Source organism: Tasmannia lanceolata, unplaced genomic scaffold (assembly GCF_043159265.1).
Source record: "Tasmannia lanceolata isolate RefF3 unplaced genomic scaffold, GAP_Taslan_0.1 ptg000002l, whole genome shotgun sequence".
NCBI lineage: Eukaryota > Viridiplantae > Streptophyta > Magnoliopsida > Canellales > Winteraceae > Tasmannia > Tasmannia lanceolata.
Window position 1 is genome coordinate 27,230,328 of NW_027518679.1, and position 144,179 is coordinate 27,374,506.

A 144,179-nucleotide genomic window follows, 5' to 3' on the forward strand; every position below is an offset into this window, starting at 1 on the left:
CTGAGCCTAAAAGTTTTGTTGCCATGATGGGCAAAGATAAGGCCAGTACTTCTTCAGAATGGTGGTTAGATACAGGTGCGACTTGTCATATTTGCAATTCAAAGAAACTTCTCAATGATGTTACCAAAGTAAATGAGACTGCTACAGTGGCTAGTGGAGCAGATGTAGATGTCACTCACACTGGTACTGCGAACTTGACCATTTCTTCAGGTAAAATACTAACTTTAAAAGCTGTTAAAGTAGTTCATACTATTCAAAAGAATTTGATTTCCGTTAGTTTGCTTGATAATGCTGGTATGTGCACTTCATTTTTTAGTGGTAGAGTAAACTTAACTGTTAACTCATAGTATTTTGGTTGTGCCTTCTTAATCAATGGTATGTATAGATTGAGTTTAGCAAATGAGACTATTAATCAGGTTAGTTCACCACTTGTTGATCCTAAGTTGTTACACAACCGATTGGGACATGTGAACTATCGGAAAATGGTCCAACTTGCTAAAACTTATAATATCCCATTAGATATGTTAATTAAGTTTGACAGGTATGAGGTTTGTGCTCAAACTAAGATTACTAGAAAACCTTTTAGCCAGGTTTCTAGGAACACACAACTTCTTGAGCTGATACATTCTGATCTCTGTGATTTTAAAAGTTTCACCACTAGAGGTGGTCAGAAGTATTTAATCACCTTTATCGACGATATGTCAAGATATTGTCATATTTATTTGTTAAAATCAAAGGATGAAGCTTTTGATAAGTTTAAAGTTTTCAAGAATCGAGTTGAATTACAACTGAACATGAAAATTAAGAGATTTAGGAGTGATAGAGGAGGAGAATACACAACGACAGGGTTCAAGGACTACTGTGCCTCTCAGGGCGTAATCCTTGAAACTACTGCTTCTTACTCACCTCAATCTAATGGCATAGCTGAACGTAAGAACATGACGTTAACAGAAATGTTAAACTTTATGTTATTGACAGCTGGCATGCCTAGTTGTTATTGGGGAGAAGCTGTCTTGACTGCAAATCACATCCTGAATAGAATGCCAAACTCAAAATGCTCCTCCACTCCTTATGAGTTATGGCATAAGCATTCCTGTAGATATGACACTCTTAAGACTTGGGGATGTATTGCTTATGTTAGGATACCAGACCCTAGGAGACCTAAAGTGGGAACTAGAACAAACACTTGTGTTTATCTAGAAGGTGCAGAAGATAGTGCTGCTGATCGGTTTTTGGATTTATCAACCCATATGATTATAGAATCTCGAGATGCAGTTTTCTTTGAGAATAAATTTCTCAAAGATCAGAGTTTGACCATACCAGGCAATACAGACTTGTTGGTTGAGTCTGAACTAGTTACTTCTGACACTAGTCCAAATCTGATTTCTAAATCAGCTCCTGTAAGAGTTTCTACAAGAGCTAGAGTACCCAAAACTTTTGGTGAGGATTTTATTACCTACCATTTAGAGAATGATCCATCATCCTATAAGGAAGCGATGCGATCTATGGACTCTTTGTTGTGGGTAGAAGCCATTGATAATTAAATGAGCTTTCTGTTGTAAAATCTAACCTGACAGCTAGTCGATTTGCCAAAAGGGGCTAAAACTGTGGGTTGCAGGTGGATTTTGAAGAAGAAACTTAATCCTGACGGATCAATAGCTCAATATAAAGCACGTTTAGTAGCTAAAGGTTATACTCTAGTGCGTGGGATAAACTACTTTGATGTGGACTCACCGGTCTGTCATTTGGCTACGATAAGAATTATTCTTGCCCCGACATCCATTGAGCATTTTGTTGTGCATCAAATAGATGTAAAGACATGTTTCTCCATGGAGAACTGTCAGAGGAAATCTACATGAATCAACCTGAAGGGTTTATCATGAAAGATTTTGAAAATAAAGTTTGTAAATTAAACAAATCTTTATATGGTCTTAAACAAGCGCCTAAATTATGGCATTAAAAATTTGACAAAGTAGTAAAGAGCCTTAGGTTTCTGACAAGTTACTCAGATAAATGCCTTTATTATCATTCTATGTCGAATAAGGTCGCAATTATTTGCTTGTATGTAGATGACATGCTGATTATTGGTTCCGATCTCTCTGTAGTGAGTGACGTGAAACTAACATTAGGTAAAGAATTCGACATGAAAGACCTGGGTGTTGTTGACACCATTCTTGGTATGAAAGTAAGTTTTGACAGGCAAGGAATTTCCCTTAGCCAGGCCCATTATATTGAAAAACTACTTTCTATATGGGGATTCAGTGAGTGCAAACCGATTGAGACACCATTTGATTATATCAAGAAACTGATCTCTAATGAAGGAGATAGTGTGAATTAGTTAGATTATTCTAGATTGATTGGTAGTCTCATGTATGCTATGAGTTGCACTAGGCCAGACATAGCCTTTACAGTTGGCATGCTGAGTCGTTTTACTAGTAATCCTGGCCATGATCATTGGGATGCTCTTATGAGGTTGATGAGATACCTTAAGGGTACTCAAGATTATGCTCTTTGTTATGGTGGCCATCCTCCTGTCCTGGAAGGTTATTCTGATGCATCATGGGGCTCAGAATTAAGAGGCAGTAAGTCTACCAGTGGTTATGTGTTTACCCTGTGTGGAGCTGCTGTTGCGTGGAAGTCGAAGAGACAGACTTGCATTGCGCTGTCATCTATGGAATCAGAACTTTATGCTCTTGCTTCAGCTGCAAATGAAGCAGAGTGGATAAAGAATCTGATTATGGACCTTCCACTAACTCGGTTAAAGATTAATTCCTTAAGTGTGTTATGTGATAATCAAGCTACAATAACGATTGTGAAGAACTCACTCTTTAATAGTAAGAGGAGACATCTTAGGCTGAAACATGCCGTGCTGAATTATCTCATTGAACACGGGACTATCACTTTGATTGATGTGAGATCGAATGATAATATGGCCGATGCTCTCACAAAAGGATTGAAAAAGGATCAAATATTCAAAACTGGAAGGGAGATGGGATTAAAGTCTGTATAGAAATGACTTAATCTCTATTATCCATGTTAGTTTGAATATTTGAATCTTCCTCTTATGGCCCAGATAAGCACTTAATATGTTTTCTTTGATGTTTAGAGTTGTTGTATGTCATTCCATACATAGATGACATGCCCTTGTTTGAGTACGTTTGTACATTCCATACATAGATGATATAACTTAACTCAAATTTGGTTATCCCTTTTGGGAAGGGTTGGACATTCCATACATAGATGATTCAGCTTAACTCAAATTTGGATAAGATGACTGTAACATTCAAGTGAAACATGAAATGGTTCTTTGCAAAAGAAACTAGCTTGGCTTTGTTCTTTATTGAAACTTGACAATAATGAATAGTTATTTGCAAAAGAAGTTGTTTAGGTCTTGTTATTTATTGAAACTTGACAATGATGCTTACGGTGAGAGTGATACTGATACTTTTCAGCCATTTTGTATTGTTCTAATTTCTTCTTTGGGTAGAACTATATACTTTCGTAGATTATGGAGTTGTACTAAGTTCTTCTTTAGGTAGAACTAGATACTTTCTTGTTTACACTTTTTGTTGGATTTATTTTCATGAAATCCATTTTTGGTAATTCACAGGAATTGGCGAAAAAGGAGGAGCTTGTCTTGATTTGGACTTTGATGAGGATGACTTACTTGATGAGTAAATCTTCTAAAGTCACGAAGACTATGCTTTCATGTCAGTATGTATAGAGTTTATTTTTTGTGGAACTTTATTTTGGATCTCGATGAGAATCATACCCCATGAATGAATTCATCTAAGATCAATGGGGTTCACTTATATGTGCAACTACCTTTTGGTTGAGTTTAGATTGTATCTAAAACTCTTTGTTAATCATAAAAGTATTCGTGTTTTCAGATGGATTACAAATCTTTATGATATGGTGATGTGGATGATTCAATATTTTGTTTGAACATCACACTATCTATCTATTCAGTGATGTTATATGTAGAACATAGGAGGAGATTGTTAGATATGTTCTAATATATAAGCTAAATAGATAATCGACTAGGTGTTGTGGGCCCACATGGGCTGGAGCCCATTAGCCTCTAAACCCATATTTAAACTCTTAAATAGGGACTGGGGGCAGCTGTCATTCTATTCCAAACTAGATAGAATTGAGAGCAATGCTTCAAGTCTCTCTCTCTTCCCACCGCCTCAACACTTATTGCTCAACTTCTCATCCTTCTCATCCTTATCTACAGGTTTACGGGAGAATTTTGATAACATACACTCAAAGCTCTATATTGATTAAGTTTTAAATTCGATATTTGAGTAATGATAGATGCAAGGGTCCTCTTTATGCAAGGGCTAAAGAAGGGTTCTTGCATCCATGGTTTAAAATACCGGTTTCGGTCCCTGGAAAACCGAAATTTCGGACAAAATTTGGTAAGAAATTAAAAAGAGTATTTAATTAATTCCGAAATTTTGTAACAATTTTTTTTATAAAAAAAAATGTCCCAAAAAGAAATTTTGGACCGAAATTCCAAAATTTCGGTCGAAATTTGGTATTTAGCGAAAATGTGATTTCGGGAAATTTCTCCCCACCGAAATATGAAATGTTGAAATTTAAAACCATGCTTGCATCTATCAACATTAACATTTCATAGTCATATAATTCCAAACTTTTGTTTTTATAATATTTAACATGTGAGGCGATACGTTTATCGTGACGTTGTTCGATTGAACGATCTCAAGAAGCTCATCGATTGCATTTCTATACAGGTATTGGGAGATTATGAATAAAGGACATATATTAATGATATTGATGAAGACTCTAGAAATGTGTTATCTATTTGAATCTATGTGTGTGCAGCCCTACACTGTCAACCATGCCAAAATAGTATTCTTGAATCAAAGGACAGATTCAACACCTTTCAAAGACACAAAAAACGTGGGGGGGGGGCTCACTTGTAACAGGAATCTCCATGAGCCATACCATTTTTGTTCCCTCTCCTGCAAGGTCAGATTAATATGTTATTGGATTGGTGAATGATAAATTTCTTTTTTCTTTTTATGACTATGTATAACTATTATTAGCTTGAATTTGATGGTTACAAACTTAAGCATGGTTCATGAGTTTAATTAGGGAGGGCTCATTAGATGGTCTACCTTTTTGACAAAATGATATCGCTACGAACAGCTGTCCAAAGTGCAATGACGGGTAAAATCGGACTCGGATAGGATTGTGCGTGCCGGGCTTGGTCCGATGATCTCCACCGTCTATCTAGTGGGCCCTAAAGTGCATCTGCTAATGCACAAAAAAATATCCTAATTAGATGATAATGACCATTAGGTTATTAATCTTTTGCAAAATTTAAATGGACTGTTGGCCTCTACCTTAATGATTAGAGAGGGCCCATTAGATGGTCTATCCATATCATCCAAAAAATTAACGTCGATGGGATACTAGCAGTGTCGAGTAATCCCTGCCATACACGTAGCAGAGACACATACCCACATCTGCTGACAAATGCACACCCTATTTTATAGTCACAATATTGATCGCTATAACCCGCATGGATAATTTTCATATTCTTTTTTAATGTCATTAGGGAAATGTTATCAGCACTACTGTATTTTGATGATCGCACTCCTCACTTTATTAAAAGTACGGTATGGCCCGCACCATAGGATGATCCAAACCGTCCATTAGATGGGCCACAGCCTAAATAGGTTGTGGCTAAAAAATCATTTCCATAGGTTGATCCTATCGCTCCGATCTATAGGGGGTTAGTATCAATCCTCTAACATTCAGATCGGAGGGTTAGTTAAGGGCCTTAAGGCTAATCTTTCTAATGGCTGATGTCTGTTCTTAATGGAGATGATAAACAAGCTTTCCATGTATTAATTCTCTTTGGTTTTCTTCAAAAAGGGAGCATATTTACAGAATGTTTATCAAAACATTACAACTAATTTATAAATTATTTTCATTCTAAGGAAAAAGCTAATTTAAATTATCCTAAAGAGAAGATTAAATAAGAAAGGCACTTGAAAAATTTACTCACTGCTATTTGGAACAAAACTGGTATTAGATTTTGGGTGGCACCAATCTCTCTTCTTCTATGATACAACACCTAAAAGAGCAGGTCCTGATGAGTTCCCACCATCCGGATAGCTGGTAGAAGCAAGCTGCATGAACCCAACAGAGAGGCTTAGCTCATTGCATTTTGTTAGAAGGTGTATATGTTGTGCCTAAGGGCATTTTGGTCATTGAACTTGTTCTCTTTATATAAATACATGAGTGCATCAAATATCTTTATATAAATAACACATTTTATTCACATATCTTCTAATTTCAATATAACAAGTTTATTGCATGAAATATGGAATATCAGTGTTCAAAATACGGATGTAGGCCAAAGCAAATCAGTCGACTCAGCACGATGCGATCGAGTACTTGATTGACACAGTGGGTCCTCGGGTTGACCATAACTCAGAGAGTTAAGGAGTTTTGATTGATTTTGTAGGGCAAACGTGGATTTGGTAAAAAAGGGGCAAAGGTAAATGGGAGTTGACTCGGGTGAGTTGATGACGACAAGTTGAACATTCTAACCAAGTTTAGAGAATAATCAGGACGCAAATTGAAAATTACCAATATTCAAAAATTTGGAGAACAATTTCCGAAACGGTACCAAGCCAATTCTTATCAAGTTTTCATGGTGAAAAAAAGAGAAAGATTTTCAACTGTATTTCACAGAATTATGTGATATGTAAAGCAACGAATCCAAATCCACACATATCATTGCCAGTTATCTTCTTGGTGGGATGACTAAAATCAAAATTCAATCCTTAACATCATCCAATATCAATACTGCAAGTCCAACCAAAGGTATCACACACAGTCTCAAGTAGATATAAATTTATTTGACAAGGTTTGGAAAAGACACCATAGATTGAAAAAATTGTGGAAAAGAACAAGAGAATCAAATACAAAAAAAGACGAGAGAATTTTCAAAATATTTAAACTGAAATGTCATTAATAGACCACTTCATGTTAGAAACCATGAAATATAGCATAACAATATTAGAAATTTCCGGAGGACTGGAAATCTTACCTCTTTATTGTAATTTTTTGACAAAAGGAACGGTTCTTGCTCTCGAATCCCCCCATTGTCTTCAAAAATCTCCAGTAAATCCTGCTAGGAAAACAGAAATGCTATGAATCTGCAAAGTTGGAAAGAACATCCACCTGAGACTGTTTAAATACCACCATGGCTTAAAGTATTGGAGTTCCAATACTCACCGGACACATAAATGTCTGATACATATGGTACGATATTAGCCAAGAGAAACATTGCCTTGGGCAATACAATATGCTTTTTCGGATGAGCAGTGTACCGGATGATATATACACTTGGTGTTTTGTATTGTTCAACTAGTCAGCATAGAATGTGCAATACGTCTTATAACAGCTGACATTTTAAATGGCACCACCTTTATGTACCCTTAAAAATTGTGAACTACTAAATATAATATCTCATATTTCAAGTCATTTTTATGGATTGAACTCTTTATAGAAGTTTGGTAGGAAAGCTGATATACTTGATTGTTACGAGACCCGACACTACCTTTGTTGTTAGCATGGTTAGTCAGTTCATGCACGCTCCGAGACAACCACATATGAATGCAGTGTACAGGATACTCAGATACCTAAGGAGTTCACCTGCAAAAGGTGTTATGTTTAGACCTTCTGACATTGTGGCGTACTCTAATGCAGATTGGGCTGGAAACAATTCAGATAGAAGATCAACCTCAGCTGTATGTACTTTTGTATGTGGAACTCTAGTTACGTGGAGGAGCACAAGAAACATAATGAGGCGACCATGTCAAGTGTTGAGACTGAGTACAAAGCTATGACCAGGTCAAGTGTTGAGGCTGAGTATGATGCGTGATAACCAGGCGGCCATTTATATTGCTAACAATTCAGTGTTTCATGAGAGAACAAAACACATTGAAGTTGCTTGGTACTTAATTAGGGAGTTGGTTATGAACAAGAAGATTGTAACGCCGCATGTGAAATCAGATGATCAATTGGGTGATGTATTTACTAAAGTTGTGGGTGTAGGACTTTTTCAATCATCGTATCAAGTTGGGCATGAACAATAACTATGCTCCAACTTGAGGGGGGGGGGGGGGGGGGTGGTGGTGAGGGGGTATGTTGGTCTTTTGCATTGTAATTAAGTTAGTATGTAAATGCTTACTTCTAACCCTAATGGAACAAATCTCTCTCTCTCTCTCTCTCTCTCTCTCTCTCTCTCACACACACACACACACACACACACACACACACACACACACACAAGCAACAGCTAGGTCAAGTGTTGACTCAGAATAAAGAGTTAAGGCACATGCTACATGTGAGTTGATGTGGTTACACACTTTATCGACCAACATTAGGGTTCATGTTGATATACATATCCCTCTTTATTGTGATAATTAAGCAGCTATTCACGTCACGCCTAACTCAGCATTCCATCATAGAATAAAGCATCAAGTCTAAGCCCGAAGTTCAGTTAGAAAGTTGGCCGATGTGTTTAAAAGCCATTGGGTCTTGTCATTTGTGAAAGGATTTTCTGCAGGCTGGGAATCAGGAATATGATCGTCCAAATTTGATGGGAGCCTAATTATGGTGTGTTGTGTTTAGTTTGTGAGGACAGTTTTAATATTTTACAATCTATCACTTACGAGAGGCATAAATTGTAATTATGTAGGAATCTCATGTAAAATGATAAATTCCATGAAGTGAGAGGGTGCAACCAACAACTCTCTCCTCCCTTCTCCCATCTACCGAACTCCATTTCTTCTCTCTTTAACCAGTTCTCCATCATAAATTATTACATTCTGAATTGGACAATAGTCAAGTAGTTCAAGTCTAGTTTATCAAAATCACTTAAACTACAAGGCCAACATAGATGTTTCAGACAAATTCTTTAACATGGTACATGAAGCCATGAACGAGCTGTTTTTCAGCCCTCAATGGTTCAATCTGAGAGAGAGAAAAAGAAATTTTTACTTTCTATTTCGTAAGTCAACAGAAGTCATACAGAAAATCTAAATAGTAATAATTAATTGCTTTGAAATATAGTGTGTTATGGTGAAAAGTGCAGAGATAGTTTATGCAAGATTTGCAGAAAAATTGCTAGAATTGATATGTTTCAGCATCAACACTCTACCTAGTGGGTTCTGGTATTGCCACACTAAAAAGTAAGGACTTCGACCCATGTCAGTTTGTCTTATGTAAAAGCATATCCAATAAGACAAGCTCAAACAGGTGGAAGTTTCTCAATTTATGGGTGGCAATACAGCGCACCCACCCCCCCACCCCCCACCCCAAAAAAAAAAAAAAAAAAAAAAAAACAAAAAACAAAAAACAAAAAAAAAAACAGAGAGGGCAGCCCAGTGCACGAGGCTCCCGCAATACAGGACCCCAAGAAAGAGTTAATTTAAATGGTTTTAAGAAAATGCTCTCTACCATTCCTGTCAAGTTTTCAAACTCAAGCAACTGCTCCACGATAGCTTCAAGAACTCCTCGGTTTTTTTGAAGCATCTCCTTCGCTCTGTCATATGCTGAATTATACATCTGTGGAAAAAGAAGAATTTATCAGAAAGGAAGTATCAAGTTACTCCATGCCGGAATTCTGCAGAAAGAGATATTATATCCAAGAAGGATGACTATTTTCACTGAGCAACATATATTGGAACCAAAAAGACATTTGATTAAGAGGAGAGAGTTCGTCCATATGAAGCAAAAAAATATGCATACCTTTTCAACATTTTCGGCCATCTCGTACTGATGGTTGTTCCCCATACTCAAGGTTGAGACCTATATCAAATAATATAAGCATATTTTTTTTTTTAAAAGGGACAAACTCATTGAATGCTGCCCAACATTCTGTTTAAGATAAATTCAAAAGTCATGGAGCTAGACAGAAGAGGGCTCAACTGCAAACGAAAGACAAGAAATCTACGTAATGCAGCACAAAAAAAGATTAGACTTCAACAAGAAAGATGTCAAGTTGAAAAAAAAATTGAACAACTCAATAAAAATCAAGTATCTAGCATTCAGTTGCATCTTGCAACTAGGCTCCCCTTTCAGTAGTAGCTGTTGAATATCTAGTAAGCTTTGTAAGTTCGCTATAAGCTTGTCAAATCAAGCACTCGTTTAACATTTAGAAGGCGGTGTCGTTTAATGACTTTTCAGGGTTCATCCAGGAGCCCTTCTTTCATTAATGTGAAGGCTATAGCTTTGACCATCTCTTGGGTGAAGGTTTTACCGTCCTTTATCTTTGTCTCAGCTTTTGACTTATGGCATGGATGGAAGGGCGTGCGTTCGGGGGGTGGACAGATTGTGTGTGTCAAACAAAGATGGGCTCTTCCTCCCGCTGGATCCCTCAAACTTAATTTTGATGGCTCAAGCTTGGGAAACCCTGGTCCGGCAGGAGTGGGTAGTCTTCTTAGAGATGAGTTTGGCGCACCGATTTGGGCTTTCTCCGGACCTCTAGGAATTACAGATTCTAATGAAGCTGAGGTCAGGGCGGTTCTTAAAATTAATTCCGCCTCCTCATTTCCCTACGGTGATAGTTGAGGGCGGTTCCCTTCATGTTATTAGATGGTTGAATGGCAATAGTAAGCCCCCTTGGCGCTTCTCCAGTTTCATCGATGAGATTTTGGAGCGTGTTGGGGAATCTGGGGTGCCTCTTTCATCCATGTGAAAAGATCGGCTAATTCAAAAGCCGATAGACTGTCTAGAGAAGGAGTGGCGAGATCTGAATTAGAAGTTTTTGATGTTTTACCGCCTTGAGTAGATTTGTAATTTTTAGCTTCAGTTTGTATTCTTCTTTTTTTCTTCTTATTCCGCTGACCTTCTCGGTCTGCTTTGTACTGTTTTATTCTTCATTAATTTATGATTTATTACCCTTAAAAAAATGGCTTTTCAGTGCCCATTCTCTGTTTATGTATGTTGCATTTCAAGGTTGAAATTTTTATTCTTTGAGTGACAAACACAACCTAAAACCATGTGTCTGTAAATGCGACAAAAAATGTGGCTTTCCAAGAGAAGATACATACAGCGTTATGACAGAAGTAAATTGCAGGACTGTCATCAGGCCCCCATCCATATTGAATCACCATCCGTGTTGCTATCTGTGTTAAATGACAATTGTGTTAGTGAGGCACAAAGGGGCACTCTTTGAATTCCCTTGTTTAAAATTCACATCAATGTTATTAGGTTAATGAAGCTTTCAGAAGTAGAAAGCACCGAATTATATCTACCTCCTGGGCTTGCTTGAGCTCAGACGAGGATAGAAAATTTTCCTCCCCAAAAGGAAGTAACAATTGAGCTGCAATATATGAACCAAAGCAAAATACAAGTTTTTTCTCAAGGTATGTCCGTGTTTCTACATTTCCATTAATAGAGCCTTCGTTCTTGGCCTTCGTAATCTTTGTGCATCCAATTCCCTGCAACATGTAAGTGTTGACAGTGCCATCATTTAACTCATCAACAAAATGCTTCACCATGGAAATAACAATAATAATTATGACTGGTTCTTACAAAAGTAGGATGCAAGACAACAACTCCAACACAGAGGCATGAAATTGCATAGCGTGTTTAAAGATCATAAATCATAAATATGTTACGGACATGTGAAAAACAATTACAACCAGGGTATAGATAGGGGTGGTAGGCTTTGAGAGGCAGGCAATGGGTGTCCACATTTCACAAAACATATCAAACAGTAGGGTTGATGAACTCTGAAACTAAATCTTGTATTAGTACATTTATCTTTGACCCTAATGCAATATTTTGTGTCATACAAACGTCCACCGTGTTCAATGCCATAAAGCTATAAAAGAGGAATAATACTACTACCATAACTTTATCGGTATTGTTCTAAATACTACTGCCATTGTAGACCTCTTTTATCTGTATCTGGTACATTTATCTTTGACCCTAATGCAATATTTTGTGTCATACAAACGTCCACCATGTTCAATGCCATAAAGATATAAAAGAGAAATATCTTTATTGTTCTAAATAGTACTACCATAACTTTATCTGTATTGTTCTAAATACTACTGCCATTGTAGAGCTCTTTTATCTGTATTGTTTGAAATACTACTACCATAACTTTACAATTACTACATGTTTTGAGTTTTACCCATCTTATTAGTAAATTTCTTAAATTTAAATAAAATATTGCATATACTTAACCATTTAAAATTTTCAAAATATTAATTGTTATAACCATATAATCATGTAAAAAAATTAAAATTTGAGAAATGGTTGAAATTTTTTTGCAAATCCATGAATCAGACTTTGGCCAGATCCGACACTAGATACCCATGTCAGATTCCGATGCTCGTACCCGTACTGATGCAACATAGATGTGAAGTATCTAATGCATACTAAGTACTAGTACCAGTGGATTGTCCTAATGAATAATGTCATAGTGACTTGACTATTTGAAGGAGGATCCAAGTCCCATAGGGATAACTACACAAAACATTTAGTATAGATAGAAGATCTATATTGGGGCGGTCCATATCATGCTTTCCCTAGAACCTCCAACTTGAGACTCGGGAGAGAATTCTGGCTATGCTTATCCCGGCACTGTTATGAGTATTGAAAGCAACTATAGGGCTCTCGCTATGCACACCGAGCTTCTCATACTTGGTTTTATGGTTGATTCTCTGCATGTGTTTATGAGCCCCCATGAATTAGTTCCAAGAATGGTTAGTTCTTTGAATATCTCCCGCGGGAGAGAGACTAGTGAAATAAAGCAGTACAGATAGAAGACATATATTGGAACGGACAATACCTTAGTGTCTGGTATTTTGGCAGCTCAAACAGATTTTCTATTATGTTTTCATTTATTTTGAGAAGTGCATTCTTCCGTATAAATATAACAAAAGGATTCAAATGTCTTATGCACTGAAGATGCATAATGTATCATTTGCATCTTTGCAAGGGCCTTAAGCTGTGTCCTCTCATTCTGAAACCACATTTCCTTTTATCGTATGTTAATGATCAAACAAAATATTAAGTACCCAAGAAAGACTGAAGCCAAACCATTTCATATGCAGGAAATAGTTTAATTGAGAAGTAGAAATCCCAAAATAATATATTGCAGGCATAATTTTCAAATGGAAAACTATTCAAACATGGAACGCGTTGATGTTACAAGCAATTAACTAATATATACAGGATTGTAACTTCTAAAATGCTATAGAAATTATGCTTTTGCAGATACGAGACAAAGACGATATGAATTTAAATTACCAAGGAGCTTAACAGGAACACAATTAAAACAAGAAATGACAATGACAAACCTCCCAAGCAGATGGCTCAAGCCATATATTATCAACAATATCAAAGTTTGGCAGAAGAAGGGCAATAAGACCGCGACCAGCCGCCCAAACAGCATGTGGAAATTTGGTCTCTCTTGTCCACTTGCAAATCATCAAAACCGTGTTACTTTCAACTCTTAAGTGGAAACAATCAAAGAACAAATATGCGGCATACGATAAAACCTAAAAAGAGAAACTATGCATGGCAGTATAAAAGGCATGAATTGAGCCAACCCGTGATAGCAAACAACTATAGTAAACCCTCAGCAATTTTTAAACCGGAGAAAAATTTAGAAGTTCTGATGCTAGGGATTGTCCAAAACAAGCAACTAGGCTGAGTTTAGCCCAAATTGAGATTTCTTGAACCGTGGAATGATATGATTTCATGTTAAAAGAAAAATAAAAGGAGCATATCTCAGTAAAAGAAACAAAGTTGTTGAGCATTTGACTGAGTCAGAATTTATGGTTCCCAACAAAAACTAAGCAAGTTGTGGTAATACTTACTAGGGCATCAATGCCCATCCAAAATAGGCAAAATGGCCAATTTCTTTTGTGCCACAATCTTTTGAACATTGAAAATGTATCTACTTGCTTGTTTGATATGTATTTAAAGGATTAGGTGCCTCTTTTGGAATTAATAAAATGTCAATTTTCAAAAAAAAAAATGTATCTACTAGTTTATGAAATAAATATTTCTTTTCAGAAGGAAAAATGTAATGAACCTTACTCTTAATATGACATGAGGAAGGTTAAGATGAAAGATAAATTGGTTAGTCTAGTTAGATGAAGGATTAAACCAGGAAAGCACCAACAACCCTATACAATTTTACGAGGTTTGCTCAAAGGCAGAAGGCGAAATATAGTAATATATAGTAATATATATATATATAAATTTGGAAAAGTTTTTCCAACGAAATTGAATTTGCCACCCAACCAAAATTATTTTTCCGGTACTATTTTGAGTTCTCTGCCCGTACAAAATTTGATTTGCACATAGGAGAAAACCGACTAATTTGGTTAAAATAGTTTGAGACACAAGAAATTTGAACCCCCCCCCCGCCGCGACTATATTGGGTTTCCCCCAATACAAACTCTAATTCGGGTACGGGAGAAAACCTACTAATCCGGAGATTACTTCTCTCGCTATCTTTTCTATTCTATGATTTTCTCCCAAAATCAAATATGTTTCTTCCACTATCCTATGGAGATAGAGAAGGTGAAGAGGGATTTTACTCTTTCCTATTATACATCATCCCTCCTCCAGATAAGTTGGTGTAATCATCAAAACATGGTAGTGCCAATATCAGTTCATCAATTTCTCTTCACACATTTCATCTCTCTCTCTCTCTCTCTCTCTCTTTCTCCCCCTACTAAATCGGAAACTAATTAGTGGGATTTAAGAGTCTCTCTCCCTACCAAATGGGCAACTAATTCGTGTGATTTAAGGCGATAAATTCTTTCCCTCTTTTCTTTCTATTGTAATCCATAAATATTTGGTGTAAAGCATTTATTTGTGGGACTTTATTCATTATTTTGGAATCGGTGTGGTAACTATGAGAGAGAGAGAGAGAGAGAGAGAGAGAGAGAGAGAGAGAGAGAGAGAGAGAGAGATTTGTCTATGGTGGACTCTTTTCATATCTCGCGAGTAGGGCTCACTATTTTACACCCATGAATGGGCCCACTCTCCACTCAAATTCATGTCTAAGATGACGCCCACCATTTTACACAATATTTTGGTAGCATGGATCCCTCCAAATACACTCAAACCATGCATCAGATGGGCCCAGTATTTTTTTATTTGTTGGTCAAACAATCTCTACCTATAACTTATGTAGGGTCGGCCCACTATCTTACCACAATTTTTATGATTGGGGCCCAATATTTTGCTAGTGTGTGTGTCTATATATATATATATATATTAAAGATTTTCTAGTCGGCCCCCTAGAGAAGGTTATCTACTCCTCCCTATTAAAGAATCGTTGGATCGATTCCCATCTAATCTCAGCCCTCCAAACTAAAAACCCAAATCATATTCACTTTTACTCATTCGATGGAAACTGTTTCTAGGGTTTTTGAAAAACCAACGAAAGCCACCCTCTCTCTCTCTCTCTCTCTCTCTCTCTCTCTCTCTGTGAGAAGAAACCCTAGAAAAATCCAGCAAAGCTTTTCTAATACTGGTTTCAAAACCCAACGACACCTCTCCACCCTCTCTCGCTCTCTCTTCACAACTGGTTTTGAAAAACCTAGCGAGGGTTTCTTCAACGGGTTTCAAAACCCAACGAGGAAGGAGGAGAAGAAAGCTCATGTCTCTCTCCACTTGGGCCTCTCAAAAGACCATCCCGAGCACTCCTTCGTCCCTCTCTGCCGGATTTTTCTCATTTCTAAGGTATGGTTTTTTTCCTCTCTTCGCCTCTTTTTTTTTTGCGTTCAATGCCTGAATGGGGTGATTTTAGGGGTTTGGAAGGCCATTTTTCTTTCTTTTTTTCAGCCATTTAAAGCTCTAAAAATTGGTTGAAAATTTTTGTTGTGGTTTTTGCAATGAAAATTTCAGCCATTTTTAGGGGTTTCTGCAATGGAGCTATTTTTTTGCATTCGTAGGCTGAATGGAGTGATTTTACTGGTTTTCAAGGCCATTTTTCTTCCTTTTTCAGCTATTTAAAGCTCTTAAAAATGGATATTCTGGTTTTTTCTATGAAATTTTCAGTCATTTTTAGGGGTTTTTGCGATTGAGCTATTTTTTTTTTGCATTCGTAGCCTGAATGGGGTGATTTTACTGGTTTGCAAGGTTTAATGGCGTGATTTTAGTGGTTTTCAAGGCTATTTTTCTTCCTTTTTGAGCCATTTAAAGCTCATAAAAATGGCTGTTCAGGTTCTGTGAACTAAAGTTTTCAACCATTTTTAGGGGTTTTTGCAATGGAGCTAACTTTTTGCATTCGTAGCCTGAATGGGGTGATTTTGGTGGTTTGTAAGGCCATTTTCTGCCTTTTTCAGCCATTTAAAGCTCATAAAAAATGGCTGAAATTTTCAGACCCTCTCTCTTGTTGAAAAATGGCTGAAAAAGGCCATTTTCTGCCTTTTTCAGACCCTCTCTCTCGCTATGTCTATCTCGCTCTCTCAAACACAAATAGATTCTAGGGTTTTCAGAAACCCTAGAGAATCGATCATCTCCACCCTCGAGGGGGTTTTCTTCAATTGGGCTGCTCTCTCTCTGTGTAAGTTTCTTCAGACTATTTAGGTACCTTCAGACTATTTTCTGCAAAAATGGTTGAGAAAAACTCATTTAAATGCTGTATTAGGAATTGTGGGGCTATTTTCCATTCAAAAATGCTTGAAAAATACTCATTTAAAGCCCATTTAATGCCTGTATAAATGGGTGGATATTTTTTTCCTGGTTATGGCATTGGATTTTTTAGCCATTTTAGGCATTGTTGGGCTATTTTGTGCAAAAAAAGTTGAAAACAACTCATTTAAAGCCTGTATAAATGGCTGGAATTTATTTTTCCTGGTTATGGCATTGGATTTTTTTAATGGAATTTTTTTTTCTGGTAATGGCATTGGATTTTTTACCTTCAGCTTGTAAAAAGGGAACTTGTGTGGTGTTCTTTCGTGCCCTGTAGTATCAGTATTGCCTATCAATGCTTTACTGAATGCTTGTTTCAGTTCTCAGTTGCACTTGAATTATGCACATTCTAGATGCATTGTGTCTGTTCAGTTTATAGTTTCTTTACTTGGCTTATGTTGGTTTTTGGTGTGAAGGTTATTTCAACAACGCCTATTGTCGATCATTTTCCTATATCATTAATTTGCTTTATTAAATTTCTAGTTTACTCTATCTGATTATAAAGATTCTGAAATGTCCTTTGATTGTGGTTTCTCTTATTAGAAGGGACTACTTGATGGATAGTAACTTTGAGCAAATTGTTGGGCTATCAATTGATGACATTGATGCTAATAGGTTACTTTTTGATGAGGAGGGGGAAGCTTTTGGTTTAATAAACAATGAATCTGTCGGCAATGAGTTACTTTTGGATGAGGAAAGGGGAAATCCAAATGATGATGACTTACTTTCTATGGTCAACGAGGAGAATTGTAGTGGTAACACTAGTGAAGATGATGGTGAGAGTCATGTATATAAGGAACCCTTTCTTAACCAGGAGTTTGAAAGTGTAGAAGCTGCGAATGAGTTTTATAATCTTTATGGGTTGGCCATTGGTTTTGGTATAAGGAAATCCAAGACCGAAAAGTCGAAGGCAAATCATGAAATCATAATGAGGAGATATGTTTGTGCTAGAGAGGGGTTCAAAAATACTAAAGATAAGAGGCAAGTCGGAAAAGAAGTGAAGTTGCATCGAAGTGTAAGAGATGGTTGTGGAGCGAAGTTGGAGATTAGAAATAAAAATAAGATGTGGATTATGTCTAAATTTGAAGCCAAACATTGTCATGAACTCACCTCTCCTGGCAAAAGACAAATGCATCGTTCACAGAATAACTTCGTTAAGAATGTGGTCGCCAAAAATTTGATAGACACTCTTAGTGGACATGTGGTTCAATCTTCTAAAATTGCTAGGTTTCTTACTTCCACATCTAAAGCTAGTGCTGTCACAGCACATCAAGTTGTGTCCCATGTGAGAGTACGCAGGCAGAATAATATGGGGAAAGAAGCATTCCTAGTAGTCCAACAGTTCCATCAGAGACGAGTAGAAGACCCAAATTTCTATTTTGCCATGGAGATAGATAAGAAGGGGAATTTGCGATCCATGTTTTGGGCCGATTCACGGGCTATGAATGCTTACTTGACCTTCTCTGATGTCATAGTGTTTGATGTGACCTATAGGACGAATAGGTTTCAGATGCCTTTCGCACCATTTACTGGAGTTAACCATCATAGGCAATCTACTTTATTCGGATGTGCGTTGTTAGCAGATGAGAGATAGAAGACATTTACATGGTTATTTGAGCAATGGTTAAAATGCCTGTTTGGTAAAGCTCCTGGTTGTATTATCACAGACATGGATATTGCTATGAGAAATGCTATCAGAACCGTTTTTCCAAACACACGTCATAGGTTTTGCTCGTGGCACATACAGAGGCACCTAGTTGAGCATATTGCACACATGCGAGATTCTGATAGTGAGTTCAGTAAGGATTAAATAGGTGGTATTTCAAGAAAAACATACACGAATGTGAGGAAGAATGGGGAAAATTTGAGCAGAAATATGGGATTGAAGAAAACAGTTGGCTATGTAACATGTGGCAGCTACGGAGTCATTGGGTGCCAGCTTATTTTAGAGACACTTTCACTGCTGGCATGTCATCCAGTTCACGTAGCGAAAGTATCAACTCATTCTTTGATGAATTTGTTAACCATAGCAGTACTCTACAAGAATTCATCGAACAATATGATAAGGTACTTGAAGATCCTCGAAAAAAAGAAGCTGAAGAAGATTTCAGGACAAAATCTTCAAATGCAATATTATTGTCTTCAAGGAACAAATTGGAAGCACAAGCTGGCAAATGTTATACAAGGTTAATGTTTACGCTATTCCAGATAGAGATGAAGGATAGCAATGATTGTTGGTTTGACTTATTAGGTGAGAATGGCAAAGTGACAGAATACAGTGTAGGATTGAGTGATGAGGAGACTTGGAGATGGTGCAAGGTTGTCTTTGAAGATGCTGAAGAAGGTGTGATGGCTACTTGTGAGTGTGCCAAGTTCGAGATGGAAGGGATTTTATGCGCACATCCTTCGCATAATGTCCCTGAGGCGTTTAAGTAGCATTCCCGAGCGATATATATTGAGTAGATGGACAATTGAGGCAAGATTTGTTTTCGATGGTGGGGTGTCTACGGCCGAAGAAGATAATGATGAGATGACACCTCTTCATAAATGGTTCCTAATTTCGCATAATCACCATCCGCAATCCATTCATTAAGAGTTTCATCTATCTTCTTGAACAAGCTCTTCGGACATTGATGATCATCTAAATATCTTTGATACTTTGAAATTAGGAACTATTTATGAAGAGGTGTCATCTCATCATTATCTTCTTCGGCCGTAGACACCCTACCATCGAAAACAAATCTTGCCTCAATTGTCCATCTACTCAATATATATCGCTCGGGAATGCTACTTAAACGCCTCAGGGACATTATGCGAAGGATGTGCTTGCATAAAATCCCCTCCATCTCGAACTTGGCACACTCACAAGTAGCCATCACACCTTCTTCGGCATCTTCAAAGACAACCTTGCACCATCTCCAAGTCTCCTTATCACTCAATCCTACACTGTATTCTGTCACTTTGCCATTCTCACCTAATAAGTAAAACTAACAATCATTGCTATCCTTCATCTCTATCTGGAATAGCGTAAACATTAACCTTGTATAACATTTGCCAGCTTGTGCTTCCAATTTGTTCCTTGAAGATAATAATATTGCGTTTGAAGATTTTGTCCTGAAATCTTCTTCAACTTCTTTTTCTCGACGATCTTCAAGTGCCTTATCATATTGTTCGATGAATTCTTGTAGAGTAGTGCTATGGTTAACAAATCCATCAAAGAATGAGTTGATACTTTCGCTACGTGAACTGGATGACATGCCAGCAGTGAAACTGTCCCTAAAATAAGCTGGCACCCAATGACTCCGTAGCTGCCACATGTTACATAGCCAACTGTTTTCTTCAATCCCATATTTCTGCTCAAATTTTCCCCATTCTTCCTCACATTCGTGTATGTTTTTCTTGAAATACCACCTATTTAATCTTTACTGAACTCACTATCAGAATCTCGCATGTGTGCAATATGCTCAACTAGGTGCCTCTGTATGTGCCACGAGCAAAACCTATGACGTGTGTTTGGAAAAACGGTTCTGATAGCATTTCTCATAGCAATGTCCATGTCTGTGATAATGCAACCAAGAGCTTTACCAAACATGCATTGTAACCATTGCTCAAATAACCATGTAAATGTCTCCTCTCTCTCATCTGCTAACAACGCACATCCGAATAAGGTAGATTGCCTATGATGGTTAACTCCAGTAAATGGTGCGAAAGGCATCTGAAACCTATTCGTCCTATAGGTCACATCAAACACAATGACATCAGAGAAGGCCAAGTAAGCATTCCTAGCCCATGAATCGGCCCAAAACATGGATCGCAAATTCCCCTTATCTATCTCCATGGCAAAATAGAAATTTGGGTCTTCTGCTCGTCTCTGATGGAACTGTTGGACTACTAGGAATGCTTCTTTCCCCATATTGTTCTGCCTGCGTACTCTCACATGGGACACAACTTGATGTGCTGTGACAGCACTAGCTTTAGATGTGGAAGTAAGAAACCTAGCAATTTTAGAAGATTAAACCCCGTGTCCACTAAGAGTGTCTACCAAATTTTTGGCGACCACATTCTTAACGAAGTTATTCTGTGAACGATGCATTTGTCTTTTGCCAGGAGAGGTGAGTTCATGACAATGTTTGGCTTCAAATTTAGACACAACCCACTTCTTATTTTTATTTCTAATCTCCAACTTCGTTCCACAACCATCTCTTACACTTCGATGCAACTTCACTTCTTTTCCGACTTGCCTCTTATCTTTAGTATTTTTGAACCCCTCTCTAGCACAAACAAATCTCCTCATTATAATTTCATGATTTGCCTTCGACTTTTCGGTCTTGGATTTCCTTATACCAAAACCAGTGGCTAACCCATAAAGATTATAAAACTCATACGCAGCTTCTACAGTTTCAAACTCCTAGTTAAGAAAGGGTTCCTTATATACATGACTCTCACCATCATCTTCACTAGTGTTACCACTAGAATCCTCCTCGTTGACCATAGAAAGTAAGGCATCATCATTTGGATTTCCCCTTTCCTCATCCAAAAGTAACTCATTGCCGACAGATTCATTGTTTATTAAACCAAAAGCTTCCCCCTCCTCATCAAAAAGTAACCTATTAGCATCAATGTCATCAATTGATAGCCCAACAATTTGCTCAAAGTTACTATCCATCAAGTAGTCCCTTCTAATAAGAGAAACCACAATCAAAGGACATTTCAGAATCTTTATAATCAGATAGAATAAACTAGAAATTTAATAAAGCAAATTAATGATATAGGAAAATGATCGACAATAGGCGTTGTTGAAATAACCTTCACACCAAAAACCAACATAAGCCAAGTAAAGAAACTATAAACTGAATAGACACAATGCATCTAGAATGTGCATAATTCAAGTGCAACTGAGAACTGAAACAAGCATTCAGTAAAGCAATGATAGACAATACTGATACTACAGGGCACGAAAGAACACCACACAAGTTCCCTTTTTACAAGCTGAAGGTAAAAAATCCAATGCCATTATGAGGAAAAAAAAATCCATTCAAAAAATCCAATGCCATTACCAGAAAAAAAATTCCATTTAAAAAATCCAATGCCATAACCACGAAAAATAAATTCCAGCCATTTATACAGGCTATAAATGAGTTGTTTTCAACTTTTTTTGCACAAAATAGCCCAACAATCCCTAAAATGGCTGAAAAATCCAATGCCATAACCAGGAAAAAAATATCCACCCATTTATACAGGCTTTAAATGAGTATTTTTCAAGCATTTTTTAAGGGAAAAAAAATAGCCCCACAATTCCTAATACAGCCTTTAAATGAGTTTTTCTCAACCATTTTTGCAGAAAATAGTCTGAAGGTACCTAAATAGTCTGAAGAAACTTACAAAGAGAGATGACAGAGAGAGAGAGAGAGCGCCCCGATTGAAGAAAACCCCTTGAGGGTGGAGATGATCGATTCTCTAAGGTTTTTGAAAACCCTAGAATCTATGTGTTTGAGAGAGAGAGAGAGATAGAGGGTGGAGAGAGCGAGAGAGACACAGCGAGAGAGGGTCTGAAAAAGGTAGAAAATGGCCTTTTTTTCAGCCATTTTTCAGCGAGAGAGAGGGTCTGAAAATTTCAGCCATTTTTTATGAGCTTTAAATGGCTGAAAATGGCAGAAAATGGCCTTCCAAACCACCAAAATCACCCCATTCAGGCTACGAATGCAAAAAGTTAGCTTCATTGCAAAAACTCCTAAAAATGGTTGAAAACTTTAGTTCACATAACCTGAACATCCATTTTTATGAGCTTTAAATGGCTCAAAAAGGAAGAAAAATAGCCTTGAAAACCACTAAAATCACGCCATTAAACCTTGCAAACCAGTAAAATCACCCCGCTACGAATGCCAAAAAATAGCTCCATTGCAAAAACCCCTAAAAATGACTGAAAATTTCATAGCAAAAACCAGAACATCCATTTTTTAGAGCTTTAAATAGCTGAAAAAGGAAGAAAAATGGCCTTGAAACCACTAAAATCACCCCATTAAAACTTGCAAACTAGTAAAATCACTCCATTCAGCCTACGAATGCAAAAAAATAGCTCCATTGCAGAAACCCCTAAAAATGGCTGAAATTTTCATTGCAAAAACCACAACAAAAATTTTCAACCAATTTTTAGAGCTTTAAATGGCTGAAAAAGAAAGAAAAATGGCCTTCCAAACCCCTAAAATCACCCCATTCAGGCATTGAATGCAAAAAAAAAAAAGAGGCGAAGAGAGGAAAAAAACCATACCTTAGAAATGAGAAAAATCCGGCAGAGAGGGACGAAGGAGTGCTCGGGATGGTCTTTTGAGAGGCGCAAGTGGAGAGAGAGACATGAGCTTTCTTCTCCTCCTTCCTCGTTGGGTTTTGAAACCCGTTGAAGAAACCCTCGCTGGGTTTTTCAAAACCAGTTGTGAAGAGAGAGCGAGAGAGGGTGGAGAGGTGTCGTTGGGTTTTGAAACCAGTATTGGAAAAGCTTCGCTGGATTTTTCTAGGGTTTCTTCTCATAGCGAGAGAGAGAGAGAGAGAGAGAGAGAGAGAGAGAGAGAGAGAGAGAGAGAGAGAGAGAGAGAGAGAGAGTGGCTTTCGTTGGTTTTTCAAAAACCCTAGAAACAGTTTCCGTCGAATGAGTAAAAGTGAATATGATTTGGGTTTTTAGTTTGGAGGGTTGAGATTAGATGGGAATCGATCCAACGATTCTTTAATAGGGAGGAGTAGATAACCTTCTCTAGGGGGCCGACTAGAAAATCTTTCCTCATATATATATATATATATATATATATATATATATATACATGCTTCAGTTTTCATAATAACTGTAGTTTCAATTCCCCACATTCTAACCCAAAAATTCAAATTAACTATGGACATAGTTGCTATTAAATCATCCGGTGACTTGTTTCTTGTTTAACTTGTCATGCAAACTCTAAAAAATATTTATAAAATTTTATTGATACGTATATGGATAATATTAACAACAAGAAATAGTAATTTAAAATTAGTTTTGTCAACAAAAAAAAATCCATGCAGTGGCCAAAAAGGTTGCTCAAAAGAGGAAAACAAGAAGAATTCAGTGAAACCCTAGTTCAGTAATGTAAAAGAAAAACAAAATATTCAAAGCCTCCTAGAAAGGCTACAAGCTTCATGAAAATTGTAGAAAAAATCATGGTATATCAAAGCCATAATCATGGAATACCAAGATAAACATAAATTAGAAATATTGCATGTCTGCATCTGAAGCATTGATTCATAAGATAGTTTCCTTACATCAAGAGGAGGACTCAAAAGTTCGATCCCATTGCTAATCTGACCATATGGTTCCATTAGATCAACCACTGACTGCAGATCTTCTCTGGTTAAAGTCAATCCAAGATGATTTACCAGCCATTTGCTCATCCACTTGACAAGTTTGGCTTCCCTCAACACTCTCGGAACGATATCATTCAGACACTATGCATAAGCAAGTAAAGAAACCAGGAGTTAATAATGGATACTTGGCAGGAACATGCCCACATATATCTATCATGGAAAACTTTAAACTGAAAAAAAATTGTTTCCTTGAACAGGACCTCATATATTAGATGTGGAAAACCTTCAAACTAATATTAACAACTAAAATGCAGCTTGACAAGTTTGGCTTCCCTCAACACTCTCGGAACGATATCATTCACTCTATGCATAAGCAAGTAAAGAAACCAGGAGTTAATAATGGATACTTGGCAGGAACATGCCCACATATATCTATCATGGAAAACTTTAAACTAAAAAAAAATTGTTTCCTTGAACAGGACCTCATATATTAGATGTGGAAAAACTTCAGACTAATATTAACAACTAAAATGCAGAGATATAACATGGATAAAGATTGATTAAGACATGATATCGATTTTAGACATATATTGAAATCAAACAACTATATAATATGGATAATCTTATATTCAGAAGTATCTAGGAATCAAATACTACTATATATTACTGATAAAATAAAAAGTTGCACGCGTAGGCATTGTTTAAACTTCCAATCACTCACAAAACATGCAGAAAATTTAATCATGATAAAAAAAGATAGTACGATTATGTTACAAATCTGTCATTTCTGGAAAATCAGATGGACAAAATGTTGCAAAACATGCAATTATGTCAAATTACTTCTGAAAGCATTTTGCCCTACATGGTATTTTGAAATTATGTTCACGACATTTTATTTTTTTATAAAAAGGGCAGCCCAGTGCACAAGGCTCGCACCATTGTGGGGTCTGGGGAGGGCTAGATGTACCCAGCCTTACCCCTGCTTTGCAGAGAGGCTGCTTCCGTGACTCGAACCCGTGACCACCAAGTCACAATGGAGCAACCTTACCGAAATGACAACCATTAGCATGTGCAGATTCTGATGTTCCATGAAGACACGAAATTAAACTCCAAGCTGCAAAATAATTTTTCAAAGTTACATGTCGTAAACATGAAATTCACTGCGTCCTAAGAATATTCAGAGTTAAAGCAAAAGGATCACTAATTCACTACCCCTTCCCCCACGATCCTATGTTTTCCTCTTGAGAATACTCCAATCCATATATTCCAAGGATCTCAACAAAGTTAAATAAGATTTGTTATATTTACCAGATTCATGCTGTCAAAGTTATGTTGCAGATTAATTAACCACTGTCTCCCAATCACATGAAACCAAATAATGACGCATAATCACTTTTGAAGCAACTGAAGACATGATTATGTGCCGGTAATTTACTGAATCAACCCCAATTAACTTCTAGAGTCATCCTTGAACATAGGGAATGAGTACAGTAAGTGCCCACACAAAGCTTTCATAACGATAGATATCCATTCCATTTCGTTTCGTTGGGAACAGATTAATAGTATTGTCCAAGTGACCAAAACGGTACAAAGGAATGGGATGGAACATTCCGGTCAGAAATCCGATCTGCTCCAGTTTTTTTTTCCGATCTGTTCCGGTTTGTTCCACCATATTTTTTTGTGTTTCCTCATACCAGATGAAACACAGCGAAATGCCATGTTCAAGAAAAAATCCAGATTTGTCCTTCTAACAGCTATTTTTCGTATGTTTGGCAGTTTAGCCTTACTATTTGCCCGTTTTATAGCTGTTTGAAGGGCATTTTATGACCCCCACCACCACCCATAAAAGCCCAGAAAAAGAATGAATTGAAGCTATAAAAGCACATCTGAAACGGATGAAACGCCAGTATGTCCTGTCCCACTGAGCAAAATGAAGCGCTGAATGAAACGATATTCATAACTAAGTTCAGAACTAAAGTTACAACCGACAAAAAAGAACATTACAAAAATAAAATCAAACTCAGATAATTGACTTAAGCTAGACTTAAAGGGTTTATTTCTGTGAGAACAAAACAGGCCAAAAATAACACAAGGAGATAAAACAGGGAAAACAAGTAAAATTTTGCATGGTTTCTGTATCAAGTTAGTGTAATATTGAATAAATCATGAGAACAAAATCATCAACCACAGTGACCAAATTGACAGGGTAAGCAAGTAAAATTTTGCATGATCTCTCAAGTTAGTGAAATACTGAATAAATTATGAAAACAAAATTGTCAACCACAGTGACCAAATTCAGAGGGAAATCAAGTAAAATTTTGCATGATCTCTCAAGTTAGTGAAATACTGAATAAATTATGAAAACAAAATTGTCAACTACAGTGACCAAATTCACAGGGAAAGAAAGTAAAATTTTGCATGACGTCTCAAGTTACGGAAATACTGAATAAATTATGAAAACAAAATCGTCAACCAGTGACAAAACTCACTCTAGAAGTTGGCATGCTACTATGTTGTTGTTAAAGTATAAAAGATAAATAACGCCTTTCTCCAACAGCTTAAGCTTTTGGAGAAGTTGGTAAGTTAACATGGTATCAGAGCCAAAGGTCTCAAGTTCAAACCTCCTGGATAGCAAAAATCTACATGCGATGGTCGGCCCAAAGTGGGACCACGTGCCACGTGTTTGCCAAGTGGGCCACACGTGCGGGGGAGTGTAAAAGTATAAAAGATAAATAACACCTTTCTCCAACAGCTTAAGCTTTTGGAGAAGTTGGTAAGTTAACAGTTGTCAACCCAATTACTAGTTCTAATTTGTAATCTCACCAAGCAGTTATAGAACCATATGACCTAATGTTTGCTATGGATAAATGAGGAGTTTCCCAACATTTAAACATGTAATGGATGCTTGCAATGCAGTTGAATACTTAAATGATTGGGAGGTGTGCACTATGACACCTGCAAGTTCCCACTTTTAAGACCCTTTAAATGTGTATGTCTGTGTGTAAAGAAGTGGGGAAGGCATATTTTCTTTCTTGACACATTTACTGTTAATTTATTTCCAAATGCAAGATTTCTTTGACCAGATACCCAAAAACTGAACACATGCAAGTGAGGATTCTTTTTTCTATAATGACTTAATAGATAAAGAAATTAAAATTATTAAATAAGCAAATAGAGCATGCACAGTACATAACATCAAATGATAAACTCCCTCTTCAACGAGTGTTTACTACCTTATTTTGTGTTTGAAATGTATGATCAAGGAAAACACACAAGTTGCCAATTAAGTCCAAAATATCCTCATTATCGTGTTCACCAGTCTTGAGAAACTTGGACTTTTCTTCAATGCCCATGCAATGACCATTTCCTTGCTTCGTCTTAAACGACTTTTGGCTCCTCCATTTGTTTGCAAAACACTCACACCTCTATTCACTCCTCACCAATGCCCAATGAATTACCAACCCTTTTCTTACCACAACCTTTGATAAGGGTTTGTTTTGATTAAAAAGAATCACCCCATTCATATTCTCTCACATCCCATGGTTCTAAATATCGACCGAAACAGAGACTAATGATCAACATGTTTCTGTTTCCATTCCCACACATACAAAATCCTTCAGTCAACATGTATAGATTTTGGTAATGTTTAGGTCATGTCAACCAAAACATTACCAAAGTATGTAAATAACAGAATTTCAGTTGACAAATCGAAATTTCGACCAAAGTGCATAGAGAAGCTTGTCCTTTAACATCTTTGTTTAATAAGTGCTTATTTTATGCTTTTATCTTGTTTTTCAAATTATGATGCAAATGCAACAACTAATTCTTGAATTCGTATGTGGATTAATACATAAATTATTATTTTTCAACATTTACAGTTTTGAAAAATGGGAAAACTGAACATTTCTATTTTTAAATAAAAAAATTAAGCATGTAATTTTATTAGGGAAATGTTATCAGCACTACTGTATTTTGTTGAGGGCACTCCTCACTTTATTCAAGTACGGTATGGCCCGCACCATAGGATGATCCAAACCGTCCATTAGATGGGCCATAGCCTAAATAGGTTGTGCCTCAAAAAAATATTCCATAGGTTGATCCTAACCCTTTGATCTATAGAGGGTTATGATCAACGCTCTAACATTCAGATCGGAGGGTTAGGATCAACCCATGGTAATGATTTTTGGGGCACAACCTATTTAGGCTGTGGCCCATCTAACGGACGGTTTGGATCATCCTATGGTGCGCGGGCCATACCGTACTTTGAATAAAGTGAGGAGTGCCCTCATCAAAATACAATAGTGCTAATAACATTTCCCTTTTATTATATGTGAGTTCTTGCTCGATCTACTGATTAAAAGAGTCAAGTTTTTTTATTTTGAAAATTAATAATTTTATTTTCTTTTGTTAAAAATAATTAAAAATAAAGATAACTATATCTTCACTAAAAACATATCATATATCTAAGTTAGCTTCTAATTTTCTTATATGTGGAGTTATTCTTACTCATTCTACCAATTAACAAAGTCATAATTTTAATTTTAATTAGTTTATTTATTTTGTTAGAATATCCTTTAAATTTCCAATATTATATTGTACTTGCACAAGTTTGAAGCATATCTGTATATGGTAGTAAACATTTTTAGTTTAGAATGGACCTTATTGTTCCAAGCATGTGCAACAATGCATGTCACTAGTTTTTTTATGAAGTTAAACCATTATGGATGGTTATCGTACTCATCTGATAGTTTCTAACTGTGTATTTGTGCTTATTCCAGCATTTCCTTAAGTTTCATCTTAAATTGTCATCAATTATATACATTTCAAACTTTCACTATATTACAGGGTTTCAACCGAAATCTATAACTGCCGTCCCCATTTCTGTGGTGATTGACATGCGTACTGAAACCAACAATCCCATCCCCCCATCGCCGCCCCCCCGCGCGCGCGCGCGCTCCCTCCCTCCAACACACACATGGAAGACAACATAAAGAGTTATTTTTAACAAGATGAGACACCTTATAACAAAATGTCATCCACGCATCCTTCAAAAGCATCCATTATGCTCATTGGGAGGATAAAAAACCCAAATTACAAAAGAACAACGAATAAGAGATGGGCAATCACATATTCTTCCATCGTATACAATGCACACCTATTTGAATGATGGGCCTTTCTATTTGGATGGGGTCTGAATCTTATCCCTGCCACCATCAAACAATGTGTTAGAATATTATTTGTGATTGGAGAGTGTTTGCTAGAACCATTTTCCCTTTGATAGGCTCAATTGAGTAATCGACTGGGTATCAAGCCTAATTGAACTCGGGTACTAATCGATTCAATATCACGAATTTAATCCTTGGCAAGGATAATATCATCATTTGGCAGATTCATTACCGAAGGTTTTACCGTGTTGTTGTGTTACTCAGCAACAATGTTAGACTTATTCGTGCAGAATTAGATATAACAAGGATAGTTTTTCCATTTGACCAAATAAACTGATGAAGAGATAGCTAATGAGCTATTCAACTGCACTCAATTCAATCCATAAGGGTTCGTTTGGTTGCTACATGACTGGCATCCTCACGGATGTCCCAAGCAAAAAAATGCTTTTTTGGTAACTTTATGGTGTTTGGTTGCCAATTTAGCATCACAATCCCTGGAGACTACTGGACAAGATTAAAAGGTAAAATTATTGCTCTCTCTCTCTCTCTCTCTCTCTCTCTCTATATATATATATATATATATATATATATATATATATATATATATGTTAGGGCTGGCAACGGGGCGGGGCGGGGCCGGGCTGGGCTGGATGTTGCATTCCCCGTCCCCGCCCCATCTGGAAGGACCATTCCCCGTCCCCGCGGGGAATACCTAATCCCCATCCCTGCCTCACACAAAAAATCTCACTTCAAAAAAGCTTTTTAACACCCAAAAAAAGAAAAAGACAAGCCATGTTTGTGCACTTATAAAAATCTGGTAGTGCCAATATCACTAGCATAAAAAAATAATTACTGTTAACTTAAAAAACACTAAAAAAAAACTAAAATAAGATGATATTAATAATGGCTTGCATATTAAAACGGGGCGGGGCGGGTCCATCCCCGCCCCGTCCCCGTTTCGGGGAATTTTTTAACTCCCCGTCCGCGCTCCAAGTCGGGGAATCCCCCGCCCCGTTCGGGCCGGGCCGGGGCGGATCCCCGTTTTAACGGGGAAAATTGCCAGCCCTAATATATGTATATGTATTGGTAATGACAACCCCTCCCATTACTCTACGAGGTTGGCAACCAAACACTACTATAATCACTATTCCACCAGGTAAATCCTAGGTAGATCAACCACTACAAATGTTTGTCTCCTCCCTATTGACTATTTCTACCACTAATCTACAAGGTAACTATCTGCATCCAAACAAACCCAAGATACTGCTCAGTAGTGGTATCAGCTAATACTTCTTGAAAACAAATGTTCATACCATTGTTGTGTAACAGTAAAATGAAAAAAATTGCCCAATGCATCTACTAGCTTAAGACCATTTTATCACATCAGAATGGACATGCATAAAAAGCAATCTAAAGTCTAAACAAAAAAATGAAGTTCAATTTAACATCGATTTTTCCAAAAGTAAAGCAAAACATCTAGTTTGACTTGAAAAGAAAAGAAAAACAGTTGATAATTACCTATTTAATTTAAAGAAAATGACAATGAGCATGCACTACGAGGCAAATAATGTTTAATGTCACCATTGCATTAACATAAGAAGCAGCCTAAAAATAATTATACGAATACAACACTAACATAATAGCAGAAATTAATTCTTACCGCAAGCCAGCCACAATAGCTCATAAGCTCATCAGCATCAAGAAATTTGTTCCTAAAAGCACTTCCTTCCAAGGACAAAGGAACAAGTTTCAGTTCGATAGGACGCAATAGAGCAGTCTTTTCAGCGACCTGCAAAAACAAAATTATGTCTATTTTATAAGGCAAAGCTCCTCCACAAAAGATGAAGAGATTGTAACAAGATAACAATAAAAAAAAATACACAATCCACTTTTATAAACAAGATATGAAAAAAAATCATGGTCAGGCATTACACTCCATAAGTATTTATTCATTTCCATGACCGATAGTATCATTAAAAGAAGTTAGAAAGGTCACATAGTATTTCCCATCAAAGTCAGCCAAAAAGAAAAGAAAAGGGTTGATCTTGAGATTTCCAGAATCAGTGCATCTATTCTGCAAAAGATAAATAAGAAAATGAACCCACGTGCCTAGACTAGAAACAACTTAATATGTTCCCCTGTAGCCGGCATTCTAGAAGCTTTCCTTACCTAAGTAGGGGAAACGGCTGTATAGATGATTCATTCTAAGACGGCCGGCTGCAAGCAAGCCATTCATTATCCCGAGTCCTGACCTTAAAAAAAAGGTGATTCCCGAACAAGGCAGGCGTTTCCGCAACCACTAGATCCGTGAGCCGGGCTGGAGCTTCTGAATTGCTCTCTAATTTATTTTATAATTAATATTAAAATTTATCTTTGTTCAGTAATAGCTTAATCTCTCAATAAAATACTCTAGGACTCCCAAGAGTGGGATTTCCCTGCCTAGGTTAAGCTTATGCTTCTTTCGAAGCTTTTGTATCATGGAATGGCCTACACATCTCGACTTGTGTAAATTAGCAGTAACAAACCAGGGGCAAAAAAGAGTCCAATGTATCCAGAAAAATGTAACTATTGATTTATAGCTCAGCTTGTATGGCCTGTGGAGTTTAAACTAAGAACAATGATTGTTAGAGATTTTGCTATTCATCTGTATGGCAGTATGGGTATATTGCTCATTTCATATGAAAATGGAATATTCGTGATGTAACATGTTTATTTCCATATTGAATAGAATAACCCCACACAAAAAGAGTGATTCCATTCCTTTTTCCTCTTTTCTTCTTCAACTTCTTCTTGATAACTTTACAGTTTACATGTTATACAAAAGCAAGATTCCAGTCAGATGAGAATTCCCTTCATCTTATTCAAAAGGTAAGCATCACCCCAATCAAAGTCTTTACCTCCCACCTTATCGACAGCCCTAATCCCTTCTCTTTGCTCCCATTACCATGCATTTGAAACCTCAAACCTTATTGTTGAGAAAATCCACCGGGAAAATCCGATCCGATCGTGCACAAATTTAACGGAAAAATAAAATAACACAAATCAATCCACAAGATGAACACCAAGATTTTACGTGGTTCGGCAGAGCCTACTCCACGGGCGAGAAACACGATCTTCCACTATAAGAAAACAATATACAAGGATTACAATGGATTTAACCCAAAACCCGCAACCCTTTCCTCACTTCTCAAACCCAAGATCGTACCCAAGAGATAACCCGAGAAAAAACCCAAGAGAAAGCCCAAGAGAAAGTACCCAAGAGAAAACCCAAAGAAAACACACACACACACACACACTCTCTCTCTCTCTCCAAGCAACTCTTTTCACAACCTTGCCGTGTAAAGAGACTTGTCTTTTTAGGTTTTCCAAAAAAGAAAACCTATACAAAGCTACTTGCCTATTTTAGCTTTGCGTTCCCACCCAAGCAATCCATCCGGGTGGGAAATAAGGCCACTTTCCAACACTTATTTCCTTTTTAAATCCCATCAATCAATTTCATCAGAAACTCTAATCTCCCGTCTTCCTCACATTTGAAAACCCTAAACCATCCCCTTTCTCAGGTTGCATGCATAAGTAAATTCCCTTCATCTTATTCGAAAAATAGGCATCACCCTATTCGAAGTCTTTAGCCCCAACTTACCTACAACCCTAATCCCTTCTCTTTTATTCCGTTCCCATCCATTTTAAACCTTAATAACTTTTTAAATCCCATTAATGAATTTCATTAGAAACCCTAATATCACATCTCTCTCCCTCTCGCTGTCATGAGGACGAAGGAAGGCATTCTACATGGGAAATCCCCTGAAGGCAAATTTGGGTCATATTTTTATAAGGGTGTCATTATCAAGTCCGGGTGTCAATATCACTCCCTGGCATTATTATCATGGGAGTGAAATTATCAAGAGTGGCTAGGTCCCATCGAACCAGTGTTCAAAAACTCCTTGACTCGGCAAGGAACTCACCCGAGTCGACTCCTTTTTACCTCGGCCGTGTTCCGTGTTGCACCACATCCTCGTTTCGCGTTTTGCCCTAAAGAGTCAATAAACTCCTTCGACTCTCCCAAGTTATGACCTTGTCAACCGTGTCAACCGCGTTCTTGGCCGCATCCGTGCCGAGGCGACAAGGATTTTTCTTGGCCGTGTTCCACGTCAAATCCGCATTTTTAAACACTACATCGAACACTTATAGCATAAGGTCATGCCACTTAAGTAAAGGACGGCCAGCAAGCAATTTTCATGTTTTCATGTGAACACAAAAGTATTCACATGAACCAAGGGGACATTAAGAGGCAACACCCACGATTCCTAAGATACGTGGCATCTCAACCATTTCATGAGGCACTAATTAAAATAAGCATACGTAGATTGGGGTTAATATTTCATTTCTCTTTATATACAAATGTGATTGACTTGTCTTTACAAAAGTCTTCGTGAACAAAATACAAGATGAGCATGTGTTGAAGGGAAGCTGTGTAACAAGTGCACTTGTAGAAGGATGTACTAAGCAATGGCCAAAAATCAATGCCTTGGCATCAAGCATTCTGGTTGCAAATGAAGAAAATAAACAGCTCCAAACCAATTGGGCGGAGCGATATAAAGCCAAACTCATCATTAAAAAAACCAAAAGCAATTAATAAACAAAAGAAAAACAAAGTTCCTCATTCCTCAATCGATAAATGGTTTTCGAAAATAAGGGGAGGACTGGTAACACACCTCTGTGCCAAAAGATAGACGTTCACATTTGCATCCCTCCCAACATGACTGAAGGACACCTGACGATCTATTAGAAGATTCAACACCTCTTCAAACACAACCACTAGAACCCATGGAAAGCCCTCCCCATTGCTCACCCACTTAATCACGTTGGGTGGGTCCCCCTCGATAAACAATGGGCCTTCTAGAATGGGTAGAATGGGACTAAGCAATTTCATCCCCTATCTAAGAGCCAGAGTAGCTGCCTCGCTAGACCCCATCTCCCCAACTGGACTGAAAATTGTAGGCCCCACCACACTTTCCCAATCTCCAATGATGGCCCCAATGCCCACAGATCTTGGATTCCCATGTTGCATCCATCGAGCTCATCTTTGGGCCTTCTTGGGGTAGAGTCGTTCAGGTTTCCATCTAGGGGCTACTCTTCTTGAGGTTTGAACACATCAAAAAGAAAGGCCACATCTTCAAAGAATTGATGCTTGAACATCCTCAAATTGAATTATTATTGCATATATTCCTTTGTTACTTGTAGAAACTTGATTTGTCTTTTTCTTTCATGACCCTCACTTAAGAGTTAAGAGCCTCCATCGTAATTTCTCCATATATTAATAAATCAATATAATTTGGAGAAACTGTCACGGAACATCCCCTATAGGACTCATTGATTCAATCTTTCCACTTGACGAGTATCTCATAGTAACATTTTTGGGAGAGAACCACATTAAAATAAAAATATCAGGGGAAACATTAAAACAACATAGAAAACAAACTAAACAATTGAGATCATACAAAGATGTGTCACTGTTTACTAAATCAAGATCGTTTACCGGTATGAAAATATATGAATATGACCACTACAACAAAATCACGGACTACTTGGTCAGTTGGTCACCACAAAGCCACAAAAAGAGCATACACAATTTCAAAAATATTTCTGGTCATAATAACCTTTTTCCAATCTACGAATCCAATCAGTTCATCCTCCATCGTTTCTTTTGCTGCTATGCGTAAGATCTTCTCCCGTTCCATATGTGTAGGCCGTTGAAGATGCAATACTCTATCCATGCGACCCGGTCGTTGCAAGGCCTGGTCAATTTGTTTAAGATTTCTAGTAGTAGCAATCAAGACAACCCCATCTTGTTTCTCAAACCTGTATGAAGTGTATTGTAAATACGAAAAAGAGTTAAGAGCATTAAATAAACTGACAATCAATCTTGAGAAAGCTAAAGTTTACAGCTCAGACAACGTAAACATCATGTTCATTTTTTTAAGAAAATAAAATAAAGTTTAATAATGTAAAGGAGAACTACAATCAGAACTACAAAGCCTCAAGAAACGGCCCACCAAAATAATGCATAAGAAGCATGCAAAATTTATAATTTGCCTCATATGCTAAAAGAAAAATGCAAAACCCTCAAAGATAAGGAAGAAGGCAAATATTTCAACAGTAAAAGGTATGACTAATGCAGTTGTATTGAAAATCATAAGTTCATGTGCCGTAGATAGAGCAACGGAAATACTCACCCACCGCAAGTGCTTGGCAGCAAGAATCAATATGAGAAACGTAAAATTTGTGAGTCATTAAGGGGCCGTTTGGATATGCGGATTTTAGAATCTTGGATTTTTCTCAAAATCCTGGATGGGAGACAAGAGAAGGAGACATTCCGTTTCACTTCTCTTTAGAATCTTGCATTTTAAGTAAAAAATCAAGGTTTTAGAAATCAGAAAACGACGTATGGTCTCCTCTCGTCTACCATCTATGATTTTGAGGAAATCCATGATTCTAAAATCCGTATATCCAAACGGCCCCTGAGATGGCAACGAACCGTTACTCAAAAAGATTTGCTAGGGCCTATTAGAAGATTGAAAATTCAATGCAAAAAGTGACAAAGGATTGTGATCGTTACCCATCAAGTTCCACAAGAAGTTGATTGATAAAAGCCTCATGGTCCTGCTTGTTGGTGTGAATAAACTGTCCACGAACACCAGCAAACTGGTCGAAATCCTCAACAAATATTATCACTGGTGCCTACAGGGTCATATTACAAAATTTACAATAAATACAAATGAAAAATGTTCAAAAAAATAACAGTCGGTTATTAAAAAGAAAAATATAGAAAATGGATGAAAAATATTCTGAGAGTAATCAAAATGAACTCCTCAAGAACTCCTTCAAGAGTATGCAAAATAATGTGGGTTCAAGACATGGATCTCGGCCACATCTTCATGGAGATCGTAGAGTTTGGAAAAAGAAATAGCGTTGTGCCCAAAACAAAAAATCCACAAATTGCCAACAGTATCATTGAAAATTAACAACCAGGCTTATAGAGAACAACCAAATCCCTTGCTGTTTGAAAGAGCTCCCTAACATTTGACGCACTTTGGCCAACCCAGAGTCCAGCCTCCAATTGGCGAGCTTTAACTTCAACAACAGGCACCTTAGCTTCTGCTGCTATTGCCAGTGCTAGGGATGTTTTCCCCGTTCCCCTCTCACCTACTATAAGAACTCCCTGCAACGTCAAGTATGAACTAATTCAGAGACCCAAAAAAACAATAAATGTGAAGTATATCCAACCTAAAACGTCAGGTAAGTGTTTATAAACAATGGAAAGTAATATATGATCAAAGTAACATGTAATCAAACATTTAAAATAAATTCTTATAGCAAATTAACTAAAGCATGTCAAAGAAATACTTCGTATTTGTTATGTTAAACAGTGTCCATTTGGATGCAGGGTATGTGAAGCTATCAATCAACAAACCCAACATGAAGAGTAAGAAACACACCAAATGAAGCGATATTAAAGTTGTCACATTTAAGTTGCTGTCACCACCCAACTGCTGAACCCTAGTAAGAATGAAGGGCAAGCATTTTTTTCCTCTTATAACCAGTAAGATCAGCAACTTGTAATTTTGTCTAGAGGGTGCAATTTCCTTTGCTATTGTGAAACAATCAATTACTCCAAAAGCTTAAGCCATTAGAGTTGTGTTATTTTATCATTTATACTTCAACACTCCCCCTCACGAGTGGCCCCTCTTTTTTTTGGGTTGGCCAGACACTTGGACTTTAATACGAAGGAATTGTGAGTTTTGAACCCAGAACCTGAGCTCTGATACCATCTGAAACAACCAATTACTCCAAAAGCTTAAGCTGCTGGCGATGGTGTAATTTAATCTTTTCTATTTTAACAGATATTAAATTTTGTTCTTTGCTATTTGTTTTCTGCGTCCATCTTGCCCCACCATATTTCGTTGTGCATCACTTTTACTTATATAGTTATATATTTCATAGTTACTTTAAAAAAAACAGCACATGTAAGCCTTCACAATGCAATCAGTATTTCAAGATAAGAAATTAATTTATAAACTGTGGATATTGTACAACGTGAAAAGAAACAATCCTTTTAGAAAATGTGGCATGTTCTATAGATGATGAATCATGGCACATGTAGAATAGATATTGAGCTAAATACGAAATAGATTCAGGCATTTCATAAATTGGTGATATTTATTTGAATCACCTACCCCATGTTAGCTTTGAAATCTTGAGGGAATAGTTCCGAGGACATGAATAACAGAAATTGGTGGACTTTTTTGCCCTTTTCACTCAAAAATTAGTGTTAACACCAAGCATACATGTTAGGACTGCTAAACAAGATGGTATTCATGTTACGTGTGTTTGTTCTCATTTTTTTTTTTTGAATGGTACGTGTATTTGTTCTTAATTGTGCACAACCTTTCATGTAGTTTCTGTTAAGGTTGATATATTCCACATCCTATGAGGACCATCATGCGTGATGTGTCACTTTTCACATGAATAATGATGTGAATAGTACTACATGTGAATAGTGACTAGAGAAAAGTGATAAAGTAACCCATATTTTTAATGTTTGCCCATGTATATAATAATCACAAATGATCGTAGGGTTTTTACTTCCAAGCCTATGAACTATCTTCCCGACAGTGTGGCTCATAATTTTTCACATCAATTGCACAACTTATAGAGGAAGTCCATTTCTTGGTAAGTTTTAAATGCATAATGGCATTCTATTTCGAGAAATTGATAATAAACCTAATGCTTTGAACATCATGTCATACCATAAGAGAAACTGACCTAAAAACCATAATTATGAATATAAGTCCTTACTCATTCATCATTTGACAAGAACTATATATCCTGACAAGGGGTATCATAGAACTAGGATGGAAAAGAGTAAAAGTAGCATACTACCATCATAACTCAGAAGTAAAGCACCATTAGTAGAAAATGGTGTCTTGCAATTATCATACCCGAGGTGCACGAGCACCCATTTCACGGAAAGCACTGGGATTTTGGAGAAATGCCACAATTTCGTTGATTTCCTCTCTCATAGATTCAACACTAGCAAATTCCTTCAATCGAATTGGTGGATTTTTAACCCTCTACAATTGAGACAGTAAAAAATATGCAAGTTGTTTCAGTGGATGCCTCTTGGATGACATTAAACAAAAATATATATATCAAGTATCGAGCGTGCATGTTCAAACCTTCATTTGGTCAAAAGCAGATCTTATTGGGTCAATGCCTTCCTTTTTCCTACGGATTCTCCTGTTCACCTTAAACTGATGATAGGCTTTCTGCAAGGCAACAAACAAATATATTGAAAAGGTAAAATTTCTTACCTAAGTTTAAAGAAGAAAAGGAGAAACAGTACAGAATGATGACAAAATGAATGCAATACTTGTACGAGCATAAATTTTATTTCTCCAAAATGGATTTGTGAACATCTAGTTTTACAAGCCCACGTGATGGAAATGATTTTTGAGTGGTGTAAAGGATAAACTAGATATATAAAACGTTTAATTTAAGTTGGTGATGAAACTTACAGATTTTGTTATTTACAGAAGATTTTTCAAGACAAACGAGGTTATAGTGAGCCAAGATATTTTCAGGCAAGTGTCAACATCATAGAGTATGCATATGTAGTAAGAAAAATGTGATGAATAATTATTTGAGCATTTACAGGAATTGAAGGGACCCAAAATGATCATTTGCTGAAGCTGGAAATCCACATTTCCGCCACAAATTAGAAAAATGTAAGATCATTATGTATGGAACATAAATTAATAAGAAACCCTAATTAATCCGCCACAAATTAGCAAATGTAAGATCATTATGTATGGAACATAAATTCATAAGAAACCTTAATTAATCATCTATTTCAAGAAGTTCTGCTTTTTGAGTTTTCCTGGGATCTATATATTTAGGATAGAAGATGACTATAAAACCTGATGTAGTGAAGAATCTTTGAAGACATGACAGAAAATGTGGAAGAGAATTGGTATGATATGTTTTCATTAAATCAGAGGTATTACACTGACTTATATATTATGATTTAAAAAATACCCTTAATAAAAGGCAAATGAATTCTATAGCACTCTTCGTCAGGCTGATGTGTTCCACTGAACATTTTCAGCTAGTCAATTGAGTAGAGATGGTGCTCTTCATTCAGGCCTTTGAGAATACTTTAGCAGATTGATCTCCGCTAGAAAAATGTAAGAGCATCACCTCACTATTCTCCACATTTTCCCTAAAAAAGTGGAAATCAATCTCGATGTGTTAAGTTCTGCAGTGGAAAACAAGGTTCTTTGACATTTTCGATAGCACTCTGATTGTCACAGAAAAGAGTGTATGTACCAGATCTGATATGAAACTCCTGTAATAAGTGCCTATTCCAAGCAAAGAGTGTATGTCCTGTATTCTACCTCAGCACTAGATCTAGCCACAGTACATTGCCTCTTGCTACTCCAGAAAACCAGTCAACCATTCACTACAGCATAAAAACCTGTCACAAAACATCTAATATTTGCATTTCCTGACCAATCTGACTCAAATTATGTCTTAATTGCAACATTTCTATACCGGCATCTAATAAAAGAGTCCAGGTTCATTGTCGCCCCGATATATTTCATGATCCTCTTGGCTGCCAGTAAGTGCTGCTTTCTACGAACATGAATGATGCCAACAAACCTGATTTACCACATACTTTATCAGGTCTAGCAAAATGATGATAAAACAGAGTTCTTACCATGCTTCAATACAAAATGATCCATCACTCTTTCACCTCCATTTCCACTCAATGTTTTGGTGAACACTGTAAGGTAAAAATTGGTTTACACATTTTAAACTTAAACAGAAGATCAATATTATAGTTCTTCCTTTGGCATATGATTTGTGGACACGGACACGAGTATCACGTGCGGGCAACCCCCCACCCCCCTCAAAAAAAAAAGGTTGGGTCAGGTCAGGTTGAGTATGGGTCGGGTTCGGTTCGGGTTGAGGGTTTGGCAACCCGACCAGAGTGAAACCCGACATTTTTTTATAATTTTTTTATTTTCTTCAGCTTAAAAATTCGGGTCGGGTTGGAAAAATGGGTTCCTTGGGTCAGGTCGGGTTGGCCTCAACCCAACCCGAGTTGCACCCCTAGCAGGGAAATTCCTGATAAATATATTTGTGACTTAGATTGCAACAGATGCAATTTCTACAACTTTAAGAGGTGTATTGCATGTTGAAATTGCGCGAAGTATTGGAGTAGGGCTAACAGAGATGTTAGAGGCCAGAGAGGTTTGGGGCTTGAGGACAGAGGCAAAAGCTGACACAACTGCTACAGCCTTGGAGCCTTTAAGGGTGGTTGTTGACCATGTTGACACAAAGGTAGAGTTGGTCAAGAGAGATGGAGCGTGGAGATTCCTTCTAAGATGTAGTCTCGAAAGGAAGAACAACTTGGTGGTGTGTGAGTGGAGGTGGTGGCGTGGTGGCGTAGGTGGGGAGGACGACTTCCGGTGACAGGGGTGCATGCTGACTCTTTTTTCTTGGGTCGGTGAGCAATTGACGCTTGTTGTGCGGTTGAGATTCCATGAAGAAAATGGTGCCCGTTCAATAGCAGAAGTGCTTTGAGGTGCCGAAAAAGTGTCTAGTTGGAGTTTCATGGTGTCTCGTTGCACGCGTGGATGATAGAGACCTTCGTCAAGCAGTAGACTCAGATAGATAGTTTCCTTGGATCGCTCTTGCTATAGAGGGTTTTGCAAGAAAGCAAATCAACCAGCTTCTGCGGGCCTATATGGCCCAATACCGAGTCTGCTAGAGCGAAGGAATTGCCAAGCCGGTTTTCCACGCATTCTTCAATGCTCCAGCTAGACTCTAGAGCCACAGTTTCTTGAGAGATTGTTCCACCAACGGAAGTGAGCCTTGCAAGCAAAGCAAGAGGTGGAATCAGTCTACAGTTGGCCAATGGAGCTGAAGAGCCAGTTTTCCGCCGATTCTTAGATCATTGATTGGATGGTCAGATCTTGGTGAAATTTTAGGGTTCTTCAGTCTTGACCTGCACAACAACATATCGAAATTCCATATTGATCCAACGGACTGATTCCAAATTGGATCTCTAACTTTTTTTTGAATGGCATGGATCTCTAACTTCTTAGATTCTACATATTCTTATTTCTGCCCAGATCAAAGATCGACTGGTCAGATCACGTTGAAATTTGGATCGCCATCCTCTTAACATATTCTATCACATATCTAAATTTGAGTTATATCCAACGGATGGATCTTACTCGATCCTTTGGGCCGGTTCCTAAATTTAGTAACTTCTTTCTAATCCAAAAATTACTTTTGCGATACATTGATCACCCATGCTTTCTTATTTCTATTCCTATTTTATAACACTAAAAAAAACAATCAATGGTCCCAAATCAACTATAAACCCTTAGAAGAGTCTCATACCCTTTGTTTCTTCAATATCCCCTTACTTTCCTACATCAACTCAGTACCAGGGTAAAAATATCTAGTTGTCTCCTCTTCTGATCCTGCATAAATTTGATATCAGAGCTATAATATCTAGTTTTCTTCCCCTTGGGTCCTGCACCAGATGACCATTTGATGGGGAGATTTTTAGGACATGGCCCATCATAGCTAGGACCAGCAGTGATTGGTATAATCAAACAGGTAGCTCCACCTGTACTTTTTCTAGCTAGTTTTGTCCAGATGCACACATATCATATGACAGCTCCAAGAGAAGTTATAGAATTAAAGAAAAATTCCAGAATCATGATACTTCTAGTTAAAAACAACCATGGATGGTGTGATCCAAGGTTGAAGGAACAATTTAACTTTCTAGAAGCAAATAAGATACTAGATATTGGGGGGAAAAGTGAACAAAAACAACAAGATACCACTCTTCGCAATTTTCGCAAGTTCGGATCTCTGCGTAAAGGTCCATAACCAAGGAGTCTAGGAATCTTTTTTGTCATAAAGCGAAGCACATTAGTCACCACATATCCAAATATGATGCTTCTGATAAGAAACCAAAGAAACCATTGGATGCCGTCTCTCTTCCTAGCTTTGAAATTCAATTCTGCCTCGGACTGCCATTTTAAGTACCAAGTTGAGCCAACACTCTGATCTACTTCCTCTGGCCATGCCATCCCCAAATTCATTCTTACCTGGAAATAAAGGTCAGACCAAAATACATCAAATAAGTTCTAGTTCAATTTACATATAAGCACCACATCTATCATTTTGTTCATGGCAAAATCTATTAAATAAATTAATCTAAAAATTGGCTTCATAATCACAAGCTTCAAGGCTTTTTCTAATTTGTACCTGTTTGGGGATGATAAACTCCACAATCGGAAAACCAATCATGATCATTATATCATCAGTAATGTTTTTTAACCGGTAAAAAACCCCTTCCCTCACATATGAAACAATTCCAGACTTCCAGAATCCAAGTAAGCATTGATAAGACAGCCTAGTCACCAAGAGAAACTGTTGACGGATATCCAATTCAGAGAATGGGATCCACATCAAGTGGACAGAGGTTGGAATACCAGACGATAGCATTTTTAGGTACAGCCCATCAAATCCTCCAAAATCTTCAAATAGCATTTCAAATTCCTGCATAAAATACGATAAGGAATTTCCTGTTAGTAACAAATGAAAAAAAAGGAATTTCCTCATTTTCATCATTTTTAGAGGCATAACAATACAAGTTGAATTGAAGTAAAGTCATAGATAAGGAATTTCCTGTTAGTAACAAATGAAAAAAAAGGCGTTACTCGAATTATAGTCCCCTAAAATAATAGAATCATGTCTAACCTGAATATCAACATAATATTCCTTGTCATCGCCCTTTAGGGCAATAAGCATGGCAGACCAATCATGCCTGATGCGAACATTATTGATTAGTTTCTTGGAAACAGCGTAAGGAACAGCCATCGGGTCCATTTCCCATCTGTTTCTTTCATCATTATACCATGTTTTGGCTACTACCCTATCACGATCCAATAGGATGCGCTCCTGCCAGTAAAATATATCAAATAACGCAAATATAAAATCAGCAGATTAGACTACAAATAAGACACAAAATATTGGAATAAAAAGAACAGAGAATATTAGTGATATTCAGATTAAAAAAAGTAGATTTGAAACGGATGTTGAAGCAAAAGAATCCATTTCAAAAAAAAATATTGAAGCAAAAGAATGTAGTTAAAAACAACGCTAAAGAAGTACGAAGAAACCATTCAAAAAAGAAGTATTAAGAACAACTACCGTGACTAACAAGGTTGGCCCACTCCATATCTCTACTATGTTGATACAAATACGGGTACCCGATATAGTAACAGGTCGGATATGATAATCCCATGAACCTCAAAATCCTATGGTACCAGTACGGCACCCTTGCTTGTGCTAGATACACAAACCCCTTAAAGAACAACTACCGTAACTAAAATGGTTAGGGCACTCCATACATGCTTTGGTTGCATCTATCAATCTTTGCGGCTAAACTATGTAGTGGACCTCATGGTTTCTTTTACTATCCCCATGAAATACAGTAGATCCATGTCAGTATCTGTATCCACTTTCTGGAAAATGCTGAGTTGTCACTGGACCCATATCTGTAAGTATATTTCAGCATCTCTATTTAGCTGCAACGTCATTACAAACTAACTTCCGACGAATAACCCTGCAGCCTCACTGTACCAATCTGCTAAACTTCCATCACTACTATGACAGTATGTTTCCTTCACCTGTGCTACCATGGAGAGACTCATACTCCTTGGTTTTTGATAAACTTTTGAAATAAAAAAATCTGGTTTTCTGAAATTTAATTTATCAACTAAAATAACTGACCAGTAATCTTGCTAAATTTAACAGGAAAAGAAAAAGGATCTCTCAGAATGCTTCTACAAATCTTTTTATTTTTTTGTAAAAAACTTCCATTGCCAGAATTTATGCGTGCATAAATCTACTTTGACCAGAAATCTGCTAAACCAAACTTGTTACAGCTCTTAGTTTCTTTCACCTGAATAAATTATCTACTATTGTAATTCGCAAACAGGACCACAGGATAATTCATTAGAGATCTAATATAAAAATTTCTGGAAAAAAACCAAGCAAAACATGCAATAAAACGTGAAAAGTAGACAGCACATGGTAGTGGTTAATCAGTGGCCTTGAGTCGTGCATTTATGAGCCTTAGAAAAAGAGATGCTTTTAACCTTCAAAATAATACATATGACACTTTAGATGAACCAAAATATTAGGGAAGCATTTATATGGCTGTCCTGTCACAATAAATATAGGGAAATGATATTTACGACCCTTTTGATCACTAGGGACACCCAGCGCCAGTGTATCAATGACTAAAGGGAGGCTGATGTACTTGATGTCAAAATAATCCAGTATGTTTGATTGCCACGTACACTGGCGCTGGGTGTCCCTGGTGATCAAAAGGGGCGTAAATATCACTTCCCTAAATATATTGTGTTTGTTAACATCTTTAGACAGGTTGACTGCTATGTTGACCATATCTGTCTATACAGTTAGAAACATAATGGTTTCAGCAAGAAGCCATTATGTTAGCAAGAAATATTGTTTAAAAAAATCTAGGCAGATGGTAAACCAAGGGCCTCTAGAAATAAAATAGGAAACTGCCAAATAAAGCAAAAAAATAAAATAAATGTTAACTTCTCACAAGACCTTAATGTTATGCAAAATGTAGGCCACAATATTCAGAATAGAATTTATTTGGCAACTCAGACTAATAACACCAACCACAAGTGATAAATCACATTAAAATGAAAAAGGAATAAACAATAACTTAATTGTGCAGGAAAAATTGGTTCAATCCATCAACTAAATTCACAGTTCAACCCACCAACTAGTTTTTCATACAAGTAAATATCTAGAAAAAAAGAAGTAATGCAGATAATTTTCTAAGAAGGGATTCTGGATGCTTTACAAATCCCCCCAAATTTTCAAGGTTTATTTGAATCTACAAGAAACTGAGGGCCCGAAAATTTGCAAAGAAGTTCATATGTACATGTTTTTCATGGCTAAACAACTCATTCATTTTAATGTAAGAATAAGAAGCAACGAGACATATAAAGCCTTTTGTAAAAATTACCAGTACAAGGCATGAAACTACCTGTCTTTGAGACACATACTGTTTGGCATGGTCAACATTTTCTAACAAATTCTTTTTCAGGTTTGCCTTAGCTTCCTCGCGCCACTTTTTCCATCCATGGAACAAATGAAGACGGACAGCTTTGGGAACAACAACCTCTTTATTGCCAAACATCCATTTTAATTCGACTTCTGGAAAACCCTTCGCAACCTCATCAGCTGGGGTGCTCACAAGAAAGCGCTTTTCATCTCCAAACCTCTTCAATTTCTTTCTTATACGAGCTTCCAAATTCTTCTGCATCTCTCTCGAGTCTTTGAACCCTTGCTTCATATTTAGAACAAAATCTTTAGTAGCCTGGTCAACGAAAAGATCCGAATCTTCAGCCTCCAAAACCCTAGGCAGTATCATGTGCTCCCAATATTCCTTTTGAGCTGTTTCAAGATCTTTTTGGATATCAGATCTGGAGAGCTTGCTAGTAAAACTCTTTGGAAGACTGCAACCACAAAAGTATGAGTACTTGCATGAGAAACTTCCGTAACTCCGAAAAAATTGGGTTGGGGATACCCTATGTCATCCAAAAAAAACAGAAAAGAAAAGAAAGAAACTTCCTTAACTACGTGACAGAAGAAACCGTACACTTCGGTGGGAAGACAAACATAGAAAAGCACGCAACTAATGAAACAAAACTAAGTAACTTTTCTTTAAATTTAAGTTTTGGGTTATGATAGCACATGTGTCAAACTTGTCGATCCATATAGATGTAACTGGTAAGTTGGCATAATAATTTTAAATTGGGATTTGCTAAGGTCCATCGCAAAAGGCATTTCGCGGCTGGTCTGTCGCATGTCAGACCAGCCACCTCGTGAATGAAGACAACAGCTTTTGTCTCCATTCACGAGGTGGCTGGTCTGACGTGCGACAGACTAGCCGCAAAATGCCTTCTGCGATGGAAGCTAGCAATTCCCTTTTAAATTTGTTATTTAAATCTGCCTCAGTTTTACTTGTATGAATTAATGTAACAGTTTATATTTTCTAATTTTTTAAGCTGAAATGAGTAATGTGTTCAAACTTGTGCTTGTTTTATTTCTTAATGGACATAGTCTGATTCCTTGATGACACATTTCATCTCACCTCACTAGTTTTTACAAATTAATCATGCCAGGTAAATCAGAAATTGTACTCTTTTATCAAACTGAATTACCACAAAAATTTATGATTAGCTTCCAAGATATCTTAAACCTTTCTTCCTTGACTTTTCAACACTAACTCTTGCATTCATCTGTATATGTTGCCAGATAAACCAGAGAGTTCCATTATCTCCAAGCAGGTGAAGATAAACGGGAGATGAGAATAGAATGAAAACACGAAAATTTTGACATTTGAAGACCATCTCCACACTCTTCTGTCAACATCAGCTCTCAACTGCATTTATTTCTTAATTTCTTAACTCAGAGTCGTGTTAAATTTCTAAAGTTTCCATTTGACCTAATACTATAATATCTTAAAAAGTAATGCCCCGGGATGGAAATGATGGGACCTCCAATTTAAGATAAACGGGAAATTTCATATACACATAATGTTTGTGTACATAAGGATAGAGCTCATTAGTGCCTTTTAACATTCAAAAGGCACATAGCCTGCAAAAAATTGATGGCCCAAGATCATGCCGATCCAGCTCAAATGAATAACACTGATGCAAGGTCAAGTCGATACAACTCAAATGAACAACACTAACTCTTGCATTCATCTGTATATGTAAACCTAAATCCAAAGAATGGTCAAACTGAACTTCTGCAGAAGAAATATTACATATGATTTATATCCAAAATAAGCAGACTCGGATAATGTAGATCATAACCAAGGGGTTTTTTTTTTTTTGAATGGTATCATAACCAAGGTTCTGAAAATCGGAATTGAATCGTAAATCGTAATAGGTTTTGAATCGTATTGAATCATAAATCGTAAGATTTTTTCAGATTTATATAAAAATGAGAAAAATATTAAAAATAAAAAATAAAAAGAAGAATAAAATGAGTAATTGCCTATTTTTCATTCAAAACTTTTAAATTAAACATAAAATTCCATGATTAGTTTACCTTTCAAAAAAAATCTATGATTAGTAATCCAAACTTGTGGCTGGTATAGGTAGAAGTGGGGAGGAGGAGAAGGAAAAAAGAGGAGAAAGGGGAGGAGAAGAATAGAATAAGGGGCCGTTTGGATATCAATATTTTAAAATCTTGGATTTCCTCAAAATCCTAGATGGGAGACAAGAGAAGGAGGAGACCGCCAGTCGTTTTCCGATTTCTCGCCTCTCTTTTCATCAAGCTAGAGAGTAGGAGATCGTCCCGTGATTCCATGTCTTGGAAATCTCGGGATGGGGGAGAAACTTCTAAAACCTGGATTTCTTACTTAAAATCCAGATTTTACTCTGCTTTCAAACTAAAACCTGGATTATAAAATCCACGTATCCAAACAGCCCCTTAGGTTTTCTTTACTTGTTTTTAGGTTATAAGCTAGGGTGGGGGGTTCGTATACGATTTATTTCTAACGTAAAGGGCCCACGACAAAAAATAAGCTAACAAAAAAGAATCGTAAAAATCGTACTATTCAAAGTCGGATTGTGCATTTTTTACAAAAACAATTCTTCCTTCCGATTTAAATCTTTCAACCCTCGATTCGCTTTGAATCGTAATTGTATGATTTTAAAAACATGGATCATAACTACATTACATCAGTCACGAACTCCAAGCCTAGAGCCTCAATCACCAATTTTAACCAAATCAAACTCAGTCAAGTCAGCTCAAAGGGACCTGACATGGAAATCACAATGTACTTTAAATTATTAACTAAGGTTAAACAACCAGAATCGAAGGGAATATTGAATGAAGTATATGATGTTCATGTATAAAATTTTCACTGAAATTAAAATATTGGTTGAAATTTCAGTAGGTTTGGTAGAAATTTAGGCAATTTTAGTGGAAATCTTTAAATTTCTGTGATAATTTTTAAAATTTCGGTGGAAATCTTTAACATTTCAGTGAAATTTTTTTAAATAATGGTAAAAATCGGAATTTTTGTTGAAATTTTGGGAAAATTCTGGCGAAGACCTGTATTTTTCTGGTTCAATGTACTTTCGATTTCGGTCCAAACTTACACTGAAATATTTTGGCCGAAATTTAAAACTATGGTAATAGGAAACATCGGAAGAATCAATCAATCAACCATCTCAGAACAAGAGATACCTTTCGACGTTTTGCTGCTGCTTCAACTGTTGATTAAATCTCTCCACCAAAAGCTCACTTTCCCTTTGAATAAACGAAAGCTCCCTGATGGCAACGCTGTAAGTCATAGTCTCCTTTCTCAACATCTTATCTTCAATTTCACCAACCTTCTCCCATAATGCATTATATTCTTCCTCACTCTCATTCATAACATTTTCCAACTCCGCAACTTTCCCCTTCACCTCCTCACCACCATCCTCTTTTCTCAACAACTTTTCCTGCTCTTTCTTAGCTTTCTCAATCGATTCAAGAACGTCCCGAGATTTCTTAACCAATAAACCCTTCTCTCTTCTCATCTCTCTCAATTCACCATTCAACACATTGAGAACTTCTTCTTGTAGCTCCCAACGTGACAAAATAACACTCTTTAACGCCTCTTTTACATCGTTTATCCCCGCTTTTGAGGATTTAACCTCTTTAATCCTCTCAAGAAGTGCAGAAACCTTCTCTAGTAATCTCCTAGTGTAATCCGAAAACTCGTGATCAGTCAAATTAGACCCTCTTTTCCTTCTAACTTCATCCCTGGACACTACATTGACAGCTGGAGCTGACATGGCACGCATCTGAATCCCACGGCTTGGAAAAAACCCAACTGCTATACAAAACAATGATAAAGCGAGCAATTTTCGGATAAAAACGACAAAATTTCCCTCCAATGAGAGAAAATTCAAGTAGAAATAGTATTCATTGTTGGTCTCGGGTTTTGAACTATGGAAAAACCCTAGATTGGTGGGGGAATTAGATTTTGAAGGGATTTGAAGGAAATTGAGGTGTTTGTGTGAGGATTCTACCAAGGAAGAATCGTATTTATCGTTTGTTTCGGGTTTTGAACTACGGAAAAACCCTAGATTGGTGAGTGGGTTAAATTTTGAAGGGATTTGAAGGAAATTGAGGTGTTTGTGTAAGGATTCTACTTTAAATCGTTTTTTTCGAAGGGAATGGGAATGGGAAATAGAGAGAGCTAAAGGGAGAGAGGAATGGATTGGTTTTGATAGAAAAGAATATGAAGGTATGCCATTGGAGGCGAGAGAAGAATTGCAGAGAGTCGATTCCATGGCGGAAGGGATAAAGTGAAGATAAGAAGAAGAAAGCTAGGGTTTTTGTTGAGAGAGAGAGAGAGAATTAGGGTTTTGGCATTTTGTTTTGCCCTAATAAGAGACTGGTTTATGAAAGGGGAAGAGGAGCGAGAGCTCCTTCTTTCTTCTTCTCCTCTTGTCTGCGGGGAAAGAAGATAAAATGAGGGAAACGAGGGCCTTTTTTTATTAGAGTAGGGTCATTTTGGTCATTGTGATCATGGGGCCTCAAAAAGAAGAGGGAAGGGCATTACCACCCTCCATCTGGTGGGCCCCTCGATGCATTGTATAGAAGAACGGTAGAGGATCCTCCACTAGAAACAACACTGGGGGAAGTGATATATACAGCCCCTTTTTTTACTTGGGAACACTAGAGTGGGGTGTCCCAAGTGAAAAAAGGGGTGAATATTATATACGAGTTTTGGAGTTTCTATATGATGCCCGACCGTCAAATACCGTCAAAAGGGTACCGCCGTTGATATTTGATCCAATGCATGCAAAACTAGATAGTGTGAGTAATTTATACCAATTCACATATATTTTTTGAGGAATGCTAAATTGAAGGGAGCCCTTGCAAAAATTCCACCTACTAGGGTGCCACCCTTAGAACATCTCACCAAAGTGAGTTTATTATCCAGTTAATTTTAATTTATATTTCTCTGTGCCCTTATGAATGCACTTTGGCACCCTTGTAGCTGGTTTTTGCAAGGACTCCCGTCGGTATCGCATTCACACGAGCGCGCAAAAGTGCTTGGGTTTCACTTGTTCAATGATCCAAACCTTTTATTTCCCGGCCTTCCTAGGGACATTGAGTGAAAACCATGGGATTCCCGTGTGGCGACAATACTAACCCTGATTTGTAGAGGCTTCATTGATGAATACAAATTGTTTCGACCATTTGGTAGAGTGCCTTGGAAATGGTGAGTAACCCCAGCATTTTCTCAAGAGAATGGTAGTTCAAATACAAATCCTTAGCTCAAATTGGTAGAGTGCTTTGGAAATGGTGAGTAACCCCAGCATTTTCTCAAGAGAATGGTAGTTCAAATCCACTGAGATCCTTACCCAATTATTTTTATTGATTTTGAAAGTAAAATTTGAGCTTTTAAACACTGCCCGGGCACACACATCTTCTTTTATTTGTACCCATAAACCCCACTACTCTTTGGACCATTATTTGGGTTCAAAGACTTCCACTAGTATTTAGATCCACTACTTTGGCGTACAAACCACTGGGAACAGTAAAAAATTGAGTGTTAAACCGTCAAGACTTCAAAATGCTTGTGTTTGTTGGTGACTAACATGTGACTACATAACTCTGAAGTGCCTGTGGAAGTCACTGCAAGTCCCAAAAAGCCCATGAGACTCCCAGTGCCAGCACATTCAAAGTCCAAGTCCTCGAGAGTTACTGACATTCCACGACAATCAACCATACTAGTTTGTTTTGGATTTTGAGAATCGATAATCCAAAACTGATTAGTGGACCCAAATTTATGTGCCCTGTTCGTTTCAGATTATGATAACAGATTGTAAGCCCAAAACCTTCAATTTTGAGTCCAATAATAGGTTTAGGGATGACAATCTGTTGTCATAATCTGAAACAAACAGTGCCTTAATTTTGAGTCTCGGTTCTCAAATTCCAAAACAAACAGGGCATTAACCTACATAATTCCCATGAATTTTGCTGAGTAGCCACAAAATGGCATATAACGGCACAGACGTCTGCTTATAATTCCTCAGCTAAGGTTGTCAATCTGGCATCTACATTGGATACTGAAGGAGAGAGATGTGATCTTGGATAATTATGAACCAGACTTGAATAAGGGGAGGTGCATTGTGTGATTTAAGCTGCATGGATTATCAGGAAAAGACCCAAGAACTAATTCAAATTAAGCTTGTGTGCAAGAGTTATTAGGGCACCGAGGTGCTGATTTATTTGGGGATTAGGTTCACATCAAACCTCTGCGAGTAATGTCTCTTTAACAAAATTTTAAACTCATTTTCTTGTGTTTCTATTTTTTTTAACTACGGTTTTTTGAACCAATTCCGTATTAAACTCAAATTTTTGCCGTCGCATTTTTTTGCCTAATCACGTTTTGCTGACTATGAGTAGAACATATGTAAAACATTTCTTATATAAAACATTGCCTACACAAATTATTATAAGTGGGTATTTCCATAAAATATTGTCTAGGAAAACAGAACCATGTAATGTTTAGTATTACAGGTGGAGATAATGGGCATGAAGCATAAAAATCTTTAAGACTTATCAATGGACGAGAGCATTGGATGCTTCCTCACCTACTAGGTGTAAGCCATAGCTTGAAAACAAAATCCATAATTTAGAAACATCAAACCCTACAGTTGGATTTTACCTGCTAAGTACCATGAATGAATGGCAAGGCTACCAAACGACATAATATTAGCAAGCGACGATAAGCCATGGATCATTCCGAATTTTCTGTTCATCGCAGCAAGTTTTGGATTGACTTTCGCTGTTTCTGTGTTCTTCGACCATCCAACTTCCTCTCCAATGCTTTCTTCTCTCTCCACCTTGTGCCTCTTTTTCATCATCTAAACAAAAGCAAAAACAAAATGTAGCTTCCCACATACTAATAACATATTCATTCAAGTGGAACTATAGGCCTTTGTATACCTACCATAGCTGAATTTAGTTAAGAGGTGATCTAAATTTTAGACTGATTTTCGATGGATGACGTCATCCTGTTTGTTTTTTGTTATTAACCTTAGTTTTTCACATAATCTGAAAAATGAAAGCTTAGACCACCTCTTTAGTTAAACACCACTGACTCCACAAATTTATTTTAAGGCTCCCCCTTTTAAGAAAAATATCTAAACGCCAAACAAAACAAGGCCACGATTCTTAACTTCTATAATCAGGAACAGAAAAGGACGAATTTTAATGTAGTCAACGCTCATTGGATGGCAATCTAAGTTCACATACTTTATTTCTTTTAGTAATTACTTCTATCACTTTCTAGTCAGGTAGCATCAATAGTGGAGGTGACTCGGTCCCAAAAAAAGTGAAAAACTAAACAGGAATTAAGCAAGTAGTGCTGAAAAACAAACTGTGAAGAAGCCATTTTTTTTCTTTGTAAATAAATTATGTTTCAGAGCGCCAGCATAGAAGAATCAGAAAGGTTAGAACTTTCAAGAATCAGACTCATAAGAAGGCAAAATTTTACTACTTTCAGAAAAGTCATAAATGAATTCATCAAGTCCTCACATTTCCAGGATCCAGATACCATTTTCACATTCTGTACTTAATAAATTGAATTCTCGACAATAATTGCTATCCATCAAACTTTCATCTTCAGTGATACCAACATTATTCAATTGTGACTGAAAAGACTAAGCTAGAATACAGACAGAAGGAAAAAGTGAGACAAGACAGAAATATTGAGAAACCAGAAAATGGAAGTTTATACATGTACATATATATACACGGAGCTGATAAATTTGCTCCTTTCGCTACCCGTGCGCGCCACCCCCCCTCCCTCAAAACCCAAAAAAAAATAATTAGACGAGCAGTTTAACTCTCTCCCTCTGCGCAACAACCCCCCTTGTCTCTATCATCTCTCAGTGATGGCCTTTACCTCAAAGCTATGCTATTGGCAATGAAACGTATAAAAGATAGCAATGACAACAACAAAAGGTGATGACTGAAGTAGGTATTTAAGGATTTTACCTCACCTATTTCCCCCTCTATCACCCCTTTTACCGGTCAAAAGCAAGTACCCGTCGGAATGGGCTGCGGTAAGCCTAAAACAAAACAGAGAATAAGCCTCCCTCCCTCCCTCTCACGCAACTCAAAAGAACATGACGATTGACGAGATCAAATGCAGTTCCTAGTTTCTTTTTATTTCACTTTCTTTGTTTTCTCTTTGATTCCATAATTTTTAGAACCACAAGACATCATGAAGAATTCCAAAAAAAAAAAAAAAAGAGAGCCAAGAGAGAAGTGTCGAACTTTAATAAGAAATCAATGATTATTTTCCCCATCCAATTATGGAAGAAAGAAAGAAAGTTATTCGTCATGGAAGAAGCTTGCTCTTCCTCCCTACGACGAGGCTCTGCCTCCTGCCCTAACTGTTGCGATGTTTTTCGCCATCCAACGCGGAGAAGGAGAAGAAGCAAGGGCAATCAATCGAACTCCGTTGCTTCCAAGTTTGGTTCCTTGTAGCAGAGGAAGACATGGGGGGTTGTGTAATCCTTCCTTCTAGAAGCGCTTCCAAATACTCAACTCAACTCAACTAAGCCTTTGTCCCAAATTAGTTGGGGTCGGCTATGAATCCTTCAGAAAATTTTCATGAAGAAGGTGAAAGGATCTACGCGGCTCAAATTGACTAAGTCTACTCCTAACACTAATTGGGTTCGTCTACATGGATCATTTTCTTCCATTCTATCCTATCCAAGGTCATGTTCTCTGCTATGTTCCTAGCCCTCAAGTCTTTCCTCACTGTTTCTACCCAAGTTGTTTTCAGTCTGCCCCTAACTCTTTTTACTCCATCAACTTGGCACGAGTCACTTCTTCTCACTGAAGCACCCAAAGGCCTACGTTGGATATGCCCAAACCATTTTAAGCAGCGCTCTCTCATCTTCTCCTCAATTGGTGCCACCCCCACCTTTTTACGGATGTCTTCATTTTTCATTCGATCTAACCTTGTGTGGCCGCACATCCATCTAAGTATTCGCATCACCGCTACACTCATCTTATGCGCATGCTGCTTCTTGGTGGCCCAACATTATGAGCCATACAACATGGCTGGCCTCACAGTTGTCTTATAAAACTTTCCCTTCAACTTGGTAGGTATTTTACAATCACACAGAACTCCTGAAGTATGCTTCCACTTCAACCAACCTACTCTTATTATGTGGTTAACATCCTCTTCAATCTCTCCTTCCTTATGTAGGATTGAACCAAGATAGCAAAAGATATCCCTCTTAGGTACCTCCTGTCCAATCATATTTACTACATCGTTGCCCCGCCTCCTTACATTACTAAAGTTGCACTCCATATACTCTGTCTTAGTCCTGCTTAGTCTAAAACGTATTCCAAAGTAGTTCTCCATAACTCTAACTTAGCATTAACTCCTGCTTTGGTTTCGTCAATTAATACTATGTCATTTGCAAATAACATACACCACGGCACCTCGCCCTGGATATCCTCCAAATCACTAAAAAAAAAGGGCATTTCCGATCTATGAATTAGAATCGAGTAGGACGTCGTACACATTTTATAGTGGGATTGGGAAGAACATGGGTTTATGGAGGAGAGAGGGCGGTCTTTGTTGCTAATGCTAGCCATGGCAACGGAATATAATGAAGGAGGGCAACCAAAAAGCAAAGAGATAAAAAAGAGAACTATTTTTCTTCTTTCTCTTTTCCAGAGAGAGCAGCGTATGCAGTAAGGTTTGTCGAAGGGTACATCCTTGCTTTTCTACCATCTGCTCATCTATTAATGCATAATCGGGGAAGGGGCATCTGAAGGAAATTTTGGGGCCGAACACACACATACATACATACATGATGTAGATAGGGAAGAAGAAATAGAAGAATAAGAAGAAAGAAGAAGAATTAGTAGAAAAGGGAGAGAAGAATTTGGGGAGAGATGCAGAAGAACTCAAGAGGGGAAGAAGAACTCACTTGATTCAATTGTATTTCATGCAAAAGTCCATAATAATCTGTAGTTTAGCCTATAAATAGGCAATTAACAATGAAAGAAATAGAATCTTACTAAAATAAGACTTCCTAAAAGACTAAAACAACTTAATGACTAAAACAACCCTAATAAATCAAATATGCCCCAAATACCTCTAATAACATTAAAAATAACAAAAAGATCCCTAAGGGGCAAAAATAACAATAAAAAGATCTCTATGGGGCTTCTCGACGGTGGCCCTGCTGAGAATAAACTCGCAAAGGACGTCGATCTCCATCATTTCCCGCTGCTGAAAAGAACTCTCCTCCGAAGAGTGAAGAGTGTGGTACTGGTCCAAGATGTCGGGGTCCAATCGGCGAAGCTCCTCCTCTATAAGCCAAGCAGCGTCGGAATCTGGTTGACGACGCCACTTGACAAGATAGCGCTGAAAACTACCATGACGTGATGAAACGATCTCATCGGCAAGTATAGCATCAATATGGTCGGGAGGAAGTGGTGGAGCTGGCGGAACCACTGGTATTGGGGCTGGAACAGAAGAGCTGCAGTCCGACCTGTAGAAACATCTGGCGGCATAGTAGGAGGTTCAAAGGCACCTCAATATGTGATAAGATCTTCAATATTGAAGACGGGACTAATATTCATATCAGCATGTAAGTATTAAATATGTATTAGGGCCATACTTACCAAGATACGAAAAGGTCCAATGGCTCGAGCATGTAACTTTTTGAAAGAACGGCGAGGGTAGCTCAAGACGAATATGAACTATAACATGACTAGTCTCCTTATTCAAATTTCCTACGATGTACATCAGCGGCTAGTTTGTAGTCAGCATTACTCGTAGCAATCCTACGACGTATATCAGCATGTAGGTCACGAATGTGCTAGGCAAAAGAATCGGCTAACTAGGATGGACGGGCATCAGGGGGTAATGGAATAAGTTCAACAGGCTGACGAGGATTGGCGCCATGAACACTCTCAAAGGGGCTCTTTCCAATGGTCCTATTGACGGAACTATTGTACATGAACTCGACAGTTAGTAACAAAAGATCCCATGTACCTGGACGGTCTCCTACCAAACATCTCAACAAATCACCCAACCTACGATTAACGACCTTAGTCTAGCCATCGGTCTATGGATGAAATGCTGATGAAAACTTCAATTGGATTTCGAAGAGTTTTCAAAATGTTCTCCAAAAATAACTAACGAATTTGACATTCCTATCAGACACAATGGAAATAGGTAGCCCGTGAAGTTTGACAATCTCCTAAAAAACAGCTTAGCAACCTGGACGGCGTCAGCTGCTTTGCTACACTGAATAAAATGAGCCATCCGAGAGAATCTATCTACCACAACCAAGATAGAGTCATGTCCTCTAGTTGTCCTAGGCAGTCTAAGGGCAAAGTCCATGCTGACATCTTGCCAGGGCGAATGGGGAATAGGCAAAGGCGTGTATAATCCAGTGTTTTGCTTCTTAGCCTTTCCCAATTGGCAAATACAACACTGAGAAACAACTCACGCTACATCTTTCTTTAAAGATGGCCAATAAAATTGATCATCGACAAACGCGATTGTCTTATCCCTGCGAAAGTGTCCTGCTAGGCCTCCAGCATGCAGTTCCCAAACTAAGAAATCTCTAAGTGAAGTTCGGGGAATGCACAGCCTAGATCCTCAAAATAGATAACCGTCTTGTATTAAGAAATTAACATGCTCTCAACGGTTACTATCATTGACATCTTAAAAGATGATGCCAAAATCAGGACAGGTGGCATACTCGTCTTTCAGCCTATCAAATCCGATGACCTTGACACTCATAGACTATAAAACCATAACCACACCACTTGAGGCATCGACGACTCTATTTTCAACTCCGGCCCGATGATTGAGGACGAATGTATATGCTTGTAAAAATTCTACCCACTTAGCGTGCCTTGGATTTAATTTCTTTTGTGAATGAATGTATTTCAACACTTAGTGGTCAGAATACAAGACAAACTCGTAATAAGTAATACCTCTAATGAAACAACGCTTGTATAACAGCGTACAACTCTTTATCATATATAGAATATCGTTGTTTAGCCTTATTAAGCTTCTCGCTAAAATAGGCTACATGGTGTCCTTCTTGAAGACTTTGGAAAAGTCAGGACGAGCTAGGACGGGAGCCTCAATAATCTTTTGTTTGATACTATTGAAAGCACGAGTAGCTGTAGGGGTCCAACGGAACTCTCCTTTCTTCATGCATTCCATCATGGGAGCCATAAGGGTACTGAAACCCTCAACAAACCTGCGATAAAATGTGACCAATCCATGAAAACTTCAAACCTCAGAAAGTGTCTTAGGAATCGGCCACTCATTAATCTCTCTTACCTTTTCAGGGTCTGCAGAAACACCCTTTTCCGAGACAATAAAACCAAGGAATATTACCTGTGTCTGCATAAACGAGCACTTCTAGAGATTGGCATAAAACTTGGCTTCTTGAAGTATGTCAAGAACTTACCTAAGGTGATCCAGATGTACTCCTTTTGATCAACTAAAAATCAAAATATCGTCAAAGTATACTACCACAAATTTGCCTAAAAACGGACGTAAGTTGTGAGTCATTACCCTCATGAATGTGCTCGGAGCGTTAGATAACCCGAAGGGCATGATTAACTTGGTTTTTGAAGTATCTCAAGAACTTGCCTAAGGTGATCCAGATGTACTCCTTTTGATCGACTAAAAAATCAAATTATCGTCAAAGTATACTACACAAATTTGCCTAAAAACGGACGTAAGATATGAGTTGTTACCCTTATGAATGTGCTCGGAGCGTTAGATAACCCGAAGGGCATGATTAACCATTCGAACAAGTCGTTTCGTGTTTTAAAGGCGGTTTTCCATTCGTCACCTGGACGAATTCGTATCTGGTGGTATCTGTTGACTTTTTATGTGAAAAAGTCTTTTTGTAATTCAAACTTACAATGGGGTGTTTTTAGTCATTATATATACTTTCACTCTCTTAACCTTGTGAATGAGCAAGAGGTCATGGGGATCCTACGCGTACAGATCGCCCACTTGGGTCCGGCAGGCTTTTGATCATACCACACGCGCGCGCCGCCCGGCCCGGCTCGGCCGGCAGCGCGCATGGGCCTAAGGATTTTTCTTTTTTCTATTATTTATTTTTTCTCTTTTTCTTTTAATGGTTCAAGAGTTTATTTTGTTTAACTCTTTTTACCATTTTAGATTCCTTAATCGTGGTTTAGTGACCGTTTGGGAAACGTCTCTCACGCATTAAAAGAGTGCGACGTTTCACCCGAACGTGTCGATTGCTTTTCTATAAAATCGGTTTTAGAGAAAACAAAAAGATATCCTTGACGGATTCTTCTTCTTCTCTGGTTTTCTGTTCTTTTTCCCCCAAGCTTTCTGATCAAAGCTTTTGGCACATATAAGCGAGTTCTTAGGCATCCAGGCTGCGTGAGTGCACACCCTTGGAGCAAGAGTTGTTGTATCCTGGAGGCATACGCCGAGACGCCCATCTGCACCATTGATTCGTCATAGTGGGGGCGAGATTCGCCTTAAGGACAGCGAAGATCCTTCGTGCCTCAACTCTATAAGTGGTCTAACTATTTCTCTGTTTTATTACAATTGATTCTTGCAGAATAGTTACTGTTGATTTCTGTCTTCACAACTAAAAGGGTTAATTCATTATAAGGTATTCTCGAATCCTAAATTACAGATTTGCAAATCATTTTCTAACAGTATCCACTTCGTAAGTCGATCTTACTATACCAACAAGACCTGCTAAAGATCTAACATATCCTCAAGACGGGGTATTGGAAATCTGTACTTGATAGTGATTTTATTTATAACGCGACTGTCAATGCACATTCTCCATGACCCGTCTTTCTTTGATGTTAGGAATGCGGGTACAACACAAGGGTTAAGACTGTCTCGGATCACACCCGCTGTAGTAATTCCTCGACCTGTCGGTGTAACTCAGTCCGCTCAAGAGGATTCATGCGGTAGTGTGGAAGGTTGGGCAATTGAGAACCTGGGATCAGGTCGATCGCATGCTGAACATCCCTCATGGGTGGTAATTCTGCAGGACGCTCATCAAGAATCACATCGTTAAATTTCTGTAATAACTGGTTGACAACAGGTGGCAGGTTAACTGGCTGCTCAGATGAGAGCTAAAGAGCTCCTTCATCCACTAATGCCAACATATGTCCTGTCTCTTGACTGGCTCCTTCAAATTCTTTGCGATTCAGGATATTGAGACCCTTTGTTTTGGTTGATTTTGAAGATGAATTAAGCTTGGAACCCTTAACTTTATATGCAAAGAATTTGAAGGAGCCAGTCAAGAGACAGGACATATGTTGGCATTAAGCTTGGAACCCTTAACTTTATATGTAGGTTGTGCAAGTTTCAACTTAATTGTTTTAACACGATGTTTAAAAACATAGGTAGCCAAGTAAGACGTGGGCAACATCCATGGGGAGGACATCACACCATATCTTATCTGAATAATCTCCCATTTTGATGGGGACAAGACACCTCTGTGAAACATGTAAGGATGTCTTATCAACTTAAGCGACCTTGTACGGTTGCGGGTGTGGTTCAAGTTTGAGTTTCATTTTAGAAACACCCACTTGGGAGACTACATTCATGGAACTCCCACCATCGATGACGATTTTACACACTGTGCCTCCGCAGTCAATATAAGTGTGAAAAATGTTAGTACGCTGACAATCGTCTTTTGCTGCAGGCGTAGACAAAATGCAACACACTACACCAACACATGTGCCATCAGGTGCTCCATCGAAGTCATCTTCATCTGCCGAGTCGACAGGATCAAGCGGCTCGACTTCTTGCTTGTCATCTTGGTCCTCGAAGGGATCACCATGCTCCTCTTCTATAGTTAGGGTGCGATGTGGACAACGAGAGGCAATGTGACCTTTCTGATGGCAGTTAAAACACTCAGGACCTTGTGGGACTTGTCGAGAATTTGAAGTTACAGGACCTTGACGTGAAGTAGAAGTTACCGGTCCTTTATCCCGATTAGTGCTAACTGTTGGACCAAAGTTGTTGCTTCCTCTAGAAACATTGGTGGTGTTTCTTGAAGCAATTGGACCTAACTGGAAAACTCTACTAGTCTGTTGTGATGACCACGATCTAGTCATTTGTGTCTCTCTCATTTGGGACGTTCCACCTCTGGGGCTGGGGTAATTGAGATATTTTTCAAATTCAAGAGCTTTAAGATAGGCTTCCTCCATGGTCTCTGGAGAATGGAGGTCAACTTCTCTCTAAATCTCAGGTCTCAACCCATGTATGAACTTGTTTACAGTCATGGAAAGTTCTTCAGAGACATCACATCCTAGCATAAGCTCTTCAAACTTTGATAAATACTCTTTGACCGTAGAGTTCGACTGCTTCAAACCTAATAAACCTCTTAACAACTATTGCTGATAGAAGGTGGGCACATACTTATCCTTCAAGCTGGTCCTCATATCCTCCCATGTGAAATTGTATGGCTGTTTATATTTTTCCTGATTTTGGGGGGTGGGTGCCGAAAGGTAAAAAGAGGGGGTGAAATCTAGTATTACTAATGTGGGGGGTGCCTAAGGAAGAAAGGAAGGATTAATTTGTTTAACATAAGTCAGTCACGTGTGAAAAAAAAAGGTAGGTGCTCAGAGAAAATTGGGGGGGTGGGGGGGGGGGGGGGTGGGGGGGGGGGGGGGGGGTGGGTAATCAATAACTTAAAGTACGTTTTGTTTTTTTCTCTCTATCTGAGGCACTCACGTGACAGAATGTCACGTGAATTCACTTAAATTTATTTGGGGGGGGGAGGGGGGGTGCACAAAGTAAAAAAAAGGGGCAGCCGGGCGTAACACCTATAAGTAATGGTTTACTTTAAATGGGGGTGGTCTAGGGAAAACAATGGGGGTGGGGATTAACTTTGAAACCTTTTATTCTTTCTTCTTTTGCACGAACAGAGAGCTCTAGAAAAAAGGAAGTTCGTGACTTTCCTTCTCCTTCACGCAACGACTAAGACCATGTGACCCACTCTGGTGAGCAGACGCGGTGGATATGGGGAGGCGGAGGAGCGGCGGTCGTGGGGGCTCCGGCGGAGGCGTTGGTGGAGGGAAGCAGAAGGGTTAGGATCTGATTTTAGGTTTCGATACCGTGTGATAACAGGTTTAATCAGATTTCGAGGGTTACGTCTGAACATTGACTAGGTTACGAATAAACCAAAACGTTGGAAATTGGCCTGGCGAGCGATTGATCCTGAGTTGATCAAGGATTGGCCTGGCGAGCGAAGGATCCAAGGCCAATGGAATCGACCAGACTGGCGAGTGAGCCTGGGTTGATCAGGGATTGGCTTAGTGCGCGAGTGTGCCTAGAGCCAAATGGAATCAACCAAGAAGGTGAGTGAGCCTATGTCGATAGGGGATTGGCCTGGTGAGCGAAGGATCCATGGCCAATGGAATCGACCAGGCTGGCGAGTGAGCCTGGGTCAATCAGGGATTGACTTGGTGGGCGAAGGATCCAGGGCCAATGGAATCGACCAGGCAGACGAGGGAGCCTATGTTGATAGGGGATTGGCCTGGCGAGCGAAGGATCCAGGCCAATGGAATCGACCAGGCTGGCGAGTGAGCTTGAGGAAAAGGGGCAAAAATCTGAAATTCAAAGGTTTTAAAGAGTTGGGGTTAGGATATGGTTAGGGTTTAAAGGGTTAGGTTTTGGATTTCTTGGGTTAGGGTTAGATAGGGTCGGATTAAGGGGTTAGGTTTAATGGAGGAAGAAGGTACTTTGTTTGTTTTTTTTCATTGAAGACTGAAAGTGCAAGGGTTGTTTTAAAGGAAAAAAGGGTATGGGTTAGATTCTGATGGGTGGATTTGAAGGAGATTTGGGGCTAGATTTTTTTTGGGCTCTTGGTTAGTTCGGCTGCGATCTTTTGAATGTTGAATCTTTTGGCTCTGATACCAAATTTGATGTAGCTAGGGAAGAATAAATGGAAGAATAAGAAGAAAGAAGAAGAATTAGTAGAAAAGGGACACAAGAATTGGGGGGGAGAAGCAGAAGAACTCAAGAGGGGAAGAAGAACTCACACAATTCAATTGTATTTCATGCAAAAGTCCCATAATAATCTGTAGTTTAGCCTATAAATAGGCAATTAACAACCAAAGAAATAGAATCTTGCTAAAATAAAACTTCCTAAAAGACAAACAATTTAATGACGAAAACATCCCTAATAAATCAAATATGCCCCAAAATACCCCTAATAACATTAAAAATAACAAAAAGATCCCTAAGGGACAAAAATAACAATAAAAAATCTCTATACGACTTCTTGAGGGCGGCCCCGCCAAGAATAAACTCGCAAGGGACGTCAATCTCCATCAATATATATATATATATATATATATATATATATATGAGGAATTCTAGACTGAAGGGAGCCCTTGCAAAAAGAGGTGCAAGGGCTCTCTTATTGGCTACACATCACCATCATGCATTAATAACGGCTGAAAAGTCAAACATGATGGTGATGTGCAGCCAATGGGGGAGCCCTTTCACCTCTTTTTTGAAAGGGCTCCCTTTAGTTTAGACTCTCTCTCTCTCTCTCTCTCTCTCTCTCTCTCTCTCTCTCTCTATATATATATATATATATATATATATATATATATATATATATATATATATATGGTGGTTTTCGAAAAAAGATAGCAAAAAAATTATCCCTAGACGACTTTCCTCTTGGATTCTCACTATGAATAACCAATCCATGCTCTTGACCATCATCCCAATTATGCCTCCTAGTCCGCCATGAATGCTCCCAGCATTATGTGTCCTTCCCAATCAATAGCATAGTCACTCGGTTGTTGTATGAATAAAGAATAGAAGCAATAAGGCCATGTGTTCTTTCTTCATCATTTCATCAACCTTATGAAATTGATTCATGTTGGCTTATGGGGGCCAGCATCCACCCTCTGTCTCGGGAAAACGTAACTGGCCAAGAACTAACCGCCCGACTCGTGGCACTGTAATGGTGCATCCCCTCATGTACAACTGTCGCTTAGTACGGGGCTCTAGCATTGTGCGCAACCATGCGGATAAAGTATGCGCCCTTTCCATCAGCTATAGCTTTTGGTAAGATTGGTAGCACTTGATCCTGATAGTGGTATCGGAGCGAGGTTGTAGGTTTGAGACTCCATTTTTTGGGGTTGTCACCCTTTCTGTCAATGCCTTAGCGGTGCCATGTTGAACTAGGATGTCTTCACTCTCCTTTGTCATGTAGTGAAACTCCCTTTTCAATTAACATTCTCACTCTTGAATTATGAGAGTTAGTCCATTACAGCAACTTCAGATCAACCGAAAATCACTTCACAAATTTTAAAAGCAAATAATTAAATTTTAGCTCTAGGCATCCAAATTCTTTGGTCATCTGATTAGAGTATGACTCAGCTGATTGTCTAAGGGACAACCAATCGGTTTCTGATCGCCTAATTAGAGTATTGCTCAGTTTATCAATTAGGATATGATCGATAATTCAGATGTTGCACCAATCAGCTAGAGAGAGAATTCCATATTTCAGAAATATGAGCAGATTTTGTTCATTTTCTTTCCCAAATGATCTGAAACTCATTTGATTGATTCGCATACTCCCCAAATCAAAAGTACACCACACGTAGATCTAAAACATAAGGTAACCTCATGACAAAAATCTAAGGAACTCCACCTCCTGCTAGAATTTCCATCAAGCTCTCAAAATCCACCTTTTTTTATCGTTCTTTGCCGATGATTGCTCTCATTACGAAATACCGCCATTTTTTTTTATAATAATCCGTTGGGCCTAACACAATCTAACAGCAAATACATAATAGAAATTGTAAACACACCAAAAGGCACACAATGAGAATATAAGTTTATATGATTCAAGAAGATTGCCTGCATCTACAAAGGGAGACATGATCTTCTACTATATAAGAATGAAACAAGGATTACAAAAAGATTCACATTGATATATTAATTTCAAGAAGATGGAGTAGTAATATGGGCATTCAGAGGAACTATCGGAGTAGCTGACTCAGAGGCAGAAGTTCGGGCCGTTCACTATGGAATCAAAATGCTCCAAAATATAGAGGCAAATAAGGTGGTGGTGGAAGGTGATTCGCAAAATGTCATTAGATGGCTAAGAGAATCAATTACTGTTCCTTGGAGATTCGCCGCCCTGTTTGATGAGATTCAGGATAGAATTGGGATTGCATCCATCTCATTTATCCATGTAAGGCGGTCAGCAAACAGCAAGGCGAATAGATTGGCTAAAGAAGGTGTATCCAGGGAGAGTATTGAGTTCTTTCACTTTCTCCCTCCCTAGCTCTTGATGTTCCCGCTTATCCTTCTTCTTATGCCTCTTTCTCGGCTGTGCTTTTTGGGATCATCTTGATCCCTTTTGGTAATGTAATTATCTTTCCCATTCCAAAAAAAAAAAAAAATAGTCCCCTTTTCCTCACAACATGAAGATCACCCTTCCATTTCAAAAAAAAACATGAAGATCACCCCAAGACCAACCAACGACTAAGAGAGACCTGACCCATCTCTCTTCTTCATGTAAAAGCTCTCTTTTTTCCTCCTCTCACTTTACATAGGATATATCAATGGCTTATATATAACTTAGGCAAAGACCCAAGTCTCTCTGTGTCTATCTCCTACCTCTCCACGTAAAGCTCTCTTTTTTCTTCCTCACACTTTACATAGGATATATCAATACGTTATATAGCCTAGGTCAAAGACGGAAATCTCTCTCCTAACCTATCTAGGAAAGCTACAAGAGATAACATCCACAGTTTTTACAAAAGTCCTCTCAAGAGGAATCCCCACTTGAGTGTAAACAAGACACCCACACCCACACACACACACCTAAATTATGTTTCATATACAAGGGAGTTAACCACAATTTAGTTAAAATTAGCAACAAATCCCATAATTCACGCATAAAATACAAATATTCAAGAAAAGTATCAGTAAAAAAAGGTAAATTTGAGTCACGGATTACCTCGATCGTCATCGGCGTAAATACAAATAAGTTTGTGAGATTGAACGCGAACGAGGAGAGCAAAAAACCCAATTGATACCTCTCTATGGACGACGCCGTCTTCCATGGGTGGAGATAACCGAACGCTGCCACAGAAATGGCACTACAAATAGAAATCATCGAGAAATACGCGGGAAACATCTTGCCCTGGAGATTTCCAAACTGATGCCTTGGAAGATTGCTGAATTCCAAAAAGTAGGTAGAAAGAGATTCAATTTTAGAAACAACAAACACAAAAGGGTGGGGATATCATTACCCTACAAAAAAATAGGAATATCAGGGTTTTAATTGAACATGATGATTCCATATTCGATTTTAGAAACAACAAACAAGAAGGGTGGAAATATCACTATCCTATAAAAAAAATGGAAAAATTAGGTTTTTGCTTGAACATGATGATTCCGTATTCAATTTTATAAACAACGAACAAAAAGGGTGGAATAGGGTTTTACTTGAACATGATGATTCCGTGTTCGATTTTAGAAAAACAACGAACAAAAAGGGTGGAAATACCATTTCCAACATTAATTAGGGTTTTACTTGAACATGATGATTTCGTATTCAATTTTAGAAACAACAACCAAAAAGACAGAAAAATGGTAGGAACTAACAACTTATCACATGCCAATCACGTGCAGTGTAAATGATGGCATCCTTAACAAAAAAATTGGAAAATTAGGGTTTTACTTGAACATGATGATTCCGTATTCAATTTTAGAAACTACGAACAAAAAGGCTAGAAATAGGATTTTACTTGAACATGATGATTCTGAGTTCAATTTTAGAAACAACAAAAAAAGAGTGGAAATATCATTTCCAACAGAAAAATGGGAAAATTAGGGTTTTACTTGAACATGATGATTCCGTATTCAATTTTAGAAACTACAAACAAAAATGCGGAAATATCATTCCCCTATAGAAAAATGGGAGAATTAGGGTTTTACTTGAACAGGCAAAATGATACGTATATGTTATGGTGTATAGGAGCAAGTTGCAAGGTAGTTATTGTAGGGATTTGCATTTAGGTTTGTGGGTATGTGTTTTAGAGTTATGGGTGGTAGTTATTGCCCATGTGTGATGTAATTGGGTTAGTGGGTAGGGATGTGGCAACTACTTTTGTTCTTGTATTTAAGTAGAGTATTTTAATGAAATTAGGAGTGAAGAAGAAATTTAGAGCACAGAGGAAACTTTGTTCTAGGAGAGTCATGGTTCCTCTCAATTTGAGCCATTATAAGGTCCGGTTGCCTCGAATCAAGCTCTCTCCCCACTTTTTCTCCCTATTATTTTTTGTTTATTTGTGTTACGGTCGATTAGGCACGCAACACAAAAAGGGTGGAAATATCATTTTTCCTATAGAGAAATTGGAAAATTAGGATTTTACTTGAACACAAAAAAAGGGTAAATTAGGGTTTTACTTGAAAACAAAAAAAAGGGGAAATTAGGGTTTTACTTGAACATGATTCCGTATTCAATTTTAGAAACAACAAACAAAAAGGGCGGAAGTACCATTCCCCTATAGAAAAATGGGAGAATTAGGGTTTTACTTGAACACGCAAAAAGGGTGGAAATATCATTTTCCTATAGAGAAATTGGGAAAATAGGGTTTTACTTGAACACAAAAAATGGAGAAATTATGGTTTTACTTGAACACAAAAAAAATGGGGAAATTAGGGTTTTACTTGAACATGATGATTCCGTATTCAATTTTAGAAACAACAAACAAAAAGGGCAAAAGTACCATTCCCCTATAGAAAAATGGGAGAATTAGGGTTTTACTTGAACACGCAAAAAGGGTGGAAATATCATTTTTCAGTAGAGAAATTGGGAAATTAGGGTTTTACTTGAACATGATGATTCCGAATTCAATTTTAGAAACAACAAACACAGAGGGTGGAAATATCATTTCCCGTATAGAAAAAAAAAAGGGAAATCTAGGGTTTTACTAGAACACGATAATTCCGTATTCAATTGTAGAAACGACAAACAAAAGGGGGGCAAAAATGGAAAATTAAGGGCTTACTTAAACATGATGATTCCACCGATGAATGTGACCAAGAGAGTAGCGCCCCAGGCGGTGGAAAAGGTGAGGAGATGACTAGTTTGAGAGATGAGGAGATCGTGGATGAATATCCACCGTCGGATTTCGATCCAAAGGTTTTGGGAGAGAATAGGATTCTGAAGGCGAGAAGAGCTGCTAGGGCAAGAAATCGAGTCATCCATGCCATGGCTCCGACATATATTTGTTGGGGAAGAGGAGGAGAAGAGTATTAATACGAACTTAAAAAATGGAAGTATTCTTACTAAAATGCCCCTACGTGGTACGTGGAATATAGAAATAACCAACGCTCGTGGAAAGCGCGGAGACGTGTCTCACACTCTCATGTCGTTGGGGGGGGGGGGAATGGTAGGTGGTAATGAACTTTGTTGCCTTTTGTAAAAGGGTGCAACATGGTTCGGACCCAACCCGGATCCGATGGGTTAGCCTGATTTCGGCTCGGGTTGGATTGGCCTTTCATTGGATAGGATGGGGTTAGGGTTAGGGTTGACCCAATTTAGAAAATTGGGTTAGAAAAGTTGGGATAGGGTTGAGAGATTTGAAGGCGGGTTGGTTTAGGGTTGACCCTCCTCTACGCAAGGTTCAGGCTGGGTCTGTATAGGTTGAGGTAATGCTACCTTGGTTGGGTTGCGGATCGCTAGAACCCAACCCAACACGGCCCAAAGTTGCACCCCTACTCTTGAATTGAGTTTTAGTTGAGTAGGGCCCACTTATTTGGGTGACAATGGTATTTCCAATGAAATTTTATATAATGTGTGGCCATATAAACCAGTATTTTTGAAAAAGTACTCTGCGGCCCGCTTCATAGGACGATCCAAACCGTTCATTTGTAGGGTCACATCACAAATAGGTTGTGCCCCAAAAATCATCTCAATAGTATGATCCTAACCCTCTAATCTATATAGTGACTATAAGTTATTTTACCACCTATCCATAGGATGATCCTAACCCTCTGGTCCATAAAGGGAATAAAAAATTATGGAAACACCTGACTAAAAATTATGAATACAATTGTCCATAGGATGATCCTAACCCTCCACCTGTACAGATCGGAGGGCACAACCTATTTAAGTTTGTGGGCCTAGAAATGAACGGTTTGGATTTAAAAAATACTGGGTTGATATGGACACGTAAAATATCATTTCCGACGCCTTTGGCCCTTTGATTTGATCGGACGTTGAGAATAGGCACGTCAGAAGATGCTTCCACGATCCGTCTGAGGCGAGATCGTGGAAAAGCGTATATAAATGTATTGAGTGCCTTCCGAAACAGACCATTCCTTTTCTCCTGCAAGCTTGCGAGAGAGGACGCCGGAAGAGCTACCGACGCTCCGGAGAGAGGAAGCGAAGGTCACAGTAAATAAGTGGTTAGGGTCACTTAGTACATTTATATACGCTTTTCCACGATCTCGCCTCAGACGGATCGTGGAAGCATCTTCTGGCGTGCCCATTCTCAACGTCCGATCAAATCAAAGGGCCAAAGGCATTGGAAATGATATTTTACGTGTCCATATCAACCTAATATTTTTTAAATCCAAGCCGTTCATTTGTAGGCCCACAAACTTAAATAGGTTGTGCCCTCCAATCTATACAAGTGGAGAGTTAGGATCATCCTATGGACAGCTGTTTTCATAATTTGTACTCAGGTGTTTCCATAATTTTTTATTCCCTATATGAATTAGAGGGTTAGCATCATCCTGGATAGGTGGTTCCATAACTTATAGTCACTATATAGATTAGAGGGTTAGGATCATACTATTGAAATGATTTTTGGGGCACGAACTATTTATGATGTGGCCCTACAAATGAATGGTTTGGATCATCCTATGAAGTGGGCCGCAGAGTACTTTTTCAAAAATACTGGTTTACATGGCCACACATCATATAAAATCTCATTGGAAATACCATTATCACCCAAATAAATGGGAGAATTAGGGTTTTACTTGAACACGCAGAAAGGGTGGACATATCATTTTCCTATAGAGAAATTGGGAAATTAGGGTTTTACTTGAACACAAAAAATTGGGGAAATTAGGGTTTTACTTGAACATGATGATTCCGAATTCAATTTTAGAAACAACAAACAAAAAGGGTGGAAATATCATTTCCCCTAAACAAAAAATGGAAAATTAGGGTTTTACTTGAACAAAATGATTCCATATTAAATTTTAGAAACGACAAACAAAAAGGGGCGAAAAAGGGAAAATTAAGGGCTTACTTAAACATGATGATTCCACCGATGAATGTGACCCAGAGAGCAGCGCCCCAAGCAGTGGAAAAGGTGAGGAGATGAGCTAGTTTGATAAATGAGGAGATCGTGGAGGAATATCCACCGTCGGATTTCGATCCAAAGGTTTCAGGAGAGAAGAGGATTCCGAAGGCGAGAAAAGCTACTAAGCCGAGAAATCGAGTCATCCACGCCATGGCTCCGACAAATATTTGTTCGGGAAAGAGAAGAAGAAGAGTATAAATACTAGCTGAAACAGTGGAAATATTCTTCCGAAAATGTCCCTTCATGGTTAGTGGAATATCGAAATAACCATCACTCGTGGAACACACGCGGAGCTGTAAGGTTGTGTCTCACGTCTCTAATATAAAGAATGGTAGGTGGGTAGTGGTTGAACTTGGTTCGGACCCACTCCGGATCTGATGGGTTAACCTGGTTTTGGACCGGGTTGATTGGAACCCAACTCGGATCCGATAGGTTAACCTGAATTTGGCTCGGGCTGGTTTGGGTTGGGTTGGGTTGGCCTTTTCTTGTGATGGGTTGGGTTAGGGTTGGAAAAAGCCAACCTGATTTAATTCCGGGTTCGGTTAGGGTTGAAGCCATGGGCAACCATACCCGAACTCAAACCCGAGTCCGAGCCCGCTCTGCCCCCTAATTTTATCATTATTTTATCGCAACTAGAAGCTGGCCTAACTATAAAATCTATATCTTTTTTTTTATATATATATTTTTATTTTTTTTGCTCTTAACCAACCTAAACCCAATTCGACAAGATTTAGAAAACCAGGTTGGACAAGTTGGGTTAGGGTTGAGAGAGTTAAATGCAAGTTGGGTTAGAGTTAACCTCCCTCAACCCGACCTGATTTAGATAATCAGGTTCGACAAGTTTGGTTAGGGTTGACAGACTTAATGACAGGTTGGGTCGGAATTTCAAGTTGTGTTGGGTTAGGGTTGAGGTAATGCTACCTTCGGTTGGGTTATGGTCGGCCTGAACCCGACCCAATACAGCCGAGTTGCACCCTAACTTTTGTATTTAGTTTTTGTTGAGTGTACCACTTATTTGGGTGCTCTAAACAATTCATTTATTGGCCTCCGCTATCTGTAAATTTTGGCCCTAAAACTTTCTCTATAAGATGGTTTTACTCTTTTTGTGGAGGTTTCTATATCTTCTTTTTTAAGCATTTGAGCCATCTATTTGTTTTTACCAAATATGTTGGAGTATTAGGATCATATATGGAGAAGATTTTGGAACAAATAAATGGTTTAGATCATCCAAATAGGTGGGCTCATAGTAAGCGAAACGTGGTTTTGAATGAGAGAGAGAGAGAGAGAGAGAGAGAGAGATTTTGTAGGGTTTCATTTGATACACTCTTTAAAACTTTTAAAGCAAAAAAAACATAAAAGGGTTTCATTTGATACTCTCTTTAAAACTTTTAAAGCAAAAATAACTTCTATGTTTTAAAGAAAATGTATAAAACATTTATTAAGGGAGATGATATTTTCACCCCCCTGCATTACGTGCACACCCCTGTAACCTGATTTGACGTGAAAAGTGGGCAACTTTATGTCAAATCACGTTATAAGTGGGGTGTGCAAGTGCTGCAGGGGGTGAAAATTTCATCACCCATTAGACTATACATGTTAAACATGTTTTTAGGCAAACGTTTCAACTTTGCCTCGTTATACTTTCGAAAGGAAAAAACTTCCAAAACAAGATTTCTTTGGAAAATAAAGACGAAATTAGAATGGACCAATGTTTTGATCACTTCCACACTATTTTTGCATTTCTTGGAGTTTTGATCATTTCCAATGTTATGATCTAGGCTCACTTCCTTTTATTTTGAACATATGTCACATGGTGGAGTTTCGTCTTTATTTTCCAAACGAAATCCCGTTTTGCTAGCAGCTCTATTTTAGAAATGGTAAAATTAACCCCAGTGGAGTAACACTTTATGTTTTTTTTATAGGCAAGCAAGAGTAACACTTTATGTCTATTTTATCTCTAACTCATAATGGTTTTGGTAAAATGTCATCTGTAGAATTTTAAAAGATGATAAATAGGGAAATGATAAATGCTCCTCTTTTTATTATTTGGGACACCAAGGTGTAGTGTACGATGGCAATTAGGTCCCTTCAATCCTTCCCATGTGATGGACAGCTGCCTCTTTGCAGTTATAGATAAAGTGCACCCGGGTGTCCCAAGTACTGAAAAGGGGCGCATTTATCATTTCCCTAAAAATAATCTAGATCATAGATTTAGGGCGATGATATTGTCACCCCCCCTGCGTACGCATTCGCCCCCCTTATTAATGCTTTTTGACGTCAAATCAAGCCAAAAGGGGAGCGAATGCGTAATTTAGGGGGGGTGACAATATCATCGCCCTAGATTTATGATCCATATCTACAAGTATTGTAACTCCAAACACTGGAAGAGGTGGGCAGACAACAAAATAAAAATATATGAACAAATCAAATGAAAAAAACAACCAAGATGAAAATGTTCTGAATATCAATTGTACTGCAATCCCTAACTGAAAGGAGAGACAACAACAAAAACAAATGCAAGATGGAAACAGGAGTGAATAGTGGTAGTCAAATTGTGGTCTGTGAAATGGTTTTCAAATTGCGGTGCGTTGTTTTGATGATTCAAGTCGTTGATGGACGCGCGCATGGGTAGCCTCATGGGTTAGACAAGTTCAATGGTCTCGATTGCACGTACATGTCCTCTTGTGGGAACCTATATTATGATCCTAAGTGGGGGTATGCCTGGGCATGGGACTAGGTGGGCCCAACCTGATATGGGACGGTTTTAAAGGGCCTAGATAACAAGTTCCGTCAGCTCTAGAGTTTTTGGCATATTGATTAGGTACCTTTTGGCATTAGAGCGGCAATTATGTGTTTGAGTAAGGAAAGGAACGACTTGTGGAGATGACTACTTGGAAAGGGCAACCTAGTAGAAAAACCACACAACAAACCGTCAGAGGAAGTTACCACAGAAGTATATATCCGCTACGTTTTGTATTTATCATTTACTTTTTTTGTACTCCTCTACAACCCTAGGCTTATGTATCATGTTATTTAAGTTTAGTTCATTTACTTCTAGTGTCAAAGGCAATAAAGGTGCTCAGATAGCTTGATCGTTCATTTACTCTCCTCACATGTTTACTTTTTAATGTAATTCACGTCTGCATTCTCGTTGTTACTTATTTTCCACACTATATTTATTGTCATTTACTCTTCCTCACACATTTACTTTTCACGCACCCTTGTATTTCTAATAATTTATTTTTCTTCGCATATCCCTTGTACCTGATCAACGGTCGAATATATTAACCATAGCCACTATGACTAGAGGCTCCCCTTTATTAAAACAATTGTCCTGCAATTATCCATTACATAACAACTCTAAAGTAAAAGACGAATTCTAGACTGAAGGGGAGCCCTTGCAAAAAATAGGTGAAAGGCCACATGAGTAGCCTCTATGAGTTAAGGCCACATGGGTAGCCTCATGAGTTCTACAAGTTCAACGTTCTGGAATGCAGGTACATGTCCCCTTGTGAGATCCTACAATTGAGCATCACCATCAATCCAAACGATAGTTGTTCTCGTATACAAATATTGAGAATTCTCTCCCAAAACTTTTGGATTATTTATGGTATTGCTTTTGCAAAGGTACTAATCATTTTTAAAGTTTTCGGTGTCCATATAAAGCCTCCACATTTCTTATAAATGATTTCATTCTGTTAGAATATGTGAGATCCACTGTTGGATTAGGTGTAGATCTCATCGTTAGATCTTCTTGTGGGAGATTAGGCAAGTTGGTTAATGAGGCAACCCCAACTAGATTTAATTAGTAAGTAGATTAGATTATAATATTCCATCATTATCTCTTTCCATAGCGTGCTTGATCTCTTTCTATATTTATCATGTATGTGCTCAATATAAGCACACCTTAAGCTCTATTGTAAATTATCCAAGAATTAGTGAAATCTTCCCCAATATCGATGAATTATTGGGTTTTGAACCTAGGACATGTCGTGGGCAATAGCTCTGCTTCAATGTGAAACGACCTATTACTCCAAAAGCTTAATTAAGCTGTTAGAGTTGCTGTATTTTATTCATTTGTACTTTAACACAGGTACGCATGGGAGCACAACGGACGCGGGATTGCTAGCCGGGCAACAGATTTGGGCGGCGACTCAGACGGTGCTAGAAACCAGGCATTCAATTGCACCAATGGCGATGTCTTTACTTGGAAGAGCTTTTGGAAGGTTCTCTCAGAGACTTTCGGCGTGGAGTTCATGCCGATGGAGAATGATGATGTCGTGAAGTTTGATTGGGTGGGAGACATGAAGAAGAAGGGGGAGGTGTGGGACGCCATTGTAAAAGAGAATAGGCTGTGTGAGACAAAATTGGAAGAGATCACATTCTTTGCTAATGCCCAGATAGTTCTTAATTTCAAGTTTCATCATGTTTGTAGCATGAACAAGATCGAGTAGGGAGTATGGGTTCTTGGGGTACGTTGACACTCTCAAAAGTGTAAAGGTATGGGTAGAGGAACTGAGCGAGATGAAAATCATTCCTAAAAGATGATGGGTCTAATGGCGAGTTCTGACAATTAATCTTGACCGTTGATCTTCGCAATTCTAAAGCTGCACCCGGGTCCTCTCTCTCCCTATCTCAAATTAATCAATAAAACAATACTAAGAGCAGCAAAATCTTTTAAAAATACATCCATCAAGTGGGTCCCATTGTTGATAGATCGTCATTCAAGGATCACACCAGTCGAATGATACCACCCTTTCAATTGAGATCTAATAAAGTATTTGTAAGGAATACAAATGACACTTACCATATAACCGTTGCCTTTTATATCTAATTGCTTTTACCATTCATAAACAAGGGGAAAATTGGACATGATGTGTGAACCACCAAATTTCGGTCATTTAAAAAAAACACACACATATATTGGAATTTTGAGGTTAGAATCTTATCAACTAATAAACTCTTGTACTTATCTTTTATGGGGGGTGATATATTCGCCCCTTTTTATTCTATGGACACCTTGTTTAACTCCTTGACACAGGTAAAACCATAAAAAGTAGATTGGCATTTACAACAAAAGAGTATTTTGGAAAATTATGAAAATACCCATGTAAGATAATTAACCTCTTTTCCATCTCAATAAGCGAAACCAAATCTCCTGTGTAATCCTCCTTTCACTCTCTCCCTCACCTCTTCCACCCAAATCCATTTGTTGAAGGTGTTATTTAATCATTTATACTTCAACACTCTCCCTCACGTTTGGCCCCTCTTTCTTTTTTTCGTCTGCGTGGAACATGTGGCCCCTCTTTTGGGTTGGTTGTACACGGGATTTTTACTATCAAGGAGTCAAGTTGTTGTGGCACATGTGGCCCCCTCTTTTGGGTTGGCTGTATACGTGGATTTTTACCATCAAGGAGTTGTTTGGTTTTGAACATAAGAGTGAGAAACTACCAATTACTCCAAAAGCTTAAGCTGTTGGAGAAGGCGTTATTTATTCTTTTATACTTTAACACTCCCCCTCACGCATGACCCCTCTTTTTTACGGTTGGCCTACATGTGGCACATGTGCTGCTCTCTTTTGGGTTTGGCCATTGCCCCTCTTTTTTAGGGTTGGCCTACACGTGGCATATGTGCTCCTCTCTTTTGGGTTTGGACATTGCATGTGGATTTTCGCTATCAAGGAGGTTTGAACTCAAGAGCTTTGGCTCTAATACCATATGAAAACTACTGGTTACTCCAAAAGCTTAAGCTATTGCAGAAGGCGATATTTAATCTTTTATACTTTAACAAGGAGCTGCCTTGACACAATAGCTCTGATACCATGTGAAACAATCAATTACTCCAAAAGCTTAAGCTATGTATTAAAGTTGGTGTTATTTAATCATTTGTACTTCCAACTCTCTCTCTCTCTCTCTCTCTCTCTCTCTCTCTCATGGAGCTTGACACCCCTCAGCCATCAGCCATCAGTAGCACTACTGGTTGGTGTCATGGGAATGGTTGGCTTGACCTCGCAGAGGCTATGAAAAAGAAAGCTTTGTGGTCATTCTTCCAAGTTGGCGTCATGGGAATGGCTGGCTTGACCTCGCAGAGGCTATGAAAAAGAAAGCTTTGTGGTCATTCTTCCAATCTCACCTTCCACGGGAATGATAAGAGTAGACCACCTGTCTAAAACCAGAGATTTTATATGATGTAAGTTGTTATAGTCCTGTATTTTTTGAAAAGAACTGTACGGACAACATCATAGGATGATCCAAACCGTCCATGTGATGGAACACAATGTAAATAGGTTGTGCCCCAAAAATCATTTCCATAGGACGATCCTAACCCTCCGATCTATAGAGATTTCCTTAATATGCAATTCCTCTATAGATCAGAGGGTTGGGATCTGCCTATGGTAATGATTTTTTGGGCACGACCTATTTACGTTGTGGCCCATCACATGGACAGTTTGGGTCATCCTATAGTATCCTCCATACAGTACCTTTTCAAAATACGGGACTATAAGGGCTTACACTTGTTTCCATTGCTTCGAAAGTTAAGGCAAGGAGGTTTGAAGGATGTAGTTGTCTACATTCCATTGGAAAAACGTACACGCATCAAACAGATTATGGTCCACATATCCTAAAGATAAAATGGTCCTAACTATAATGGACACATGTTGTGATTAAAATAGCTATGGATGAATCTTACTATCTTCCATCCATGATCATACACATAGTCAAAATTGTTAAATATGAGGAACAAAAATAGATAAAACCAAAGGGTGATGATATTTTCGCCCCCTACAGTACTTGCACACCCCCCACCCCCCCTTATAACGTGATTTGACATAAAGTTGCTCGCTTTTCACGTTAAATCAGGTTACAAGAGGGTGTGCACGTAATGCGGGGGTGAAAATATCATCTCCCTAAAAGCAATAAGATAATAGAAGTACTCATCACGAAAGATGAGAAAGTTATACGTTTTTCTTTTTTTTACTCCATCTATTACACGTAATGTAGTTGTTGCTTTGTACGTTGAGTAGCAATACCATAGGTTTCCTACTTTAATTATTCTAACAGAACTCCACCTATTAGTAGGGCTGGCTGGCAATTTCACCCGTTAAAATGGGGATCCGCCCCGCCCCGAACGGGAGGCGGTCTTTAAAAAAATTCCCCGAAGCGGGGATGGGGATGGAGATGGACCCGCCCCGTTTTAATATGCAAGCCATTATCAATATCCTCTTATTTTAGTATTGTTTTAGTGTTTTTTAAGTTAACAGTAAATATTTTTTTTATGCTAGTAATATTGGCACTACCATATTTTGATAAGTGCACAAACACGGCTTGTCTTTTTCTTTTTTGGGTTGTTAAAAAGCTTTTTGGAGGTGAGGATTTTTGTGTGGGGCGGGGATGGGGATTAGGTATTCCCCGTGAGGTGGGGATTCCCCGCCATCCCCGAAGTGGGGACGGGGAATGCAACATTCGCCCCGCCCCGCCCCGCCCCATTGCCAGCCCTACCTATCAGTTGGACTCTTTAAGATAAGAATAAACAAACAACTCCTTCACAATGGAAACTCATGACCGACTCAAACTCTAAAGACTCCAAATAAAGATAGACTTTGGCTTTAGGTGGGCCCCACTATTTACCACAGTTTGAATTAGACTTTCCAACACGCCCCCTTAATTCAAACTACGTGAATGGTTGCACTCTCATCATATGACAAAATTTCTTGAACTTTTCTTCTGACAAAGCTTTGGTGAAAATATCCGTCACTTGATCTTCAGTGTTGCAGGGCTTTAGTTTCACTTCTTCTTTGGCTGTGACTTCTCGAATGAAATGGTGACGAATCTCAATGTGCTTCGTCCTCCCTTGATGAACTGGATTCTTTGTTAAGGCAATTGTGTATTTGTTATCACAAAACATCCACGTAGGCCCGTTTTGTTACTCCTTCAAATCTCACAAAATCCTTCGTAGCCAAATTACTTAACAAGCTGTAGTTGTAGCAGCGATATACTCAGCTTACGTACTTGAGAGTGCCGTAGTAAGTTACTTCATGGATGCCCAAGCTATGACACCCGATCCAAGGCTAAAACAATAGCCCGTTGTGCTTTTTCGGTAAAAAAATTAAATTGATTCAGGATTTTTCATAATCAAATTCTCAAAATCAGGACAAATGGTTTGTAACTTAACAGAGATTACCTTCGTAGTACATTGATATTCGTCTTGAAGCAAATCACATGCTTCTTTTGATGTAGTTGTAGCCATGATCCTTGATAATAGTGGTTCATCCATGGCTTGTTAGATGAGGAAAAGAGCCATTGCATCTTTTTTTTTGTTCTCCTTCAATTCGTTCTTCTGTGCCGCAGTCAATCTTTCTTGTTCTGCAAAATTTTCATACCCATTCTCCACCAATTCCTATAATTCATAATGTTAGGGGGTATACATGTGTATGGTATAACCCTATTATATGTTCTAATATAAGCCCAATAGGTAATGGATTAGGTGTAGTGGGCCCATATGGGCTGGAGCCCATTAACCTCTTATAACCCTAGTGTATCTATATATATAGGGGCTGGAGGCAACAAACTTGGTAATTCCAAACTAGATATCTTGGGTGTAATGCTTTAAGCAACCTCTTGCTTAACCATAAACGTCTAACAATCTTAAAGCATTAAGTAGAAACCCTAAATTCATTTTTTGGCGTCTTTTGATTCTTACTCGGGATCGTTTCTCCTCATTAAAGTCATTGGAATTTTTTGTTCGTTTGCTCTTTTCTCAAACCAGTTGCAGGTTACGCACAATTACCAAGAAGGAAAACACGTCTGCCTCTTGTGAGACGTTGGTTTCCTTTTCACCTTAGCCATCGAATTGGGCATGGGAGAAAAGACCTCAACAGAACCTTCAACACCTGTCTTGTTTGGCCGAGTTCAACTTCTCAATAAAGAAAGCACTGTAGACACCCCATTTTGACCGTGTCCTAAACCTTCCAATTTTGTGCAAAAACTCACTAAATTAGTTCATTAGGGTCCCAAACTTCACCCTAGGCTAGCTTTGGGTCTCACCAAGGTCCCTGCAAAATTTTGTCAAAATCCGAGCATGTTTGCCTAGCAAACGAGCCGAGTGGGAACCGTAGTGTAAACCAGGAAGGGGGGGTGATTTATCCTGGAACGGTGTCGATCCGAATCCGAAAAGGACACGATTCGGCTGTGCATTTATCAAAAATCCGCGCAAAAACCGCGCGCCCATCAAGTAGTTGTGCCAATATCATTTTCCCCTTTTGCCTATAAATATGAACTTAAGTTCATTTTCTAAAAAAAAAGAAAGAAAAAATTCGTTTGAGAGAGAGAGAGAGAAAGGGAGAGAGAAAGTAGATCTTGTTTTTTCAAACCCTAATCCCTCACCCATTTTCTTCTTCGGCTGATCTCTGATCGACCTCCGGCAAGCTCCGGCCGGTTCTTGATCTTCTCTAAACATTACATTCTTCTCTGCAAACTGCTATATTTGCCGATTTTCTTGTTCTTCACCATTTTTCAACCTTTAAACCCTAGCTGAGCACAAATTCAAAAAAAGAAGAAGGAGATCTTCTTCATCTTAGTCATTTTCTCATACTTTTTCCGGCAAATCTTCATCTTCTCCAACCGGCCTCGCCAAAGGTCCGGCCAAATTTCCGGCTATCATTCGATCAATTCGAGAAATTTAGATCGGATCGTTTTTTTTTTATATCTTTGGGAAGGAATCAGCAGGTCTATTTTCAGATCAAGCTAAACTTGTGGAGATCAAAGAAAAATCAACTTGCAATGCGAGATTTCCAATAATTTAAAGTTTCAGGTTATTCTTTCTTCTAAAAAGTTCCTTTTAGGTTCTATATGCTTCTTAAAATTTCCTTTTGATATATATGTAGGTGATTATTAGTTTTGTTTCAGCTTGTGTATGATTTATTGATAATAGTATGATCTACTTGATTTTTGAATGAATAAATGATTTTATACTCTGATGATTAAACGATTTACCTGATTTTCATGAGCATGTGATTTTGTGTTCTAGAGACAACATGATTTATTTGATTATGATGGTTGAGTGAAATCGTGTTCTGATGATAATACGATCCAAGGGATTTTCAATGATAAATGAATAATTTGCTTGATTTTCAAGGTTTAAATGATCTTATGCTCAGATATTAACACAATTTACTTGATCCTGATGTTTTAGTGAATTTATGCTCTGGTAATACTATGATTATCTTGATTTCCAGTGATAGAAATCTCTATATTTACATATATTTCATTCTTCTAAAGGTTATCTGATTATTGTGAAGAGGATAAGTGAATCAGATACGTTTTAGTTAATTCAAAATATTGTTTGTTCTAGAGAGGTTTGGTTGTATCTTGAGACTGTAATTTGAATTACTAGTATATTGTGGTCATAAATTAATTTCAATGCCTTGAAATCACTTTGAAAATCCTTGAATAATGATATTCCTATGGTTTAAAATAGTGTTCTTGTTGTATATATTTTTCTTTAATCTTTGTCTTGGATTCCAAATTAGACATGATCTGATTCTTGCACTGTTTAGGTTTGACGTGTTTTGCACATTTTATTTTTATTTTTAGGTGCTTTGTAGTTTACAGGGATAATTTAACACGATGAAAGGTTTTATTCATAGCTTGGTTTAGTCTTATGGTTTAATATATAACGCTAATTCGTCTCGGAAATATTATGAGAGGAGTCCCCTATTGTTGTTCTAATCAATTGTTTTTCATAACCAAATAGAAATTATAATGTAAATGTTTGGTAACAATTCAGTAGACATAGTAATTCTTAAAATAGTGCTTTATTTGTTGAGATATAAAAATGCTCATGGTAACTTTTTGTTGTTGTTGAGACCTGATAGTGTTCAGTTGCAGTCCTATAAAAAACTAAGGGGTGGTTGAGTTAGTGTAATCATTAAAATTTGGTTTTACAAGCATCAGCAGCACTTAGTCCTTTTGGTTTGTGTTACAATCTTAACCTTTGTTTAATGTCTCTCCTGCTCTAGCTCATTTACCCCCAATTCAGCCTTTGATTCAGTCCCGGTTTTTTTTTGCACCGTTCATCCTATGATTCAACTCTGTTTTGTACAGTTCAGTACATAATCCAATCCATCCATTTGCTTTTGCAATTTTATTTATGGCTCTACTTATGTTGGTTAAACAAGGCTCATTGTCCTTATTCTCTTTGTGAGAGTAACCATAGCCTTATCAACTTGGTCATCAAGAAAGTGGATGTGATAAACAGTGGATGTGCTTAAAATAATGACCAATTGGCTTCTTTTTTTCTGGCAGAATAAGAGAACCCTATTCACAGGTTAAGTGCTGAATCGTATCACCTTTATTATGTTTTATTGTCGTAACTTTAATATATGCATATTTCATTCTCTACTATGATACCAGTATTTTTTTTTTATTGTTAATTATTACAGACTTTTATATGTTATAATCCGACAGCTTACAGACATGTCATGATCCGCAGCTACCTTTGTTTAATACTTGTATACATATTCATCATATCCCTACACGTATGGTCCTTATTTTAAAAGGCTTCAGGGATCCATTTTTTTGCATCACATTGGTACTTTATCAGTAATCCTTTCATTAGCAATATTGATATTAGCTTTGATGAATATGAGATCCGTGTGTTTTCCTGGCACTTTATAACCTGATCTGTAATTTTTTTGTTCTACTCATTAATGTTCTTCTAGAAAAATCAATCATGAGATTCGCTCATTTGTGAGATAAGATGTGGTTCAATATAGTATGCTGTTATGATTCTCATCTCTATTTTGTCGAAGTTTTAAGAAGATTAACAATAAAGAGATTCAACTTAGTAAAAATTCTGAGATTTACAGGTTTTATGGTCAATATTGTTAAGCATTTGGGGCTTTAATTTTGTCCTAACAAATTCATTCATGTTCTTCATTTTATGAGATGTCAATGGTTCCACATTGTGGAGGTAGTTTGTAAATGCTTGTAATCTCCTCTGCCATTTTGTCATTTATGTGCCCACTTTGCACTTCTAGCTATAGTTTCATCCTGTTGCTCCCATTTCTTCTCATTTTGCATTAATATCTTGAATGCGGTTATAAACAAACAGACTTTCTTCAGGCAACAACTCATCTATCTTTTGGCCCCTTTCACTAAGAATGTTTAACCTTCATAATTAGGGACCCTGATTTATCAAAAATATCTTCCAAGATCTTTAACCTTCTGAAGTTGCGTAAAATCATTTTGTTTATAACATTGCTATTGGGCTTCTTGTACCGTTAAAGATTGTCGTGACTCAAGAAATGGGAGACTCTCATAGGCTCTCATAGGATTACTTGGGATAAAGGAGCAAGGTGAGTTAGGGATAGTCATGGTGTTGCAAATGCCAATGTCTCTTGGAATCACTCCTTTCGACATGCTTTGCCCACTTGTTATTTTCAGGATCTGTTCTTTCTTGTCTAGTTAGCAGGTGAATGTCCTTGTTCTAAAGTTGAACTACCTCATGAGTGCTTATTTTTGTCACCTCTAGCTGAAAGAAAACAAGTGATTCCTATTTTCTCATTTGCAACTCTTTGAGTTTTAGATCGATGCTTTAGGTTCGATTTTCTACTTTTTAGGGCTTCTTCCCATTTGCAGGATCTCAATTAGAATTAGACTTAGCATCGGTGTTTGTTTTTTTGTTTAGAAATTTTTTCATTGAAAGGGCGATGAAAGCGATAGCCCAAGCTCATCCATAGGGGACTCGCTTAGTCTAAGTAGCACTCCCCTCATTTATTTTTAAGACTTGCCCAGTTTTTTGGAAACCCTTAGAATTTGTCCTCTCATTGCAAGGGCAATGAAAGAGTCATCTAGAGCCCACCCATGTTTAAAGAGACAAGCTAAGTCTCAATAAACAAAGTCAAATCATTCGGAGACAGGCTTTGGCTCATTAGCACCTCCTTTTTAGAATTTTTTATTTCAGAGTCAGTCCTTAGCATAGGAGTCTGTCCTTAGCTAGAGAGTCAGTCTTTCTTTCAGGAGTCAGTCCTATCATCATAGGGGTTAGGATTTTATCCAACCTCTCATCAAGTCATGTGATTTTTATCCACTCCTGCAAGGTATAGGATGCTGTCCAACCCTTGCAGAGTTCTTATTCTGTCCATTCTCCCCGCAAAGCATATGATGCTGTCCAACCTTTGCGGGATATCAGGAGTCTGTCCTACTCTTATGATGATAGGATTCTATCCTCTTGTATCAAAAACCTTTGAAAAACATCTGAAAAACTAAAAATCTCAAAAATCTTGAGTCATTAGGAGAGTAGTTAGGAAAATCTATTCCGAACTACGTTGGCTTGATCCATTTCCACAGGGTACGTAGTGCAGCTTGGGATCTTTATCCCTGGTCCAGTCAAACCTTTAAAAATAAACATTTCAAACCCTTCCAAAAATACAAAAAAATATATATTCAAAACCTTTTTTCAAAAGATCTTCCCTTAGAGTTAGGAGTCTGTCCTAGCTGTTTGGGGTATTTTAGAGTTAGGAGGCTATCTGTGGACCCCGATCCTGAGAGGACGAGTGCGGCGAGGGACGCGAGGTCCCCACAGCAATCCTCTAAGATCATCACAATGTGAAGGAGAGCTCTGCCAAGGAACTCTCGAAACGGATGCCACCCTCACAGCATAGCACGAGTGGCGATACAAAAACGAATGAGATACATCCTGATCAGGAGCCAGGGCTCGAAACCGAGATGTACCTAAAAAGAACTCAGAGTCGCCATCCATGGATAGGCCATGGAACCCTAAAATCAAATCCTCTGTGCAATGGATAACCAGAAATATATATGGGTTCGTGCCTGGTTACGAATGGGGAAGGTCTGAGAGCACCCCCAATTCGCCCGAGTGCAAGCACTTGGTCTCTTATGCCATTTTCATTAATTCCAAAGAAGTTTGAGTAAAAATCATGTGAAATGGGAACAATCCTCAGGAATCGTCTACCTAAGCATGCATTTCCTGAGAATGGAGAAATAAACACGTAAAATGAAATGAAAAATGTGTCACCTAAGCAAAGCTAGGTTATGAGTGACATGCCTAATGGGTGTCTAAGTTTCTGGTGGACACGCACATGCAAGCTACAACCAAAGGTATAGTATCAGTACAAGAAAGTAAGAAAACATATCAAAACATGAGACACAAATCTATGCTATGTATGACGGGACAAGACAAGTCCTAACTCTAATGCAGGACTGGACTCGGACCAGAATGGCCATCCATCCTAGCTGCGCTACGTATCCCGGCCTCGGGAAGAATCGGAGCCCACGTAGTTCGATGCCCTATTCTAAATTATGATGCCTAAGACATCTAGCCCTCTATCCTAGACTCGATCTAAAAGACCGAACCAGTTATTAAAGCTTCTTGTATGATTATTAAAATTCCAGTGAATTGTGGATTTTAGGACACCCTATATGCCCTAACTAATGCAAGTTGATTAGCCTTAGGCTAATGCAGGTGGTTCCTACAATCCTATGTGTAACTAGGCTGTGCAACCTAATGAAAACCACGGGCTGACTATATGCCTAGTCTAGCCATCGGTTCGACTAAATGTCTAACCGATCGACTCGAGGCCTCCTAACTCTAGGGACACTCACACGACAGGACATACCATATCAATACAAATCAAGACAAACTCCTAACTCTAGAACACAACCTAAACAGCTAGGACATACTCCTAACTCTAGAGGAAGATCTTTTTGAAAATGGTTTGAATATTTTTGTAACTTTGAAAGATTTAAAATTTTTATTTTTAAAGGTTTGGCTGGACTTGGGATGTGGATCCCAAGCTGCACTACGTACCTCGTGGAAGAGGATCAAGCCAACGTAGTTCGAAACGAACTCTCAAACTACGCTTATAAAAGAAAACACTCAACACTTTAGATTTTTTTAAGGTTTTTGATGTTTTCAAATGTTTTTTGAGTTTTAAATTTCTAATTTTTTTTGGATTTTAAAGCTTTTCCAATGCTCAGGACCTTAAAATATTTTTAATCTTAAAGGGAACACGCTAGTAATACCACAAACTAGGGCAAAGCCCTAAAGCAAAAGGGGAAACCCCGAATAAGCAATTAGCGTCTCAAAGAGACAAACCACAACAAGAAAGATAGCGTCCCAAGAAGAGAGAAAACGATCCAAGATCCCAAGCAAGCAAAGCTCTAATAAGACTGAGTTAGCCTCTAATCAAAAGCGAAGTAATCAACAACTCTAAAGGAGAAACTCCGAACTAACAACACTAAAGAGGGGAACAAATGAGTCAGAGACTCTCTAATACTACAACTTAGAGGAGGAATGAGTCAAAGACTCCCAAATAACACCAACGGAAGAACCAACGAGTCAAAGACTCCCTGGTAATATCACAAAAGAACAAATGAGTCAAAGACTCTCTAATGATACCAACTAAGAAAACGAAGTGAGTCAAAGACTCTCGAAAAGAAATGGAAACACGAGTCAAAGACTCCAACAATACCAACTAAAAGATAAATGAGTCAAAGACTCTCTAAAAGAAAAGAAACATGAGTCAAAGACTCCACTAACACCAACTAAAGGATAAATGAGTCAAAGACTCTCTAAAAGAGATGAAAACACGAGTCAAAGACTCCACTAACACCAACTAAAGGATATATGAGTCAAAGACTCTCTAAAAGAGATGAAATACGAGTCAAAGACTCCACTAACACCAACTAAAGGATATATGAGTCAAAGACTCCCTAAAAGAAAAGGAATACGAGTCAAAGACTCTAATAACACCAACTAAAGACAGATGAGTCAAAAGACTCTCTAAAAGAGATGGAAACGCGATCGAATCATATAATAGAAGATTGAAAATCTGTGATCAAGATGAGATGAGATAGCATAAGATTGCTTTCAACGGATGGATCATGAATGACTAATCCTATGAGATCTTTGGAAATGAATGGGATTTACACCCTAACCCCAAAGGAAAAGTTTTTTAATCTTCGCGCATTTTATCAGTGTTACCTGAAGGCATCAACTCTAACCCTAATCTAGCGGAGTGGAGAGAGGATCTCGACTCATGACTTTGTTTGTGTACCTAGGACCGATCGTAGCCATTGGAAGATGGACTACGACCTAATCTAGACACAAATGGGTAGGATATCCTAAACTAGGCTCACACACGTGATGCACATGTGTTCGTATACTACATGCATGTGTGGGTTAATCTAGGGGTAAGGCCAAGAGTTCCCTTAGCGCGAATCCATGTTCGATATACTGTACCAGTGTCCGGCGTATCAGTACGTGAACAAGAGATCCGTTTACGTACCATAAAGGTACTAGGCTAAGGGTGGAATGCTTCTCTAGCACAGAGGCACCAGGTGATGAAATCCCAGTCAACCATGCTAGATAACACTCCGGGTTCCTTAAAATGGGACGTGTGTGCATGTGAGATGCAGGGGTTTAGATGAAAGTGATGTAAGTGTGTGCAATAAGTTCGCGCAATCTATGATGCCTTCAGGTTTTGTTAGATTAAGTTTGAGTAAATGTGATTTTATCAATGGATTTTATCAATTTTAATTTCGAATTTCGAATGTTGAAAATCACTTGGTAGTAATTAATTTCGAATTTTCAATGGATTGTATCAATTTTAAGCATATGAATGATTTTACAAGTGAAATTATTGCAAACGAATTCGAAATGAGTTGAAATTTCTACAGCAGCAAGATGGGAATGTATGTAGCTTAATAGATGAGTTTTGCAGATTTTTACATTAAATTCATATTTAATCTTGATTTAACAATTAAATGACCAGATTGCCAAATTAACACAGAAACTACAAGAAATAGACATATAAATTCTATGAAATTTCTACAGAAATAAGATATCAATAAAATGAGCATGCGGTGAGAATTTCATAAATTATAAAGACTATTTACTACCGATTTCGGATTTTACAATTTTCAGACCAGATTAAGAATTAACACTACATCCCATATGAAAACAGATCCAAATCACTCGAAAATTTTACAGTAACAAGAAATATGGCAGATAAGACTACTGTAAAAATTTTAAGAATTTTAAGGGTGATTTGATGTCAGTAACAAGTCTCACAAAATCTGATAATTTTCAAAGAAAGCATTAAATAATATACCAAATAAACTCCAAAAATCCTTAAAAATTCATGGTAAAATGAATCAGTACCATATTAATTTCCCACGAAATTGCATTAAATTTGGAATCTGTTTGGTATATAATTTAATTTTTCTTCGTCAAAAGATGTTTTTTTGAAGAGTTTTCTATTTTTAAAACACAATTTGCGGAAAAAATCAGAAAAATTCGGAAAAATACAGAAATATTTTGAGAAAAATGCACCTACCTGTGGTGAAGATCTTGCCGCCGCCGATCCGATCCGCCGTCTTTCGCTTTCTCTTAGAGGGAAGGATTGGGAGGTGATTGGGAGAGATAATGGAAGAAGAATATAGGGAAAGGGATTTGAGGGAGTGATTGGAAGAGATAATGGAAGAGAAAGAGATAGTGGAAGGTAAATCTCCTCCTCTTTCTTATGGATGGGAAGGAAGATATATATAGGGAGAGAAAGAGAGAGAGAGAGATGTGTTGGTGGAGAGCTCATCATGTTGTCCCTCTTAGTGGAGAATCCATCATCATTCTTCTTAGTGGAGGGCCCATCATGTTTCTTAGTGGAGAATCCATCATCATTCTTCTTAGTGGAGGGCCCATCATGTTTCTTAGTGGAGAATCCATCATCATTCTTCTTAGTGGAGGGCCCATCATGTTTCTTAGTGGAGAATCCATCATCATTCTTCTTAGTGGAGGGCCCATCATGTTTCTTAGTGGAGAATCCATCATCATTCTTCTTAGTGGAGGGCCCATCATGTTTCTTTAGTGGAGAATCCATCATTATTGTTCTTCATAAGAGGCCTCACAAGAGGCCCTACTGAGGCCCCAAAATGTGGGCCCCACAACGCGGGCCCCACAACGTGGGCCCCACAATGTGGGCCCTCGGTTGATTCGAATTTTAAACAAATGTTCAATGCGGGCCCACCAAACGGGTCCAAATTCTCCCTCGCTTGGATTCTTATGAATAATCTCTCTCAACCTCTCACGGAAAAATGCGAAACATGGCGGAAATGATCGGATGGGGTTTCTCCCAAGCATAGCGAACTTGGGTCCGGTCAAAATGGGGTGTCTACAGATGCCCCTCTTTGGCAGAGCGTGTGTAACACGCGAATGGCAAAGCTGAACAGACGACACATTTTGACTGACCCGAAACCAAAACAAAGCAAATTTTTGGGTTTTCAGTTTTAAAACGATATTCACAAAGATAAAACTCTACTAACAATAGGGAGATAGTCTCTCACCGACTCTTAACTCGGCAACTAAGACATCTCAAAGAGATAGTCTCTTCCTAATACTCATGACTCGACTAATTAATAAAAAACGAACGAACGATTACAAAAACACAAACATTTTTTCTTTTTCTTTTTTTTTATATATCAGGCTAAGCCAAAGTACACATAACAATTGCTCAAAGAGCACAAACCAAACAAACAAACCAATCACTTCAATTACTCAAAGAGCTTTCATTTTTTTTTTCTTAGAAACCACGTTGCAATTTGTCTAAGACAAGCACAAACTCAAACACTTAAAGAGTTTTTCCTTTTTAGAAACCTGCAAAAATAGGCCAAAGACCAATGTATTGAAACTCGTCCAAAACAAGTTCAAAACCAAACACTCAAAGAGTTTTTCCTTTTTAGAAACCTGCAAAAATAGGCCAAAGACCAATGTATTGAAACTCGTCCAAAACAAGTTCAAAACCAAACACTCAAAGAGTTTTTCCTTTTTAGAAACCTGCAAAAATAGGCCAAAGACCAATGTATTGAAACTCGTCCAAAACAAGTTCAAAACCAAACACTCAAAGAGTTTTTTTTCTTTTTAGAAACCTACAAAAATAGGCCAAAGACCAATGTATTGAAACTCGCCCAAAACAAGTTCAAAACCAAACACTCAAAGAGTTTTTTTTTCTTTTTAGAAACCTACAAAAATAGGCCAAAGACCAATGTATTGAAACTCGTCCAAAACAAGTTCAAAACCAAACACTCAAAGAGTTTTTTTTTTTTTTTTTTTTTTTAAATCATTCCGATCAGTCAAAGACTCGACCAATTATTAGGGTAATCGAATATTCAAGCTAAACTCAAACTTCTAATACCCGAGGCGAGACTAAGTCTCAAGCCCAGCGATAGTTATACAGATCATTGCTGAAAATAAATCTGTGTAACTATCCGAGTAACTCTGACTCCTCTCTTTCAAGGTAGCGAATCACTCCGGATCATGCGGTTCTGCTAAACAGTTCCACGTAAATCCAAATTCGTAGGTCCTGCTAAACAGTCCCCTACAAACCTCTTCGCAGATACACATGACTCCTAACACGTTAGGAAGCTGCACATTGCGGGACGATGATTAGGTAAGTCACCACTTGACATTACACTACTAATCATCTGGGTACTAAGTACCAGAGGCGAGACTAAGTCTCAAGCCTAGCGATAGTTATACAGATCATTACTGAAAATAAATCTGTTTAACTATCCGAGTAACTCTGACTCCTTTCTTTCAAGGTAGCGAATCACTCTGGATCACGCGGTTCTGCTAAACAGTTCCACATAAACCCAAATTCGTAGGTCCTGCTAAACAGTCCCCTACAAACCTCTTCGCAGATACACATGACTCCTAACTCGTTAAGAAGCTGCACATTGCGGAACGATGATTAGGTAAGTCACTACTTGACATTACACTACTAATCATCGGGGTACTAAATACCCGGGAGAAGGAAGAAAAGACCAATCCGTGTAACACAGGATCGGAAATATTTTCCTTATTAAAACATTTCAAAAAGACCAAACCGTGTAACACAGGTTCGATAATTTCCATCTCTATTAAAATCTTTCAAAAGGACCAAACCGTGTAACACAGGTTCGGTAATTTCTATCTCTGTTAAAAACTTTCAAAACGACCAAACTGTGTAACACAGGTTCGGTAATTTCAAACTCTGTTAAAATCTTTCAAAAAGACCAAACCGCGTAACGCAAGTTTGGTAATTTCAAACTCTGTTAAAATCTTTCAAAAGGAATGAAGAATTTACCATCTTTGATCGATTTCACTAATGGGCCAGTCATCTCTTACCAAGAATAACTAGGAGCGCATGATCTTTGCTGAAAGCAAAACTCAAATAGATTGATGAGATTTTCAGGTGCTGACTCTCTTTAACAGGTGAGAAGCATTCTGATGAGGTTTGAAGGATGCAGGAGTAGATTTTATACTCCGCTGGGAATTAAAGTTTCTGAAACTGACTCCAAAAGAAACAATTGGATCAAGGAATTCAACTCAAAGAGTATGTTCAAGCTTCTCTGGTTTCTATTTGCTAAGAATAGATATCCCAGTTATCATTGTGTAATATCTTTTATGACGCAAGTCATAAAAGATGCCCCTAGTATGATGTGCTTCCATGACAAAGTCTTAAGAAGGCAGAACCAAGGTAAGTAGAAAAAATTTGAGTTTGCATGGGTTTTTTCTTTGGTATAGTGGTAAAACCATCTCCACAAAGGCTGAATGTAAGAATTCTTCATTTTGCTCAGTGCTTGAGGCTTTGATGTTTCAGGCAGGTCTGAATAACAAATTTCTTGCCCTTCTTTGATTCTTAAACCAGGATCTACTTTGAATTTTCTTTTCACTTTGGAAGGTATACACCCATTCTCTCCAGTGCCAAACACTTTTGATTCTAAAAGAAAAACAATGATAAACCAGAAACAGACTTCTGATGACTCTTTCAAAGAAGACTTACAATATTCAAGGGACTTGACTAATTTTTGATTCACCCTTAGATAAAATGTGTTATTTTGTTATGGTAAGGTTAGCCACTCTTAGAGCACTCTCAAAAACTATGTCAAGATGACCTAATTTCCTCCATCGGGATCTCCGTCATGGTTGTTACCCCTTTCGGATTGCTCGGTCTTAATGCCCCTAGTTTAAAAAGGTGTCAAAATAAGTCTCGCTGACACTACTCGGATTCCAGGATTCTGCCCTGTGCAGAGGTGGCTTCTCCGTCTCCCTGATTTCTCTCTTCAAAAGAAGTCATAACTTTTGCTTTCCAAGCTTTCAGTCTGAAAGACCACTTATCTCAACTTTTGCTTGTACTCAAACTTGGGAATTCTACGTAACTGAGGAACTCCTTCTGCTTCTATTCAACTCAACTGTTCATGGGAAGTCTTTGCCCTTGACTGGATTACCTCTTCAAGTTTTCAATCCAGCAGACCATTACCCTTACTTTTTGGTAAGTCAATCCCTTTACTTGTTGACTTAGCAAGAAAAATGACTTTCACCTTTCTCTAGGCCGCCCTTTCGGGTTTTCAACCTAGCGGGTCTTCAGACTCTCATTCTTTTCTTTCTGTTTTTCTTTTCATTCGCCTCGAACCTTTGCTTGTTTCACCAGAAGGACTTTCTAGGTGAGCTTGGGTTCCAAAGGGTTGAATACCTAAGGTTCTAAAGATTTGGACCGAATCTGGTCTAGCCAGACTACCTACGTACCCCAAAAATGGAGGATCAGGTCCGCGTAGTTTGCTTTGGGATTTTTCAAAGAATGGTTTAGCATTTAGCTTCAAAATTTTCAAAGGGGATTTTATCCCAAGGTTTGACCGAACTTGAATTAATCAAGTTGCCTACGTACCCCTGAAGAGGTGGGGATCAGGTCCGACGTAGTTCGGGTGCATAAATGCCCCGGGTTTATAATGTGTTTGAAAAGAAGTTGTTTTAATTTTGCTTTTGGCCCAAAGGGTTTACAAATGGATTTTAAAACATTAGGATTTTGGCTATAAAAGCTCAAACGATCAAGGATGGCCTCCTGATGTATTTGATGTACAAGCCCTTTTGTTTAAGGTTCAAAGCCTTTGAAATTTTTTTTTTTTTTTTTTTTTTTGAGGAGTCTGATGGTTTTCTGGCAAAACTTCAACCACTGTGCTCCACTCCCGTCTCAAAGATCTTGAATTTATGCTCAAGATTCCACAACTCTGTCTGAAAATCTTCTCTCAATATCTCATCAGCTCCACAGGATGCCTGACGCTTATCTCTTTAAAATTTTATTCCTCAATTGGATGTCTAAAGCAGATGAAGTCTTGCTTTGATCAACGACAGGGCATTCCCCTGGTTTATCCTTATAGGATCAAGCAAAACTACCTCAAACCCCTCTAAACAGGTTTATCAATTCTTTGCGCTCCTTAGGAGATAAAGTTTTTCCAATCCATCCATCCCGAGTTTCGGATTTCGATACCACTATCAATGGCTTTGATTTCTTCTTTAAGTGGCTATGCTCGACGCTCTTCCTCTCGTTCGACCATCTTTCAGATCTCGAGGTGAATTTCGTCTGCATTCTCATCCGAGAAGGGGGTCTTTAGTTGTTTAAACATTAGATCTAAGAGTGAATCATAGAGTATCAAAGATACGAAATCAACAATTTTATTGAATTGAGGACTGTAAGTACATTGATGATTTTTGACACACCTCAATGGGCTCTTCAACAGTTCTGATAGAAAACAGAATACTGACTCTGTATAAGAAAGATTGACAGACATGACTTCATTTTTTTTTTTTTTAACATCTACGTAACTGAACTTTTTCAACTTAGAGAGAAGAAAGTTGATGCACGCTCAATGAAAGACAAATCTAAAGATACAGGACACTTCTTCAAAAGTAGTGAACTGACACTGAAAGCTTATAGGTGATACACCTTTCCTCATGATAATGATAACTATAAAGTTCAATCCCGGAGTAGAAATCCCAGAAAAGGCAACTCCACAAGGTCTAGGTTAAATGGGGCAACAAAAGGCTTATGTTGACAATGTGGGTAAAACAATAGACTGCCTGGATCAAGTATGATTAGAAATAGTCAGTCTTTAGAAAAAATGGTCTTTCGCTAAACATAGACTCTTGACTTGGAAGCACACACACTAGATCAATAGTCATGGGATAAAGATTCTGAACAAACAGAGAAAAGAGTAATCTTGAAATACACCAAAGGGTATTTTATTCTAAAAATCAAAGAAATATTGTCTATGAAGGTCAAAGCGAAATAGACAGTGATATTATGACCTACATCAACAGGGTTTCAATGAATTCTCAATCCACACCTTGAAGTCTCATTTGAGTATAACTGCTCTTCTTTTTGGGAATGAAAGAGTCAGGAACGATAAACATCCATAATCAAAATAAATTTCGATCTCAGCAATGATCATGCACTCAAAGAATACAGGTAAGATCAAACTTTTCCATTAATGATTTCGATATGATCCAAGGGTAAAAGATATATGATAGGTAAACATGGATCAAAAAATCAATGGCTCAGATAATAGACCATGGCCATAAGAATGACAAAAGTAGGGTCAAAGACCAGATCTAAAATCTGAATGATGGATATCAACAACTGTACGATCAATATGAGATGAAATGATAGACCATGGTCATAAGGACAACAAACGAGCTATCGGCCAGATCTCAAGACAAACAGGTTGACAAATAAGGATCTAATCCTACTAAATGATGTATACATGAGAATCAAGACAAGGCAGACTGACTCCAAAGGATAGCAATCATGCTTAACATACTTTTGGATAAAATCCAGCAGCATAACGGCTATACGAGGAGGTCAAGGTCCAGACTAAGTAAACTGACTCTAAAGAGTAGCCGTCATGCTCAAAATGTTCTGGATAAAATCCGGCAGCATAACGACTATACAAGGGATCACCCTAGCTCAATCGAAAGGTATGAATAACGGTTACTAGAGAAGGGTGATCAACAGATGGACTAACCAAAGGTGAGAATATACAACAATGGGTCAAACCCTATAATCAACAGATCAAGGGCTAAACTCGGCCAAGGTAATGACGGTCAAAATCCACTGACTAGATCTAGATCTAAATTCGGAATGGATATAACCGACTGAAAGGAATAAGGAATCTCTGACTAAGAGGAGAACCATAATATACATAATCAGTATATATAAGTAAATACACATACACACAAATCCTAACCAGGGGCACCAGCCCTAATTCTAATCTAACGGAGTCAAGGAAGTCTCGACTCAAGACAGACTGGTGAGTGTACTAGGACAGTGTTGTAGCAATGTAAAAATGAGCTACCCTAGTCTACAAATGGGGCAAAGCTCCTCTAGGCTCCACATGTGTAAGCAACAGATGTTCGACCCTATATGAATGCAATATACACACGGGTACTCCCTAGTTGGGCTTCACTAGGTCAGTAAGTATATATATAATATATATAAAACAAAGTAGGGCTCCGGACTCAATCTAATGGGTACTATGCGTATGAAACATACTTAATATGCTGCAGCGCTGGCGCATAGCTTGGAAATAGATTCAACAGTACCATCAGGATGTAATAACATCCCAGTCAGGCACGCATTGAATCTATCCCATGGAGCCAATAATGAAAAACAATGAAAAATAATAATAAAAAAATAAAAAATATGACAATGCATGATGTGCAGTGTGTGAATCCTTTGTTTTAATTACGCACCTACCTGGTGCCCCTGGATTCTAACGATAGAGTTCCCATTTAAAATGATTTTAGCTCAAATTTCTCCAAAGTTAATAAAAATGGCATTTTTAAAGAGTTAGGCAATGTTTCAAGAACTCCCCAGCAGAGTCGCCAGCCAGTGGACCCCGATCCTGAGAGGACGAGTGCGGCGAGGGACGCGAGGTCCCCACAGCAATCCTCTAAGATCATCACAATGTGAAGGAGAGCTCTGCCAAGGAACTCTCGAAACGGATGCCACCCTCACAGCATAGCACGAGTGGCGATACAAAAACGAATGAGATACATCCTGATCAGGAGCCAGGGCTCGAAACCGAGATGTACCTAAAAAGAACTCAGAGTCGCCATCCATGGATAGGCCATGGAACCCTAAAATCAAATCCTCTGTGCAATGGATAACCAGAAATATATATGGGTTCGTGCCTGGTTACGAATGGGGAAGGTCTGAGAGCACCCCCAATTCGCCCGAGTGCAAGCACTTGGTCTCTTATGCCATTTTCATTAATTCCAAAGAAGTTTGAGTAAAAATCATGTGAAATGGGAACAATCCTCAGGAATCGTCTACCTAAGCATGCATTTCCTGAGAATGGAGAAATAAACACGTAAAATGAAATGAAAAATGTGTCACCTAAGCAAAGCTAGGTTATGAGTGACATGCCTAATGGGTGTCTAAGTTTCTGGTGGACACGCACATGCAAGCTACAACCAAAGGTATAGTATCAGTACAAGAAAGTAAGAAAACATATCAAAACATGAGACACAAATCTATGCTATGTATGACGGGACAAGACAAGTCCTAACTCTAATGCAGGACTGGACTCGGACCAGAATGGCCATCCATCCTAGCTGCGCTACGTATCCCGGCCTCGGGAAGAATCGGAGCCCACGTAGTTCGATGCCCTATTCTAAATTATGATGCCTAAGACATCTAGCCCTCTATCCTAGACTCGATCTAAAAGACCGAACCAGTTATTAAAGCTTCTTGTATGATTATTAAAATTCCAGTGAATTGTGGATTTTAGGACACCCTATATGCCCTAACTAATGCAAGTTGATTAGCCTTAGGCTAATGCAGGTGGTTCCTACAATCCTATGTGTAACTAGGCTGTGCAACCTAATGAAAACCACGGGCTGACTATATGCCTAGTCTAGCCATCGGTTCGACTAAATGTCTAACCGATCGACTCGAGGCCTCCTAACTCTAGGGACACTCACACGACAGGACATACCATATCAATACAAATCAAGACAAACTCCTAACTCTAGAACACAACCTAAACAGCTAGGACATACTCCTAACTCTAGAGGAAGATCTTTTTGAAAATGGTTTGAATATTTTTGTAACTTTGAAAGATTTAAAATTTTTATTTTTAAAGGTTTGGCTGGACTTGGGATGTGGATCCCAAGCTGCACTACGTACCTCGTGGAAGAGGATCAAGCCAACGTAGTTCGAAACGAACTCTCAAACTACGCTTATAAAAGAAAACACTCAACACTTTAGATTTTTTTAAGGTTTTTGATGTTTTCAAATGTTTTTTGAGTTTTAAATTTCTAATTTTTTTTGGATTTTAAAGCTTTTCCAATGCTCAGGACCTTAAAATATTTTTAATCTTAAAGGGAACACGCTAGTAATACCACAAACTAGGGCAAAGCCCTAAAGCAAAAGGGGAAACCCCGAATAAGCAATTAGCGTCTCAAAGAGACAAACCACAACAAGAAAGATAGCGTCCCAAGAAGAGAGAAAACGATCCAAGATCCCAAGCAAGCAAAGCTCTAATAAGACTGAGTTAGCCTCTAATCAAAAGCGAAGTAATCAACAACTCTAAAGGAGAAACTCCGAACTAACAACACTAAAGAGGGGAACAAATGAGTCAGAGACTCTCTAATACTACAACTTAGAGGAGGAATGAGTCAAAGACTCCCAAATAACACCAACGGAAGAACCAACGAGTCAAAGACTCCCTGGTAATATCACAAAAGAACAAATGAGTCAAAGACTCTCTAATGATACCAACTAAGAAAACGAAGTGAGTCAAAGACTCTCGAAAAGAAATGGAAACACGAGTCAAAGACTCCAACAATACCAACTAAAAGATAAATGAGTCAAAGACTCTCTAAAAGAAAAGAAACATGAGTCAAAGACTCCACTAACACCAACTAAAGGATAAATGAGTCAAAGACTCTCTAAAAGAGATGAAAACACGAGTCAAAGACTCCACTAACACCAACTAAAGGATATATGAGTCAAAGACTCTCTAAAAGAGATGAAATACGAGTCAAAGACTCCACTAACACCAACTAAAGGATATATGAGTCAAAGACTCCCTAAAAGAAAAGGAATACGAGTCAAAGACTCTAATAACACCAACTAAAGACAGATGAGTCAAAAGACTCTCTAAAAGAGATGGAAACGCGATCGAATCATATAATAGAAGATTGAAAATCTGTGATCAAGATGAGATGAGATAGCATAAGATTGCTTTCAACGGATGGATCATGAATGACTAATCCTATGAGATCTTTGGAAATGAATGGGATTTACACCCTAACCCCAAAGGAAAAGTTTTTTAATCTTCGCGCATTTTATCAGTGTTACCTGAAGGCATCAACTCTAACCCTAATCTAGCGGAGTGGAGAGAGGATCTCGACTCATGACTTTGTTTGTGTACCTAGGACCGATCGTAGCCATTGGAAGATGGACTACGACCTAATCTAGACACAAATGGGTAGGATATCCTAAACTAGGCTCACACACGTGATGCACATGTGTTCGTATACTACATGCATGTGTGGGTTAATCTAGGGGTAAGGCCAAGAGTTCCCTTAGCGCGAATCCATGTTCGATATACTGTACCAGTGTCCGGCGTATCAGTACGTGAACAAGAGATCCGTTTACGTACCATAAAGGTACTAGGCTAAGGGTGGAATGCTTCTCTAGCACAGAGGCACCAGGTGATGAAATCCCAGTCAACCATGCTAGATAACACTCCGGGTTCCTTAAAATGGGACGTGTGTGCATGTGAGATGCAGGGGTTTAGATGAAAGTGATGTAAGTGTGTGCAATAAGTTCGCGCAATCTATGATGCCTTCAGGTTTTGTTAGATTAAGTTTGAGTAAATGTGATTTTATCAATGGATTTTATCAATTTTAATTTCGAATTTCGAATGTTGAAAATCACTTGGTAGTAATTAATTTCGAATTTTCAATGGATTGTATCAATTTTAAGCATATGAATGATTTTACAAGTGAAATTATTGCAAACGAATTCGAAATGAGTTGAAATTTCTACAGCAGCAAGATGGGAATGTATGTAGCTTAATAGATGAGTTTTGCAGATTTTTACATTAAATTCATATTTAATCTTGATTTAACAATTAAATGACCAGATTGCCAAATTAACACAGAAACTACAAGAAATAGACATATAAATTCTATGAAATTTCTACAGAAATAAGATATCAATAAAATGAGCATGCGGTGAGAATTTCATAAATTATAAAGACTATTTACTACCGATTTCGGATTTTACAATTTTCAGACCAGATTAAGAATTAACACTACATCCCATATGAAAACAGATCCAAATCACTCGAAAATTTTACAGTAACAAGAAATATGGCAGATAAGACTACTGTAAAAATTTTAAGAATTTTAAGGGTGATTTGATGTCAGTAACAAGTCTCACAAAATCTGATAATTTTCAAAGAAAGCATTAAATAATATACCAAATAAACTCCAAAAATCCTTACAAATTCATGGTAAAATGAATCAGTACCATATTAATTTCCCACGAAATTGCATTAAATTTGGAATCTGTTTGGTATATAATTTAATTTTTCTTCGTCAAAAGATGTTTTTTTGAAGAGTTTTCTATTTTTAAAACACAATTTGCGGAAAAAATCAGAAAAATTCGGAAAAATACAGAAATATTTTGAGAAAAATGCACCTACCTGTGGTGAAGATCTTGCCGCCGCCGATCCGATCCGCCGTCTTTCGCTTTCTCTTAGAGGGAAGGATTGGGAGGTGATTGGGAGAGATAATGGAAGAAGAATATAGGGAAAGGGATTTGAGGGAGTGATTGGAAGAGATAATGGAAGAGAAAGAGATAATGGAAGGTAAATCTCCTCCTCTTTCTTATGGATGGGAAGGAAGATATATATAGGGAGAGAAAGAGAGAGAGAGAGATGTGTTGGTGGAGAGCTCATCATGTTGTCCCTCTTAGTGGAGAATCCATCATCATTCTTCTTAGTGGAGGGCCCATCATGTTTCTTAGTGGAGAATCCATCATCATTCTTCTTAGTGGAGGGCCCATCATGTTTCTTAGTGGAGAATCCATCATCATTCTTCTTAGTGGAGGGCCCATCATGTTTCTTAGTGGAGAATCCATCATCATTCTTCTTAGTGGAGGGCCCATCATGTTTCTTAGTGGAGAATCCATCATCATTCTTCTTAGTGGAGGGCCCATCATGTTTCTTAGTGGAGAATCCATCATCATTCTTCTTAGTGGAGGGCCCATCATGTTTCTTTAGTGGAGAATCCATCATTATTGTTCTTCATAAGAGGCCTCACAAGAGGCCCTACTGAGGCCCCACAATGTGGGCCCCACAACGCGGGCCCCACAACGTGGGCCCCACAATGTGGGCCCTCGGTTGATTCGAATTTTAAACAAATGTTCAATGCGGGCCCACCAAACGGGTCCAAATTCTCCCTCGCTTGGATTCTTATGAATAATCTCTCTCAACCTCTCACGGAAAAATGCGAAACATGGCGGAAATGATCGGATGGGGTTTCTCCCAAGCATAGCGAACTTGGGTCCGGTCAAAATGGGGTGTCTACACTATCCTGATTTGTATTGATATGGTGTGTCCTGTCGTGTGAGTGTCCCTAGAGTTAGGAGGCCTCGAGTCGATCGGTTAGACATTTAGTCGAACTGATGGCTAGACTATGGAGTATATAGTCAGCCCATGGTTTTCATTAGGATGCACAGCCTAGTTACACATAGGATGTAGGACCCACCTGCATTAGCTTAAGGCTAATCAACTTGCATTAGTTAGGGCATATAGTCCTAAAAATTACAATTCACATGAATTTAAGCAATTATACAAAAAGCTTTAAAAATCAGTTGAGTCTAGTGGATCGAGTCTAGGATAGCGGTTCTAGATGGTTAAGCATCGTAGTTTAGAATAGGTCATCGAACTACGTTGACTCCGATTCTTCCCGAGGCCGGGATACGTAGTGCAGCCAGGGTGGATGGCCATTCTGGTTCGAGTCAAGTCCTGCATTAGAGTTTTAGGATTTGTTTTGTCCAGTTATGTATAGAATTGATTTGTGTTGTGTGTTTTGCCATGTTTTCTTACTTTCATGTACAGATCCTATACCTTTAGCTGTAGCATGCATGTGTTTGCACACCAGAACTCAGACACCAATTAGGTATGACACTCATAACTTAGATATTCTTAGGCGACACTTCTTTCATTTATTTTGTGTGTGTTTATTATTCATCTCTGAGACATGCATGATTAGGTAGACGTCTTCTCGGAGATATATGTTCCCATTTCACATGACTTTCGCTCAAAACTCTTCAAAATCAATAATAAATGGCATAAGAGACCAGGTGCTTGCACTTGGGCGGACGAGGTGCTCTTCGGACCTTCCAAATTCGTAACCAGGCACGAACCTTCTTTTTATATTGTGGACCCCGATCCGGAGAAGGATACGATGAGGAAACTAGTCCCCACATCCTCTGGATCTTCCACGTGAATGAGAGCTCTACCAAGGAACTCTCGAAACAGATGCCACCCTCATAGCATAGCACGAGTGGCGATATAAAAAGAAAGAGATATGTCTTGATCCGGAGCTAAGGCTCGAAACCAAGACATACCTAAAATAAACTCAGAGTCGCTATCCATGGATATGCCATGGAACCCTAAAATCAAATCCTCTGTGCAATAGATAACCAGAAATATATATGGGCTCGTGCCTGATTACGAATGGGGAAGGTCCGAAGAGCACCCCCAATTCGTCCGAGTGCAAGCACTTGGTCTCTTATGCCATTTTCATTAACTCCAAAGAAGTTTGGGTAAAAATCAAGTGAAATGGGAACAATCCTCAGGAGTCGTCTACCTAAGCATGCATTTTCTGAGAATACAAATAATAAACACACATAAAATAAAATGAAAGATGTATCACCTAAGCATAGCTAGGTTATGAGTGACATGCCTAATGGGTGTCTAAGTCCTGATGTGCAAACACATGCAGGCTATAGCTAAAGGTATAAGATCAGTACAAGAAAATAAGAAAACACATCAAAACATACAATAACAACATAACAAATCCTAAGACTCTAAACGATTTGCCCGAGTCTTCGGATGGTCTGGTATTCATCCAAAGAAGCCTACGTATCCCCGCCTCCACGAGAATCAAGGCAACGTAGTTCTTCGCACCTATTCTAAGCTATGATGCCTAAGACACATAGACCTCTATCCTAGACTTGATCTAAAAGACCGGACTAGTTATTAAAGTTTCTTGCACGATTATTTAAATTCCAATGAATTGTGGATTTTAGGACACCCTATATGCCCTAACTAAATGCAGATTAGCCCTAAGCCAATGCAGGTGGTTCCTACAACCTATGTGTAACTAGGCTGTGTTTCCTAAGAAAAATAAAGGGTGGACTAACGTATCCTACTCTAGTCATCACTCGGCGATATGGATCGCCGACTAACCGGACGGAGGCGCTCCTATAACTCTAGGATAGACCCCTAACTCTAAAACAAGCATGCAACAAACAAACAAACAAACATCTTATCAAAAGAAACTCCTAACTCTAAAAAACTCTCTATCTAGGAGAAACTCCTAACTCTAGAGGAAGATCTTTTGAAAATGAGGTTTTAAAGGTTTGCTTATTCAAAAAGATTTAAAATGTTATTTACAAAAGTTTGGCTGGACTTGGGATATAAATCCCAAGCTGCACTACGTACCTCGTGGAAGAGGATCAAGCCAACGTAGTTCGAAACGAACTCTCCTAATTAAAACTTAACAATCCAAAAGATTTAAGGTTTTTAATGTTTTTCAAATGTTTTTGACATTTTTAAAGTTTTCAATGTTTTTAACATTTTTAAAGTTTTCAAATGTTTTTGAATTTTGAATTTCTGATGTTTTTGGATTTTAAAATATTCCAATGCTTTTGGATTCTTAAATGTTTTCACTCTTCAAGGGGACACGCAAGCATAACCACAAACTAGGGCAAAGCCCTAAATCAAAAGGGAAAACCCCGAACAAACAACAAGCGTCTCAAAGAGACGAACCACAACACGTAAAGAAGTGTCCCAAGAACAGAGAAAACAAATCTAATATCTCAAACAAGCAAAGCTCTAATAAGACTGAGTTAGTCTCTAATCAAAGAAGAACGGCGACAACACTAAGGAGAAACTCCCAACTAATAATAGTATCAAAAGCGAGGGTAAATGAGTCAAAAACTCTCTAAAAAAATCGATAAAAGAATGAATCAGTCAAAGACTCTCTAATAATACTCCTAAAAGGACAAATGAGTCAAGGACTCTCTAATAATAGCACCTAAAGGACGAATGAGTCAAAGACTCTCTAATAAAGCCACTAAAAGACAAATGAGTCAAAGACTTTCTAACACTCTATAAGGGGGACAAATAAAACATAGCATGTCTCTTAGCGCAAAAGGGAGACAAACATGGGAGGTTCTATAAATGAGACACTTTATGCCTCTTATGGGTACCTCTCTATTACAACTAAAGTTAAATCTCTAAAGGGGAGGCCCTAAACAATGAGGCTTGTTCCCAGAGGGGAGCTGCCTAACAAGACAACCATGTCTCCTAAAAAGGACCTCACTAATGAGACCACAATGTCTTCTAAATGAGGGAAAAGATCTATCTAAAGGTGTCTAAAAAGCTTGGAAAGTCCACTAAGTAGAGAGGGGAACACTACTTGGACTAAGCAAGTCCCCTAAGGCTAGGCTTGGGCTAGCGCCTTCATTGCCCCTCGCAATGATACGCAAGGTCACGGTGACTAAAAATACCATGTGTAGACACCCCATTTTGACCGAACCCTAATTTTCAAAATCGAATAAAATTCCGAAGTCGACCAGGTGCCTTAAAGTCATCCTGAGTCACGAAAGATTGATCCTTCTGTAAATTCGGGAGGGCAGAAGAGGGGTGCGTTATCAAAGATGTGTGTGCCAATACCAACCTCGCGTTTAGCAAAAAGGAGCGATATATTTGTCCCTTTTTGTTTTACTTGGGACAGCCTACTCAAGTGCAAAAAAAGAAGAAATAAAGTGCAAGATGGGGGTTGTCCATTGAAGAAATGGGGCAAAAATATATCATTTCCCACTATAAAGGGCCCAACAAATTAGGGTTTGGGGGGCTTTTTCTCATTTTTGAGAAAAGAGGGAGAGAGAGAAAGAGCCGCAAGAGAGAGTGGAGAAGGGGCGAATTTCTGCAGCCGAAGGGAGAAAAGGGAGAGAAAAAAAAAATTTCTCTCATTTGCAGAGAGCAGAAGGAAGAAGAAGAAGAAGAAGAAAACCCTCTTCTCCGGCTTGGTTTCCCACCAGAAATCCGTCAAAACCCCATTCACCATCATCTTCTCAACCCAACTTCGTCTTCTCCGGTGGCTCCCACCGGAATCCGGCAACCTACATCCCTCCACCACTTCCACCGGCCACCCCATACCCAAGCCACCACCGAACCCTTGGAATCTGTCCACCTCCGACCACCACCTTCCTTCTTCCACCACCGGCCACCTCCATTAAAACCCACCCCCATCGGTTACCCATCTCCATCACAACCACCGACCCTCACATCTGTTCCAACCCTCACCTCTGTTTCAACCCCTCTTCAATTCTTGCCCAAACCCACATAAAAATCTCTCACCTCCATCTTCCAACATCATCTCCTCCACCTTCTCTGCCACCATCTCCGGTCAGCTACTTCTGACCACCATCTCCAACCTTCATCTTCCAAACCCATCTCACCTGTTTTCATATAAAAACCATCTTCACCACCGATTCAGACCGGAATCCGGCTACCTCCAACCGACCGCCACCTCCACTCCCACCTTGAATCCGACCCAAACCCACTTCAAACCCTTACCCAAAACCCATTCTTCTTCCCACCACAACTACCCCCATTTTCACCTATACACAGAGAGAAAAATAGAGCAGAGGAGAGAATCACCAAACCCTAACCCATCTTTGTCTTCTCCGACGAGATTCCGGTCAGAATCCGGCCAGTCTCCGGTTATTTTCCACCTCCTCATTCCACCTACCTCTATACTTCTCCCATTTTCGGCGTATGATCGGAATGAGCCGGATTGCTATTGCTCCATTCTGGCGCAGATTTTAGGGGGCGGGAGTTTCATTTCATTTTGGAGGTTTCTAAGTTTCGCTGACAATTCAATCAAATTTTATCGCATTCGAGCATCATTTCCAACAATTTTCTACTAATTCTGGTGATATTCACGATCTCCGGCAGCTCATTTCCGGTGGCTGGCCAGCCATCGCTCATCACTGTATCACACCCAAGAAGAGGTAATCGCCAGCTTACTTTATCTTTTGATCAAGTTCATTCGAATGAATTGTGTTAGTCATGGCTTGCTTCGATGTTCTTTGATTCCCTAACTTGCTGCTCTTCATGTTGATTTCTATTGGAAATTTGCCCTTCATTTTTTATCTTAACGCAAAGACAGTAGCAGGGTTTGTTTGATCTTATTTTTAATTGAAAAGGAAGAATAATGGAGCTTGGTCTTTGGGGTAATGGTAAAGTCGCATCTGTTTGAAGGGTAGATTCATTTTTTATTTTTATTTTTGTGAAGATATAACTTTCATTTTTAGTGCTTTGTTGGATTATCTGTGTTCCTCTTCTCGTTAGGAAATCATCACTATCCATCAGACTTTGTCCTGATACAAATTCGTGTTTCCTCATTTATCCTTGTGCTATGATTGCCTTGGAGATGTTCAATTCATCTTCTCCCTTAGTGCATTAGCTTTATGGATTCTCAAGACAATTTCTTGATTCCCTAAATTCTTTGTTGGTTATCTTTGATATAAAGTGTTTGGACAAAGCAAATGGGGTTTTCTTTCTTTTAGAAACTTGAGCCCGAGTGTACCTTACTGTTGCACTTTTGGAGTGGCCATCGGTTCTTACATTTTGAAGTCTTGCTTACGCATGTATGTTTGAGCTGCCATGTGCTATAGGTGTACTGTTTATTGGACATATGCACTAAATTTTGCTGGTGATGTATTGGCACCTAAGATCATAATTCAATCATGTTTTGAGAATGGAAACGTGCTATAAGGTATTTTTTGTAGAATTTCGCATGATTTAACAAGGGACTAAACCTTGTCTTCCCAAGCAATTCTCCCTAAGTTTCGCAGGAAATAATATCAATCAAACCATCCGTTGTTGAATATATGATTCTCGGATATACTTTTGGGACAAGTTTCATTTTCCTTTTGGTCCTTGATCTGGGAGGGGGGGCTTAATTCTTTACTTTAGTTTGATTTGGATTTGAGGCTCTTAGCATTTATATTTGATGGAGATGTCTCTTTTCTTGAAAATTGGTTTGTATCCCCATGTTTCTACAATGATATTAGCCCGCACACTCAGAGCCCCTCCCCCCTCTTCTCTTCTTCTCCTATGCTCCCATTTTCTAATATTTGATTGAGGTTAGCTTGCCTTTTAATTCTTCCTGAGCTGTCCGTGGGAGCTTCTTCTTAAGTGATTACTGGGGCATTTGGAAATTCTTCTATTGTCAAAGGGCAGGGCAGGATAGTGCAGTTATGGGAACAAAGCAGTGATGATGCCATTTCAACATAGGCAACTCACATTCACAGCGCTTTGTTTCGGGATTGTCAATGGTGTTTCAAGAGCCACCTCTTACCATTCTTACCTCTTACAATTCTTGTCATTTTTTCCTTCTATAAGATTCTTATAGGGTTCAGGGTTCTATCTTGTCTTCTTTCGGGAATACTCTCTTCATGTTCCTTCAGGATTCCCTTTGCACTTCAAGATCTCATCGATTTTGAGAATACTTTATCGGGTTCGGCGATGACGGAATATTTCTTGAGCCAACCCCTTTGCCCTTCTTATCATTTTTTCCATTTTTGGGTCTTCGCAGGGTTTGAGGGGTTTCCTTTCTTTCCGGGTCTATTCTTCGCGCGTTCCTCGGGACTCCCTTTGCATTTCAGGATCTCATCGATTTTAGGAATACCTTGTCGGGTCCGGGCGATGAAGGCGATAGCCCAAGCCCATCTTTAGGGGACTCGCTCAATCCAAGTAGCGCTCCCCTCTTTTGTTTAGTAGTCCTACCCAACCTTTTGGATTTCTTTTAACCTTTAAAAAAAAAAAAAAAAGAGAACCCTTCTCTGGGCAATGATAAGGTTACTTGGAGCCCGTCTTTGTGTTTTGTGGCTCACCATTTTTTTTGCACTTGAATCTGCACAAGTTGATGCCCCCTGTTATGCACCAAAGTTTATAAAAATCAGAAATATCATTGCATGCACTTGTACCTTTTGTTAAAAATTTAAGATTCTTCTTCTATGTTAAGTTTTGAGTTAGGTTCTGAAGATGAATGGACTGTTCAGGTGAGATTATCTCAAAGCTCCTTATACTCATTCCTTTTTATTTAAATATATTGTTTAATAGGAAGAAGGAGATCAGATGACTACTCTATTCGATATTATCGACATGAGTACTGTCTGATTTCAAGGCGGGATATAGAAATATTATCATGTGTATTATGATATCAGATGATTACTTTAGCATCATCTGATTTCATCCCCATATTGGGGTGGTGTTTGTGGTTGGCATAGAAGTGTTTGATATTGTTTTCTTTTTACTTTATTAGGCTATCCAGCGGCTGGTATGGACTAATAAATGTTGTTTATCATTTTATGATTGCTATAGATTGTGTATTTTTTTATTATTGAAAATTCTTCTTTGCTTAGCACTTGATTTATTTTTATAAGAATAGAATGGAATTTGCGATCATCTGGTAGCCTTTTCTTCTCTCTTTGATAGACTAACACAGTCTTATAGATTTCTGTTAAATTTCTTTAGGTACTAGAATCTCCTCTCATTGCGAGGGCGATGAAGGCGCTAGCCCAAGCCCATCCTTAGGGGACTTGCTCAGTCCAAGTAGCATACCCCTCCTTTGTATATTGGAGACTTGCCCAGTCTCATTCTCTTGCTAAACCTCCTCTTTGTGCGTCGTTTGGTTTTGGGAGAACACCCTACTCAGCTTGGCAGCATACCCCTACCCTTATGGGTATTGGGTTGTACATTTGTTGCACCCTAGGGCTAGGTAGCTGTCCGGCCCGGCTGGGTGTTTTACCTTTGCCAAACATGCACAGGGTCTCTTATTCCTTTTTACATCATTTGTGTCTCGGAGACAAGCCTTGTCTCATGTAGAGAGTTTCCCTTTTAGGAGGCTTACCTAGCCTCATGTTAGAGCGGCCTCCTCTTTTAGAGCGAGTCTTTGACTTGGTAGTGTTATTAGAGAGTCTCTGACTCATTTGTACTCCCTCCCTAGTGTTATTAGTTAGGAGTTTTTTCCATTAGAGACTAACTCAGTCATATAGAGCCTTCCTTGCTTAGGATCTTAGATTGTTTTCTCTGTTCTTGGGGCACTATCTTTCTTGTTGTGGTTTGTCTCTTTGAGACGCCAGTTTCTTGTTGTGGATCGTCTCTTTGAGGCGTTAGTTGCTTATTCGGGGTTTCCCCTTTTGCTTTAGGGCTTTGCCCTAGTTTGTGGTTGTTCTTGCGTGTTCCCTTTAAGATTGAAAACATTTGAAGGTTTAGAGCATTGGAAAAGCTTTAAAATCCAAAAAACATTAGAAATTTAAAGCTCAAAAACATTTGAAAACTTGAAAAATATCAAAAACATTTGAAAACATAAAAAACCTTAAAAAAAATCTGAAGTGTTGAGTGTTTCTTTTAGAAGCGTAGTTTGAGAGTTCGTTTCGAACTACGTTGGCTTGATCCTCTTCCACGAGGTACGTAGTGCAGCTTGAGATTCTTATCTCAGGTCCAGCCAAACTTTGTAAATAAATCATTTAACCCTTTTAAAAATACCAAAAATCTTCCTCTAGAGTTAGGACTTTGTCCTAGATAGAGAGTTTTAGAGTTAGGAGTTTGTCTTTGATTTGTTGTGTGCTTGTTTGTGCTTGTTTTAGAGTTAGGGGTTTGTCCTAGAGTTATAGGAGCGCCTCCGTCCGGTCAGTTGGCGATTCACATCACCGACTGATGGCTAGGTCTAAGATGCGTTAGTGATCCCATTGTTTTCCTTAGGACGCACAGCCTAGTTACACATAGGTTGTAGGAACCACCTGCATTAGCCTAGGGCTAACCTGCATTTAGTTAGGGCATGTAGGGTGTCCTAAAATCCACAATTCACTGGAACTTAAATAATCGTTTAAGAAGCTTTAATAATTAGTCCGGTCTTCTAGATCGAGTCTAAGATAGAGGTCTAGGTGTCTTGGGCATCCTAGCTTAGAATAGGCGCGAAGAACTACGTTGCCTTGATTCTTGTGGAGGCGGGGATACGTAGGCTTCTTTGGATGAACATAAGACCATCCAAGGACTCGGGCTAATTCGTTTAGAGTCTTAGGATTGATTGTTTTGTTATTGTATGTTTTGATGTGTTTTCTTATTTTCTTGTACTGACCCTATACCTTTAGATGTAGCTTGCATGTGTTTGCACACCAGAACTTAGACACCAGTTAGGTATGTCACTCATAACCTAGCTGTGCTTAGGTGGCAGTTATTTCGGTGCTTTGGTGTGTGCTTATTTTCATCTCCGAGACATGCATGATTAGATAGACGTTTTCTCGGAGATGTGTGTTCCCATTTCACATGATTTTTGCCTAAAACTCTTCAAAGTTAATAATAAATGGCATAAGATACCAAGTGGTCGCACTCGGGCGAATTGGGGGTGCTCATCGGACCTTCTCCATTCGTCACCAGGCACGGACCTTTTGTATCTCTGGTTATCCATTGCAAACAGAGCATTTGTTTTTGGTTCCATGGCGTGTCCATGGATGGCGACTCTGAGTTATTTTTAGGTACATCTCGGTTTCGAGCCTTGGCTCCTGATCAGGATGTATCTCATTCGTTTTGTATCGCCACTCATGCTATGCTGTGGGGGTGGCACCGTTTCGAGAGTTCCTCGGTAGAGCTCTCTTTCGTTGTGGAGATCTTAGAGGATTGCAGGGGGACCTCGCGTCCCTCGTCGCACTCGTCCTCTCAGGATCGGGGTCCACACCATGCTAGTCTTCTACCTATAAGGGCGCCCCGCAAATGAGGCTATACAAGCCTCCCAAGAGGGGGAAATTCTAAAGCATATGCTCCTAAATTTTTATCAATAGAGAAACAAAATTAAAGGGCAAACAAAGATTGCGCTGTGCAGATATGTCACACACTGACCATGTTAATAAAGCCAACAACAATCATGCTCAACAGTAAATAATATCATTAACTTGTGCTCTAAATTGATGGACTCGCCTAATGCAAGGGTATGGGTAATGACAGCAGCCACACTCCCATCACAACATTTAAGGGTTGCCATTATCAAAGAGGTATGGGTTACCATTAGCAAAATAGTGTGGGGCTGCCATTATAAAAAAGGTTAGGGCTGCCATTAACAAAATACTGTGTGGGCTGCCATTATCAACTATGTGAGGAGTGTGAAGGCTGCAAAGCTAGCTCAATTTGGGTTCTCGAATGTAGTGAATCTAAATTTCAATGAGACCAAGAACTTGAAATAAGAGAAGCAGATTGAATACAAGCAGTTCTAAAAATAATTATTTAGATTAACAGAATTAAGAGCAAGGACCTAAACACCATAAAGGTTGCATGTTCTTTTCAGGGCAGATCTACACTATTCAAACACTCATTAAGACAAATCCAAAATAAGAGATTTACTGTCATGTTGCCATTCCAAGTATAAAACTATTTAAGCAAGCAATCAACTGAAAACAACAAATTAATTTACCAACGAAAAGTATATGAAGGAGAAATCATGGTTCAGGCTGAGCAATTGATGAATGCATTTAGTTCGCACAAAATGGGATTAGAAATCCAATCACTAGTACAATTCTCGAAAAAAAAATTTCACAAGACAGGGATTATATGAGAAAATCTAACTATACAGATGAGAGAATGACATAAAAATCTGAAATCATATGAAATTCTGAACATGGGATATGAATGAACTAATCAAATATTTTGGTAAAACCAACATCATTGCAGCCATGCGCCTGTGTTACTCAAAGTGGCATTGAAATCAAACGGCATTAGAGTTGGAAACATGACCCACAAACAATATATGATATCACTTTGGAACAGTATTATTAGATTCAAATGCAATTATCCATCCATTTTTCTAAAAGACCAAACTTTCTATCATTTCAGCTGGGTAAGGAAATGATGCTGATACTACCATATTTTGACAAAGGCACTGAGGCACCTTGTCTTCCAATTGCTTCTGTGTTAATATCAGCAACTTATAACAGACCTTACTCTAAGCTGGGCGGATTTCTTCATACTAACCATTCACAACTGATCAAAATATCCAACAGAGTTACAAAAATATTGCTCCAAATCATCAAGAATTTTTAATTAGACAATCTAAAATGACGGAGAATTCCATATCATTATTAATAGTTGACAATGTGAATGCATAAAGATTTCCCATCCCATAATCATTCTAACAGGACTATCATGATTATGTGCTCTATATTCAAATTTACCTAGGGTAACAAACCAAGCTCTGAAAAATACATGCACACAGTAGCTTTTCTACTCTCTCTAAACAAAATCATAATCATAAGCTATCAATTAATCGCTAAGGAAATCCACTATGCGTAATGATAAATTTCTAAAAATTTCCAAATAGAATTACAATTTTAAACACATCAAGAGAGAAGTACAGCCAATTCCAAGCAAATCATAACCTCCATAAGCGAATTCCTAGAGAACTACAGATCTTGAAGTAGCAGCTATAAGCTTCACACAGAGAAAACAATCATACACTAATGAATGAGTTTTCAAAAGACATTTCCATAAAACATGAATGATTACTACTAATTCTCGATCAAGATAATAGCCTCATACAAACAACTACCCATTCCAAGAAGATTATTATAGATCTCAAATAAAATCATGATCGCGCACCATTGAACAATCATCAACGGCAAAAACATCATAATCTAATGAACATAAAAGATCACTATGCATTTAAAGCAAAATCATCTTCTATGTAAAATCCGTGAGCATCACAAAGAAAGCGCTTCAAATCATATCACCAAGTTTCATCAAATTCCGAGCAAATTAATTAATTAAGAACAAGGATGAGCATTTACTTGCTAATTGAAGATGAAAACGCTATAAGGGATCAAATCCACTCCCTCTTTCAGATCTACAAAAAATAGGAAGGAAGATGACGACGATGATGGTCGATGATTGATCTCCCTTCTTTACCAAAATTTTGTATTTGACGATCACCACGGCAAAGCTTCACACGCTCAGATCTGAGTTATGTGCGTTCAAATCCAATGCCCGGAGTAAAGAAAATTGAAGATCGAAAATCAGAAAGCTCGAGATCTTAGCTTTGAGGCCTTGAATCTAGGGTTTCAAGGTCGAAGACGAAGAAGAAACCGATCAGAGAAGGTGAAGATCGATGAGATCCAAGGTTGATTGCAGGTAAAACTTATATCTAATGTTTTATAAGAAGGAAAAATCGAATCTGCACAAGATAAGTTCAGCTTTGGGGTTTATAATGAAGAAAAGCAATTTGGATGAAGAATCATAAGAAGGAAAAAGACAAAATCTCTCAGCCGAAGATTCGGCAAGCTTGCCGGAGAATATCGCCTGAGAAGATGATGAAATCGGCAAAGGTTCGAAGAATTTGGGGGTTTTTCTCTTCTCAGATCTATCTCTCCCTCTCAAAATTTTTCAACGAAAAATGAAATTCTCTTGATGAGATTTTCTTGAATTCAAAGAGGTAAAACAATAGATCAAGCAAGGTAAAATAAGAATCTAAAAGCTAATGAACAAGAAACTAAAGAAAATGTGCAGATCTGAAGAAATTTTAACAAGAAAAGATCTGGAACGAGAATAGAACAAGTAGATCTGGATTTTGATAGGTAATGAAAGGAAAGATGATGATGAAAGAAAAAGAAAAAAACAATCTAAGCTATGTAGATTGCCAGAATTCCTATAGGCTTACCAGAGGCAACTTATGACCGGAGAAGATTGCCGGAATCTCGATCGAAGAAAAGGAAACTTGATCGGAGAGAAAATGAGTTTTCTCGCTCTCTCTCTCTCTCTCTCTCTCTCTCTCTCTCTCTCTCTCTCTTTTCTCTGTTTTTCCACGAGAATGAACAGTACCTCTCTTTCCCTTTGATTTTTTTTATATGCCAAAAATAAAGCCGATATCCGCACCCTCACTTGATGAGGCGCGTGGAAAATGATAATGCGCGCCCGCCATTTTTGTCCTATATGGCCCGGGCGCGACCTTCGCAGGATAAATGCACCCCCTTCTCAACTGGATACTTCTTGCTGCGGCTAAATCACCCCCCTTTTGGTTCGCAGTACACTCCTTACATCGCTCGTCTTATTTGACAAATCGGGTCGGATTTTGATGAAATTTGGCGGGGGCCTTGGTGAGACCCTACCCTAACTTGTAATGCAATTTGGGATCCTAGCTTCGTGATTGGATGGGGTTTCGCACAAACATAGCGAACTTGGGTCCGGTCAAAATGGGGTGTCTACATATATCTCTGGTTATCCGTAGGAACAGAGCATAGTATGTGATCCATGGCCCACTTCCTTGGATGACGACTCTTCTTTGTTTAAGGTACGCCTCGAATCTGGGCTAGTCCCCGAATCAAGAGGTATCTCCCTTTGTATCGCCACTCATGCTGTGAGAGGCACATTCTTTCAAGAGTTCCTTGGTAGAGCTCTCCATTCACGTGGATGATATGTAGAGAGACTTCTGTCTTGTGTGGGGGCTCGTCCCCCGCCTCTCTCGGATCGGGGTCCACAGGATGACGACTCTGCTGGACACACAGTTTTACAACTCAGATGTAAAAATGTGCTGGCGACTCTGATGTGGGTCTCTTACCAAATCAGAATACACGTTTTACAACTCTAAAGCTCAACCTTCAATCGGTTTACAAGTGGGTACACACAGTAATATTTCTTGGTCGTGGGTTTATCTTCCAAGAATTCGTTTGGGCGTGAATAGCACCAAAAATTTTGTTCGGCCGTGGGGGTACAAAACCCATCTCAACTTCCATTGCTGTTTACTATTTTTGGGTACAAAACTTGCATATTATAAACTATCGAATCCTTGTTTGGGTAAAAAACCCGTCTACGTGTTCTTCTTGGCAAAACTCCCACAAACAAAGTTTCTGGGCGTGGGTTTTTTAACTCCTTCGAACAAGGTTTTTGGCTGTGGGTTATTCTTCCACAGCAATCGTTTTGGATGTGATTTTGACTCCCTTTTGCCGCCGGTTCTTGGAGCTCAAGTTGGATTCGGTTCTTGATTTCAACTTGGATTGGGCTCTCATGATTCGCCAATCAGGTGCATTATTTCCAATTGTATTTTCTCTACAAATATACAATGGATAAGAATGGTATGCCTTTTGAGCTGATCAAACTTCAATCGTTCGGGGGATCTGAATTTAATTCATGAAAGCAAAAGACTCAATTCGGTCTAAAATATGTGAATTGTTTTTACACCGTTTTGAGTACCTTTGCTGATACGGTTGAAGAAGTTGATGAATCTCAATGGCTTAGAGATGAGGATTTATGCAAAGACTACTTGTTAAATTGTCTTTCCGACCGTTTTGCAGAAACCTATAGTAAATTAAATAATGAGAAAATTGCAATCTGTGATTCGTTTCTTGTGGGTGCAATCATATATAAACTATGATCTGCATGGCACTCTTTCAAAACCGAGATGTATCGAAAAAATGTACAAGTGGGTGTGGACCCCGATCCGAGAGAGGCGGGGGGACGAGCCCCCAGAAAGTCTCTAGATCATCCACGTGAAGGAGAGGTCCACTAAGGAACTCTCGAAAGAGTGCCCCTCACAGCATGAGTGGCGATGTAAAGTGAGATACCTCTCGATTCGGGGACTAGCCAGGATTCGAAGCGTACCTTAAAGAAAGAAAGAGTCACCATCCAAGGAAGTAGGCCCTGGATCCCATGCTGTGCTCTGTCGCAACAGATAACCAGAGATACAAAAGGTCTGTGCCTAATGACGAATGGGGAAGGGGTTAGGTGCCCCCAATTCGCCCAAGTGCAAGCACATTATCTCTTATGCCATTTATTATTAACCTTGAAGAGTTTTGGGCAAAAATCATATGAAATGGGAGCGAATATCCCCGAGATAACGTCTAGCTAATCATGCATGTCTCGGAGAGGAATAATAAACACACACAAAGGAAATGAAGGGCATGTCACCTAAGAATAGCTAGGTTATGAGTGTCATGCCTAATTAGTGTCTAAGTTCTGATGGGCAAACACATGCATGCTACAGCTAAAGGTATAAAGTCTGTACATGAAAGTAAGAAAACACAGCAAAACACACAACATGACAAACCCTAGACTCTAATGTGAGACTTGACTCGGACCAAGACGGCCATCCATCCCGGCTGCTATACGTATCCCGGCCTCGGGAAGAATCAGAATCAACGTAGTTCGCGGCTTATTCTAAACTACAATGCTTAACCCTCTAGGACCGCTATCCTAGACTCAATCAACTAGACCTGACTAGTTTTTTAAAGCTTCTTGCGTCATTACTTAAGTTCAAGTGAATGGTAATTTTTAGGACTCCCTATATGCCCTAACTAATGCAAGTGGACCCTACACCCTATGTGTGACTAGGCTTTGCTTCCTAAGAAAAACCATGGGCTATCTAAGTGCGTTCTAGTCTAGCCATCGGCTCGACTAAGTGTCTAACCGACCACGACTTGAGGCCTCCTAACTCTAGGGACACTCACACGACCAGACACACAAAGCAACAACCTATGCAGGACAGACTCCTAACTCTAAGATACCCTAAATGTCTAAGACAGACTCCTAACTCTATGGGAAGATCTTTTTGAAAATGGTTTGTAAGGTTGTTTTTGAAGAATTTTTGTTTTTGAAGAATATTTGGAATGTTTATTTTGAAAGGTTTTGGGCTTATTTACTTACAAAATAGTGAGAAATATTTGCAAAATGGTGACTGGACTCAGAATGCCTGCTGCATACCTGAGCTGCCTACGTACCCCTCAGCTAGGGATCAAGCCATCCGTAGTTCGGACTTCTTCTAAACTACGAAGCCTAGGAACATGCAAAGACTGACTCTGAAAGATGGAAGGACGGAATCTTAAACTTTATGAAGGGATATGACCGAATCCTAAACTCTATAAGGGATAGGACAGACTCCTAAACTCTATAGGGGGGAGGACAGACTCCTGAACTCTATGACGGTAGGATAGATTCCTAAACTCTGCAAAGGTAGGACAGACTCCTAACTCTGAGAAAAGTAGGACAGAATCCTAAACTCTATAGAGGTAGGACAGACTCCTAAACTCTATAGGGGTTGGACAGACTCTTAACTCTTTATGAAGGTAGGACGGATTCCTAAACCCTATGAATGACCCTAAAAGGAAGAAATCCCTTAACCTGCGAAAGCTCTAAGGCAGGAAGGGAAGGGGTTGGCTCAAGAAGCATTCCTTCATAGCCGAAACCCGAGGGGGGGATTTTTACCCTAGAAGAGGTCGTTCAAATGCGGATATTCTTATACCAAGGGTTGGATCCATAGTCTTATTATCGAATCGATATTTAAGAAACTAAAACTCATGGAGAAAATTTAAGAAATTGGAGGCGTACCTAATCATGGGTGAAGTTAGCCTAAAAACAGCTAACCCGAGATATCAAACAATAGGATTATTCTCAAGTGACGAAATAGGGATACCAAGTACTCAAATATGACTCCGAAAACTGTAAAGGTCGACCTCTTGTTCCAAAATTCCCTATTAGTACCAACCAAACTAAAAAAAGAAACAATATGAATGCCAATCTCTAAACAAAATTGAAGAATAGCGTAAATTCCAGACCCTGAATCAAATGAAATTAATAGGGTTGCTTACATGTAAGCCCAAAGTGAACCATAAACCCTAAGACAAATTACTGAATGGGTTTGAACAGCATAATGAATAGCCAGCTATGGAATAACTAATGGATTGTCTGAGGGAAGATAACTCAGATCTAATGAGTGCAGAGTTTAAGCAAAGTCATACGCTACATGCTGTAAATCAATATAGCATTTCCATCAAATAAGAGAAGTGCAATTCCACTTCAACATGAAGAACTTCCTGACACGTGCATCAGAGCTATAAATGCACATTCAATCAAAACACTTGACATATGCATAGGGCCTTCACGCACGTCTCAACAACACTTGGCATGCATACATTATAATACCCTTCGCTAAAGTGAAATCCTCCTGAATTCCACTAACCCAAATGAGCCCAAACAGTGAATTCCCGAATTGGCAAATCCAAACAGGGCACCTTCCGATTCCAACCACAATACAAGTAAAAGCCTTGTTATAAGGAAATGAAGGCCAACAAATCATCCCTTGCAATAATACCTTGAATTAATAGCTCGTGTATTTTGCTTCCAAAGTCCACAGGCAATACAATTGGTCATAAGATGCATAGTATATCTTCTAAGACTATTGAACTCAAGCAGTATAAGAAATCAAGAATGTAAAGAGGCATTAGCATTTTGCTGCCTATCTATGAAATAGGCCAATGACATCAATATTATTAGCATTTCCCTTAAAGAATATCACAGTCTCTATAAATGTCTAGATAGGAAATCATTTGGAATAGAGAAAACAGGCTGAGTTTGCCATTTAACCAGAAATCAAAGCATTTTACCAAGGAAATTAAAAGACAAGGAAAAGGTTACCGGGTTGGGACGGCCTCGGATCGCCTTTGTCGGAGCTCTTTGACAGAGAACCAATTCCCACAATGTCAAAGGCAAAATTTGCGAAGCGAAAATCAGGTTGACGGCCGACGAAGATGAGCCGCCGACCCCTATCTCTCTTCCTCCTCCGCTCAGATTTGGCTCAAGCACAATAGAAGCTATGTGGATCGAAGCCACACGAAAATTTTCGGAATATGATGACCAAATCCTTGGTCCTCTCTTCTTATTCCTGAACAGGGAAATTGATCTTTGATTGAGATAGAGATGGGAGTGAGAGAGCAGAGATGGGTTGTGAAGGTGGGAGTATCGGCTTTGCTTACATGGGTTTAGAGGTGATAGGATTTGGGGAATTGATAGTGATAGGGATGAAGGAAAAGAGGGCGGTGGTCGGATCTTTGCCCCTCCGTGCAAAATGCAGCTCCAAGAAAACCCCTTTCTTCTTCTTCTTCTTCTTCTTCTTATTCTTTTACAAATCTCAGAGAAATAAAAGTCAAAATAGAGATGAGAAGTGAAGAGACCGATTGATGGGGGTGCTAGGATCTAACTGGTGGAGAAATGGCCGAAATTAATGAAGGTGTTGGTGACCGGATTCCGGCAGGATCGCCGGAATCAATGACTGTAGAGGTGAAAACTAGAAATGGGTTTGCAGAAAATGGGGTTTAAGAGGAGATGAAGATGGGTTTCAAGGGGATGGCTGAGAGAAGTGAAGAGGGTTTGAAGATGAAAATTGAAGTGGGTTTTGATGAAATGGGTTTGGTGGTGGATGGGGATCGGAGATGGAGGTGATGAGGAGATGAAGCTGAAATGGGTTTGGGGGGGAATGGCAGAGGATGGAGAAGATGGCTGAGGAAAATGGTGGTAGAACCGATGATGATGGTGGAGATGGTTGTATAAATCTGGCCGGATTTAATGGAGTTCTTGGTCGGAGCTATGCCGGAACGACCGGAGAGTGAAGAAAAAATGGAGAAAATACGGTGGAAGAAGGGGTTTAATGGGGTATGGTGGCTGAGATGGCAGTGGAAGATGGGTGTGGGCTCGCCGGATTCCGGTGAGGATGACCGGAGAAGATGTCTATTCGAAACCCATTTTTCTTCTTTTTTCTGCTGCTCTTTCTCTCTCACCCTCTCTCTCTCTGTTAAATGAAGAAATGGAAATGGGGAAAAATGATGTGGGATGGGGTTTTGAAGTGGGTAGAAATGGGGTGGAGGATTTGGGTTTAATGGTGGAGGTTGGCTGAGATGGCGGTGGAAGATGGGTGTGGCCAGCAATGGTGGAGGCACGGCCGGAGTTGGGAGAGGTGGTGGTGGAGGATAGCTGAGAATGGAAGAAAGGAAGAAAAAGAAGGTGGAGATGGTGGTGGTGAGTGGAGCTTGGGCTCCCTTTCTCTCCCTCTCTCTCTCTTAGTTTTCTCTGCAAAAATGAGGCCTCTCTGTTTTCTTTGAAAAAAACCCCTTTCTCTCTCTCTGGTTGCTTTTTATAACCGAGATATTTTCATGGGTATGATCCTAGCCATTCATTGCAAAGCCCATGTGTCTTGTATAATTTCAACCCTTGATCTCTTCCTTTGTCTTTACAAACCCTAGTAAAAAATCTTTTTCTCACCTCATCCTACCCACACACTTTCCTTGTTGATCCTATGGCTTAGAATTATTACTTCCCAAGCAAGCAATGAGAACATCCAAGAGTACCCTTAAAGATGGGTTGATTTTCTTCTTGCCCAACACCTCTATTTTTATTTTTATTAAAGAAGAATGATATACCTGACCCCCCTTTTTGCTCTAGACAGCCCCATCTAGTGTATTTTAACTACTCTTCCCTTTACAGGGGTGGCTCGGGTAGGAAAAGGGTAATAATGAAAAAAGAAATGATAAATTTGACCTCCCATGCACTAGCCTTGGACAGCCACTTTCTAGTGTATTTCACTCTCTTTTTACTCTATTCAGGGGGTGGCTCGGGTAGGAACATCGATCAAAGGGCTTGGCAACAACAGTATTTTTTAGGTTTTTCGGATTTATTTTGCACTTCGAGACCTTATTTAACCTCGGGATTTCATTCGAATACGCGGGTTTAGGGCCTTGTCAAAATGGGGTGTCTACAGTGGGAATGGATGATCTCAAACGATTCATTCGAAACGAAGATGAGAATCAAGCCAGGAATAACTTGGAGATGGTTAGACAACAACAATCTGCTGCTAATGCGGTAACAAGTCCCAAAAGATTTCCTCGAAAATCCAAGTCACCTAAAAGTGCACATCCCAAGTTGGAGGCCAAAAAGATTATCTTTCAGAAAAAGAAGGGCAAGTGCCACAACTGTAGGAAATGGGGTCACTTTGATGCAGATTGTAGGCAACCTAAGAATGTTAAATCTGACACACCACAGAAGAAGCTCATATGATGGTGGGCAGTGGTGAGCCTAAAGGTTTTGTTGCTATGTTGGGCAACGGTAAGGCCAGTACTTCTTCAGACTGGTGGTTAGATACAGGAGCCACTTGTCATGTTTGCAACTCCAATAAATTACTAGTTGATGTTGTTGCCGCGAAAGAGACCGTTATAATGGCTAGTGAAGCAGAGGCAGAGGTGACTCATACTGGTACTGCGAACTTGGTCCTTTCTTCAGGAAAAATACTAACTTTAAAAAATGTTAAGTAGTTCCTGCTATTCAAAAGAATTTAATTTTCATTAGTCTTTTAAACAATGCTAGCATGTGTACTTCTTTTTTGGGTGGTAAAGTAACTTAACTGTTAACTCTTATTGTTTTGGTTGTACTTTCTTAATCGATGGTATATATAGATTGAGTTTAGCAAATGAAACCGTTAGTCAGGTTAGTTCAACTCTTATTGATCCTAAGTTATTACACAGTAGATTGTGACATGTGAACTATAGGAAAATGGTTAAACTTGCTAAAACTTATAAAATACCTTTAAATACATCGATTAAATTTGACAGATGTGAAGTGTGTGCACAAACCAAGATCACTAGAAAACCTTTTCGTTCAGTTTCTAGAAGCACACAACTTCTTGAGTTAATACATTCTGACCTCTGTGACTTTAAAAGTTTCACTACTAGAGGTGATTGGAAGTATTTAATCCCTTTCTAAACGATTTTTCTAGATATTGTCATATTTATCTCATAAAATCGAAAGATGAAGCTTTTGATATGTTTAAAGTTTTCAAGAATCGAGTTGAATTGCAACTGCACTTGAAAATTATGAGATTTAGGAGTAATAGAGGAGGAGAATATACAACGGCAGGGTTCAAGGAATTATGTGCCCCTCAGGACATAATCCTTGAAACTACTACTCCTTACTCGCCTCAATCTAATGGCATAGCTGAACGTAAGAACATGACGTTAACAGAAATGTTAAACTCTATGTTGGCATGCCTAGTTGTTATTGGGGAGAAGCAGCTTTGACTGCAAATCACATCCTGAATTGCCAAAGTCAAAATGCTCCTCCACTCATTATGAGTTATGGCATAAGCATCCTTGTAGATATGATACTCTTAAGACTTGGGGCTGTATTGCTTATGTTAGGATACCAGACCCTAGGAGACTTAAAGTGGGAACTGGAACAAACACTTGTGTTTACCTAGGAGGTGCAGAAGATGATCGATTTTTGGATCTATCAACCAATATGGTTATAGAATCTCGAGATGCAGTTTTCTTTGAGAATAAATTTCTCAGAGATCAGGGTTCGACCATACCAGGCGATACAGAATTGCTGATTAAGTCTGAACCAGTTACTTTTGACACTAGTCCCGATCTTATTCATGAATCAGTTCCTGTAAGAGTTTCTATAAGAGTAGAGTACCCAAAAATTTTGGTGAGGACTTTGTGACCTACCATTTAGAGAATGATCCATTATCTTATAAGGAAGCGATGAGATCTAGGGACTCTTTGTTGTGGGCAGAAGCCATTGATGATGAAATAAGCTCTCTGTTGCAAATTCTAACTTGACAGCTAGTCGATTTGCCAAAAGGAGACATAAATAACATCTTCATCTTAATTGACCAAAATTGAAAATTATCACATTTAAATAAAGGAACACTTTGATGAAAATTTGAAGAATTGGTATTACTTGCCATGTTGCGAACTTACCGAACCTTTGCCGGTGTTTTCTTCAATTCGCCATGGCTTTTCTGCTCTATGAAAATCCCAAGAACTTCTGCTCTGATACCACTTTGTTGAATATGATAAACAAAAATAGATATAACCAATAAGAGAATAGAAGTATTGTTCACGAAAGAAGAGAAATTTACACATTTTCTTCACTGCATCTATTCCATTCATCATAAAATAACTAATACAATAAGCCCTTTATATATAGTTATTGCTTCGTACATTGAATAGCAACACCATATGTTTCCAACTTTATATATAGTTATTGCTTTGTACGTTGAATAGCAACACCATATCTACTTTAATTATTCTAACAACACTTATCACTTGGACTCTTTAAGCTAGGTAAGAATAAACAAACAACTCCTTCACAATGGAAACTCATGACCGACTCAAACTCTAGAAGACTCTAAAGAAAGATAGACTTTGGCTTTAGGTGGCCTATAGACACCCCATTTTCACCAGACCCAGGTTAGTAGTGTTTGTGCGAGACCTCGTCAAATTAGTGGGTTAAAGTCCCGAATTCTATCCTAAGTTGGGTTAGGGTCCCATCGAGGGCCCTGTCAAATCTCATCAAAATCCAAGCATATTTGTCAAATAAGACGAGCGATGCAAGAAGCACAGTACAAGCAATAAGGGGGTTGAATTAATCAAGGCAAGGGCTGTCCGTGGGAAGAAAAGGAGACAAATCTATTCTTTTTACAAAAGGGGGTTGATATAGCTCATTTTCTACGCAACTAATTGGCGCGCCCATCACTATTTGTGCGCCCAGTAATTTTGGACGTGCCAATATCAGTAGCCTTTTCAAGATTATAAAAAAGAAAAATGAAAAAAATCAGAAAAAGAGGGATTTCCCATTTTTCGCTGTAAGCAGAGAGAGAGAGAGAGAGAGAGAGAGAGAGAGAGAGAGGGAGATCGAGATCGGAAAAAGGGGGATTTCCAGATCTTCTCCGGCTAAGCTCGCCGGAGCTCAGATCTGACCGAAGTTTGGTTAGTCTTCATTCGTTTGATATGGATCTCGTAATCTAGAAACCTCCTTTGAAACCCTAACTCTCATTTCTCCTTTTTTTTTCTTCTCTGGGCAGAATTCCGGCGAGAGAAGTTCTGGCCGATCATCGCTTCCTTGGATCCGATTTCCCTCTTCAAATCGGTCCTTGAAGGAGAAATCTCAGATCTGAGATCTCAGATCTGAGAAGTGTGAGGGGAAAGGGGATTTGCAGAGAGGCTTTGAGCAAGATCTGAGAGAGAGAGAGAGAGAGAGAGAGAGAGAGATCTTGCTTTTCTTTTTCTCTCCGATTGTCTTCTCCGATCGGCCATTCCGGTCACTTCACCGGAGCTCCGGCCATTTTTTTTTATTGGACCTTCTCTTTTCTTTGGGTATTATATGAGTTTTCGTTGACATTGCTTAGCTAGAAAACAAGATCAGCTATCTTGTTTTGCTCTTATTTCAAACCCTAACTCCGAATAAGAAGCAATGGAAAATTCTCAAGGGATTAGGCTGTTGATTTGAAAAGCAAGGGCAAAGAGAGATCTGAGCGATTTCGTATCACTTCAAGCTAATATCATCGCTTCTTGGAAATGCAAGTAGATCTTGGTTCAATCCTCTAAAAGAAGGTAATGGCATTTAAACTCTATTTTTTTTATATATAATTTCCATGGTTTGTAACTATTTTCTTCTAGAGATCTACTCAATACTGTGTGATTGAAATTTTCTTTGAATTGGTGCTACTTATCCTCTGCTCTGTGGTTATTTGGCATTTGATGAGGCATTGGGTGAGATGTGGCTGTGGTTGGTTTAGAATCAGTGCGTGAGCTTCAGTAACCTAGAGCAAAGCTCTATTTGGGCATTCATTTTGATGCTTTATAGTCATGGTTGCGTAAAATTTTGATAATCTTGTGTGATCTGCTAATTTCATTTCTATACAATTATCTAAGAAATTTCTGCAGGGTATTGTGTGAATGTGAGATTTTCTCAGGATTTGGGTTGGAAAATATTAAGAATGATGTGCTTATTACAATTGATAGAATGCTTAAGATTCTAATCCCTTGTTTTGCTGAACTCGTGTTTGAATTTCGTTAAAAATAATCATGATCTTTGGTTGCTATCGTTGATGGAATGTTTTAGATTTTTTTTTTCAGAACCCGTAATAAAAGATAAACTGAAAAGGAAAAATGTACATATGTGTGTATCTCTAAGTCTATGTAACCGCACAACTGCTGTTCCTGTAAGTTTATACACCCTTTAGCTTTCATTTATATATATAAATGGACACTATCCCGTTTGAGATATAGCAACTCTCATCAAGTGAAAGAGCTGATTAGTTGATAGTACTGTTGTTTTATGAAAGGAATCAGATGAGATGAAGAGCTAATGTTCTACATAAGAATGATGACATGCTTTAGGTTCATTCTCCTGTTAAGCTCATTTATTTGTTCAGTTGGTTATAGTTCATTGGGAAAAATCCTAAGAATCAGTTGATGGTCTTATGAATACTATATGATAAGGAATGTTATTGCAAATGTTTGATGTTGATGTCATTTCCTCAAGTAATTAGGGGTGAGTTGATAACTGCACAATGATATTTTGATGATGTCACTACCATATTGTTTCACACTCATTAATTGAATTGGGTATTTCACATGAGTGTGTCGTTTTGCTGAACAATCAAATAAAAAGTATGCCTCAAGTTTTGTAGCATCAATATCATTATATGATAATGCAAATGTTACTTTTAGGCAATTGATGTATACATTATCTAGTCTCTTAACAGCCACATGAAATGGGTTTGCCATTGGTTTGTTCTCTGCGATGGAAGGATTATTTGATGACAAATGTTGTTTGGAGTATCCATTGCTGTGATATCATCTTTTATGTGTTTTGGGTATATGGTTTAGGATTATTTCTTTATGGTGCATGTGAGTCCATGTTGTCATTTAATTTTGTGCGTCTCTGCTTGCCTCCATACGAGTAATAGATTTTTGTGGAGGCATTTAAGATCCATGTTTATACTGATTGAGGTTGGATGGTAAATGGTGATTCCATGATAAATGTTATGAGATGGGGTACGTTTGCAAAATAACAGTGATTTACTCCTCTATGTGTTTGGATGTGTAGCTCGTTTTTTCTTTTCCTTTATGTTACATATGGATCCCGGTTATCAGAGTCCTTGCAGGGTCTGTTAGTTACCTTAACCTTTCCTATTCATTGCCTTGGGCAATGATAGCGCTAGCTGGAGCTTGCCTTTTTAGGAAGGCATGCGATGTCTCATTAGGCAATGCTCCTTTGGAGACGAGCCTCATTTAGAGCCTACCCTCGGGGAGGTCACCTTGATCTTGATAGATAATGTACCCATAGGAGGCACGCCTTGCCTCATTTATAGAGCCCCTATTTGGAGACAAGCCTTGTCTCATTTAGAGGGTTTTCATTTTTAGAAGGCTTACCCAGCCTTATATTAGAGCGGTTCCTTTTAGAGAGTCTTTGACTCATTTCTCCTTTAAGTTGTAATATTAGAGCGCATTTGGCTCATTTGTCTTCTTTAGTGTTTTTCATTAGAGAGTCTTTGACTCATTCGTCCTTTGGATGATTTTGCTAGAGAGTCTTTGACTCACTCGTCCTTTAGATAGTGTTATTAGAGAGTCTTTGACTCAGTTGTCTTTAATGGTCTTGCTAGAGAGTCTTCGACTCATTTGTCTTCTTTAGTGGTTTTTATTAGAGAGTCTTGGACTCATTCGTCTTAGGGATGGTGTTATTAGAGAGTCTTCGACTCATTTGTCCTTTTAGTAGTTTTATTAGAGAGTCTTTGACTCATTTCTTTTTCTTAGCGATGTTATTAGCGAGTCTTTGACTCATTTGTTGTTATTAGAGAGTCTTTGACTCATTTGTTCCCTTTAACGGTATTATTAGAGAGTCTTTGACTCATTCGTCTTTGTGGTGGTGTTATTAGAGAGTATTTGGCTCATTTATCCTTTTTAGTGGTATTATTAGAGAGTCCTTGACTCATTTGTCCTTTTAGGAGTGTAATTAGAGAGTCTTTGACTCATTTACGTTCGCTTTTGATAGTGTTTTTAGTTAGGGGATTCCCCTGTTTAGCCCTAGGGTTTTTGCTTTGTATATTCCCTTAGGTCTTTGACCAAAAGGGTGAAAACTCTTTAAAACTTCAAAAAACATTGGAAAAAGTTTTAAAATCCAAAAACATTGAATATTTTAAAACTCAAAAACATTAGAAATTTAAAACATCAAAAACTTTAAAACCGTTAAGTCATTTGAAGTGTTAGGAGAGTTCGATTCGAACTACGTTGGCATGATCCTCTCCTACGAGGTACGTAGCGCAGCTCGGGATTTATATCCCAAGTCCAGCCAAACTTTTGTAAATAACATTTTAAATCTTTTTCTTTGAATAAGCAACCTTTCTAATCTTGTTTTCAAAAGATCTTCCTCTAGAGTTAGGAGTTTCTCCTAGATAGAGAGTTTTAGAGTTAGGTTTTTCTTTTGATAGGTTGTTTGTTTGTTTGTTTGTTGTGCGCTTGTTTTAGAGTTAGGGGTCTGTCCTAGAGTTATAGGATCGCCTCCGTCCGGTCAGTCGGCGATCCACATCGCCGAGTGATGACTAGAGTAGGATACTGTGGACCCCGATCCTGAGAGGACGAGTGCGGCGAGGGACGCGAGATCCCTCTTGCAATCCTCTAAGATCTCCACAATGTGAAGGAGAGCTCTGCCAGGGAACTCTCGAAACGGATGCCACCCTCACAGCATAGCATGAGTGGCGATATAAAAGAAAGAGATATGTCTCGATCCGGAGCCAGGGCTCGAAACCAAGACATATCTGAAATAAACTCAGAGTCGCCATCCATGGACACGCCATGGAACCAAAACAAATGCTCTGTTTGCAATGGATAACCAGAGATACAAAAGGTCCGTGCCTGATGACGAATGGAGAAGGTCCGAAGAGCGCCCCCAATTCGCCCGAGTGCGAACACTTGGTCTCTTATGCCATTTATTATTAACCTCGAAGAGTTTTGGGCAAAAATCATGTGAAATGGGAACGATCCTCAGGAATCGTCTATCTAAGCATGCATTTCCTGAGAATAGAAATAATAAGCACACAAAAAATAAATGAAAGAGGTGTCCCCTAAGCATAGCTAGGTTATGAGTGATATACCTAATGGGTGTCTAAATTCTGATGTGCAAACACATGCATGCTACAGCTAAAGGTATAGTCCTGCGCAAGAAAGTAAGAAAACACAGCAAAATATACAATATAACAAAACAACAAATCCTAAGACTCTAAAGGATTAGCCCGAGTCCTCGGATGGTCTGATGTTCATCCAAAGAAGCCTACGTATCCCCGCCTCCACGAGAATCAAGGCAACGTAGTTCTTCGCACCTATTCTAAACTAGGATGCCTAAGACACCTAGACCTCTATCCTAGACTCGATCTAAAAGACCGGGCTAGTTATTAAAGTTTATTATATGATTATTTAAATTCCAGTGAATTGTAGATTTTAGGACACCCTATATGCCCTAACTAAATGCAGGTTAGCCCTAAGCTAATGCAAACGGTTCCTACAACCTATGTGTAACTAGGCTGTGCGTCCTAAGGAAAACGATGGGATCATTAACGCATCTTAGACCTAGTCATCAGTCAGCGATGTGAATCGCCAACTGACCGGACAGAGGCGCTCCTAGCTAGGACAAACTCCTAACTCTAACACAAACACACAACGAGCACACAACAAAAGACAAACTCCTAACTCTAACACAAACATACGACAAACACACAACAAATAATAGACAAACTCCTAACTCTAAAACTCTCTATCTAGGACAAACTCCTAACTCTAGAGGAAGATCTTATTGAAAACAAGGTTTTGAAGAAAAATGGTTAAAGCATTTATTTACAAAGTTTGGCTGGACTTGGGATATGTATCCCAAGCTGCACTACGTACCTCGTGAAAGAGGATCAAGCCAACGTAGTTCGAAAATCGAACTCGCCTAATACGCTTCTAAAAGAAACACTCAACACTTAAGATTTTTTTAGGTTTTTTATATTTTCAAATGTTTTTGATATTTTTAAAGTTTTCAAATGTTTTTGAGATTTAAATTTCTAATGTTTTTGGATTTTGAAGCTTTTCCAATGCTCAAGACCTTTAAATGTTTTCAATCTTAAAGGGAACACGCAAGTAATACCACAAACTAGGGCAAAGCCCTAAAGCAAAAGGGGAAACCCCGGATAAGCAACTAGCGTCTCAAAGAGACAAACCACAACACGTAAAGAAGTGTCCCAAGAACAGAGAAAACAATCTAAGATCCCAAGCAGGGAAGGCTCTATATGACTGAGTTAGTCTCAAACAAGGATGAATGACAACAAATCTAAAGGCGAACTACTAACTAACACACTAAAAAAAGAAGAGCACAAATGAGTCAGAGACTCACTAAAAACACTACCAAGAAAAGGGGTAAAAATGAATCAAAGACTCGCCAGGAGGAAGGGTTATTCTAACATGAGGCTAGGTAAGCCTCCTAAAGGAAAAACTCTCTACAGGAGACAAGGCTTGTCTCCGAGACACAAATGACGTAAAAAGGAATAAGAGACCCTGTGCATATTTGGCAAAGGTAAAACACCCAACCGGGCCGGACAGCTACCTAGCCCTAGGGTGCAACAAATGTGCGACCCAATACCCATAAGGGTAGGGGTATGAAGCCAAGCCGAGTAGGATGTTCTCCCAAAACCAAACGGCGCACAAAGAGGAGGTTTAGCAAGAGAATGAGACCGGGCGGGTCTAAAAGGAATAAGAGACCTTGTGCATATTTGGCAAAGGTGAAACACCCAGCCGGGCCGGACAGCTACCTAGCCGTAGGGTGCAACAAATGTGCAACCCAATACCCATAAGGGTAGGGGTATGCTGCCAAGCCGAGTAGGGTGTTCTCCCAAAACCAAACGACGCACAAAGTGGAGGTTTAGCAAGAGAATGAGACTGGGTAAGTCTCTTAGACACAGAGGTAGGATAGAGAAAAATGCTAGCAAGACTGGGCAAGTCTCCTATATACAAATGAGGGGTATGCTACTTGGACTGAGCAAGTCCCCTAAGGATGGGCTTGGGCTAGCGCCTTCATCGCCCTCGCAATGAGAGGGGATTCTAGTATCTAAAGAAATTTAACAGAAATCTATAAGACTGTGTTAGTCTATCAAAGAGAGAAGAAAAGGCTACCAGATAATCGCAAATTCCATTTTATTCCTATAAAAATAAATCAAGTGCTAAGCAAAGAAGAATTTTCAATAGAAGAAATATACAATTTATAGCAATCATAAAATGATAAACAACATTAATTAGTCCAGACCAGCCGCTGGATAGCCTAATAAAGTAAAAGAAAACAATATCAAACACTTCTATGCCCAACCACAAACACCACCCCAATATGGGGATGAAATCAGATGATGCTAAAGTAATCATCTGATATCATAATACACATGATAATATTCCTACAAACCGCCTTGAAATCAAACAGTACTCATGTCGATAACATCGAATAGAGTAGTCATCTGATTTCCTTCTTCAATTAAACAATTTATTTAAATAAAAAATAATTAGCCCAGACCAGCCGCTGGGTAGCCTAATGAAATAATAAAAAAAAATGATAAGCTTTCAAGATAGTCTCACCTGAACAAGTCCATTCATCTTCAGAACCTAACTCAGAACTTAACATAAAAGAAGAATGTTAAATTTTCAACAAATTATACAAATGCATGCAATGATATTTCTGATTTTTATAAATTTTGGTGCATAATTCAAGTGCAAAAACGGTGAGCCACAAAACACAAAGACGGGCTCCAAGTAACCTCATCATTGCCCCGAGAAGGGCTCTTTTAAAAAAAATGGTTAAAAGAAATTCAAAAGGTTAGGTAGGCCTACTAAACAAAAGAGGGGAGTGCTACTTGGATTGAGCGAGTCCCCTAAAGATGGGCTTGGGCTAGCGCCTTCATCGCCCTATGATACAAAGACATGAAATCAAACATTGAAGTTTCTAACAAGGTCCTATTTTTTTCTCCTTACGGGCAAGAACTTTGAGAACTAAAGCTCCAAAAGAAATGAAACTGCAAGAATGGCTCCTATTCTTGATTCCTTCTAAATACAAGCCTCTCAATCAATGCTCAAACCAAAGTAAATAAAAACCCATAGGAGTGAGAATCACCATTTTCCTGCAAAAGCTCTACCAACTAGAACTTACATATACCACAAAAGAAAACTTTAAGCCACCTCTCCAAACACAGAGGGAAGGAAACCAAAGTTATTTTGCCCATATGCCATCAGCCAAGACCCACTCAAAAATAAGAAAATCTCAATTGGTTTGCAAGTACTCCAATTTCTACAAAATCAGTAATGGGATTATCATTTCCTTGCTGAGAACAGATCAAAGAAAATATGGGCTTTGCATTGTTAGAATGGTAAAAATAAAGAAGATTTGAGATCCAAGACAAGAATCAAATGAAATCAGGAAAATGATAATTAGCAACTCATATGAAGAATGTAGGGGGCTGAAAGTGAAAGCAAAAGATGATTGTATATAAATGGAAATGATAAAAGAAGTTTTGGAAATCTTGACATGAGAGTTAAGACCACTTAGAGAATAAACACAGGTTACTTTGTGCTAAAATTTGGTAGCGCCAATCTCACAAACCTAAGGGCATTGACATGAGCACTATCATGTTTTGACAATCACACTAAACTTGTCCTGCCCAATACTATTACCAACCATTAAGAGTCATTATAAATTCTCAAACCACCCCCATCGCAAATACAAGCTCCCATGAAATTGGAAAATGACAAAAGAAGAAACCTAATCAGCTGCTAGTAATGAGGTCTATCTATTCGGATCGCAGATACAATCCACTCTTCCAAATTCCAACATTACACAGAACGTGAACATAACAACCTCAAACTACAGGTCATTAATAAGAAATTGCACAAGCCCAAAATTCTCAAATCATCTTGATTATTACGCTAACCATGAATTAAGGGAGAGGATAGGGTTACCTGAAACCAATGTAGGGTGCAGATATCTCTCCTCCTTTCCGGAGCAAGAATCTGCCGGAGAAAAGATCCGCCGGAGTAAGGATTTGCCGGAGCGAGAATATTCGGCCGTGGTTGCAGAGAATGGGAGGTGGGTTTGGGAGTAAAAATGAGGGTTGAAGTGGTAAATCTGAGTGGGGTTTAATGGAGGGGAATGACCGGATTCCGGCAAGGCCACCGGAGAAAGTGAAAATGGGTTTAAGAGGGGAGATGAATGTATAGTAGAAATGGGTTTGGGTTAGAAACGGTGGAAATGGAGGTCTGAGAAGAGGGTTTGGAAATTATGAAATGAAATGGGTTTCATTGAGGGAGATGGGGTTATATTGGGCACAGAGAGAGTTCCGGTGCCGGATTCCGGCAGAGTTCCCGGAGAAGAAAATTGCAGAGGTGGCTAAAAGGTGGAGATGAAGATGGGTTTCAATGGTGTCTGGGAATAAAGGAATTAGAGGTGAATAAGGCAGTGGAGGTGGGTTTTGGCAGTGCTGAGGGGAGAAATGAGAGGTGAAGAAAAGGGATTTTGAAGTGGGTTTCAATAAAATGGAGGTTGGTGGGTGGAGGTGGTACGGCCGGAGAAGATGGTGGTGCCGGCCGGAGTTACAGAGGAGGTGGAAGAGATGGCGGGTGGAGGTAAGATGAAATGGGTGGAGGGTAGCTGGCCGGTCGGAATCTATGGGATTCGGCTGGAGAAAAGGGGTTTGGGTAAAAAATGAGATGGGTTTGGTGGTGGCTGATGATGAAGATGGAAGAGGTGGGTGGTCGGAGGTGGCACCAAGGTAGAAGATGGTGGTGCCTTGCGGCGGAGGTGGAAGGTTTAGATGGGAGATGGTGGTTCGGCCGGCGAGGGAGAGGCCGGGGAAGATGACCGGAGTTGCAGAGGGAATGGGGATAGGCGCCGGTGGCGAAGGCTAGTGGTGGTGGAGATGGCCGAATGGGTGGGGCGAGCTCCTTCTCCTCCTCCCTCTCCTTCTTACGCGGCTGCTCAAAATGGGTTTTTCCTCTAAAAACCCTAATTCGTTTGGGTTTTAAAGGAAAAAGGCAAATGGTATATGCAGACCCCCCCCTTTTCCTCCTTGGACAGCCGCTTTACATGAATTTTGACATCCTTTTTCCTGGCTAGGGGTGACCTTGGGTAAGAAAAGGATCAACATTTAAATACTCTTTTGCTACACAAAGGATTGGTATTGGCACTCTCCTGATGGATATCTCACCCCACTTCTATGATATTTTAATTTAAGCTCGTCCTACACCCCAAACATGGGTTCGGGTACCACTCATGTCAATTTTCTGGGATTCAAGCTATGCTTTTAACATAAAATCGAATCGGGCTCGGGCCGATTATGCTCATTTTCTCATAAGAATTTTAATTTGAGATGACCTGAGTTGCACACTTAAGCGCGAGGTATCAAAGACAACAATTCAAGGCTCGAGTAATGGGGTACCAACATCCAAGTCATTTGAGCCTCATAACAATGGTCAAGGATATTGGGGCGACTAAACAAGGGTCTCGATTGGCGCTTGGGGACCATTTAAGCTTTAAGAGATTTCGAAAATTATCCACCAATGAGAACTCTTCGGGTTTATTTCACACTCAGGATTCAATTTTTCTGAAATTTCAAAATTCGGTTTTTGGGAATTTATTCAATTTTTTTTTTTTGGCTTTTGAGGGTCTGGTCAAAATGGGGTGTCTACAGATGCCCCTCTTTGGCAGAGGGTGCTTGTCACACGAATGGCAAAGCTGACAAGACAACACATTTTGATTGACCCAAAAACAAAGTAAAGAAAATTTTTGGATTTTGATTTTGAAACACAAAGGTAAACCGGCAATAAGACTTTTCAAAAGACTCAAGACCTGCGCGCTGGTGAGATAGTCTCTCTCCGACTCTTAACTCGGAAATCATTACATCTCAATGAGATGGCCTCTCTTGAAACTCTTAACTTGACAAAACATATCATATTGGTGAAACTACTTTTCACCTCAAGCATTCAAAACAAAAAGGGGAAACTGCTTTCAAACAAGCACTCTAAGATCAAAAGAAACTACTTTTCTCTCAAACAATCAAAACCAAAAGGAAACTACTTTTCCGACAAACACCATAAACACGAGAAACTATTTTTCTCTAAAATCTCAATCTGAGAAACTACTTTTCTCTCCAAAAACTCTGCCTTTGAGAAACTACTTTTCTCTCAAAAACTCTATCTTTGAGAAACTACTTTTCTCCAAAAACCAAATCTGAGAAACTACTTTTCTCCTCCAAAATCTTCAAATAAATGAGAAACGACTTTTCTCTTCCAAAAAAAAACTTCAAATAATTGAGAAACTACTTTTCTCTCCAAAAACTCTGCCTTCGAGAAACTACTTTTCTCTTCCAAAAAACTTCAAATAATTGAGAAACTTCTTTTCTCTAAGAACTCCTTCCAATCCAAGGGGAAACTACTTTTCGCCCAATCTTCCAAACAACAGGGAAACTACTTCTCGCCCGATTTTCCAAACATGGGGAAACTACTTTTCGCCCAATCTTCCAAACAACGGGGAAACTACTTCTCGCCCGACTTTCAAATCCACGGGGAAACTACTTCTCGCCCGATCTTCCAAATAACGGGGAAACTACTTCTCGCCCGAACTTCAAAACATGGGGAAACTACTTTTCGCCCAATCTTCCAAACAACGGGGAAACTACTTCTCGCCTGACTTTCAAATCCACGGGGAAACTACTTCTCGCCCGATCTTCCAAATAACGGGGAAACTACTTCTCGCCCGAACTTCAAAACATGGGGAAACTACTTCTCGCCCAATCTTCCAAACAACGGGGAAACTACTTCTCGCCCGACTTTCAAATCCACGGGGAAACTACTTCTCGCCCGATCTTCAAAATAACGGGGAAACTACTTCTCGCCCGAACTTCAAAACATGGGGAAACTACTTCTCGCCCAATCTTCCAAACAACGGGGAAACTACTTCTCGCCCGATCTTTCAATACCAAGGCGAAACTACTTTTCGCCAAGCAACAAATAAACAGGCCACTACTTGGCACCTCACTGATTAACAATCAAAAGATTTTTTTTTTCTTCTTAAAAAAAATGAATGCCCCTTGTTTGGGTTTAACCAAGAAAAAGATTTTTTTTTTTTTGGGGGGCCAAAGGGCTTGCAAACATGATTGATGGGTTTATCGATCTTATATCGAGCTCATTGATAGCATAGCTATCTCCTGCCGAGAATAAATGGGAGTGCATGATCACTGCTGAAGACCAGACTCGAAAAACTTGATGGGATTTTTGGATATTGACTCTTTTAAAGAGAAGAAAAGCAATCTGCTAAAATTTGAAAACTGCAAAAGCAGGAATTCTAGACTCCGTTGGGTACTAGATTTTCGGGAACATTGACTCTTTCAAAGAATGAGTTCAATTTCTGAATTTGATTCAAGAGAGCGTTCAAGCTTCTCTTGCTTCTATTTGCTGAAAATATTTATCTCAATTATCTTGTATTTGATATCTTTTATGACGCAAGTCATAAAAGATGCCCCTAGTATGATTACTTCCATGACAGGATTCATTGGAGAGCAAAACCAGGATAGGTAAGAAAAGTTCAAGCTTGCTTGGGTTCTTTCTTCGGTATATGGGTAAAAGGATATCCACAATGGATGAGCCTGAAATTTTTTTTTCTTTCATTGCTCACTACTTGAGGCTTTGATGTATCTGGTAAGTTTGAACAAAATGTCTCTTGCCCTTTCCTTGATTCCTAACCAGGATCCGCTTTGAATTCTCTTTACATTTCAAAAGGTGTACTCTCGCTCTTCCAGTGCCAAACACTTCGGACATTGAGAGAAAAAATGATAAAAATAAGAAAAAGACTTCCAAAGACTCAATCAAAGAAGACTCAAATTACTCAAGGGACTTGACTCACTTTTGATTCACCCTTAGATAAAATGTGTTATTTTATTATGGTAAGGCTAGCCACTCTTAGAGTATTCTAAAAAACCATGTCAAGAGGCTCTAATTTCCTCCATCGGGACATCCGTCATGGTTATTACCCCCTTTGGGTTGCTCGGTTTTAATGCCCCTAGTTTAGAAAGGTATCAAAGTAAATCTTATCGACACTACTCGGATTCCGGGATCCTGCCCTATGTAGTGGTTGCTTCTCCGTCTCCTCGATTTCTCCCTTCAAAAGAAGTCAAAACCAAATGCCTTCCAATTTTCGGTCTAAAAGACCACTTGTCTCAACTTTTGCTTGTTTCACCAGAAAGACTTTCTAGGTGGCTTGGGATCAAAAGGGTGGGATATTTAAAGTTCAAACGATTTGGACCGAATCTGGTCTAGCCAGACTACCTACGTACCCCAAAAATGGAGGATCAGATCCGCGTAGTTCGCTTTGGGATTTTTCAAAGAATGGTTTAGCATTTAGCTTCAAAATTTTGAAAGGGATTTTATCCCAAGGTTTGACCGAACCTGAATTAATCAAGTTGCCTACGTACCCCTAAAGAAATGGGGATCAGGTCCGACGTAGTTCGGGTGCATAAAATGCCCCGGGTTTATAAAATGGTTAGAAAAAATATGGTTTGATTTGACTTTTTGGCCCAAAGGGTTTACAAATGGATTTTAAAACATTAGGATTTTGGCTATAAAAGTTCAGACTATCAAGGATGGCCTCCTGGTATATTTGGCGTACAAGCTCTTTTGCTTAAGATTCAAAGACTTAAAATTTTTTTGGAATCTGACGGCATGTCAGGCAAAACTTCAACCGCTGCGCTCCACTCCCATCTCGAAGATCTTGAATTTATGCTCAAGATTCCACAACTCCTTGTCTCTTTCTTTTTTTTTTTTTTTTTTTTTAGGAAGACTTAAATTTATCATACAACTTCCTTGCCTGAAAGTCTTCTCTCAATATCTCATCAGCTCCACAGGATGCCTGATGTTCATCTCCTTAAAATTTTATTCTTCAACTGGATGTCTAAAGCCGATGAAGTCTTGCTTTGCTCAACGACAGGGCATTCCCTTGGTTTATCCTTATAGGATCAAGCAAGACTACCTCAAACCCCTCTAAACAGGTTTATCAATTCTTTGCGTTCCTCGGGAGATAAAGTTTGCCACTCCATCTTTCTCGAGTTTCGAATTTCGATACCACTATCAATGGCTTCGATTTCTTCTTCAAGTGGCTACGCTCGACGCTCTTCCTCTCGTTTGACCATCTTTCAGATCTCGAGGTGAATTTCGTCTGCATTCTCATCCGAGAAGGGGGCGTCTTTAGTTGTTTTAAACATTAAATCCAAGAGTGAATCATAAAAATTTGAAGATACAGAACCAAATGCTATATTGAATTGAAAACTTTGATGTGCATAGATGACTCACAGACATGCCTCTATGGGCTCTTCATCGGTTCTGATAAAAACAAAACACTGACTCTATATAAGAAAGACTGACAAACATGACAATTCTTTTTTTTTCTTTTTTTCTTTTTGACATTGACACTACAAGGCCCACCAACTTTCAACCTAGGAGTTGGTATAAACTTGACAAAAAACAAATCTAGAAACAAGATACTTGACATATGACTCTTGAAACATAACAGTTGAACAGAGGCGAGGACTTGGCACTGAAGTTCACAAGTAGCACGCCTTCCTCCATGTTAATGCTGGCTAAGGAGTTCGACCCTGGTTCAGAAACCTTGGAAAGGGTGGTCCTCTGAACTCCTGTTGACTTGGCCCAAATTGTCTTTGAAAACTTGCTGGTAACAGCACCTTCTCTGCCTCAACATTCTCAAGATATTCAAACTCTGACATTTTTTCTTTTCCCTTCAACTTATTCTCTGGCTCTGGAGTGACATAAGTGACGGGGTCTTTGCGAGGTTGAATGGTTCTTTCAAGTGCCTGGTTCACAAAAGCATAGATTTCAGCGAGAGCAGAAGAGTCTTTCTCTATCCGGCTCTGGATTGCATGTTTCAAAGCTAAACAATTCTCCGTCAGGTGACCCGGGCCTCTATGATACTCACAGTATTGATCCATCCTCCAATTGTTGGGGAATGGTACAGGCACAGGTTTAATATCTGGAAGCCTCAAACAACCTTCACTGACCCATTTCTTCATGATGACTATAAGAGAACAAGGCATTTGAGTGAATTCTCTTTCTCGTTTCTGACCCATCTTTTCTTCCTCTATCACTGGCCTCTTTAAAGGTTGGTGAGAAGGTCCAACATTCTTAACCTCCCTCGGAGCAATGAAAGCCTGCTTAAGAGGTTGTCGAGAAGGTCTAACACTTCTAACTTCCTTCGGAGCAATGTAAGGCTTTTTCCCATTATGCAAATCAACATATCTATCAAGGATTAAACTCTGAACAGAGGCCTCTTCTGTCATAGTACCCATATCAACAAGTTGCTTCGGAGCAGAGTCACATTTAATAAACAAGTGCTGCATTTGAATTTTCATCTCTCTTACTTCCTCAGTTAGCATAGCCACCTGACCAAAGAGCTTGACCATCCAGTTTTCCATTCTGACAAGTGTAGTCCTCTCAACAGATTCTTCTACAGATCGAGTGCCGGATGGGACAAGTGGCGTCTCAGAAATAGGGCGAATAAGGGATGCAGGATCCAAGATTGCTCCTTCAGTAGAAATGACATTTATCGAAGCTAGCGGAGAGACAGCATGCGCATCGAAAGGCTCTTCAATAGTGAGCTTGTCTTCATCGATCATATCTTGCACTTTATGCTTCAGAGTATAACATTTATCAGTCGCATGGCCCGAACCACGATGATATGCACAAAATAAATCCTTTCTCCAATTCTTAGGCAGAGGATTAGGTAGGACTCTTTGTTCAGGCAATTCAATCTTGTTGTCCTTGATCAATCTCCTAAGAATGTAGGATAACGAGCAAGGAAGCGGAGTAAATTTTCTTGTTTTCTTTTCTGCTGATTCTTCCCCTTCCAATACTGTTTTGACTGGAGTCCTAACAGAATTGACATTATGTACCTCCTTTGACTTGACCATAGGTCTTTTCCCCTCTGTGGTATCAGATAAAGTCTTGGACCTCAGGCCTTTTACCAAAGCATCTTCAGTTTGAGTTCCCGTCTTTATCAGATGATCAAAACTTGTGTAGTGCTGAGGTGCCATGAAATGAAAATATTCGGGGGATAGGCTCTTTACTACCAGCTTGATTTGATCTGCCTCTGAGAGTGCTTGACTCAATTGCGCTAACTTTCTTTTCCATCGCCGGATAAAAGAGGTAAAGGTCTCCTGCGGACCTTGTTTCAACTGCTTCAAATCCCTCTTCGTAACCTCTATCCCGTCCTCCATCGAAAATTGTTCGACAAGTTTGTTTGCTATGGCCTCCATAGTTCTGACTTCTTCGGGTTTCAAGCGCAAGAACCACTGTTTTGCAATTCCCACAAGGGACACAGGGAATAGTTGTGCCATCTGCTCGGGGTTGAGTCCATGCTGTTGGGAAAGCTTTATGAACCATCCTACATGACCCCGAGGACACCCAGTCCCATCATATTTATCATAGTCAGGGGTTCTGAATTTGGGTGGCAGAATAGCCTCAGGAGGGATCATAAACTCAGAAATATCGAACTTCTTTGGTCCCTGAAATTTCATATTCTCTACATCTTGAGCCAACTTTCTTAACTTGTCGTACATCTCTTTCTCTCTACTGACCATAGGTACGCAATACTCTTCAGCATATTGATCATCCTTTAAATTGACTTTGTCAGTATTCTGAACCTTCAAATGGGTCATCTCTTCCTTCATACTCGCCATGTCACGAGTAAGATATTTCAGCATCTCTTGAATGGCTATCATAGGATCAACTGGGTCAGCCATTGGATGAACCTCTAGTAATTCAAACAGCTCGGACAAAGAGAGTAAAGGTATTCTCGATGTAATGAGAGGATCAACTGAGTCTAGATATCGAAGATGATCTAGACCAAGCAGGTTAGGCTAGGATTGTCTTTTGAGGGTGATAGTGACAATTGCTCACCTTAAGAATCCTGAAATTGAGGTTAAAACACTAGGTTAAATGAAAGATAATGGAGATAAAATATCCTCTACAAATAGAGACAAGAATAATCCTAAACATGTTTGGATTACAAAACCGATAAGTCAATCTACGAAGGTCAAAGACAGGTAGGCATTGATAACATGACCTACACCAACAGGATCTCAAGGAACCTTCAATTTATCCCTTTAAGTCTTTTCGAGATATGGCTGCTCTCTTTTGAGGTATGAAAAAGTTAAGAATGACAAACACCCCTAATCTAAATGAGTCTGGACCTCAGCAATAATCTTGTACTCGCGACAGATAGGGAAGATTTAGTTAATCCATCAATGATCAAGGTATAAGAAAGGTAAATCCATGTTGGAAAATATGAATCAGTTATATGCACAAAAGATCAAAAAATAGATTATGACAAAAGTCAAGAATCTGACGATAATCCACAAATGAATAAATAGGAATAAACAAAAAGATCACGATACAACAAACTCATGGTCTATCCCTGACTTTGAAGAATAGCAGTTATGCTCAAAATGTTCCAGGTAAAATCCGTCAGCATAACGACTATACAAGAAGGTCGAGGTAAGGCAAACTCATGGTTTAACTAACTCTAAAGGATAGCGGTCATGCTAAAAATTATTCTGGATAAAATCCGGCAGCATAACGGCGCTAGACAAGAAAGTAAGGTAGGGTAAACTCATGGCTTTCCTAACTCTAAGAGATAGCGGTTATGCTCAAAAATTGTCTGGATAAAATCCCGCAACATAACGGCTATACAAAGGATTCCCACAGCTCAACCAAAGGATATGTGAATAACGGTGGTTATCAGAGAAAGATGATCAACTGATAGACAAACCAAAGGTGAGAATATACAACAACGGGTCAAACCCCTAAAATCAATAGATCAAGGACTAAGCCTGACCAAGGTAATAGCGATAAAAAGCCACTGACTAGATCTAGATCTGAATAAGGAATGGATATAACCAACTGAAGGGAATAAGAAATCTCTGACTAAGAGGAGAACCCTAATATACATAATCAGTATATATAGGTATATACACATACACATATATCCTAACCAGGGGCACCAGCCCTAATTCTAATCTAGCGGAGTCAAGAAAATCCCGACTCAAGACAGACCAGTGAGTGTGCTAAGACCGTGTTGTAGCCATATAAAATGAGCTACCCTAGTCTAAAAATAGGGCAAAGCTCCTAACTCTAGGCTCCACATGTGTAAGCAACACATGTTCGACCCTAATGAATGCAATAAACTTTATAAAACACGGGTACTTCCTAGTTAGATTTCACTAGGTCAGTAAACATATACATAATATATAAAACAAAGTAGGGCTCCGGACTCAATCTATCGGGTACTATGCGTATAAAACATACTTAATATGTATAACTCAAGTGCACCGAGTGTTATACATAGTATGCTTCATTGCTCATCGGCTGCTGTAAACACAAGTGCACCGAGTGTTTACGGCTGCAGCGCTGGCGCATAGCTTGGAAATAGATTCAACAGTACCATCAGGATGTAGTAACATCCCAGTCATGCACGCATTTAATCTATCCCGTGGAGCCAATAATGAAAAACAATGAAAAACAATGAGAGAAATAAAAAATATGGCAATGCATGATGTGCAGTGTGTGAATCCCTCGTTTTAATTACGCACCTGTCTGGTGCCCCTGGATTCTAACGATAAAGCTCCCATTTAAAATGATTTTAGCTCAAATTTCTTCAAAGTTAGTAAAAATGGCATTTTTATAGAGTTAGGCAATGTTTCAAGAACTCCCCAGCAGAGTCGCCAGCCTGTGGACCCCGATCCTGAGAGGACGAGTGCGGCGAGGGACGCGAGATCCCTCTTGCAATCCTCTAAGATCTCCACAATGTGAAGGAGAGCTCTGCCAGGGAACTCTCGAAACGGATGCCACCCTCACAGCATAGCATGAGTGGCGATATAAAAGAAAGAGATATGTCTCGATCCGGAGCCAGGGCTCGAAACCAAGACATATCTGAAATAAACTCAGAGTCGCCATCCATGGACACGCCATGGAACCAAAACAAATGCTCTGTTTGCAATGGATAACCAGAGATACAAAAGGTCCGTGCCTGATGACGAATGGAGAAGGTCCGAAGAGCGCCCCCAATTCGCCCGAGTGCGAACACTTGGTCTCTTATGCCATTTATTATTAACCTCGAAGAGTTTTGGGCAAAAATCATGTGAAATGGGAACGATCCTCAGGAATCGTCTATCTAAGCATGCATTTCCTGAGAATAGAAATAATAAGCACACAAAAAATAAATGAAAGAGGTGTCCCCTAAGCATAGCTAGGTTATGAGTGATATACCTAATGGGTGTCTAAATTCTGATGTGCAAACACATGCATGCTACAGCTAAAGGTATAGTCCTGCGCAAGAAAGTAAGAAAACACAGCAAAATATACAATATAACAAAACAACAAATCCTAAGACTCTAAAGGATTAGCCCGAGTCCTCGGATGGTCTGATGTTCATCCAAAGAAGCCTACGTATCCCCGCCTCCACGAGAATCAAGGCAACGTAGTTCTTCGCACCTATTCTAAACTAGGATGCCTAAGACACCTAGACCTCTATCCTAGACTCGATCTAAAAGACCGGACTAGTTATTAAAGTTTATTATATGATTATTTAAATTCCAGTGAATTGTAGATTTTAGGACACCCTATATGCCCTAACTAAATGCAGGTTAGCCCTAAGCTAATGCAAACGGTTCCTACAACCTATGTGTAACTAGGCTGTGCGTCCTAAGGAAAACGATGGGATCACTAACGCATCTTAGACCTAGTCATCAGTCAGCGATGTGAATCGCCAACTGACCGGACAGAGGCGCTCCTAGCTAGGACAAACTCCTAACTCTAACACAAACACACAACGAGCACACAACAAAAGACAAACTCCTAACTCTAACACAAACATACGACAAACACACAACAAATAATAGACAAACTCCTAACTCTAAAACTCTCTATCTAGGACAAACTCCTAACTCTAGAGGAAGATCTTATTGAAAACAAGGTTTTGAAGAAAAATGGTTAAAGCATTTATTTACAAAGTTTGGCTGGACTTGGGATATGTATCCCAAGCTGCACTACGTACCTCGTGAAAGAGGATCAAGCCAACGTAGTTCGAAAATCGAACTCGCCTAATACGCTTCTAAAAGAAACACTCAACACTTAAGATTTTTTTAGGTTTTTTATATTTTCAAATGTTTTTGATATTTTTAAAGTTTTCAAATGTTTTTGAGATTTAAATTTCTAATGTTTTTGGATTTTGAAGCTTTTCCAATGCTCAAGACCTTTAAATGTTTTCAATCTTAAAGGGAACACGCAAGTAATACCACAAACTAGGGCAAAGCCCTAAAGCAAAAGGGGAAACCCCGGATAAGCAACTAGCGTCTCAAAGAGACAAACCACAACACGTAAAGAAGTGTCCCAAGAACAGAGAAAACAATCTAAGATCCCAAGCAAGGAAGGCTCTATATGACTGAGTTAGTCTCAAACAAGGATGAATGACAACAAATCTAAAGGCGAACTACTAACTAACACACTAAAAAAAGAAGAGCACAAATGAGTCAGAGACTCACTAAAAACACTACCAAGAAAAGGGGTAAAAATGAATCAAAGACTCGCCAGGAGGAAGGGTTATTCTAACATGAGGCTAGGTAAGCCTCCTAAAGGAGAAACTCTCTACAGGAGACAAGGCTTGTCTCCGAGACACAAATGACGTAAAAAGGAATAAGAGACCCTGTGCATATTTGGCAAAGGTAAAACACCCAACCGGGCCGGACAGCTACCTAGCCCTAGGGTGCAACAAATGTGCGACCCAATACCCATAAGGGTAGGGGTATGAAGCCAAGCCGAGTAGGATGTTCTCCCAAAACCAAACGGCGCACAAAGAGGAGGTTTAGCAAGAGAATGAGACCGGGCGGGTCTAAAAGGAATAAGAGACATTGTGCATATTTGGCAAAGGTGAAACACCCAGCCGGGCCGGACAGCTACCTAGCCGTAGGGTGCAACAAATGTGCAACCCAATACCCATAACGGTAGGGGTATGCTGCCAAGCCGAGTAGGGTGTTCTCCCAAAACCAAACGACGCACAAAGTGGAGGTTTAGCAAGAGAATGAGACTGGGTAAGTCTCTTAGACACAGAGGTAGGATAGAGAAAAATGCTAGCAAGACTGGGCAAGTCTCCTATATACAAATGAGGGGTATGCTACTTGGACTGAGCAAGTCCCCTAAGGATGGGCTTGGGCTAGCGCCTTCATCGCCCTCGCAATGAGAGGGGATTCTAGTATCTAAAGAAATTTAACAGAAATCTATAAGACTGTGTTAGTCTATCAAAGAGAGAAGAAAAGGCTACCAGATAATCGCAAATTCCATTTTATTCCTATAAAAATAAATCAAGTGCTAAGCAAAGAAGAATTTTCAATAGAAGAAATATACAATCTATAGCAATCATAAAATGATAAACAACATTAATTAGTCCAGACCAGCCGCTGGATAGCCTAATAAAGTAAAAGAAAACAATATCAAACACTTCTATGCCCAACCACAAACACCACCCCAATATGGGGATGAAATCAGATGATGCTAAAGTAATCATCTGATATCATAATACACATGATAATATTCCTACAAACCGCCTTGAAATCAAACAGTACTCATGTCGATAACATCGAATAGAGTAGTCATCTGATTTCCTTCTTCAATTAAACAATTTATTTAAATAAAAAATAATTAGCCCAGACCAGCCGCTGGGTAGCCTAATGAAATAATAAAAAAAAATGATAAGCTTTCAAGATAGTCTCACCTGAACAAGTCCATTCATCTTCAGAACCTAACTCAGAACTTAACATAAAAGAAGAATGTTAAATTTTCAACAAATTATACAAATGCATGCAATGATATTTCTGATTTTTATAAATTTTGGTGCATAATTCAAGTGCAAAAACGGTGAGCCACAAAACACAAAGACGGGCTCCAAGTAACCTCATCATTGCCCCGAGAAGGGCTCTTTTAAAAAAAATGGTTAAAAGAAATTCAAAAGGTTAGGTAGGCCTACTAAACAAAAGAGGGGAGTGCTACTTGGATTGAGCGAGTCCCCTAAAGATGGGCTTGGGCTAGCGCCTTCATCGCCCTATGATACAAAGACATGAAATCAAACATTGAAGTTTCTAACAAGGTCCTATTTTTTTCTCCTTACGGGCAAGAACTTTGAGAACTAAAGCTCCAAAAGAAATGAAACTGCAAGAATGGCTCCTATTCTTGATTCCTTCTAAATACAAGCCTCTCAATCAATGCTCAAACCAAAGTAAATAAAAACCCATAGGAGTGAGAATCACCATTTCCCTGCAAAAGCTCTACCAACTAGAACTTACATATACCACAAAAGAAAACTTTAAGCCACCTCTCCAAACACAGAGGGAAGGAAACCAAAGTTATTTTGCCCATATGCCATCAGCCAAGACCCACTCAAAAATAAGAAAATCTCAATTGGTTTGCAAGTACTCCAATTTCTACAAAATCAGTAATGGGATTATCATTTCCTTGCTGAGAACAGATCAAAGAAAATATGGGCTTTGCATTGTTAGAATGGTAAAAATAAAGAAGATTTGAGATCCAAGACAAGAATCAAATGAAATCAGGAAAATGATAATTAGCAACTCATATGAAGAATGTAGGGGGCTGAAAGTGAAAGCAAAAGATGATTGTATATAAATGGAAATGATAAAAGAAGTTTTGGAAATCTTGACATGAGAGTTAAGACCACTTAGAGAATAAACACAGGTTACTTTGTGCTAAAATTTGGTAGCGCCAATCTCACAAACCTAAGGGCATTGACATGAGCACTATCATGTTTTGACAATCACACTAAACTTGTCCTGCCCAATACTATTACCAACCATTAAGAGTCATTATAAATTCTCAAACCACCCCCATCGCAAATACAAGCTCCCATGAAATTGGAAAATGACAAAAGAAGAAACCTAATCAGCTGCTAGTAATGAGGTCTATCTATTCGGATCGCAGATACAATCCACTCTTCCAAATTCCAACATTACACAGAACGTGAACATAACAACCTCAAACTACAGGTCATTAATAAGAAATTGCACAAGCCCAAAATTCTCAAATCATCTTGATTATTACGCTAACCATGAATTAAGGGAGAGGATAGGGTTACCTGAAACCAATGTAGGGTGCAGATATCTCTCCTCCTCTCCGGAGCAAGAATCTGCCGGAGAAACGATCCGCCGGAGTAAGGATTTGCCGGAGCGAGAATATTCGGCCGTGGTTGCAGAGAATGGGAGGTGGGTTTGGGAGTAAAAATGAGGGTTGAAGTGGTAAATCTGAGTGGGGTTTAATGGAGGGGAATGACCGGATTCCGGCAAGGCCACCGGAGAAAGTGAAAATGGGTTTAAGAGGGGAGATGAATGTATAGTAGAAATGGGTTTGGGTTAGAAACGGTGGAAATGGAGGTCTGAGAAGAGGGTTTGGAAATTATGAAATGAAATGGGTTTCATTGAGGGAGATGGGGTTATATTGGGCACAGA

General features: G+C 38.8%; 2 protein-coding genes across 6 annotated transcripts; both read right to left on the reverse strand.

Moving 5' to 3' along the window:
- Positions 1 to 4,645: 4,645 nt before the first annotated feature.
- Positions 4,646 to 49,866, reverse strand: EMB2458 (FtsH extracellular protease family). 4 transcript variants are annotated; one of them, XR_013236013.1, is made up of 21 exons: positions 48,612 to 49,866; positions 45,391 to 45,862; positions 43,059 to 43,259; positions 42,564 to 42,857; positions 42,134 to 42,403; positions 38,450 to 38,539; positions 38,213 to 38,344; positions 36,259 to 36,432; positions 35,830 to 35,951; positions 34,871 to 35,072; positions 30,874 to 31,002; positions 24,007 to 24,189; positions 13,365 to 13,484; positions 11,307 to 11,492; positions 11,103 to 11,177; positions 9,799 to 9,858; positions 9,508 to 9,615; positions 7,091 to 7,171; positions 6,041 to 6,164; positions 5,145 to 5,280; positions 4,646 to 4,988 (listed from the first exon to the last, which is right to left on the reverse strand). XR_013236013.1 is itself a non-coding variant. In XM_077359876.1 (19 exons), exons 1-19 carry the CDS (start codon positions 49,703 to 49,705, stop codon positions 6,096 to 6,098), a joined length of 4,062 nt encoding a protein of 1,353 aa, XP_077215991.1. In that variant the 5' UTR covers positions 49,706 to 49,866; the 3' UTR covers positions 5,858 to 6,095. The 4 variants fall into 4 exon arrangements, 1 of the variants encoding a protein (XP_077215991.1); XR_013236026.1 differs by having other exon boundaries at positions 5,145 to 5,283; XR_013236036.1 differs by lacking the exon at positions 5,145 to 5,280.
- Positions 49,867 to 51,877: 2,011 nt separating this feature from the next.
- Positions 51,878 to 69,980, reverse strand: LOC143850752 (Late embryogenesis abundant protein (LEA) family protein). Of its 2 annotated transcripts, none has more exons than XM_077360037.1 (3): positions 69,750 to 69,980; positions 65,438 to 65,657; positions 51,878 to 52,294 (listed from the first exon to the last, which is right to left on the reverse strand). In XM_077360037.1, the coding sequence occupies exons 1-3, from the start codon at positions 69,953 to 69,955 to the stop codon at positions 52,079 to 52,081; spliced, it is 642 nt and encodes a 213-aa protein (XP_077216152.1). In that variant the 5' UTR covers positions 69,956 to 69,980; the 3' UTR covers positions 51,878 to 52,078. The 2 variants fall into 2 exon arrangements, with proteins under 2 accessions (XP_077216152.1, XP_077216219.1); XM_077360104.1 differs by lacking the exon at positions 69,750 to 69,980 and adding an exon at positions 67,497 to 67,711.
- Between the last annotated feature and the right edge of the window lie 74,199 nt (positions 69,981 to 144,179).

What these genes read in the sequence shown, in the direction of transcription:
- EMB2458 (XM_077359876.1), bottom strand. Translation starts at nt 49,705, where the DNA reads ATGGAATCGACTCTCTGCAATTCTTCTCTCGCCTCCAATGGCATACCT. An exon ending in AATATTATGTTGATATTCAG is followed by an intron (nt 42,858 to 43,058) that starts GTTAGACATGAT and finishes TATTTTATGCAG; the next exon opens with GAATTTGAAATGCTATTTGA. An exon ending in TTGAAAACTTGACAGGAATG is followed by an intron (nt 7,172 to 9,507) that starts GTAGAGAGCATT and finishes TTTTCCTAGCAG; the next exon opens with GATTTACTGGAGATTTTTGA.
- LOC143850752 (XM_077360037.1), bottom strand. Translation starts at nt 69,955, where the DNA reads ATGGCGTGGATGACTCGATTTCTCGGCTTAGTAGCTTTTCTCGCCTTC. An exon ending in GGTGGAATCATCATGTTTAA is followed by an intron (nt 65,658 to 69,749) that starts GTAAGCCCTTAA and finishes TTTGGAATTCAG; the next exon opens with CAATCTTCCAAGGCATCAGT. An exon ending in TTACGCCGATGACGATCGAG is followed by an intron (nt 52,295 to 65,437) that starts GTAATCCGTGAC and finishes GCTTTTGTTTAG; the next exon opens with ATGATGAAAAAGAGGCACAA.